The sequence below is a fragment of the Narcine bancroftii genome, chromosome 3 (genome assembly GCF_036971445.1).
Source record: "Narcine bancroftii isolate sNarBan1 chromosome 3, sNarBan1.hap1, whole genome shotgun sequence".
Classification (NCBI taxonomy): Eukaryota; Metazoa; Chordata; class Chondrichthyes; order Torpediniformes; family Narcinidae; genus Narcine; species Narcine bancroftii.
This window is the reverse complement of record NC_091471.1, coordinates 273479200-273604651: the sequence shown is the minus strand read 5'-3', so window position 1 is coordinate 273604651 and position 125452 is coordinate 273479200. Positions and strand designations below refer to the sequence as shown.

The 125452-nt window shown below is 40.1% G+C and overlaps 1 protein-coding gene and 1 long non-coding RNA gene across 2 annotated transcripts; one reads left to right on the top strand and one right to left on the bottom strand.

The window, feature by feature from the left end:
* The first annotated feature begins 14846 nt into the window (after window positions 1–14846).
* LOC138756490 (uncharacterized) lies at window positions 14847–40670 on the top strand. Its single transcript, XR_011353098.1, has 4 exons — window positions 14847–15104; window positions 16378–16479; window positions 38726–38799; window positions 40458–40670. It is a non-coding gene; the product is annotated as an uncharacterized lncRNA (long non-coding RNA).
* Window positions 36695–112450, bottom strand: hcn2b (hyperpolarization activated cyclic nucleotide-gated potassium channel 2b). Its single transcript, XM_069922970.1, has 8 exons — window positions 111792–112450; window positions 103095–103518; window positions 85207–85368; window positions 78652–78870; window positions 49919–50065; window positions 47152–47392; window positions 41283–41447; window positions 36695–37679 (listed from the first exon to the last, which is right to left on the bottom strand). The coding sequence occupies exons 1-8, from the start codon at window positions 112448–112450 to the stop codon at window positions 36766–36768; spliced, it is 2931 nt and encodes a 976-aa protein (XP_069779071.1). The 3' UTR covers window positions 36695–36765.
* Window positions 112451–125452: the final 13002 nt, after the last annotated feature.

The following is a 125452-nucleotide window of genomic DNA, read 5'->3' as shown; positions in this document are numbered from 1 at the left end:
TGACAAGAGAAAAATTGGAAGAAAGTGACCAAAAAATTAGAGACACAAGAGTTGTTATCTCAGAAAATTGATATGTTGGAAAATTATAGTAGGCGAAACAACATAAAAATAGTGGGCCTGAAGGAGGGTGAAGAAGGCACAGACATGAAGGAATTTATAAAAGGATGGATTCCGAAGGTCCTGGAAACGACAGAAATGCAGGAAGAAATGGAAATAGAAAGGGCACATCAAAAACCAAGATCCATCTTAATAAAATTTTTGAGATGCACGACAAGAGAAAATATACTGGAACAGGCAAGGAATAAAGTTATAGAAGATAATAAACCATTGGAATACAAGGGTCAAAAAATATTTTTTACCCAGACACAAGTTTGAACTCTTAAAGAGGAGGGAGGAGTTTAATACAGCGAAATAAATTTTATGGAAAAAAGGTTACAAATTCATGTTAAGACATCCAGCCGTGCTTTAAATATTTATACCCAGGGAGCAAAACAGACTGTTCTCAGATCCAGAGAAAGAATTCACAGAACGTTTGCAAGACAGAAGAGATGTAACAAGAATGAAGAATGGCGATGTAAAAACAATGTATATGTAAAGAACTAAAGAAGGAAAAGAGAAGGGAGTAAAGGGGGGGGGGGAGGAGAGAAAACTTTGTTATATTGTGTTTTTAAAAAAAGTGTTTTCAAGAGAGGGCTGGGTAGATGGGGAAATAACTGTCACTGCAAAATCAGTTGACCCTGCGAACAAGATCACAATCCAAATGAAAAGGGGAGTTGTGGTTGCCTGGCAAGGGATATGGGGCAACTAAGAGAGGGGGGGGGAAACTTTTGGGGTTAAGGTTTTAGTGGATGTGGGAACTGCAGGGGTACTTTATGTCTTAAATGTGTTGTCGTACATAAAGTGTAATAAGAAAACTAAGATGAAACTGGGGAAAAGGGGTATGGAGGTGGTGAAGAGGTGGAAAAGAAATAGCAAGATATAAGATGGCCATGTTGAACTATATGACTATTTTTCTTTCTTTGGCTTGGCTTCGCGGACGAAGATTTATGGAGGGGGTAAAAAGTCCACGTCAGCTGCAGGCTCGTTTGTGGCTGACCAGTCCGATGCGGGACAGGCAGACACGATTGCAGCGGTTGCAAGGGAAAATTGGTTGGTTGGGGTTGGGTGTTGGGTTTTTCCTCCTTTGCCTTTTGTCAGTGAGGTGGGCTCTGCGGTCTTCTTCAAAGGAGGCTGCTGCCCGCCAAACTGTGAGGCGCCAAGATGCACGGTTTGAGGCGTTATCAGCCCACTGGCGGTGGTCAATGTGGCAGGCACCAAGAGATTTCTTTAGGCAGTCCTTGTACCTTTTCTTTGGTGCACCTCTGTCACGGTGGCCAGTGGAGAGCTCGCCATATAATACGATCTTGGGAAGGCGATGGTCCTCCATTCTGGAGACGTGACCCATCCAGCGCAGCTGGATCTTCAGCAGCGTGGACTCGATGCTGTCGACCTCTGCCATCTCGAGTACCTCGACGTTAGGGGTGTGAGCGCTCCAATGGATGTTGAGGATGGAGCGGAGACAACGCTGGTGGAAGCGTTCTAGGAGCCGTAGGTGGTGCCGGTAGAGGACCCATGATTCGGAGCCGAACAGGAGTGTGGGTATGACAACGGCTCTGTATACGCTTATCTTTGTGAGGTTTTTCAGTTGGTTGTTTTTCCAGACTCTTTTGTGTAGTCTTCCAAAGGCGCTATTTGCCTTGGCGAGTCTGTTGTCTATCTCATTGTCGATCCTTGCATCTGATGAAATGGTGCAGCCGAGATAGGTAAACTGGTTGACCGTTTTGAGTTTTGTGTGCCCGATGGAGATGTGGGGCATTAAACATTAAAGGAATACATAACCAAATTAAAAGGGAGAGGCTACTAAATTTATTGAAGGAAAAAAATTAGATATAGCATTTGTGCAGGAAACGCATCTAACTGGAGTGGAACATAACAAACTAAAGAGACTGGGTAGGACACGTAATGGCAGCATCCTATAATTAAAAAGCTAGAGGTGTAGCCATACTAGTTAACAAAAATGTACCAATCAAAATAGAGGAGAAAATAATAGATCCGGCAGGGAGGTATGCAATGATAAAGTGTCAGATATACTCAGAATTTTGGAATTTGCTCAATATTTATGTGCCTAACGAGGAGGATCAAAAGTTTATGCAGGATATTTTTTTTGAAGATTGCAGACACAGAAGGAAATATATTGATAGGAGGGGATTTTAACCTTAATTTCGACCCAATGTTGGATAAAACTGGACAAAAGACAAGTAAATCAATGCAGGAAATGAAACTTATGGATATATGGAAAAGGCAACACCCAAGAGAAAAGGAATTTTCATATTATTCGAGTAGGCACAAAACTTAAGGATTGATATGTTTTTGTTGTCAGCCCATATTCAAGGGAGAGTTAGGAAAACTGGGTATAAAACTATCAGATCATTCACCCCTATTATTAGCAATAGAACTGGAGGACATCCCACTAAGAGTATTTAGATGGAGGTTAAACTCCATGTTACTTAAAAGATAGAAATTTAGGGAGTTTATTAAATGCCAAATTAAAACGTATTTTGAAATAAACACAGAATCAGTGAAAGACAAATTTATATAATGGGATGCAATGAAAGCCTTCATTAGAGGGCAGATGATAAGTTATGTGACTAAGATGAAAAAAGATTACAATCGTGAAATAGAGCAGTTGGAAAGGAAGATAGTAAGTACAGAAAAGGGGATGATATATCGAAAAGGAGAGAATTGACAGACAAAAAAGTTAAATACGAAACAATACAAATGTACAAGGTGGAGAAGAACATAATGAAAACAAAGCAAAAGTATTACGAACTGGGAGAAAAAAAACAAAGTATTAGCCTGGCAACTTAAAACAGAATAAGCTAAAAGAATGATACTGGCATCAAGGAAAAAAGACAAACAAATTATATATAACCCAACAGAGATTAATGAAAATTTAAAGGAATTTTATGAACAATTGTATCAAACTGAGAATGAGGGGAAAGATGATAAAATAGAGGAATTTTTAGCTGAAATTGAACTGCCGAAATTGCAAGAAGAGGAACGAAACATACTAATAAGACCATTTGAAATAGAGGAAGTACAGGATATATTAAAAAAAGCTGCCGAACAATAAAATACCAGGAGAGGATGAATTTCCAATAGAATTTTATAACACATTTAAAGAGTTATTAATTCCTCCTCTCCTGGAAGTAATGAACCAGATAGAAGAAACACAAAACTTGTCAGATTCATGTAAGACAGCAATAATTACAGTAATACCAAAGACAGGGAAGGACCCATTAACACCAGCATCATATAGACCAATATCTCTACTTAACTCAGACTAAGATAATAGCAAAATTATTAGCAAACAGATTGGCTGATTGTGTAACCTAAAATAGTAAAACAAGATCACACTGAATTTATTAAGAAAATACGAACAAAAACAGCGGACAATGTCGGTAAACTTATTAATCTAATCCACGCAGTTCAAGGAAATAAGAAACCAACAGTGGCTGTTGCTCTAGACATAGAAAAAGCCTTTGACAGAGTAGAGTGGAACTACTTATTTAAAGTATTACAGAAATTCAATCTACCAGAAAAATATATAAATTGGATTAAAGCATTATATAATGGACCATTGGCGAAGGTGGCAGTAAATGGATATGTATCGAGTCACTTTAAATTAAGTAGGTCAACTAGACAGTGATGTCCACTATTCCCCCCCTCACTGTTCGCCTTAGCAATAGAACCTTTGGCAGAACTGATAAGAATAGGAAATAAAATAAAATGGATAAAAATAAAGGAGAAAGTATAAAATCAGCTTATTTGCAGATGACATCGTAGTATACCTAACAGAACCAGAGGTATCAGTAAAAGAATTACATAAGAAACTGAAGGAATATGGAGAAATATCAGGGAACAAGATCAATGCAAGTAAAAGTGAAGTGATGCCAATGAGTAATGCGGAATTTTAAAAATATCACCATTTAAATGGCAAGCGCAAGCAATCCGATACCTAGGGATCAGGTTAGATAATAACTTAAGCCACTAATAAAGAAATTGCAGGAAGACTTAGAACATTGGAAAGAATTACCACTAACGTTGATAGGGAGGGTAAACTGCATTAAAATGAACGTGTTCCTAAGGATACAATACTTATTTCAAACGTTAAAGAAAAATTCTTTAATGAACTCAAGAGAATAATAAGGAAATTCTTGTGGAAAGGGAGGAAACCAAGGGTAGCATTAGATAAATTAGCAGAGAGGTATAATCAAGGTGATTTGCAATTACCAAATTTTAGAAATTATTATAGAGCCGCACAATTAAGGTATTTATCAGATTTTTACCAGATGAGGGAAAAACCAGACTGGACTAAGGTACCGAAACATATACTTTATAAGTGTGATGAAAAGCTGGTGAAATGTAAAAACTCACCAGTACTGCATCATTTACTTAATACATGAAAGAAGATCCACTTAGAAAGGAAAAAAAAAACAAATTATCAAATACCAAAATTATTATTGACGCAAAATCTGCTAATCCCTTTTACAATAGACAACCTTTCCTTTAGAGAATGGGAGAGAAAAGGAATCAAAAGAATAGAAAACTGTTTTTTTGGGAAATAATTTATTAACATTTGAACAGTTGAAGTACAAATATGGAATAACTCATGTTTGCATATTATCAATTGAAAGCTTATTTAAAGGATAAATTGGGGAAACAGCTTAGAATATGTGATTACAGACACAATGATAATTAAAAGATTTATAACCAACATGTACATTAAGCTGCAAGATTAGGAAAATGAAATAAACTATAAACCTTAGCAGAAGTGGGAAAAGAATCTAAACATAAAGATAAAAAATGAAGTTTGGGAAAAGTTATGTTCTGGAACTATGAAGAATACAATAAACACAAGTTTACACATGATACAGTATAATTGGTTACACAGGATAATATATCACTCCTCAAAAATTAAAAAAAAATGGGATTCAACATTATCGAATAGATGTTTTCACTGCAAGAAGGAAATGGGAACGACATTACATGCAACTTGGGCATGTACGAAAGTGAATACATTTTGGGAAGAACTAAATCAGATACTAAATAAAATTACAAAAAATAACATACAAAAAAAAAACCAGAGATACTTCTTTTAAGTAACATGAGTAGTAGAGATTTAGGCTTCAAATTGGATAAACATAATAACATAACAATTACAGCATGGAAACAGGCCATTAGGCCCTTCTAGTCCGCACCGAACCAAACACCCCTTTCTAGTCCCACTTCCCTGCACAATGCCCATAACCCTCCATCTTCTTCTCATCCATATACCTGTCCAACCTTTTCTTAAATAATACAATTGACTCCGCCGCCACTATTTCTCCCGGAAGATGATTCCACACAGCTACCACTCTCTGAGTAAAGAAGTTCCCCCTCATGTTACCTCTAAACCTCTTCCCCTTAATTCTTAACTCATGTCCTCTTGTTTTAATCTTTCCTCCTCTTAACGGAAATAGTCTATCCACATCCATTCTGTCTATCCCTTTCATAATCTTAAATACTTCTATCAAATCCCCTCTCAAACCTTCTACGCTCCAAAGAATAAAGACCCAATCTGTCCAATCTCTCCCCATACTCCAGATGCTTAAACCCAGGCAACATTCTGGTAAACCTTCTCTGCACTCTCTCCACTCTGTTTATATCCTTCCTATAATTAGGCGACCAGAACTGCACACAGAACTCCAAATTAGGCCGCACCAACGTCTTATACAATCTCAACATCACCTCCCAACTCCTATATTCCATGCAATGATTGATAAAGGCCAGCATACTAAAAGCCTTCTTCACCACCCTATTCACATGAGTTTCTACCTTCAGGGAACGATGTACCGTTACTCCTAAATCTTTCTGCTCTTCTGTATTCCTCAATGCTCTCCCATTTACCACATATGTCCTATTCTGATTCTTCTTACCAAAATGAAGCACCTCACACTTATCAGCATTAAATTCCATCTGCCATTTTTCAACCCACTTTTCTAAGCAGCCCAAATCCCTCTGCAATCCTTGAAAACCTTCTTCATTATCCACTATTCCACCTATCTTAGTATCGTCTGCATATTTACTAATCCAATTCACCACCCCATCATCTAGATCATTAATGTATATATCGAACAACAATGGGCCCAATACAGATCCTTGAGGCACACCACTGGTCACCGGCCTCCAACCTGACAGACAATTATCCACTACCACTCTCTGGCCTCTCCCTTTCAGCCAATGTTCAATCCATTTGACTATCTTAAAATTTATACCTAAAGACTGCACCTTCCTAACTAACCTTCCATGTGGTACCTTATCGAAGGCCTTACTGAAGTCCATATAGACAACATCCACTGAGCTACCCTCATCCACATTCCTAGTCACCTCTTCAAAAAATTCAATCAGATTGGTCAAACATGACCTTCCTCCCACAAATCCATGTTGAGTGCTCCTGATCAGACCCTGTCTATCCAGATGTTTATAAGTACTATCTCTAAGAATTTTCTCCATTAATTTACCTACCACAGACGTCAAACTTACAGGCCGATAGTTGCCAGGCTTCCTCCTTGAACCCTTTTTAAATAACGGAACCACATGCGCAATGCGCCAATCCTCCGGCACTATCCCCATATCTAATGACATTTGGAAAATTACCGCCAGAGCCTCTGCTATTTCCTCCTTCACTTCTCTCAATGTCCTGGGGAAGATCCCGTCTGGTCCCGGAGACTTATCCACCTTTATATTCTTCAAAAGCCTTAAAACTACACCTTTTGTAATCTCTATATTCCCCATATTTACCCAATTTGCTTTTTTTATCCCACATCTCCCAATATCCTTCTCCTTAGTGAATACCGAAGAAAAGAAACTGTTCAATATCTCCCCCATTTCTCTAGGCTCCACACACAGTTTTCCACTCTGATTTTCTAAGGGACCAATTTTGTCTCTAGCTTTCCTCTTACCATTAACATATTTGTAGAACTCTTTTGGATTAGCTTTCACCCTGCTTGCCATAGTTTTCTCGTACCTTCTTTTAGCTTTCCTAATTCCTCTCTTAAGATTCCTCTTACATTCAATGTATCTTTCAAACATCTCCTTAACTCCATGCTTCTTATATCTAATGTACGCCTCCCTTTTTCTTCGAACCAAGTTTCCAATATTCCTTGAAAACCACGGCTCTCTCAAACCTTTTGCCCCTCCTTTTAACCTAACAGGAACATAAAGCTTTTGCACTCTCAAAATCTGATCTTTAAAAGACTTCCATCTCTCTACTACATCCTGCCCATAAAACAAATTGTCCCAATGCACACCCTGCAAGTCCTTTCGCATCTCCTCAAATCTAGCTTTTCCCCAATCAAAAACCTCAATCCTTGGCCCTGATTTCTCTCTTTCCATAATGACATTGAAGCTGATGGCATTATGATCACTGGACCCGAAGTGCTCGCCAACACTAACCTCCGTCACTTGACCCATCCCATTTGCCAACAGTAGATCTAACACTGCTCCTTCTCTGGGCGGCACCTCTACATATTGTTGTAAAAAACTATCTTGCACACATTTCACAAACTCTAACCCATCCAGTCCATAAAGTACAAACAAAATTCATTATGATAGCCTTAGCGATAGCAAAAAAATGTATAATGTCAACAATATGAGTATGTGGAAATGAATAAATATATTCCATTGGAAAAAATAACACAATTTAAAAAATAAAGTCATAATGTTTGAACAAATTTGGGAGCCATATCAGAGAGACCTCCATCCCATAGAATGAGAATGATAAGAAGACAAAATAACTAGATTCAATGTGTAATAAATAGATGATTCATTCTTCTTGTTTATTTTCCTTTGTGTGAAGATATTGTTTTCTGGTTTTATTGTATATGTTGAATATGGGTTTTGGAGGAGGTGGGTACAGGGGAGGGAGGGAAAGGTGAAAAAAAGGGAGAAAACACCACTGTGTAAATTTAATGAGAAATGTTTGTACATATTTTAATTGATACAGTTCATAGTGTGAAAAATAAAAAATTATTTTAAAAAAATTCCCCCCCTTGCTATCTGGCCCATCCTATCGCCCCTCCCTGATCTCCATTTACAGGACCTCTTCTATCCTACTGGATCTCAACCATCCCTTTGCCTCCACAAATGCTGCTTGACCCATCGAGTATCTTATTTCTTACATTATGTAAATTCCAATACCAAATCAAACTAGACTCATCACCTTCAATAAAAATGGAAAAATAGTTAATTTCTTTGCAAATGCTGCAAAAAAAGCAGAAGCAGTATTAAGAAAATAGAGTAATTGAACAAATACTTTGTAGTCACAGAAGACAAAAAACAAAAACCCTCCTGGACATACTAGAGGGTCAGTGCAAATCACGTTTCTTTAAAAATGCTGAATGGATAATGAATACTTATTCTACCAAAATGCTATACATTTCAGAACAGTTCCTGCATGTGTTGGTGGTGTTCCTTGTACACTGATGCTATGACCCTCATCATAGAAACATAGAAGATAGGAGCAGGAGTAGGTCATTCGACCCTTCGAGCCTGCTCCGCCATTCAACGAGATCATGGCTGATCTTAAAGTTCAGTACCCCGTCCCTGTCTTCTCTCCGTAACCTTTAATACCCTTATACTGAAGAAATAGATCTAATTCCCTCTTAAATATATTTAATGAACCTGCCTCTACTGCCCTCTGTGGCAATGAATTCCACAGATTCACCACCCTCTGGGTAAGAAATTCCTCCTCATCTCGGTCCTAAATGGTTTGCCTATTATCCTCAAATCATGGCCCCGGGTTCTGGATTTTCCCATCATTGGAAACATCCCATCTGCATCCATTCTGTCCAGACCTGCCAGAATTTTATAGGTCTCTATGAGATCCCCTCTCAATCTTCTAAACTCCAGTGAGTACAATCCCAATTTGTGCAATCTTTCCTCATAAGTCATTCCTGCCATTCCAGGTATCAGCCTGGTGAATCACCTCTGCACTCCCTCCATTGCAAGAACATCCTTCCTTAGATAAGGTGACCAAAACTGCACACAATACTCCAGGTGGGGTCTCACCAAGGCCCTGTACAGCTGCAGTAAGGTATCCTTGTTCCTATACTCAAACCCTCTTGATATGAAGGCCAACATACCATTTGCCTTTTTAACCGCCTGCTGTACCTGCATGCTCGCCTTCAGAGACGGATGTACAAGTCATGAGGACTATCTTCTTAGTTTAATCGTCATGTTTAATTTCTGTAAGTTTCCATTAGGCATCTTCTTGTACATCAGTTTTGTCATCCCAGGATCAATCTAATAAATGTTTGTCACACTCACTCCATGACAAGAATAGCCTTTATCCTTCCAAAGACAACCAAAATGACACACAAACCCCAAATGCAGGCAATCACATTCCTGTACTCAAGCCTTGCAACAAAGGCCAACATAATGTTTGTTTAGCCAACTATTTGCTTTCTGCAATTTGTATATGGACATGTCTAGAATTTCTTGCAACTTTTCTCCCCAATCCATCACCATTCAGATGAAAAAAAAATTAAGAATTTGGATTCATGTCAGTTCACATAAAAACTATATCTACAATACACTTGCCCATCCATAAAATGTCTAAATCACATTGAAGTCTGCATCTTGCTCACATCCATGTTATATTTGGATCCCTCATCTCTAATCACTGATGAGTGCCTGGGCCTTGACAATTCACAATATTTATCATTACAGTACCCCACGCAACACTGACCCAGAAAAGGATCTATTCATTTCTACCCCCATTTCCTAACTATAATTCATATAACAATTACAGCACGGAAACAGGCCATTAGGCCCTTCTAGTCCGCACCGAACCAAATACCCCCCCTCTAGTCCCACCTCCCTGCACAATGCCCATAACCCTCCATCTTCTTCTCATCCATAGACCTGTCCAACCTTTTCTTAAATAATACAATTGACTCCGCCGCCACTATTTCTCCCGGAAGCTCATTCCACACGGCTGCCACTCTCTGAGTAAAGAAGTTCCCCCTCATGTTACCTCTAAACCTCTGCCCCTTAATTCTTATATATCAGTATATTACCTGGAAGCATTTCTGTTCAATTATATGGTGTCTTCAAGAGACTGTACCAGGGATATAGTGTACAAATTTTGATCTTATCTTAAAGGAAGTGTATGGTTATTAGAGTGCTGCAAAGATTCACTAGCAGGTTCCTTGAGTAGTGGTCTGCCATATGAAGAGAGATTGAGTGGGTTAGTGATAAATGAAAGGTAAAGTCATTGGAAAAAAAAGTTTGTAGGGAACTCAGAGAAAATGCAAGGATTTGTTTCCCCACCCCCCACCCGGCTAAGTAGTAGGAGTCAGTCCTACATCGAATGGACCATTTGGATCTGAAGGAAGGAGCATTAACTTCACCCAGAGAATGATGAATTTTGACATTATCTACTCTAAAGGTTCTGGAGGTACAGTTATGGATTGCAATCAAACTAGCGTTGTTAAGATCTAGGGAGTGAGTAGGAAAATGGTATTGAAGTGGACAAGCAGTTATGATTTAGTTCAATGGCAGATCCTACTCAAGAGGTTGATTGTCGCACTTCAGCTCCTATAGTTTTTTTAAATTATTTTTTTTAGATAAAATTGATCCAATAGAGCTCCTATACTTAACATGTTGGGGGATTTCTAAATAGCTGAACACTTTGCACTAATATGCAAGAATATATCCTGAACAGAAAACCGTCATTATGCAGTTCTTACAGTGGGATATTGAATTGTAGTGCCTTCCTCTTGAGTAAGAGAATAGTTTTGAAATGTACCATTTAAGATATGCGAGAAAATAGAACATTTCACCAGCGAAATGCTTAATGATATGCAAATTGACAGTTAATGTTAAATTGATGTTTGGCCCAGAATTGTGGGAAAACAATGACACTAAATATGTCTACGGCAAGGTAGAGATACCCAATGAGTAGAAAATTAATAGAAATTACTGAATCATTTGCATCAGTGCACCATTAGGCTCATAGACACAAACTTACCATTAAGTACCTCATAAATTTCAAGAAAGTCAGGCATATCAAAGTTTCTATATGAAATAAATTAACTGCATAAACATGAAGCTAGTGATTAATGAAATCTAATCCCATGAACAGCCAGACTTTTACAACCATTCTGGAGTGTTCCAATAAATGCAAGCAGACTTTCTCCACTGCAGTTAGGTGAGACAAGGACAAGAGGACATGGATGAAGGATGGTTAGGGGAACCTTCACTCAGAGAATGGAGAAAGGGTGGAATGAGTTGCTAGCTGAAGCGAATAACCTATAGAAAATATTGTATAGGTTAGTGGATGGTAGAGCTATGGTCTGGGTGCAAATCAATGGGACTAGGCAGTTTGGCATTAACTAGATGGCTGAAAGGTCCCTTAATGTGCTATAGTGCTCTATGGAATTTCGTGGTTTTTGAAAGAAAATTATTCCTGGATGTGACTAAGATTTTTTTGTAAAAATAAAGCTTTTTCTTTGACTTGTTTTCCTTTCCTAGACCAAAATCCCTCATTCTGGGTAATTTAATTGATTTCCTTTTCACTCTAACTCTTTGTATTTACATCATATTTAAATAGATGACTATTGGCTTCATTTGTGGAAAGAGAAACATTCCACCTTGAAGACCCTGTCAGAACTGGGGAAGAAGCATATTGGGTTTAAGTTGTAGACAGGGTAGAGGAAGGATGATAGACCAAAGTCAATATCTCTCATAGGACAAATCCAAGGTTTCCACGGTGATCAACATTTTATCAAGCTACCTGATTGATTGGTTAATTAGGGCAGTAAGAGAGAGAGATGGGGGGGGGGGGTGGGACTGCATCATGGGTTGGTATGGGGACACCAATACAGGTATACATCGCTTTAGCTGTGTAGCTAGAGCCAACAACGACAGACTTGAAAGTTATTATCGTAGCATAGGAATTCAGATGTTTCAACATGGATACCACTGCCTTGCTTTACCCTCTGGGATTTGTCAGCATTTCATGGGACTTCATTGAACCAGTACATTACAGCCATCAGTACCCTGGCCCTGTAGGAGCTTGTTTCTTGATCCAGTTTGCAGAATTTTCAGTATCTTTTGTCTCCACTGCAATTGGTCACCTTGGATACTCCAACTTCCAAACCCTTAGCCTCTCCCATCAAGAATTACAGATCATAGGAAATCAGAGTGGGAGTCGGCCATCTGGCCTATTGATCCTGCTCCACCATTCAGCTGATCGGACCATGGACTCAGTTCCACTACCTGCCTTTTTCCTCACAACCTTTAATTGCCCTACTTCACAAAAATCTATCCGACTGAGTATTAAATATATTTAGCAAGGCACCCTCTACTGCTTCCTTGTGCCGAGAATTCCTCAGATTCTGCACCCTGAGAAAAGCAGTTCCTCCTCGTCTTCACCCCACGTCCATTCAGAAGTGGGCACACCATTCACTTGCAAGTTCAGCTTCAAGTCATGCACCATCCTGACTTGGTAATACAAAATTTAAAAAAGATACATAACACCATTTTGCTCGTGCGCCTGCCTACGCTCTGCTCGTGCGCCTGCCTACGCTCTGCTCGTGCGCCTGCCTACGCTCTGCTCGTGCGCCTGCCTACGCTCTGCTCGTGCGCCTGCCTACGCTCTGCTCGTGCGCCTGCCTACGCTCTGCTCGTGCGCCTGCCTACGCTCTGCTCGTGCGCCTGCCTACGCTCTGCTCGTGCGCCTGCCTACGCTCTGCTCGTGCGCCTGCCTACGCTCTGCTCGTGCGCCTGCCTACGCTCTGCTCGTGCGCCTGCCTACGCTCTGCTCGTGCGCCTGCCTACGCTCTGCTCGTGCGCCTGCCTACGCTCTGCTCGTGCGCCTGCCTACGCTCTGCTCGTGCGCCTGCCTACGCTCTGCTCGTGCGCCTGCCTACGCTCTGCTCGTGCGCCTGCCTACGCTCTGCTCGTATGATGAAAGATAACATTGGTTATCTTTGATATACAAATTGCATGGTTTGGCCTGCTGAGTTTCTCCAGCGTCGTATTTTTACTTCATTCATCGAATCCGCAGACTTTCATATTTTACGCTTGGAAAAACAACCGCTGGCCACTCATCATCGTTGTCCAAATCCTCAAAACTCCTCACCCAACACTGTGGGTGTATCTTTACCTGAAGGGCTAGTGGTTCAAAATGTGGCTCACCATCACCTTCTGAAAAGCAGAACTGGATTCAAAACAACTCATTCTAGACTGCAAGGGATGAACTGCAAAGAACACACTGATTTCAGATCATAACGCTCCTAAGTACATTAAGGGAATCGTGAATAATTTGAAATTTATTCATCTTGCGGTACTTCCTATATTCACTTCATTCCTGTCCTCGAGTTGACCTTGCAATGCAAACCAACACTTGCTGCTTGCGATACCCACCTCATCACACATGCAGCTAGAGTTGTGTCTGCGGAGGAACTGTTGAAGCTGGAAATTACTGCCGGTTTCAAAACCGGCACATCACAAAGTATTAAATTACCATTAGCAAATGGTAATAGAGAAACGAAAATCATTCCACTGGGGGATAATTCCATCTGAAATAAAGAATTGCATTTCCCCCCCCCCCACCCTCTTTAAAATAGTTTTATTTCAGTACTAAACAGCCCGTTAAGCAATACAAGATGTATGCAAATAAGAAAAAAGTGACAAGGGTATAACCCAACACAAGCTTTAGATGATGGAATGAGGCACAAGATTGAATGTCAAACAACACGTGGTCTCTTGAAATCATTATTGTTACACCCTGCTTTGCTGAGCATGGTTATAGGGGTTGAAATGGAACATCACAGAACACAAAACATGCCCTTCTTGATTTCTAGCCTGTGATGAACTATTAATGTGCCTAGCTCCACTGCACCCAGTCCATAGCCCTCCATGCCCCTCCCAACTATGTACCTGACTAAATTTTTCTTATATGTTAAAATTGAGCACACATTCACCACCTTAGCTGGCAGCTCATTCCACGCTCACATCCACTCTGTGTCCAAAGAAGTTCCCCCTAAAATTTTCCCCTTTCACTCTTAACCCACGTCCTCTGGTTTGTATCTCACCTAATATCAGTGGAAAAAGCCTGCTTGCATTTATTCTGTCTATCTCCCTCATAATGTTGTTTACCTCTCAAATCTCCAGGCAATTAAGTCCTAACCTGTTTAATCTTTCCCTGTAACTCAGCTTCTGAAGTCCCAGAGATATCCAAGTAAATCTTCTCTGCATTCTTTCTATCTTATTGATATCTTTCCTGTAGTTAGGTGACCAAAACTGCACACAATACTCCAAATTTGGCCTCACCGTTGTCTTGTACAACTTTACCATAACATTCCAACTCCTGTACTTGATGCTTTGATTTATTAAGGCCAAGATACCAAATGCCCTCTTTACAGCCCTATCCACCTGTGACACCACATTTAGGGAATTATGTATCTGTATTCTCAGATCCCTCTATTCTACCACACTCCTCAGTGCCTGACCATTTACAATGCAAGTCCTTACAAAATGCAGCACCTCACATATCTGCCATTTTTCAGCCCATTTTTTCAGCTGGTCCAGTTCCCTCTGCAAGCTTTGAGATCTTTCCTCCTTGTCCACAACGCCTCCGATTTCTACATCATCTGCAAACTTGCTGATGCCATCTACTACATTGTCATCTGGATCATTGATATCATAAAGAACATGAGGTCATAATAACCAAGTATTTTACCAATAGGTCCATATCCAGAGGGGAACCATGTAGTTAGCCCAGGATGCAAAATATGTAAAGTTGATAAGAATGTTCATTGCAAAAGGCACCTTCCTGATGAAGGGATCACGCCCGAAGCATTGATTACCTTTAACTTTCTATGGCTGCTACATTACCTGCTGAATTTCCCCAGCTTATTTGTGTAATGCAAGTCGGACCCTTTTCCTTTGGAGTGCAAGAAGTTGAGGAGATGACCATCTAAAGGAGTACAAGATCAGGAGGGGGCATAGATAAGGTAAATATTCATAGTCTTTTCCTCAAGGTAGGGGAATCTATCACCAGGAGGCACAAGTTTAAAGCAAGAGGGGAAACGTTAAAGATGATGCAGGAGCAAATGATCCCAAACAGAGGGTAGTGTGTCCATGGAGGACTAGGGGAACCTGCAGAATTGTGATATTTTGGCAGGTACACAGGTACAGATTGTTTAGAGCAAAATGGGATGATCTCAGATAGACAACTTGGTCACCATGGAATAGTTGGGATGAAGAGAGCCTGTTTTCAGGCAATACAACTCTAATTAGATTTCATTTGGAGCTGAGCTGCAACTTTAACCCTGAAACTGGCTTTGGCAGGTTTCTACTTTTGGCGAAGGTAAAATAGTTGCCATGCAACAGACGGAAATATCTCAAGCAAAGGATGGAAAACTGCTCTAAATTACTTTTCTTTACCTGATATTTTGTCCTGAACATATTTGGAGACAATTTTCAGGGGGGAAAAAAATGAACAAAATGGATCAAATGTATGGAAAGAAAGTACATGGTAGGGGTCCCTATTGCCAACACAACAATTATAGTAACACACGATGCACTTAAGAGGGGTTCAATTTGTACCAGCACCACAACTTCCTCCACTTGTCTAGGGATCAGAGTGTTCAAATGATGAACATTATTGGCTAGTTCAACTATATCAAGTCCAAAGCTGTTGTCCCATGTAAGAAGATCACTGTGATTTGCAAACAGGCCAGCTATTTCTCATCTGATTGTTAAAGAACAACCTAACAAATCAGTGTTCTCTGGTCCTTGGTGTAATGCACTGCAACACACGTACAGACAAATGATACACATAGGCACGGTAGGTATACAGATATCAAAACAAATAAATATTGTTGTTAAAGAAATAGTTGAGTCACAGAGGGTCTGTATGAGCAGTTCAACAGCAATCTACTACATTGTCATGGGAAGAAACAGTTTCTCAGCCTGGTGATTTTGGCTCTGAGAGGAGGGTGAGGGAAAAGGGAAGGGAGAGACAGAACAAGAGGAAACAAGGTAGCGGGGGGGCGAAGATGGGGTGAGAGAGGTGGGTGGGCAGGATCAGCGGGAAAAGGGAGAAGAGAGTGTGGCTAGGGGCATGGGATGAATCTTTAAACACATTGTCTGAGGCAGCTAAAGTTATAGTGATGGATCTTTTAAAAAATAAGGTACTTAGTTATTCATTGCCTTTTGATGTTTAAGATTCATTTCAAGTTTCATTGTTCAATTTATCAAGAAAGAAATTATGCATTTTAACAGGTACAAGTGACTCATCTGCTGCTCTGTACAGTTTACTTCAGCTTAACCAAGAATCAAAAGAGCTCTAGAATCTCCCATCTCCTGTCCTTTTACAATGAACTGGTAATGTAATTACTGCCAGCTGTACAGTAATACTGACTAGGGGATTTTGTTTAGTAAATGACAACAAACCAGAATTCTTAATTCTTAAGTTACATTCCATTGAGGTTAAGATATTTGTTGGATAGCACAGTCCACAATTCAAAGGGATGCTATCTCATGATTCCAGTGAACCAAGATCAAACTAGACCAAAACAAAGGGGGAACTCAGCAGGCAAAGAGATCTCAATGGGAGAAGAGTTAAAAAGGACATTTAGGTATAGATTCAGCACAGTCCATTGCCCAGCCTGTGCCGCCCAGTCAACCTACAACCCCATATGGGATGAACCCAGAGCAACCGGAGAAAATCCATGCGGACAACCCTACCTACCGGTGATGCCACTTTCAGGGAGCTACGTATCTGTATTCCCAGATCCCTCAGTTGTAAAAAGAGTTTTTGGCAAATTGGTCTTCATACAACAAAGTATTGAGTACAAAAGTTGAGATGTTATGGTAAAGAAGTCCAAGACATTGGTGAGGCCAAATTTGGAGTGTGCAGATTTGGTTATCAGGAAATATATCAATAAAATTGAAAGAGTTCATAGAAGATTTACAAAGATGCTGCCAGGACTTCAGGAAATGAGTTGCAGGCAAAGGTTAAACTGATTTGATAGAGGTATATACAATTATGAGGGGGAAAGATAAGAGTAAACTTAAATCGGCTTTTTCCACTGTGGGTAGGCGAGAGACAAACCAGAGGATTTGGGTTAAGGGTGAAAGGGGAAAAGTTTAGGAGGAACCTCTTCACACAGAGAGTAGTGGGAGTGTGGAACAAGCTGAAGTGGCAAATACAGGCTCAATTTTAACATCTAAGAAAAATGTGGACATATAAATGGATAGAAGGTTATGGAGAGGCAATGAATATGGTGCAGATCAGTGGGACTAGGCAGAATAAAAGACTAGAAGGGCAAAAGGGCCTATGTTTCTCCAGTAATGTTCTATGGTTCTAATCCATACATTGCATGCTGGTGATCCAATACAATTTCAAATATAATAATTGCTTCAATATTTTAAAAAATCTTGAAATGTAAACATTAGCAGTGGGAGCAGTGGGCTTCTGTGAAAGATAAATTTGCAATCTCAAGCTCTTATCAACATTGTACAAACCACAGAGGACAATATCCACATATCCAAGGAGATAAAGGTAGCCAGAGCAGAATCTGGTCCTCTTTCTCAACACACACATTCAGAGCCTTCAAGTCTCTCAAAATCTTTGCAGGAAAGGGAACTTCAACTTTTAAACAACTCTCTAGAATAGGTCACAAAATTAAATGCCTGCCAGGACACTCTTTGATCCCTGTTAACACAGTCATGTTCATACCTCTGCCAGTCAGCTTTGCTACAAGTGAAGTCAAATTACATTAATTCGACATTGAGTCATTTGTTCTCAATGGTTCAAAGTTCACATCCTTCACATTATTTCTCTCCAATTTATCCATATTACTGAGAAACAATATAAATAATCCTAAGCATCACAAGTGCATTGAGAAATGTTAGGAATTAAAGCTATCAATTAATCACAATAAACCAATCACAGGGGAACTGTAACATGGCATTCAGCTACCACAGTGGAATTCAGATATCTCCGCCATGGGGCAGCCAAGGAAATCAAGTAATTCTGGAATTAAAATTGACATCAGTAATATTGACCACAGAACCATAATCACAATCATGGTCCCTACCTGGTCCCAATTTCCCAAGGAAGAACTTCTCTGCATTCATTGTTCATGAGGTCCACATGCAGTAGTTGGCCTTTCATCACTAGAAATAGGCAATGTGATTTGCTATTTACACATCCTATGAAATAATAAATGCAAAATAATTAACTTTTGTTCCACAGCTTAATTACATGCTTTGAAAAAAGTTGTTTCCTGTAACTCCTTCCTCATAGCCAAATCTAACTTAAGGCTCTTTAGTTTAAACATTAAGGGCCTACCATAAACATCTGAACCCTCCCCAGTAATCCAATAATCATCTTTTTCATTGGTCTATACAAAATGGCAAAGCATTTTCATTGGATAAATTGACTTAAAAAGGATAGCTGTTTCTTATTGGTTCATTGAAAAAGGCAAAGCATTTCCCATTGGAAATATTTAAAATGTTTTCCATTTTTTAAATGAAGTATTTTTATTTCATCATCAATTTTTTTCATTGTTAGGTAATCTATTAAAACTTAATAGAGAAACACAATTTATGGATGCAACTTCCTTCCAATATATTTAAAAGATTGTTCTTTTTTGGATATTTCTGAAGTACAATCAGTACAGAACAATTACACAACTTACAATGGAATTTTCAAACTGGTTGCAATTAAAAAAATGCAATGTTGTCACACCTCATCCATCCTTGGTCCCTGAGTTTAGTGAGAGCTCAGAGAATCACTAGTATAACATTGGACACCTCTGGAAGCAGAGGTTTCCATGAGAGCTGACATTTTGGGCCAAATATATTAAGATGGCCGCATTAATTGTAAAGTCTGTTCATTAGTCTTGTATTCTTAGGGAAGGTCTTGGATTGCTATAATGACACCACCATGTCAGAAAGGGGGGCAGATTGTTGGCCCCTTAAGGTCTGTACTCCAGCCGTCGAGGAGTCTTACCCAGTTAGCTTCTTCGTCCTTTGTGCTGATGGATGTGTACCCCAGCAGATAATCCAAGTCATCACACAAATCATTTCGACATGATTATTAAAGAGAGCAAGAGATTTATCCCTGATATCCCGGCCACCATTTATCCCGAAACCCCGGTCACTAGACCAGATCATTTCCTCATTTTCACATTAACATTTGTAGGACCTTGCAACTGCCATAATTCCAATATGTCACAATGCCTGTATACAGATGCTATATTCAGTGTCTTGAGGTTTGGGTCATTCTGTGGTTATAAGTTATTGTGGGAACACATTCCATTTTTTTCTGTTGTCTCCAAGCCGACCTGAACATTGAGAGAAAAACATGGAAATTTATACGAATAGGAATCTTCCAATTTCCTCAGGTGAGTTTGAGGGTAATCTGGTTGCAAATGGGAAATACCTGAACTGTGAGTCCAAATAAGCCAGGTTTCTCACTGATCTGCAGCTTTTTTCTGTTTAATAAAGTCAGTTCCATCCCAAGCTGCATAACCATGATTTCCTTTCATTCTTTGCCTGGATTTTAGAGAAGCAGAATTTGGAGCCTTTAGGTCAAAGCTTTTCAAATCCAGTTTCACTTTTATTTCACTCATAAATTTATGTTCTCCTCTGCTAGAATCGTCTACTAAAGAGGAGATTGGTTCCTATAAATTTTCCAATTCCTTTCATTACATAACATTTTGGCTTTAATTCTTGACAATATGATCCAAGGATAGCTTCATTTTACACAGTTCTGGTTGATATCTCACCAAATATTTGTTGAACCTTCTTCAAGGCCAATGCATCCTGAGATTTCATCCACAATTTAAAATTATACAATGTCTTAATGATTGGCACTTTGCACAAGGGTCATGAAAAAGCCATTGATGGAGATTTTGTGTTGGGGGGGGTATGGTTGTATGGTTGATACTCCCTTTACCCCATCAATTGATCTCTAATCCTCATCTGTGTCCCTTTCTTAAATTCCACCTCTTTGGGTAAATATTCAAACAACCCCTCATATCATCTCCCGTCCATTTAGGTAGAACTCACTATCATTAATCATAAAACTGCATGTAAGGTAATAAATATCTAACTGAGGCAGTTGAAAGCTCTGCCTTGATCTTGCATGTGGTGGGGAGTTTGAAGTAATCGAGTTCACCTGCCAGGCTCTCTTAACCAGCCATGCCTCAGATCTTTCTGTGGCCGTGCTGAAGAAGGATTTGCTTGTGTCTCTCTAAAGGCATTAAACTTCAAGAAAGATTCTTGCCAAAATAAATTTAACACAATAACTTAGTCATCCAATGCTCAATTATTCTAATCTGCTGTCTTTAACACAGGTAAAAATATTTGTCACTCTCATACACACAGTAATTAACACATTAGCTCCTTGAAGAACAAAACTGGCAAGATGTTTCTGAGAATAACCATTGAACAATTCCCATTAACAAAAACTGAGATAATTTAATCACAGGCAAGATCTCTGGCAGGTTATATAATGGCACCATCAGTGATGAAACTTTCACCTTCTCACCCCCACTCCCACAGTGTATTAACCACAAGACTACATACTGCCTACGCACCCTGCTCTTATGCAGTTTGTTTGGAGGTTCACTGTTTCAGTGTGTTTATTCATCTTATGAGTAGAAAATAGACAAAGGACAGAAAAATACAAAATAATGTTTGTTTATTTTTCATGCCCACATTTTTAGGTGAGGCGTGGCAAGAAAGGGAAGTGGATGGGTTAAAAAGGAAAACAAAAACGAAAATTAATGACTAGTCCCACTTGCCTCCATTGGTCCCATCCTTCAAAACCCTTCTCTCCATAGATACTATATATCCATGTAAGTCCATTTGCCTTTTTAATGTGGAAATCATGACTGCTTCTATAGCAGGGGTGGGCAACCTCTTTTTAAAGCTCACATGATTCAATTAATTGGTCATCTTTGTAGTGGAAAAGACAAGGACAGGAATGAGGAAGAAGGCACAGATCAACTGTGAGCTCATTGAATGATAAATTGGTTTCAAGGGGTGACATGGCTTATTAATACCCTCAGTCTGTCAGCTGCTACTGAGGCATAATCATTAAGCACAACATCGAGACTTCATGGTGCCTGGGAGAAAGATGTGGCGCTGTTCTCGTGGCTTCGATGGAAGTTGATTAAAACCGTGGAAGCGACATAAGGCAGAAGTAGGGATGGGGTGTAAAAATCAAATGGGAGGAGGGGAAGAAACAGAGATATCAGGAGAAAGTTAGCCAAAACGGTAAAATGAGTTGGGATTTCACACTGTGCCGTAATTGGGCCTCTGACACTGTGAGCCTCAGAACTCCGCATCATGGTTTAAGATTGAAGGGGGAAAATTATAAGGGGAACATGAGGGGAAATTTCTTTACGCAAAGGGTGGTAGGGATGTGGAATGAGCTTCAGGCAGACGTGGTCGAGGCGGGATCATTGGTTACATTTAAGGATAGACTGGATTGTTACATGGAGAGGAGGGGACGAGAGGGGTATGGACCGGGTGCTGGTCAGTGGGACTAGGAGGGTGGGGATTTGTTACGGCATGGACTAGTAGGGCCGAACTGGCTTGTTCTGTGCTGGAAGTGGTTATATGGTTATGGTTATAGCGTCTTCCACCGACATAGACTTTGATGATCCTTTCAGCATTTCCTGAGTGAAAAGTGACACGAACATCACTTTGGGACACAGTGAAAACAAAAATGACCCAAGTGGGGAACCTTCTCACCGTGATTTCGCAATTTGATCCTCAGTTAATGGCGACTGACCAATGAAGGTCATTGGATGTGATCCCTTTATCTATTGTTTGTCATCCAGCCAGCCAGAAATGCTGATGCTAATAGCATCCAATGTACAGAAAATTGCACTAGACTGAAGTGCGACAGGAGGTTTCTGGCCCAATCTCTCAGTGGGTGGAACTTCAAAGAGAAGTTTCTGAAACACTAAATTGAACAGCTTTTCTGTGGATTATATAAACAAGCAGATGCAAATGTTGCGTTTCTAATCCAATTTCTAGGCCACAGTGTACTAAGCTGAAAGAACAGGAGTATATTTCAATTTCATCTGTAATGTGTTTAGAACATTTCCAGTTCCGTCCTTACCCTTTAGCCTGTCCTGTCCATTTCATATTGCTCTAGATTAGCGGCTCCAGTTAATGTTGACTAATGATTTTCAGATTCTTTGAATTGTATTTTCTGCCTCTTTTTGATTTGGTTTCCCTGGGTATTTCATTGACCATGAAGGTGAATAATTTCAGAAAGTCAAAAAGATGTTGGAAGCTGGGAAAAAGAATTTTTTTTTTAAATGCCGGAAACATTCAATAGATCAGGAGAGAAACTGATTTAAAATTTCAGGTCAATGGACCTTTGACAGAACTGGGAAAGAAAAAGAAAAACAATACAAGCAAATGGAATGTCAACCTCCATCGCCAGAGGGATTGAATTTGGGAGCAGGGAGGTAATGCAGCAACTGTATGTGGTACTGATGAGGCCGCATCTGGAGAATTGCGGGCAGCTCTGGTCTCCTTACTTGAGGAAGGATGGACTGGCTTTAGAGGTGATTCAAGTTGATTCCAGAGAAGAGGGGGTTGGCATGAGGAGAGATTGAGTCGTCTGGGATTACTCTTGTTGGAATTTAGAAGAATGAGAGGGAATCTATAAGAATCATAAAATTGTGAAAGACATAGATAAGATAGAGGTAGGTCAATTGTTTCCATTGGTGGGGGAGACCAGAATTAGCCTCAAGATTCAGGGGAGTTGATTTAGGACGGAGATGAGGAGGAACTTCTTGTCCCAGAGGGTGGTGAACCTAAGGAATTCACTGCTAATTGAAGCAGTGGAGGAAACCTCAGTAAAGATATTTAGGACAAGGTTGGATAGATTTTTACATAGTAGGAAATGAAGGGATATGTGAAAAGCTAGGTTGGTGGAGATGAGCCGATTATCAGATCAACCATGATCTCATTGAATGGTGGAGGAGGCTCTGTTACGAGCCCAAAGGACCCCAAAATCCAGCAGCAATAGACATTCACCAAGGGTTTTTAAAACAAAAGTTATTTTTAATCAACTTTAAACATGAAAATAGAATCAATCTTTAACTTAACTCTATACTTAACTAACCCAAATTAACCCCCTTCTAATTCTAAGCACACGTGTATGTAATGTGTGTGTAAATTTAAGAAAAGTTATTTGATTCACAGTTCAATCTCACTTCTTCTTCCAAGTTCTCTGGATGCAGGCAATTCTTATACTGTGCACAGAATTCAACATGTATAAAGTTCACCAGGCTTTGGTGCTTGAAAGGTTACTGCTCAGGAAGGTTCTTGTAGGGTTTTCAGAGAGAGATTTGTTGTTCCAGGATTTCCACAACTGAGGTACCACCATTAGTCATCTCAATGTCTCGCTGATGAAACTTGCCCCATCAGGGTTTTCCAGATGGTAACCTCTTTCTTTCAGGTTATGACAGAGTTCCTTTTTGTTCCACTTATTCCAAGAGAAACATCAGACAGATAGCACTTCCCGCCATCCACTGCTTTTGGAACTTTTCATCAGTTTCAACCAGCTCTTCCCGGCTTGCACTGTTCAACTGGTTTTCAGTGTCACACATACACACACAAGCTGAGAGGGATTCTCTTCTCTCCCTCCCTCTCTCTCCAACTCTCCAATCAAAAATATGTGATTCACTCACTTGCAAAACCCCCACCTTCTTCAGCAAACAACAGGAGTTTTTTCTTCTGCTCAAGCTGTTGTTAGATAAACAAAACCTAGGAATGACCTTCCTGTAAGGACCCTGAAGAAAGGTACTTGTAGCTATCCTGGCTCCAGTTCCAAACAATTTATGGCGTCAGTTCAATTAACAGCTACATGTGAAAGGTACTTACATTCTCCAGAGATCGTCAATATTTCTTCAGTCTTTCAAATAAGATCTGTTTGAAAATGTGTGTATGTATGTAACCTACTCTAAATCTTACCAAATCCCCCAAATATTACCAAATTCTCCCCAAATATTATAATCATTACAGCTTGATGGGCCAAATGGCCTAACCTATTTCTTATAGGTTGCTAAAAAGGTGACAGGGTGGATAAAGGGAATATCTGTTAGGGTGAAGCCATAGTTGCCATGAGTCCATTCTCTGCCATTATAATTGTTCAGCTGGATATTAAGAGTAGTTGAATCTCTTCATTAATTTTTTGTGTGTGCTTTGAGAGACACTTTATGTCTATCAGGCATTTCATTGTACTGTGTTAACAGAAAACAGCCAAAAAATATTTAGTCTGCTTACTGGTGTTAATAGACATGGGCACTGGAGCATCTTGTACTCATCGATGAATATTTGTTTGTTATTCATACCATGCATTCAAATTCTATAAATGGAACGAGGCCTGCTGAATTTTAATCACTCCAAAGGGCAAGCTGTGTCCTGTCGAACCACATCATGGCAAGTAGCTTCACATTGACAATCAATAAAAGAGTCCAAATAAAAACCAGAAAACATGAAAATATTTGAATGTCTTGGAGGTACTGAGAAACTCTCATGTTTTTAGCAGTGTTGCAAAATTAAAACCTTTGCCTCTCCACAGAGCAAATGTCTTTTTTCAGTGCTGACTCCATAACTATACAGGAAGTTATATGGCAGTTCTCTAGCATCTCGGAGGTGTTCACATCAAAGTCTCATGTCTCTGGCCACCTATTTGTATGTAGGTGTCCAGAGAGCACTTCACATGTTGTTCAATTGCTTGGTTTTATGCCAAAGCTGTAAGGAGTTCATGACGTCAATGTCGTCAATATTTGTTGACTTATTTCAGATCTAAATGTAGCTTGCTAGGAGTCCAAAGTCTTGGAGTCCGCAGACATGGTACTAAACATGGTACTAGACATGGTCAGAAACAGTAAATGGGAGCAGTGAGACAAATGGTCACCTTTTGAATGACAGGCTCATACAATGGATGTTGAGTACTGGGTGTGATGGTACAGATTCTATCACCAATGTGTATATGTACAGATTGTAGTGTAGGACCAAACTGCGCTGGGTGGGTCACGTCTCCAGAATGGATGACCATCACCTTCCCAAGATCGTGTTATATGGCGACCTCTCCACTGGCCACCGAGACAGAGGTGCACCAAAGAAGAGGTACAAGGATTGTTTAAAGAAATCTCTTGGTGCCTACCACACTGATCACTGCCAGTGGGCTGATATCGCCTCAAACATTGCATCTTGGCGCCTCACAGTTCGGCGGGCAGCAACCTCCTTTGAAGAAGACCACAGAGCCCACCTCACTGACAAAAGACAAAGGAGGAAAAACCCAACACCCAACCCCAACCCACCAATTTTCCCTTGCAACCGCTGCAACCGTGCCTGCCTGTCCCGCATCGGACTTGTCAGTCACCAACGAGCCTGCAGCAGACGTGGACATACCCCTCCATAAATCGTCATCCGCGAAGCCAAGCCAAAGAAGAAGAAAGAAGTGTAGGATGACTGTGATTGGCTGAGAGTGTAGCCACACCTACTGGCAGGTCTTAAAGGGTTGCTCCTAGCCAGATCAGATCATTCTGGACTGGTCGACCTACATGTGATATGCTCCAGTCTTCTAGTTAATAAAAGTCTTGGTTTGGATCTACAAGCCTTTGATTCTTTCGACGCGCTCTACACTGGGACTGTGGCTATTTTTGATGTACGTTAGTGACAAGTCTTTGGGCACAATTTCTTAGTGACAGGAAACTTAGATGAATGATAAGAATGGATGAGAAAGTACTAAACGTTAGGAGGACATGGATAAGCTGATGAATAACCTGAGTCAAGTTGAGCAAAACCTTTCCCTGCAATTAATGGTTCAGATTTGGAATTCACCAGCTCAGAGGATGATGCATATAGATTCATTTCCAAACTTTAAAATAAAAAAAATAGAATAAATATCTTGTGGAAGAAATGGGGCAGAGTGGGGAAAATGTCAGTATCAGATTGTGCTTTGAAATTGTGAACACAGATCAAATGGCTTCTTCAGTGCTGTTACCATTCTCTGCCATTTTGGAATGGTTTGATATTTGCCTTTGAGAAAGAAAAATACATTTCTAGTAGAACTTGGACTGATGCATTGAGCATTTCTGTACGCACATAACGTGATCTATCCCGAAGCTGTAGTCTTAGAATCAACTTGCTGTGTCAATCCTAATACATCCTAAGAGGCTGCCTGATGAATTGGCTGAGCTAAAATGGAGCGTGATTAGAAACAATTGTTTGGAGAGGGTTGAAAAACATTGGTCTGATTCATATTCTTGGACTTGTAATGTTTTTGAACTGCACTCAACTTCAAAGAAGAAATATATTCCCATTGGCAGTGATGTATTATACTGAACTGCCAAATGAACTCACTGAAGATGAGAATTGAATTATCAATAATTCAATTTTTTTTAAAAAATTTTCATGTTAGCTAATGTGTGCAATCCAACCACGATGGCAATGATAAAATAGCTATCCCTGATTACTGAAGCTAATTTTTGGAATTAGTATGTGTTCAATACAAATGGTAGGCCCTTTCCAGCTGCCGTGTAAAATGGGGTCAGAGCCCCACTCTCGCAGCAGCTTCAAAGGATCCGATCCGATTAACATGGTCCAAATCGAACCAGGACCCTGACCTACCTCAGAGGTGTAAGGTAAAACATCATGAGATGGGAATGTACAGGGCTGTAACAAGATGTAAATGCATCCTTGTACTTACAAGATAAGAGAGACATTGATGGATTGAGAGGCAGGAAGCTAGCAGGGAAAGGATAGCAACAGTTTTAGTCATTGGACAAGTAATGATATGATGATGTTCTAAGCATGTATCCAAGGGTATAAAAAATCACCATTTTGCTGATAACGGCAGAATGCATTCTCCGACTAACATTGTTAGTCGCAAGTGTTACAATCCGGTAATAAAGAACAAAGAACCCTGATTTCGACTCAGCCTGGTGTTTGTCTCACTCATTCATGAACAAAGCAGACCTAACAGAGGTTGTCAGGGAACTCAGTTAAACTTTACCAGGTCACGCTGGTGTCACAGGGAAACGCCTGGCTGAAGTGCCTGCTGCGATCGGTGCTGCAGGGGGAGAAGGGTCACTGCCGCAGAGCAGAGGACAGGGGTCACTGTCATGGGGGGAGAGGGGTCGCTGCCATGGGGGGAGAGGAAAGGGGTCACTGCCGCAGGGGGAGAGAGGGTCATTGTCACGGTGGGGGGGGGAGAGGGGTCACTGCTGTGGGGGGAGAGGGGTTGTTGCCACAGGGGTAGAGGGGGTCACTGTCATGTGGAGGAGAGGGGTCACTGCTGCAGGGGGGAGAAAAGAAGGGTCACTGCCAGAGGGGGGAGAGAGGGGTCGCTGCCACAGTGGGGGGGGGGTGAGAGTGGGGGGGGGGGTGCGAACTGCCGCTGTTGTGAACACTCCAGTTGTGACAGCTCAATGTTTGCATTGCTGCTGAGGGGAGGGGGGCGTGATTGACATTGGGGGTGTTGATTGATGGTGGGGGCCGCAACTTATGGGAGTGGGTTACTGACGAGGGGGTGGGTGACTGACAGCCGGTGGGAGGGCAGGGGAGACTTACCAATATTCCCCTGAGTGCGTGATGCATCATCACAGGGGCTGGATCCCCCAGCAGCTTAAAAGGTGCTGGAACCACCTTCGCCCCATGTGGTAATATGCCACTAGCCTACTGCAGGGGGTGATCTCTGTAGCTGCAGGAAGATCACCAGAGGACAGACCACACCTGGCTGGCTGTCAATCAGCCGACCTGAATAGACCTAACTCCACCCAGCTGGCTGTCAATCAACTGCCTGGGATATAATCCTGAGCCAGCCCCTCCCGAGGCATTCACTCAGGAGCCACCAGTACAGCTACCACTGTAGCAGAGACCTTTAACTGAATAGAGCCTGTTGTACAGTCTTTCTTGAGTTTTGTGTCCGCTTACTGCAACAGCCGTACGTCACACCCCAGTAATCGCACCCTGGTCCCAGGAGCCCTGCCCAGAGGCTGCAGCTTAAAAGTACCCAGTGACCCAGCAGAGCAGAAATCAACCTATTCTGAACATTTCCTAGCGTTTAATCTTATTTCATCAGTAGAGGGCCATTCAGGCATCTTCAATGCCACATGTTACTCAACATGTGTTGAGTATCTGATTCCTGAACCTGGTGGTACTACAAGACTCGCACCACCAGGTTCAGGAACAGCTGCTCCCCCTCCACCATCAGACTCACCAACAACAAACTCAATCAGGGACTCATTTAAGGGCTCTTACTTGTGCACTTTATTGATTTTTTTTAAATTCTCTGCATTGCACAGTCAGTTTGTTTATATTTGTTTTCTGTTTATAGTTCTTTATTTGTTTACATGTGTACATTGTGTACAGTTTTTTTTCATACTACCAATAAATGGTGATTCTGCCTCACCTGCAGGGAAATGAAACTCAAGAGTTGTATGAACTCTAACAATAAATCTGATGTTAATCCTTGTTCCTAACTGGTCTTGCATTAAATTGGGTGGCACAGTTAGTGTAGTGATAACACCACATTAGTACAATGCCAATGACACAGGTTTGAATCCAGTGCTGTCTGTAAGGAGTTTGTACGTTCTCCCCAAGTCCACATTAGTTTCTTCTGGATGCTCTGGTTTTCTCCCACCCTTCAAACACATAGGGGAGTTTCCCGGTTAATTGGTCACTCGCTTCAATGTGTGTCGCAGGTTTGTGGGTTGGAAGGTCTGCTACCGTACAGTATCTCTGAAGTAAAGAAAAATAAACAAAATGGATGTCAGATCACTTCAGGGGGAAGGAAATAAACTATCTTTGAATCTGGAGGTTTGTGTTTCAAGAACAGGTAACAAAAGGGGGGGAGAATAATGTATGACCAGAGTGGAATGGGTCCTTTACATGTCAGCAACTTTTCTGATAGCAGGAGACATAGACAAAGTTGATGGAGAAGTGGTTTCTTTTTGATGCCTGAGCTGTGTTTAAAATTCTCTGTGGTTTCTTTGCCATTTTGGGCACAGCAGATCCTGTACTAAGGTGTATCTGGATGGGAGACTTTCTAATGATGCATCTGTAAAGTGCAGCATAGAGAGTAGCCCCTTCAAATAGAATGCCTCATCAAGCTAGAGGAGATTGGGATGGAGGCTACTGAGAGCCAATCACCCTCACAACACGCGTTAGCTGCAGTCTTCCAGATCTTGCCTGTCTCCTTCAGGAGTCGAGACATGGAATTCTGCTTTGACACTTCATCCTTCACTCACACACCTCTTCTTCACAATAGCACAGAGGGTTGACTTTGCAGGCCATCTGCAGTGTACATAATGTTCCAATGAATGGTTCACTCACCCTATAAATGAAATGGTTTGATGAAAAATGACTGTAGTCCCTGATGAGTGAGATCTTCCTTAAAACACTGCAACTTTTGCGCAAAGTGCATGGATCAACTCAGCTTTGACAGTGACGGGATCAACTCAGATCAAAACATCGGTATTATATCTGTACCCCTTATGGGCACGGCAAGACCGGCTGAGTTCCTTCATTTGCAGTGTTTTTTTTTAACACATCAATCGAACTTTTGACCTGTTTGAACAGTTAGAATGGACAAAAGCAAACAGTGTACAAAAGCAAGTACTCGGTCCAGTTTCCTGACAGACATCTTCCCCTTGGAACTCATCACTGCAGTAATCTAACCTGGGGCAGATAACAATTTACACACCAACTACAGATGTAAATACATCCTTTGTATAGATGCCTATAAACAAATAAAGACATCCCCAAGAATTGAGACAAACTCAAGAGATGCATTGTTTAAATGATTGGAAAGATACAATTTTTGACATTCTTCCATCTTAGTTGAGGTATCCTTATTTTTAAAATTTAAATTTAATTCTTTCAATTTAAATATACAGCACAATAACAGGCCCTTCTGGACCACGACCCTGAGCCCCCAAATGCACAAATCAACCGACAAACCCCAGACATTTTGGAGAGTGGGAGGAAACTGGAGGAAGCCCACGCAGACACAGGGAGAACGTACAAAATCCTTACAAACAGCGCCGATTCGAACCTGGGTTGCTGGCTCTATAACAGCATCGCACCAACTGCTACGCTAAGCGTGCCCTTAAGAGAGACAAAGCTAGAAAAACTCCACATCAGCCCACAAAGGAGCAAATTGTCATGGAATTTCTTGCAAGGTTCGCTTGCTGAACATTTGCACGAACAACACAGTTCTAGGCCAATATCTTTATATGGGACAGGGATAGAAATTGATGGAAAGTTTGGTTTGATTTAAATTGCTCTCTGTACTGTTGTCAGTAATAAATGCTTTCGCACGTACTCCCTTCCATCGTAGATGTGATCACCTTATGTGTGAGATGCAACTGTTGATAATATTGTCCTGCCCTCCAACTTATTAATTCACGGCAGAGGGAATTTAATGAAGAAATGGGGTTGAATTCTTTAAAATGAGCTGGAAAAAATGGAACAATACTAATAAACCAATACACATTGTTACATTTTATTTTTTTTTTCTTTGGAATTCTCAACGGGCTTTTAATGAGTGGTTTAATCCAGCAGTATTATATTTGTAACACCAGTGACATACTTCAGGCACAAACCAATCAACAGCAACATTATGTATGACAACACATAAAGCCAAGCATTGAAAAATGGAAATATTATTATTTCACTCAAACAACAGACAAATGTAGCTGCAAAGATCTTCAGGGAAATTTCCACCAGTGTTTGTGATTGATACAATAAACTATTGGCAAGTGCTTTAGAAGAAAACACATGATCATGTATGAAGATAAATTATTTGGGAACTCAACTTTGACCCAGAGTTGTGTGCATATTTTATAACAGTCTGCTTTATTTTAATTTCCAAGAAAGCTTTTGTAGTTTAGGATCTAAAAGATTATCTATTTATATGTTACCATATTGCCAATTGTGGGAGCTGTGTCCAAATTGGTTATCAACAGTCTTACCCCAGTGAAGTCGTGGTGGTGGCTATCCTGCGTAGTTCCAGACGGCAACAGTGAAGTACTTCATAGAATGTAAGGTGCTTATGGGTGTCGTGAGGTCATGGAGAATGTTAATCAGATGCAAACCTTTATTGCACAGATCAAAATTCTAGCATATCCATCTGTAACTTTTTTATGCTAAAGGTCCACATTGCTTCAAATGTTTATTACAGATAGATCAGATTTATATTAATTAAATTCAGGGTATGAAGGTATTATTTATCTCCTGAAATATAACCAGATGATGAACTCCATGCTGAAGGAATTTTTAGAAAAATATCTTGTTTAATAATCGTATAAAGATGTTCATATTATGTTTGCTCCTTCAGCTGGGCAGGCAATATGGATTAAATGCATTACTGCACTGTGCAGTCAATGCCATTGCAAAGTCAGCAGGCAGTGAAGCTGATGTGTATGGGCTGGCCCTGTCAGGTTTCTGTGCGTGATGTGGTGCTCCACTGAATGACTCAGTCGAAAGAAATTAAGTTATCCTCTAAACAATTGTGCTATGTATGTAAGACTTAAGACATTAGAAACCTGAAAATTAATCGTTCTGCTTCTGAAGCACCTGAGATATCTTTTTAAGCTAGAATTATTACTAAGGCAGCTCAAGAATGGAAATTGTTGCTTTTAGCCATGGTTCTTTTGCATATCAGCAGCTTGGTTTCCACCGCTCGTAAACAACATTGTTATTTTGCTATTGAACATAAGGAATAGCTCTATGTGCCAGGTCACTCCTGATTCTAAGATTTTTCTGGCAACTCAACAATATTGTCAGGTTTGGGAGAAATCCATTTGGTCCATTGTTTTAGATAACATATGAAATTAAAGGCATCATGGGACATATTATTGCCTAATTGACTGAATGGAACATACACCATTATGACTCCAAAGGTTGATGTTAGGATCACAGCTTTAGGACTTTTATTAATGACGACAACATGGCTGGAAAGGACAATACAGGTAGTCCTTGGGTTACGAACAAAATACATTCCTAAATCTATCTTTAAGTTGAATTTGTAGGTAAGTCAGAACAGGTACATTTAGCATCAGTTAGTCAAATGTTTGTCTTAGTAGACAGTATATATTTTACTTTTTTATGCATATAAAACTATGAAGTAGACATCAAGGGAGACAAAGTGATCTGACTTAAAATGGTGGATGGTGTTCTCCTTCCTCGAGCTGATGAACCGCTGAAGCCACGCATAGTCCGTTTGTAAGTATTAGTTGTCTGTAAGTCAGATGTTCATAACCAGGGGACTGTCTGTATTTCAACCTTTACGCACTTTAGGAAAATATATTCCATCTCTCACACTCCAGTGAAATTCAAGGGATAAAACATGCATTCCAACATTGGATCAAATTCCAGAATGATAAATAAATCTAAACAACTGAAAAACTCCCCAGTTAAAAAAAAAATACTGTAGAGATTGGAATAAAAGCAGAATATTTTGAAGAAACTCAGCAGGTCAGGCATCGTCTATGGATATTGAAACATTAATACTGTGTTCTTGCCAAGGTTCTGTCTGACCAGTTGAGCATTTACAACATTCTTGCCTCCTTTTGATAATTTTGTTAAGAGCCTGCAAATGATTTAATATATTGACTTGGAAACAGAAAACACAGTTCTCAAAAGATGAGACATCTTTCCTGCAAACTACATTCACTGCATTGATTCACGACTTCATTATCAACTGTTTACAACAGATGCACGAAGTAATTTCACACACGGGGTTTCAATGCACTTTTAGTTCCCATTCTGACTTCGCCAGGCATTAACTTTGATGAAAGAAATGATAGAGAAATTCAATGTAGAAAAACTCAAAATGCTTGACATTTTCTGTATAGTGATGAATTTGGAGGGGGGGTGGGGAAATCAATCAGATTTTTCATTTTCTTCCAAAAAATACTAAACTTTGAATAAAAGAATCAATTTAGCAGAAGTAAAATTCCTTAATATGTTGCTTTAAAATTCAGAGTACTAAGAGAACTGCTGGTGCATTGTTAGATTTTAGGCATTGTTCACAGAGACAAGAGCAAATTCTTTCAAACTTGCGTACATTTAAAGTCACAGACTGCTAACTACATGGTGTTTATAATGTAGGACACGAATTGGGCCAACATACTGAGTGCATGAAAATACATTCTATTCATTGCACGCATTCAATAACAAAAATGCAAGTCGCCTTGCATCCTCTGGGAGACTAAGAGCATTGTTTTTTGAATGTCAGTGCGACTCCTGAGCAAGCTTTAATATTGAATGTTGCACAACTACAAATCACAGACTACATAGAGAAAGCACATTTTTAGAGACAGAACCTGCAAAAATAAAACAAAAGTTGTCACAGAGAATAGATTCCCATCTTAAGCATCTAATAAAATCCCTATAATTTGATGTACCTGAAGTACATATATGGTGCTTCTCGTGAACCAGCAGTGCAAAGCTTAAACAGTTGCTATAGGTGGTTAAAAGCCCTGTCCTCATGAAACAATGACACAATAATAACATCAGTCTACTCCGTAATGAGGCAAGGAGCTCGCTTTTGACATATTTGCATGAAAGCAGATTTGACTGTGTAAAATTAAGATTAAGCTTTCTGCTGCAATATTTAAAATTAAATTGACAATTTTGAGTACTCACATCTCAAAAGGTCCAAGCACTTCTTCGGGAAAATAAAAATAAAAAGCATTTTAAAATTTAAATGGAAATGATCTTTGACCTTGCAGCTTTTGATACTTATGATCCATAGACAGGAAGGAAATTTCAAGGTGCAAATCTTCTCTAAGGTAAATCAGGCGCTGTTATTGTTTCCCTTCAGTGATGAACATGCAATTGTGCAGACAACAATTCAATATTCGGTAATAGATAGAATGCTTTTTTGGTACTGTACTCTGGTTTCGGATCAAAATGCCATGGGATAGTCACATATAAAACCTCCTACATAAAATAAATCAAATGGGCTTATATATAACTTGAAACATTATACAAAGAAGTTAAATTAATTTAACTTGGAAATTATTCTTATGTTTATTTTGTGATTTTTGGATTTGTTAATGATAGAATCCAAAGTCATATTGTGTAAAACGATGATGCGAATGTTCATTACTATTGCAAATGATCGTCAGCTAATTTACAAATACTGGAAATTGTAAATTCAGTAATAATTATGTGCTATTTGATTCAGAATTAATGACAAGAATTTACATTAATTTCACTGCAAATTGAAGTCTTGATTAAATAATTTGTTTTTCTACGCAAAGTGCGAATAACTATAACAAAATGTACAACTTTAAATCTACTCATTGGGATCCCTTTCATTATACAATGAAACATCATACACACATTAGCTGCCTATCGATTTAACATTAATTTCTTACAGTTCAATCTCAAGCCGGATCATGTCATTGAAAGCCATGAATGAATGACAACCTATTTTAAGCATATTACAGTTTATAATTAATAACCTTACAGCTGGCAACACACTATAGATTACTGAGGACAGTACCAAGAATACTTTACTGGACAATTTGTAAAAGTGACTTTTCCCAGTTCTGCAGAGAAGCACTAGAAAATAGATCAGGACTTTCACATTTATTGCATAAAGACTGATAGAAATCTATTGAGATGCTACCAACAATTCGCTATTCTAAAGAACGAATGATGGTTGAAGCTTATTTTTCATTTTCAGGCATTGGGGCAAACTTTACCCAATATTGCTTATACATTCAACAAAAATACCTACCAGTTACACTTCTTCCTACACTAAAGATATGGCTGCGATGATTATAGGCTCCTTAGTTGTGAGAGAAAAGCTAAATATGATTGTTTTGATTAAAAAATACATCTACATTCTTAGTAAAGGCCATAAATTAGCGCAGCAGGATTACACGGTATATTTCTTAGAACATTAACTCAATTAGAAACCAGAAATATTTAAATACTTCCCAGAAAGTTTTAGCTTTGCTTTGATATCATTGGAAATAAAAGGTGCTTTTTCCTTCTATTGAAAGAATTTGATTTTGAACTTGATTTTTTTATCAAGTATTAAATTATTGATCCAGTTTTATTAAGTGTTTTCACCAGTGTTTTGCCATCTTTACAGGAATGTCATTGATCACAATTAGATCTCTTGAATCAAAAATACATCTGAAAATTAAAGTGAAACAAGAAAATCCGCAGGTGTTGGAGTGGAAAACACAAACGTACTAGAGAGACTCAGCAGCTCTTGCAGTGTCCACAGGAAGTTAACGGTGACTACATTTCAAGCGTGAATCCTTCATGCCTTCTCCTGACAAAGGGCTCAAACCCAAAACATCTGTTACCCTTTACTTCCCATAGATGCCACAAAACCTGCTGAGTTTCTCCGCCAAGTTTATGCATTGAACTCAAAATCATATTTGTGATGTTAATTTTGTCGAGCTTACAATCTCTCAAAGTGGCAAACCAATGCACTTTATCTCCCAACATTTTGAAATGGTTGTTGGGATATTTGAAATATTAAATCTCTGTGGTTGCAGTTGTGCTCTACATTTAAATGTTTAGAATAGTTATTAATGAACAGATTTTATTAACAAACTTAATGGGAAGCATCTGTGAACTCAGTAATGCTTACTGCAGTGAAGTGTGCCATTTCACCATATATATATATATATATATATATATATATACAAAATGGATGACTCAACTAACTGGTCAATTATTACTATTTCATGTTAAAGAAAGGGAATAACCAAGTCATTGTTGCAACCTGTTTATCCTGCTATTTTTACACCAAACTACTGCTTGACCCTGAATGGATTGTTGCGTGATATTAATACACAACGCATTAATTCAATAAAGACAATATCAGTTACTTATCGAGTGCATTCTGCTATTCAAAATCCACCAGTGCAATTTTCCACACAGTTTCATGTAGAACTGCTTTTGGTCCAAATGGCATTTAATAATTTCCACCAGGCTTTTCATTTACATGGGAATTCATCAACTCTCAAGATACCAGGTATATTCAAAAGAGCCAACGGAAACCTGGTAGTTGATTTGATTCCCTTAAGCCTGTGGGGCACCAGTAGATTGCAATTATTGACCATTTCTGTTACTTTAAACAAGAAAAGCCATAACTCCATTTTATACTAAAATAATTTTTTTCAAGTATAGGCTTCTCAAAAATCATTAACATCTGTCTTTTTTGCTGCTTAATGATGCAGTAACCATTTAGTAAGACGTTAAAATGTATTGGAATAACTACTAACACTTAATTTTACAAGAATACATAAGGTAGCAACGCTATAACAGCAAATACTATTGTAAGACATTTTTGGAAAAAATACATTAATGTATCTAACACAGACAAATCGTTTAAAGAAATTAAAGCTAATAACTATATCAAAGGATTCTGAGCTTATGTACATTTTCAGTTGTCATATATTTGACATTAAAACATTTGCGCAAACTTTGATTTTCTGTAAGGTAAGGTATGAAGTATACAATTAGCTCAGGATGTGCAGTGACCAGCGGCAATTCTTCTCCGGATTACACAACTATCTGTGAATTCTTCTTCAACTATAAACCTTTTATTTACCTCTAACAAAAAGCATGGCACCTCAAATATCACAAGTTAGAGGAAAGCCTTGATTTGCCTGTGTCCGTATCTGTAACACAGACAACGGAATCTTTCTTGGTAGCACTTGTGTCCTGTTGTGCACCAGCCATCCCTGGTGGTTGGAAAATTCCACCTGTGGACATTTGGTGGGTCAGGGCCACTCTCGGTGGGACAGGTCCTCGAGCTGATCCTGCGGTTGGTTGCACAGATGCCTGACCTCCCACTGACGAGGTTGATTCTCTAGTTGACTGTGGCGGACTTGAGGCTACTGTCTGGGAAATATTATGAGGCAATGAGGGTTGTGAAGCTGACAGTGGTCTTGCCTCTTGGGATAAACTGCCTGTATGCAGCGCCTGTGTACTCTTGTGAGCGGCAGGACGTTGGGTCGGGCTAGGTGCCGTTTGCTGTGTTAGAGACAGCTGTGAACCTGATTGTGTCTGTGATCCATATTGGAAAGTTCGGTTTGTTAATGGACTTTGGTTTGGAGGACTGGACACAGCAGAAGGATAAGGACATGGTGAAATAGAAGCCACTTGCTGATTCTGCGGCTGCTGACCAGGAGATACTGAAAATGGGCTTGCTGCACTCTGAACAGGCTGCAACCGCCTGACTGTCCTTGGTGACTGCACACCTACAGGTCCAATAAAAAGCCCTGTAGATGGAGGACAGAAGCTCATAGCTACAGCCTGCTGGAGAGTAGCAATTGCCGAATTGTTAGCAAGTTGACCTTGAGAATTGAACATCGGTCCTCCGTGAAATGGAGGAGTGTGAGACATGGTGAGAGGCCTCTGAAGTTCCACTTGCTGAACCATCTCTCTATCATACTTCACAATTTCCTGGATAATCTCATTCTCACGGTTGTTGAAGACACCAGAGTTTAAATCATGTTGGACTTTGTGCAACAAAAGAGAGTTTTTCTTTCCTATGGATAAATAACAAATTACATTTTAGAAAAGGATGATGGGACGAAGACCGGAACAAACATCTTACAGTGATAGAGCCTTTTCTAAATGTTGACATCCTCCCATTGACAAAGTACTAATATAATAACAAATTCACATCCAGTGTGGTCATGATTAGATAACATGATTCATAAATGTTGCCCATGGCACAGCAGTTAATTCCCTTGCTGTGCATAGGGGGTTAGTGCAATGCTATTACAGCGACAATGACCCGAGTTTGAATCCCGGTTTGTCTGTAAGGAGTTCGTACGTTCTCCCCGTGTCTGTGTGGGTTTCCTTCAGGGGCTCCGGTTTCCTCCCATTATTCAAAATGTACTGAGATTATAGGTGAATTGGGTATATCGTCGAGACATACAGTACAGTAACAGGCCCTTCCACCCATGAGCACATGCCACCCAAATATCCCAATTAACCAACAACCCCAGTAGGTTTTTAATGGTGGGAGGAACCCGGAGTACCCGGAGGAAATCCACGTAGACACGAGGAAAATCTGCCTTACAGCCAGCGCCAGATTCCAACGCTGTACAGCATTGGGCTAACTGTTTCACTAACCGTGCCGCCCTAATGGTGAATGGTTTTTATGAAAGAGTAGGACAGGGAGTGTCATCACGGCAACAATATGTGGAATGTGCTTCTTGCCTTAAGTGGTGTTTCATACAAGTTTTTTATTTCAAATTTATTTATTTCATGTCTTAATTAAAATTCAAATATTTACATCCAAGGTTTAGTGCATTGTCAGTGATAAAATATAGTTAATGATTGCAATATTTGAAAATTAAATGTAATAAAATCAGAAACTTTAATCTGAAAGTAATCATTTTTTATAAATGATACGAATAATTAAAAATATATGGCAAGGTTCTTGGAATGGGATTGACAATGTAAAATTGAACAAGCCATTCAAACAACTTTGACCTTGGGTTGCACTCAGTGATATTTGCTGTCATCTATTTAATATGTGCTGTCCTCTTCTGTGGTAACAATTTTCTTTTCTAAATTGTTTCAGCACATTTCGCAAAGATAAAAGAAAAAACTATTGTAAAATACAGAAGTATGTAAGGGAACAACTGCTGACTACAGGTAAAAATATTCTTTATCTTAATTTGGTTGTTGCTTTCCACTTGTTCTTCACAGCAAGAACTCAATTCAGGGTTAAGTAAGTCAATGTGATTGCAGGCATCAGCACCTGTGGATATTCTCCACAGTTGTTAAATGTCTCCATGCTTTCTACAGTTGCTAAGCACCGGCTTTGTTTTTACAGCAGTGTAACAGGCGCGGATGTATTTAAATCCACTCCCTGTTCCATGTTTTGAAATAGGATCTTCTCCAAGGCTATTAGTAAATGGTCATTAGTTACAATAATGTCACATTGTGGAGAAAATTATGCCAAAGAGTATACATTTAAATATTCTAAAAGATAAGAGGGTTGGCAAACTAAACAGAGTGATTGTAGTGAATGGTGCAGGAACTCAGCTGGTCTCGTAGCGTCCAGAGGAGGTAAAGATATATTACCGATGTTTTGGGCCTGATCCCTTCTTCCCAAAACGCCGGTAATATATCCTTACCTCCTTTGGACGCTGCGAGACCAGCTGAGTTCCTCCAGCATTTACTGTATGTTTTTACTAACAAATTAAACAAATGAGCAAAATCTTTAATTAGTGAACAAATTGGATACTTTTCGGTGCTGATACATTCCATTTTGTGAAGAATACATGACACAGATAATAATCAAAAGGAGCTATCTTTATCACAACTACTCAGAAGTTTACATTTGAAAAAATAGTTTGGAAATTTTACTTGAAATATCTTTTAAAAAGTTCAAGAACACCACCAGTGAAAAGTCAAAAAAAAATTGGAGCCAAAGGGTCACACAGACAATCATCAATCCATCAAAGTGGCAAACATTTAGATTTAGATAAAATGTCAGTTAATATCAGTTTGAAATCATGGTGTATAATAACACCATTTAAGTTTGTAACTTTCGACTAAAACTTTTGTTTTAGTCAAGCATATGTGGATAGCCTACTGTACTTGCAGGGCATTCCTTATCTTCATGGCCCATATGGTTCTGTCTGACGCTATGATCCAGTGAAGGTTGTGCCATGACTGAGTTGTCACCATCTATACAAGCACCACAGCTGAAGAATTATGGACTCCAGCAGGGGTAAATGCAAAATTTGGTTAAAGAATTCTCATCAACAATTCATACCTGATGAGAAGAGAGGTGTCAACAGGTACATTGCCTGAAAATACCCCCCCCCCCCGCAATATAAAGCAACTCAACTTCATACTAGATCAACTCAGTTCAGTAAGACTAACCACTACAGAGGAGGATTGGTGCTTCATCTAAAGTGCTTTGGGCTGACTGGGCATGAGATCTCCATGATGCACAAAGAACATTTGGTAGTACGGTTAGTATAATGATTAGCATAATGCTGTTTCAGTGCCGGTGGAAGGAGTTCGAATCTGGCGCTGTCTTCTTGTGCCTGCGTGGTTTTCCTCTGGGTTCTCTGGTTTCCTCCCACTGTTCAAAAAAATACTGGGGGGTAAGTCAATTGGGTGTAATTGTGCGGAACGAACTTGTGAGCCGAAAGGGTCTGTTACCTTGCTGCATGTCTAAATTTAAACATATGCTAAAAACAGACGTTAAAGTATAATTGTTGTTATGTGGAATCAGCTTGTATGCAACAAGATCCCAAGAATTATAATTGCTCAGTTGGTCTATTTTGTTTCGAAAGGGAAAAATATTGACATGGATACCAGAAGAATGATTCTTCTTTGAAAACTGGTTATTATTAAGGGATGTCAGCTCAACATCTCATTCCTAAAATGGAACCCTGTCAAAGCAGTGTCACTTGTCCTCATTACTGTGTATTATTTTTCCAAGTTCTGGAATGCCACACGAATGCTAAATCTGAACCAAGCCAACATCATCTTATTAAACCATGATTTCACCCACAAATGTATTGTCATTTTTTTTTCTGTTAGGTATAAGTTAGAGATATTTTATTTAACATCCATGTTAAAGGTCTTCTGTGTGCAATATGATTCACTTAAATAAATGTAAAAAACGTGCTAAATAAAATAAGCTTTGCAGCAAAATAATAAATTTGTCTAGTTAATGATTTACTCCTCAGCATTAGAACTGAGAGTGGAGAAAATGAGCTAGAAATCTAAAAATTACCCTTTGGCTAATCATAAATAAAGCTATTCAATTTCAACGCAGCCCTACCCAATCTTATATCTGATTTTAAAAATTGTTTCATCAATTCATATTGTAATGAATGGGGGTACATGATTAATGTCACCATCACACAGAAGATTTAATTTATTGCACAGTAATTTCTTGAAAAATTGTGTGATAATGAAAAAAATGTTTCTTCAATGACAAGGCGATCTGTTGCTAGGAAACAGAATTTCAAAGAACAGTAAAGTTGGAAATATATTCAACAAGCCAAGTGATGATTTTTTTTTACTACAATTTAAAACCAATCTGTAGCTTTGTGGGTAATTATTGTTTTGAAGGTTAGCAAGAGGCATTGAACAAGGATATCATACCGTACCTATTCTATCCAGTCTATCGATGGCAACAGTTTCAAAGGCTCGTCGCATCATTGGGTATTCTTCTAATACCTCATTAAAATGATCCACCGAGAGGGAATACAAACGACAATAGGTATCTGCACGCACACTGGCAGTCCGCCTGCCTCTTGTCAACAAACAGATTTCTGCAAATTAGAAAAGAATTGAGCACAGTTGTATCTGGGGATGCAACCGCAACCCAGTTGTGGCCTAATTCCATCTGATAGAGTCACGGAGCTCAGCAGCACAGAAAGAAACGAACCTTTCTACCTACTTGTCAATGCTGAACCCATCAGTCCCATTTGCCTGCATTTGGCCCAGATCCCTCTAAACATTTCCTATCCATGTACTTGTCTAAATACCTTTTGAATGTTACAATTGTCTCCACATATTTCACTTTGGTCCATATAACCACCATCCTTGGTGTGAAAGATGTCCCCTTTGAATCTTTCCCCTCTCACCTTAAATCTAGTGCTATATTCCCATACCCTGGGAAAAGACTCTGAACCATTCACCTTATCCCCACCCCCACCCACCTTAGCCTTTTATCTTCAATGGAGAAAAGACCCAACCTATTCAGCCTCTTCTTTTAATCCGTCTGCCAGTCCTGGCAACGAGCTCATGAATCTTTGATATTATTGCAAATCGTTCACGTTTGTTATTTTGGTTCATAACTGTAGCTGTCTCTCACGAGCCCTTGATTACTGCCAAGTTGGGTGATTGTTGGGAGGGGGAACATAGAGAAGGACAGACCATTCAGTCCCTCAGGTCTGTATCAATACGATTGTGGTTAGTCTGCAGTTTGACACAATTTTGGCCTAATGAGAAAAAAAACTTTTTCAAATGAAGTTTCTCTGCATTTAACCATCAACGTGATGTCCTGATTGAAAATAGGATTGGTCAGTGGCACTAAACACTGGAGGAGGCAGAGCATTGACAGTATGACACATGTAAGGTAAAAACATCATGAGTTGGGACCGGAGAAGGAGTCACCCAGTACTGAGGAGTAACAGGATGCAGGTGTGACCTTGTACGCTCAAGATAAGTGTGGCAATAACAAGATGATAAGCAACAGATTATTCATTGGACAATGTAATGGTATGATAATTTACTAAGTGCGTGTCCTGAGGTATAAAAAAAACACCACTTGCTGATATCGGCAGAATGCGCCTTCTCCAACTAACACTGTTAGTTGCAAGTGTTACAATCCGGTAATAAAGATCCTTGATTTCGACCCAGTCTGGTGTCTGACTCACTCATTCTCGAACAAAGCAGACCTAACATACAGAGCGTTTACAACTATCGAACAAGATGGAATTTCTAGACACTATAATTATATATTTTTAATCTCCTAAATCATCAGGAGCTAACTCCCAGAAGTAATGGTTACAAAGCAGAATATTCTTCTTATCAAATTCATTGGCTGAACAATGATTTGAAGATATCCGTGAGATGTGACAACCTTGTGAATTAATTATCGGATTTTCTTTCAATCAGCAGTGGTAGATGTGAAAAAGAAAATGTTGTACCAGTTTGTTTTATTCCATTTCATCTTGAATGATCAGAAAAATTCAAAGGAGCAGTGTAAATCTTTAAAGAAATCGTTTCAATACATTAACAAATGCACACATTACTCAAACTTTGATACAGTCGATTTACAACTGTCTATGTTGATGCAAACATTTTCAAAGATAATTAAAATATGATTAAGCACATTCAACATTGAAATCTAACTTATCTGATTACTGTCCTACAAATTTTATCAAAAATATGAAGATGACTTCAAAGAATATAGTTCTTAACCACAACAAAACAAAAATTATTCCCGATGCATTGGACTGCAACTTTTCAGGTGTTTTAAAACATCATTGGATTCAACCCCAATGGCTCATCAAGTCCCTCTCCATTAACTACAAAATTAATTAAAACAAGAGAGCAACAAAAAGACGCATTAAATCATGGCTGATGTGGGAGTTGATGGGCGAGATATCACTGTACCATCTTCTGCCACTTTCTGTATTCAGAAAAGATTATTAGCCCCTGAAGGCACAATACCCACTGACCCACTGCAGGCAAACACCAGCTACATGCAGGGTGCCAAGGCGGAAGAGAAAGACTGTGAGTCTTCACGGTTCCATAGTTATCCACCTTTCTGGGGTCATCTGCCACACACCTAGTCCCATTCCGTGATGCTTGTGAAATGTTATTTGAATCAAATACATTATTAAGAATAATGCCTATTCACCAAAAAGGTACTTACGAAACTGAATTCAGTAAAACCTCAATCATCTGCACCTGCAATCAACCAGAAACTCAAACAGCCGGCAAAAACAAATCAAGTGAATAGATAAATAAATAAATAGATAAGACTAGGCAGATGGATCTCATGGGGGAGTGCTGAGACTTCATTGGACACGTGCAAATTTGACCTGCTGAACTAGCAATGATCCTCAGTGCGCATGCATTCTTTTCACTGACACCACTTGCAGGGAGTTGGGCCAGAAGGTCAGCACGTGGAAGGTGTGCCGAGGGTCTGACCGGGACACCTCAGGGAGGTGGGCCAGGTTGTCAGTGTGAGAAAGGTGTGCCGAGGGCCTGGCCAGGACACTGTAAGGAGGTGGGCCAGGTTGCTTTGGGAAAGATGGGAGAAAACACTTAGCCAGCAGAGCACACCCGCCATGTCCTGCCCTCAGCAGCTGTTTGAATAAAGTTTCAATCAAATTGCGTTGGAAAGAAATGGCAGCACCCAGGATGAAGAGTCGGCTGATGCCACTCACTGCTGAGGCAACTCTCCCAAAGTGTTTCCCTATCTCTGTCTAGTAAGAGCCTTTATTTTTATTAATATTAAGTATATCAGTAAGGCTTTATCTGTAAACTTGGGGGAAGCGGGGTTCATTATGACGCCAGCACACTGTTACGGTGTCAGTGACCGCGGTTAAAATTTAAATTTACATTTTGTAAATTATGGGAATAATTTGATAAAAGTGAACTTTATGTAATTAAAGATTACAACACTGATTTTTATAAAATTACAATTTGCATTGCCTTTTGTCTTTGTATAAATTAAGCATTGGAAGAGTGAGTCTCAATCAACCAGAAAATTCGCATTTCCGGCATCAGCAATCCCTGTAGGTGCCGGATAAAAGGGATTTCATTGTACTCTAGAACAGGTATGAGCATTCTCCAGTGAGTATTGGATATGCTTTATCAAGTAGTGACTCTTTATGTGGTGGCCTATATGAAGATCTCAAAGCTTCCTGCTGTAGAACAGCAGTGATGGAACTAGCAAAGCTGCTGTCTCATTGCTCCAGTGACCCGGGTTCAATCTCGACCTCCAGTACTGTCTGTGTGGAGTTTACCCATTCTCCCTACTACCTTATGGATCTCCCCCAGGTGCTCCGTTTTCCTCCCACACCCCCAAAGACGTGCAGACTCTGTAAATTAGCCACTGTACTGGTAAACGTGTGTACGTGAATTGCTAGAATCCAAGAGGACTAATTGGGAAGGTAGTGAGAAAAAAAATGGGTGCTTGATAGTTGGCTGAAGGACCTGTTTGTGAGCTCTATGTCTCTATATCTATGGTCAAGCTCAGTGGTTCTCAACCCTTTTAATTCCACCTTATGTCATACATCTCATTTGTCCTTAATTCTTGTATTTATTTGTCTGCATGAAACAAAATCACCAGTGCAAATCCAAAAGATAAAGTTAGACCACTGCATCTACAGTTTTGGCCACTAGTATGGTGATTCTCAATCTTTTTTTCCCCACTCACATACCACCTTAAATAATCCCTTACTAACCACAGAGCATCTATGACATCCTGTGCCACAGGTGCTCTGTGGTTAGTAAGGGATTACTTAAAGTGGTATGTGAGTGGGGAGGAAAAGGTGGAGAACCATTGTACTAGTGGTTATTGAAGAGTTGTTGGCTTACTAGAAGTAGACTTGCAGGTCAATTATTCATACAAAATGTTAGAGATTTATCCAAATCAGTTTATGTGAGAGCATCAGTGGAAAGTAATGTCACCAGTTAATAAATTTCCTCCATTTAAAAACCATTCATTATTGCTTTTAAGCTCATTTTCATAGAAGTTGATTTTAATTTTATGCAATATAACTTTGCATTATATCAATCATTTCCAAATAAACAGGACCATGCATATCTAGCTGTGATTAACATTTTCTCTGCATCAGATGAGATCTTATTGAAGTGCAAAAGTATATTGACACGACCTGTAAAATACCTGTAAAATCCAGGAAACAGCTAGACCAGTGGTTCTCAGCACTGTTTTATCCACTCACACACCACCTTAAGTAATCCCTTACATGAAGCACAAAGCATGCACGCTAATTCAATGGATGCCATTTAATTGCTTATCACAATCCCTGCACCTATTTTTGTCAGCCTATCAGTTTTAGACCGCTTCATATCCTCACCAGAACTGAATGCTTTACAATGCTTTTTACTACACAGTGATCATGTACAGAGTTGTTGATGTGTCATGTTCATTAGGTTTATGACCTATTTTGCCCTTCCCAATTAAGTTTATTTTCAGTGATGTGTTGAGGACGTTAAAATTGAATCAACTGTTATTTTGCGAGTACTTTAGACAGCATCTGGAGGCACAAGGGGCTCCTGCATTAAGGAGGTCTGTGACAAAGATTAAAAGGCCACTATCTTCCAGCTGTAGCAAAAATCAATCATGAACACTAATTAGTAGGGACTTACTGCGGCTGAATTTAAAAAAAACCTTCAAAAATTGATGATTCCAATCAATTCTGAAGATCAACTGTAATGTCAAATATATTTTCACTCCCTGTCCCAAAACCAAAACATGTTTGTGGTCGGAGAGCATAAAATGCCAGGGACACCTGGAAATCTGGTTAAGTATTAACCATAAATTAAGCAGAGCAGGACAAATCAGGTACCCTGACCTATACACTCTCCACTAATACCTTCCTTCAAAAATGTAAATTTTATTTGTGATGTTAAGCTTGCAAGAGTACACGTCTCCTTTTAGCTTAATAACTTGTTCAAACTAAACTCAGCAATCCTCAGATACCGAGTAGCACTCAATTGGCATTGGACTTGCATTAACTTTCAGGGTAAAAAAATGATAATCATCCCAATGTCTCCCTTAAAAGCCACAGATCTGTATATTCAGTGAAACAGGAGACTGTTTTTGTTCCTGATCCCAGCATCTACATAAAACTGGAGAACCTTCACAGCTCAATCAGCATATGTGGGGCAAAAGGATGGTTGATGTTTCGAGCCATTTTAATGATAATTGTTGTGGCTATTGACGAGGAACAGAGAAACTATTCCATGGGTCGCTTGGTGTCTGGCAAGTTTGTCCTTTGGAAGGGACATGTGGTCCTGGGGAGAAAATACTTAAAATAGGTACTCATTAGCTAAACTGATTGTTGTGCTTTTAGATGAGTTCCTGCTTTCCTGTTAATGATAATTTCTGCTTAACTACATAGAATAGAATTAATATACTCAAATTTTCATAATTGTGAGAGAAATGCATTGTGAGAGTAATGTAAATATAAGATAAATGGTTGAATATGTATTAAGGCAGAGATTGACAGGTATTTGAATAGTCAGGGCATCAAGGGTTACGGGGAGAAAGCCGGGAAAAGGGTTTGAGTGGGAGGATAGATCAGCTCATGATTAGAATGGCAGAGCAGACTCAATGGGCTGATTGGCCTACTTCTGCTTCTACATCTTCTGATCTTATGATAATGCAATAATTCTGACTGTCACACCAGAATGTTCACCATGTAATCACCCCAGTAACACTGGAGACATTTTGTCAGCCCTGAAATAACATTGGTTGAAGATACAGACCTCCAAAATATGAGCCATCTGACAGTTTCATTTCCTTGTTGCCCTTGGTGTGGACACTGACCACCCCATGTTGGATAAAGTACATCTTTTTTCCTATCGTCCCCTCACGGACGATGTAATCTCCGGGCTGGAACACTTCAAACTTCAGCTTAGTCAGCATTGCAGTCACAAAAATTGGATCTGCGTTGGCAAAGAGTGGCATAGAGGCCACCAGTTTCCTGCAGTTGAAGTTCACTATTTCCTGTATTTGGAGATAAAGAAGTGCAGGTGAACCTTTCTGCTTTCAACATCAGAATGGTAACAATTACACAAAATGACGACTGTGTTTTCTTCATCGGTAAAATATATTCTTCCTGGTCTAGCTCAGCCATTCTCAATGAAGCCCAACAGCGCCTTTAGGGATAGTCATTTCTTTTCACCTCAAACGAGTAACATAAATATTTTTTTGTATTTTACACAGTTGGTAGGAGAAAATATGGAAGAAACCAAAACTTGACTATTTCACTGGGAAGGGGGCCCATAAACCTTGAGCAGAGTCCGGGGGGGGGGGGGGGGGGGTGGGGGGAATAGCCAAAAAAAGGTTGAGAATGGCTGTTCATTATTTAAGATATTCCCAGAGATGATGCCAGACCGTGTCCACACCATCCTGATTGGTCCCAGTTGTGTTCGAGATAACTATACTAGTGAGTAGATAACTAGACAGAGATCTGCAGATGAGACGCACAGTCCATTGCAGTATATACAAATCTGCAGATGCTAGGGAGCAGTATAATCTATCTTTTAATCAGATAATCTGATGTTTTCATAGCCATCGGTTTATTCAATACATTTTGTGTTTAATATATAACAGGATAGGATTTGATTATTGTTAACCTTTTAATATATTAGATCATTCAACTGAACATTGCATGAAACTCCTCAAAATTCAATCTGCGAACAAGTTTTTGAAAAATCCATCCATATCAGGCATTTTCATAAGGGAGTGACGTTAATTGGAAGTGCTCAGAATTTCTAATAACTAATTATTTTAAACACGCTGCTCATTCTCTATTTAGCCAGAGAGAATCTGCACGTTAAAATTCATGCAGATCCAAGAGCTGATTTCCATTTTTTTAAAAATAAATCAGCTGGGATCTGTGGAAAATCCTGAGCAGTACATTCTGCGGCTCAAACCTCTGTAAATAATCCACCACCTTCCATCTTCGCCATGTCAATCAAAAACAAATCAGAAACTGGACAAAACCATATCAAATCTTTTGTGTGATGATTTAGCATGTCCATGCACTGAACCACAGAGCAGCTAACACCGTGGTTAGCCAATTTTAATGCTTTTGATTTTAAGCTGTGATCATAGCTGTACATTTTCACACCAAATTTAAGACGCCCCCTAAGAGGCAACGTGTATAATCGAGTACAAATATAAAGTATCCTCACCTTTTTTTAAAAAATCTCCGTAAAAATTTACATCCAACTGGGATTGACTGAAGTTATTGCTTGTGTGAATTTATTGATAAATTTTCTAAATACTTGATATTAAATCATTTGAAAATGTTTTCAACCCTGCACCTTATTCTCCTTGTTCAGACTTTAACCGTATTGAAATTTCAGCTAAAACAATGGTGGAAACGGACAATGAAATAACAATATTCAGATGACCTCAAATGTTAATATTTCTTCCTCTTTCGAATGTTGTGCATTTCCACCAGGTTTTGCCTTCCAGCAATTACAATTCTTAAGCACTTATTAAACATATTATTTTTGTTTCAGAAATTCTATTTTGTCCTCTCTTTACAATTGCACATTAGCCATCTGAGTTGGCAGGGTTAGTTGGGTGTTACTCAGAATCTAACAGGGCTAATCAGCTTTTCAGCCTTCTAGATTAGGTAAAGAATACCATACTGCAGGAGTCTACAGAGAGCAGGGAAAATCAGCACCAGGTCTTGTTAAATTTCCACAAGACCACTGAGTGCCATCACTGTCTCGCCCAAACACGTGGTATTGATGAATTTCTCTCTAAACTTGAGATACAAGAGCATACAGATGCTGGACGTTTTTTTTTTTTTATTTCTCAATTTGATTTAGTGATATAGCACGGTAACAGGCCCTTCCAGCCCTCAAGCATGCACCGTACAATTCTACCCATGTGACCAATCAACCTACCAGCTTTGGAACATGGGAAGAGACAGGAAAACCCCAAAGAAACCCACGTGGACACTGGGAGAATATACAAACTCCTTTCAGACAGTGGCAGATGCAAACCCAGGTCGCTGGCGCTATAATAGTCTCCCATTAACCGCCTCATGAACCATTTCACCCAATATGGAGCAAAAAAAACACAATGTGCAGTATGAACTCAGCAGGTTGAGCAGCTTCACGGGGATAAAAAGAATTGGCGGAGAGTTTCGACTGAAACGTCGCCAATCTTTTTTCTCCCCCTGAAACTGCTCAATCTGCCCAAGTTTAACCAGCACGGATTTTTTTTAGACATACAGCATGGTAACAGGCCCTTTACAATTTGGATGGTGGGAGGAAACCAGAGCAGACATGGGGAGAGCGTACAAACTCCTTACATACAGACAGTGGGATATTCGAACCCAGGTCACTGACACTTAACAGTGTTGTAACCAAAGGGTTAACATAGGACTGGTTTTTTTCTCTCTAAACATATTTGCAGATTGAGATCATAAGAATTTCATTCAATATTTAGCTTAAATATACTTTACATCTAAAATACTACTGTAGTTAACCCTTATAAATTTCAACTTACTTCTCTGAGCGGTTCATTTAGCTCCCCCAGTATGTTATCTTCATCAAACATTTTCCCCTGGTATCGATGCTCATAATAATCATGGATCTTTTGCCGAAAGTCAGCGGGTAACTTGTGAAAGGACATGTACTGCTCCACTTGCTTGTACTGTACAGAAAGAAAGCCTGTCATTGGATACAGCAGAGTTTCAGTCAAGCAGAAAATAATGCTAACTGGGAGTGCAAAATTATAGAGCGCCAAACGCTCTTACTGCAGACAAGTGTGCAAACATAAAGTAAAGGTGATCTTATTATTAAAATTATTTGCCATCAACAAATATATAGTTAAGCAATTAACTTCATAAAACCTTGGAGAGTTAAAATCCAGAACATCATTCAATTTTAAAAATGAACACTAATACTCGATTGCACACCTTGAATTACCGTACAAGATCAGAATATTGTGAACATATTTATATTTAGGCATTTAGACAACTATATTCTCCATCTATATACTTGATTTTATTTTACAGGACTGTTATAAATTACAATATTTAAAATATTATATTCAAATTTCTGAAGTGCAGGAGCCAAGATTTAACCCATTTCTTCATTTCTAAATATCTTTTAAGCATTGTAATTGTTCCTACCTCTACCGCTTCTCCGGCAGCTCATTCCACATGCACACCACCTTCTATGGAAAAGTTGACCCCCCCCCCCCACCCCCCCCCCACCAGGTCCATCTTTAATTCTTTCCCCTTTCACCTTAAATCGACAGCCTCTTGTTTTACATTTCCTTCCTCTGGGAAAAGGATGGTGACCATCCACCTTCCTTATGCACCTCGTAATTTTATCAGGCCATCTGTTAGGCTCCTGTACTCGGAGAAAAAAGCCCCAGCCTCTCCTGTCGCTCCTTGCAACTCTCTAGTCCTCCTTTATTTTTATGTTTAAGTTTATTGGTCCCATTACACCTGGTGGTGTGAGAAGGTAGCATTGCTGTAAATCCTTTCTACACCCTTTCCAATTTAATGACACCCTTTGTATAGCTGGGCAATTTGAACTACACACAATACTCCATTGTGGTCTCACCAACATCTTGTACAGATGCAACATGACATCCTAAACAGGTTTAGATGGATATGGGCCAAAAGTTGGCAAAAAGGACGAGCTCAAGAAGATAATTTGGGCGGCATGGACGAGCTGGGGAAAAAGGGGCTACTTCTGGGCTGTATAATTCTTTGAGAAGCAATGACTCCTCCCCATGTTGTGAGACTTTGATATATGGAGATATTTAGTACCAATTAAAATTGTTAGAAAAATTTTAAAATAAAAATTACTATGTTTAGAAAGAATGAACAAAATGCACTAGACAATAAAGTAACCCAAAATCAATAAAAAAATATCATTGCATCCTTTCCGTAATAACTGGCAGGTTAGGAAATCCCATTCAAATGCACGAGGTACTGCAGTCTGATGCCACCTCCACATTTTGCTGTTGGACCGCATATAGAAACAGGGAATAGAATGAAGTGACAGACACACCAACATTTATCACTTAGCTCGTCTAAACCCTACAGCAGATATGCAGAACCCAAGATATACTTACCTACAATTGGCTGAATGCCAGTAAATCCCTCAGGCTGGTCAATTTTGCCCATAGTTTTGGACTTAAAAGCTGGTTGCACCTCTTCCCGAATTGCTCAGAACCAATATTGCAATCTACTATAATCAGTGGTCAGAGGAGTGTTGGATTTTCTGACTCAACATTGAATATTATGCTGAAGCTTTACTTTGGACACATCAATGTGTTGGCAATTGTTTTGGTCTTCTATTATGAGTGATAACATGCGTTTCCAGGATGTTATTATTGGTCAATAAATGTTATTACAATTATTTGTCATAAAGTACATTATACAAGCCTTACAACAAATACTTGGTGTGTATAAAATGGATATGAAACAGAAAGATACATCAGTAAAGATAAAATGACATTGGTAGTAGAGAACCTATACAATTTATTTCAAACATGTCTATTTAAGGGATTTGCTACATCAGGAGTTGAAACATTTCGGAAGCAAGCCACATCAGCAATACCATCAGGCAAAGATGCTGAAATAAGCAAGCCTCATATTCAGACTAGGCACCCCAAAGCAGTTGAAATCACAAAGCTCCCTCAATGTCAGGGTCAAAAGTATATAGACACACACACAGTAGTTGATCCTGAAACTAATAACGTACAGAGTGTGATCTTGAGCTGACTGATATCAAAAGTGATTCTGACTAAGGGATGTTGCAACTGGGTCCAGTGAGACCAGCCACATCCTTTTATTCCCGAATCCAGAGGAAGAATCCAGCTTAGTCCAGAGGGAGGAATATTTTAACTCTGTTCACAACTGAGAGCAGAGAAGTTGTTCGACATTCTGACAAATGCTATCCCCTACAATCACTGATACATTAACTGTTCTTGACTATAAACCCGATTCTGATTCTGATGCCAGATTTCATTCGATGAACAAGAACAGGTATGTTGGAAAGATGATCAGTTCAAGGAGTTTCATTGAAAATCCTTGACTGGCAAACACAGAAGGAGAAAATAGCAGCTAGTTTCCTGGTTGCAATGGACCATCCTTCAATGGACTGATGACCAGAGAGCATTGGAACATCTGCTCCCTTCGTAACATCTCACCAAAATGGTTAGTGGGAAGCAATGACATTCCCCAATGTCAGAGGCAGAAATAAATCACGACTGCACTGGATATAGAAATGCACAAGAGTAAAAATAGTTTTAAACATTACTTTTCTTGATGTATAGTTTGTGCTCTTAACTGTATGTCACTAAAGACTTGAAAATTTCTACAGGTGTACTGTGGAGAGAATTTGGACCAGTTGTATCACTGTCTGGTACAGACAGCAAAAAAATTCCAGAGGGTTATTAACTTGTCCTGCGACACCACATTGCGGCACCAGACCACCCCAGTGAGGACATCTACAAGAGGCGGTGTCTGAAGAAGAAATCAGCTTCTATCCTCAAGGACTCCCATCACCTCTTCACTCTGCTACCATTGGGAAAAAGGAGCCTGAAGATAATCAATTCAGTGGCACAAGGACAGCTTCTTCCCCTCTGCCATCAGATTCCCGAATAATCAATGAACCACAGACATTGTCTCACTTTGACTTTTCATTTTTATTGAACTACTTTTGTTTACTTTGTAAGGTGGTTGATATAAATGTTGGCACAGTGATGCTGCCACAAAGCAACGAATTCTGAGATATTCATGACCATAAATTCTAATTCTGATTCTGATTGGTAGCTTCTAACCCAAAGGGTTAGATGGAAGCAATGACGTTCTTCAATGTCATAGGTAGAAATAACTCACAACTGTATAGGAGAAAGAGACGCTGAAAGTATGTGATAGTACAGATTTAAATAATATTTCACTTGATGAACGATTTGTGCTTTTAATTGTGAACAGTTATCTATTTTTGATATTGCATTCATCCCAGCTGAAATAAACAAGCACCAGAACACAAAAATATCTTCTAGTAAACTTGACGGAAATGCTTTGAAGTTATAGTCAGTTCACGATGATAAATCCTGAAGACTTATTGCAGATTTTACAAGTACAGAAAACACCAGGTATCTGGCACCTAAGGGGATTTGGTAAATGTTGGATAAGTGAGTTTTCTAGTTGCTTGAGACTTACTCTTACAACGCCTGCATTAAGAATTATTAGTTTAAAAGACAAATATACTTGACTGTACAAACTTCACTTGCATGAGTATACAAACTTTAAAGCATTTAACTTTATCTTCAGTCACATTCTTTGAAAACATTTACCTGTCGTTGCATCTGCAAGTTCCTTCATCTCCACAGAGCCGCCGAAAGATGAACAATAACATTATAGATAATTAACCCCCTCCCAAGTTTGCTTACTAATATCTTAATAATAAAATGTCTCTGATAGAGACATTTAAAAACAGCTGAAACAAATCTATGCAATTGCCAAAAAGAAAAAAAAAATTAAATGTGGAGAAAAACTGACAGTAATATAAAACTTAGTAAATTGGAGAAAAATATATTAAAAATAACCTATAAGAATTCAAACGCTTACCTTTCTCTGCAGGGTCAGAGACCCATTAAATGACAGTGGCTACAATACAAATGGCAGTGGGCTTGAAGCACATTCAACCTTTCTAGCTTGTCGGTGTTACTCTGGGTTCAGTAGTGTGTCCAGCAGAGGAGTGGCAGATCAAATTAATGGCATTTCATTACCAACTCACGTGGCATTTCCAAAATTGACCGAGCCTTCCACCTTCGAACCATCATGAATTGTTTCAGCCCCTGAACTTTATGAGTGGTTGGCAAGGTTTGTATTGGATTGGAGGCTAATCCACATGAGCACAAGAGCAGCAGAGAGAATCACTGGGGTCCTCCTCCCTTGACCCCCACCCCCACCTCCCCACCATCGACGCGATCTATTGAGATCGTTGCTTGAAGAGGGTTCGCAAAATCATTGAGGACCCCATCCACCCCGCACACAGCATCCTTCAGCTACTCCCGTTGGGGAAGAGATACAGGAGGATCAGAGCCAGCACCACCAAGTTGAGGAACAGCTTTTTCCCACAGGCAGTGAGAATGCTGAACGACTGAATGATTTGCTCATACAGTGACTCTGGGTTCTACTGCTTATTAAACATATTTATTTATTTTTATATCTGTCGATAAGTATTGCAGAGGGATTGTTGGTCAGTAGGTGTGTTTAATCTCTGCTTGTGTGTTTTCATGATTTGCACCGAGGGTCGGAGAACGCTGTTTCGTCGGGTTGCACTTGTACAATTGGATGATAATAGACTTGCTCTTGAACTTGTGTTTATATTCTATTTGTTTTCCAGCAACATTTGGCTCAGGGTGTATAAACTGTGGAGATATTCTCGTACCCTTTTTGAACAATATAAGTCAGAATGTGTCAGTTTGTTCAAAAGCTGTTGACACTTTGGAAACAATCTGAACAAATGTTCTTTATCACCTGTCAACATTATCTGCTAAAATCTGTTACATTTGAGTTTATTTTTGTATGGATCTATTTATATAATTTGCTCACTGTGCCAAATAAATTCTGTAATATAAATAGCTAAAGGATAAATGTTATTATTGTGGCTGTTTTTGCCATTTGGATATTTTAATTAATTTTTCATTAATCAATCTGAACTGCTGCATTGCTGGTTGACATTGGGCAGCATGTTCCATGGTTTGGAACCATCAATATATTTCAAAGTGACATGGAGATAGACCTGCAGGAAGTGGTCAATGTCTGCATCCCTTGATCTCTCTATAGTAGAATTCACAGTTTGGTCATGTCAAAGAAGCTTGAATGAATAACTGCTGTGCATTTTGTAGACAGCACCTACAGGAGTCACTGTGCATCAGCGGTAGAAGGAACAAATGTTCAGGGGTGGGGGGGTGGTAGATGGGGCGCCAATCGAGCAAGCTGTTTTGTCCAGGATGCAGTTGAGTTTCTTGAGAGTTGGCAATACCCTTATCCAGGTAAATAGAGAGTATTCCATCACATTCCTGGCAAGTGTCTTGTAAATGGTGGAAAGGTCTTTGAGTGTCAGGAGGTGAGTCATTCACAGCTTCTCACCTACTCTTGTAGCCATGGTATTTATGTGGAATTTCTAGTGGAATTTCTGACCAATGGAGACTTTCAGGATATACATCATGGATGGGAATGCCACTGAATGTCAAGGGAAGGTGGTTTGACATTTTCTTGGTGGAGATGGTAATTTCCTGGCATTTCTTAGATTGGGGATGTTACTTGACATTTACAGCCTTGCTTGAATATTTCCAGATCTTGCTTAATGATTGACTGAGCTGGTTAATTTGCTGAGGAGATATAAGTGGAATTATAAATGGTGCAATCATCACTCAACATCTCCACTTCTGACCTTGTGATGGAAAGAAGGTCATTGAAGAAGGTGGAGCCTGAAACACTACCTTGAAGAATTCCTGCATGGATGTCCTGCAGCTAGAGTGATTGGATTTCAATAGACACAGCATGATCTTTTGTCTACATATGACTCCAACTATCAGAGTATTTCCCTTTTTATGATCATTAATTTCAGTCTGACCAAAGTGAGTTGATGCTGCACCCAGTCAAATGTTACCTTAAGGTCAAGGTCAGTCATTTTCACCTTGCCTCTATGTAGAGCGCGTCGAAAGAATCAAAGGCTTGTTGATCCAAACCAAGGCTTTTTATTAACTAGAAGACTGGAGCGTATCACATGTAGGTCGACCAGTCCAGAATGACCTGGTCTGGCAAGGAGTAACCCTTTAAGACCTGCCAGTAGGCGTGGCTATGCTCTCAGCCAATCACAGTCATCCTATACTACAATCTATACATATACATATTGGTGATAGAATCTGTGCTATCATATTGAGTCCCTGGTCGGCAGCGGTGGCGGCTGTTGAAGTCAGGGCTGGGGCCTGGTCGGACGTTGCTTCATGAGGGAGGGTGAAGCAGGCCAATGTCACTGCAGCGAGGGTGGGTTGTACCTTCAGCGCTCAGCGTATGCCCCATGATGACAGATGCTGCTGCGCGGTGGAGCCTCATTGGACGAGAGCTCTGAGGAAGAAATGTTTGAATGGGAGGGTGGCAGTTTGGCTTCACATGAGGCACTGTGTTTGACGGTGGCCATTTTGGAGTGACAGACTACAGCAAAGTGGCCGTTTTTAAGGCACTTCTGGCACCTGGCTTTTCTTGTCTGGCACTGGGACCTGCTGTGCTTGTCCCTCCTGCAGAAATAACACTTCAGGGTTGCATCAGGCAGCGTAGCGGCAGCTGACAAGCCGTCGGTGTGCCACGGGGTAGCAGGATTGAGGGAGGGCATCCTACTCACATCAGAGCGTGGGTTCCAGCCCTGAGAGTACACGTCCATACTTAAGACCACATCTTCCATTGTCTCTCCGATCCAGATCACGTCCTCTAAGTTTTCTCCCCCATTCTCTAGCAGGTGCTCCCTCACCTCATTCGATTGGACCCCGGCCACGTAGGCATCCCGAATGAGATCGTCTGTGGTCTCCGCAGCAGTTCTGTCTGTGCAGACACAGTCCCTGCTCATTGCCCTTAGTGTTTGAATATAAGCTCCACAGGACTCACCGGGCTGTTGCCTCCTTGTCGCTAGTTTGTACCGAGCATAGACCCTGTACATCGGTCGCTCGTAGAGCCCTTTCAGCACTTTCATGGCTGCAGAATAATTGGTTGCGTCCTGGACGCTCCGGTAGATTCTCGGGGACTCCATAGTCATCAATGTTAGTAGTCGATGGCTGTCCTCTATCACAGCAGGGTCAGAGAGTTGTAAGTATGTTTCGAAGCACCTCACCCAGTACTTAAAGTCATTCAAGTATGTAGCCGACTGTGGGTCGATGTCGAGGCGTTCCAGCCGTAGCATATGCTCCATCCCTTTAAAACTTTCTAGTTAATAAGATTGTAGAGCATGTCAAAAGAATCAAAGGCTTGTTGATCCAAACCAAGGCTTTTATTAGCTAAAAGACTGAAGCATATCGCATGTAAGCTGACCAGTCCAGAATGACCTGGTCTGGCTAGGAGCAACCCTTTAAGACCTGCCAGTAGGCGTTGCTATGCTCTCAGCCAATCACAATCATCCTACACTACATATACACATTGGTGATAGAATCTGTACTATCACATCCCAGAACTAAACACTGGCCCAAGGTTGTGGTGAGTTTAGGAGCGGAGTACTTGTGACGAAACCAAAACTGGTGCTTGTGGAATCGGCTCCTGGTGAGTACGTGTTAAATAAAAGTTATAGCAACATCATTTTACTTGTGATTGAGAGGAGACCGGTTAGATATGTCATACTTGGGTAATATTTCCACATTGTCAAATAGGTCCCATTGGAATGATTTTGCATGAACAGGTCTTCAAAATTATAGCTGAGATGGTTGTCCTGTCATGTGATCTTTCCTATATCCAAAGCTCTCAGTGGTTTCTTGATTTCAAGTGGAATAAATTGACGCCAGGAGACTGGCTTCTGCGTTAGCAAGGATCTCATGGGAAAGCTGATATTGATCATATATTCAGCACTTCTAGCTGAACAAATGCTGCACTCTTTCTTTTCATGCTAACATGGTTTGAAACTTGGCCATGTGGGTCAGTGATAATGCTGCCAAGTCATGCTTGCTCCATTCAGTGTTTCTTCCGTCTGTTGAAGTACAAAGTCCGCAGACACTGTGATTGTAGAAAAAATACACCAAAATGCTGGAATAACCCAGCTGGTTGTCCTGCTTATTCTTTGCTTATTGCTTGAAGAAGGGCTCAGGGCCAAAACATCAGCAATGTATCTTTGTCTTCTATGGATACTGAAAGACCAGTTGAGTTCCTCCAGCATTTCTGTGTGTTTTTCTTCTGTCTGTTGTTCAACATGGAGCCCCACTGATTCATTAACTGTGGGAGGATAATAGATGGTGATCTGACAGAGATTTCCTTGTCCCCGTGTGACATCCTGGAATCGAACATTGTGGAGTCTGGAATCATTGTTGAGGACTCCAAAGACTACACCCTCCTGGCAGAATATGATCGTGCCACAGGTGAGTCTGACCTACTGGTGGGAGAAGAGATACCAGGGATTGTGATGAAGGATTTTGTCCATTGTCTCTAAGGTATGACACTGCGTGGTGCTCAACATATCTCTGGTAAAGTTCTTCCAATTGGACACGCGCCTTTTGATGCTTGCAAGAAGGGCTGAGAGAAAGTTTCCATTTCCATTTCAAAATTTTCATATCCAATGAGGTCAAGTGTCCATTCAGTTTAATCTCTTCTCTTCTGTAGCCATTGCAGTTTTGGTATAACTGAATGGCCTGCAGTCAACTTCAGAGTCTGGCACACAGTGAAAGTGTGAAGGGACGTATTGCTCAGATCAGATTAAGATGTTAGATTTCTCCCCTGTGGTTCAAGCTCAAGTTCAAATTTATTATCATCATACAATTTCATAAGTACAAATGGTCGAAACAGTGTTCTTCGGTCTTTGGTGTAAAAACATGTAAACACAGACAGTATAGGCAGAGCACACATATTTACAGGTGTCTTATATGCAGTGCATAATTAAAAATTAATAAATATTGATAAATATATAGAAGAACCTTGAAGGGATTGTATGAGCAGTTCGTCAGTCAATCAACAGTCTCACAGGCCATGCGAAGATGTTTCTCAGACTCTGATACTTCTATATTTCTTTCCCATCGGGAGTAGCTGGAAGATGCTGCATGCAAGGTGATCCCGGCAAATCATGTCAATTTGGGGGTGGGGGTGGGGTTGGGGAGGGAGACCGCAGTGATCCTCTTTGCCACACTTATGGTCATGTGGATTGACCTCTGATCCAATGCTGTAGAGCAACCCTACCACACTGTGATGCATCCGGCCAGGATTCCCTCCGCAGAGATCCTGTAGAAGGTTGACATGATGGTGGCCAGAAGCCTTGCCGGCTTCAGTCTTCTCAAGAAGTGCAGTCGCTGTTGAATCTTCCTGACAAGTGAGGAGATGTTGTATCTCCACGATAGGTCACTAGTTAAATGGACTCTAAGGAACTTTGTGCTCTCCACTCTCTCTACTATGGAGTGTTTGATGTGTAGTGGAGGCTGGTTGTCCATAGTCCTCCTGAAGTCCACAATCATCTCCTTTGTCTTATCCACAATGAGACTCAGGTTGTTATTCTGACACCATTTCACGAGATTTTCCACCTCTTCTCCCTAGTGCGACTCATGTGGTTGTTGATGAAGCCAACGACTGTTGTGCTATCTGCCAACTTAATGACTCTGTTGGAAATGAATCTGGTGATGCAGTCATGGGTCAATAATGTGAACAGGAGTGGACTGGGCACCCAGCCGTGAGGTGCACCCGTACTCGGTGTGACAGTGCTTGACCTTCTCCTACCGGCCTGGACAGACTGTGGTCTTTCTGTTAGGAAGTCCAGAATCCAGTTACAGGGAGGGGTGTTAACTCCCATTGAGGACAGCTTCTCCACCACCCTCTGAAGAATGATCGTATTGAACACCGAGCTGAAGTCGATGAACAGCAGCCTGACATGTGAAGTGTCCTACTCCAGGTGGATCAGAATGGAGTGGAGGGACAAGGTTCTAGCATCATCAGTGGAACGATTCTGTCTGTAGGTGAATTGAAATGGGTCCCAGTGTCTCTGAGAGGTGCACTTCGAAGCACATTATTGGCTGAAGGACATTAACGATTTTTTAAAATTACCAAATGATAATAAGATTGCCATTATTAATACTCGTAGTTCCTTCTTCCAAATTGCAAATTCATCATTGATGATGCCATGATTGATTTGAACTTGGGTCTCGAGACTGGAAGTCCAGTCTTTGGATTGCTAGCCAGGTAACTTAACTGGTTTGCCGTCATCCAACTCATTCAAAGCAGGATTAGATCCACTTCAATCCTGGAAACATACATGTACATGCTTTGTATTTATTCAATGGAGAAAGCTGCAGAGAAAAGGCAAGGAAATTAAAATAAAAATGAACTGCAGATGCTGGAAATCTAAAATAAATCTGTTAAATGCTGGAAATGCTCATCAGGTCAGGCTGCTTTAGTTAAGGAATTGTTATGCTAATAATATTTATCTCATTCTTCAAGAACATGACAAAATATAAATCAAGGTGAACCAGGACAAAAAAGCACCAACAAACAAATTTATTAATGTGCAGGAACAGAAGCTATTTTCATTGTCTCAGTTGCAAATCAAATGAACTTAACACAATATTACTCCTGGCAACATCGACTATTTTAGTATGCGTAAAACACTGGACCCTTTCAATTGGTGTTAAATTCACTGGAATGAGATTGCAGTTTCAGTTGCCTGTGTACACAACTAAAAGTGCCATTTGTGTGCTTTGCAGTTGAGACCATTTCATATTAAGAGCAAACTGTTTAAATATAAATGAAGGTTTCCCTTTAGCTGAGTGGGGAGAGATATTAAGTGATTGTAGTAGAAGGTACAATGACTGGAAAGTACAAGTCTACAGTGTTAATCTTTGGGTTACCTAATCACGGTGGAGAAAAATGTTAAATTGTTATATTAATAGAAATATAATTGTTATCAGCAGATATCTATCATTTGTATGTATTATACCAATGGTTGAGAACACTATTATACGAATAATGCATTATATTCTACATCGAAATCACAAAACTTTACTTCAGGAAATAATGTGACCTATAATCTGAAAATAAACAGGATGTATGACACAGATCTAAAGTGTTCTTTGCTGCAATTTGGAAATGTTGCTCTATCAACAATAAAACATGAGATAGCAGAAGTGGTTTTACTGAATTAATTTTCACAGCACGTGAATGCAGTGAAATTTAATTTGAACCTTGAAAATAAATCAACAGACATCTGTGGTGATAGCTCACACTGAGTGAAAGATGCTTCAGCGACAGGTTAATTCCAACCTTTGATGAATTGCAAGGCCCGAGATGTCATGGGGTACTCAGAAAATTCAAGCTAACTCATAAGCCAACACTCAGCAATTTCCTGGAAGGCATGAGTGAAGAAGAGAAGGCTAGTTCCATTGAGAAGCTAGAGGGAAATGATCCACGGAGGGAAATGGACAGGTCTCTTTTTCAAGACTGAGACTTGAAAACCTAAAATGTTGACCATCTCCCTTAAAGTATTGTGTTTAGTTCTGGTCACCTCATTATCGGAAGGATGTGGAAGCTACGGAGAGGGTGGAGAGGAGATTTACCAGGATGTTGCCTGGATTGGAAAGTAAGTCTTATGAGGCAAGGTTAGCAGAGCTGGAACTTTTCTCTTTGGAGCATAGAAGGTTGAGAGGTGACTTAATAGAGGTCTACAAGATAATGAAAGCCATAGATAAAGTAGATAGCCAGTGCTTTTTTCCCAGGATGGGAATAACAAACACCAGAGGACAGCTGTATAGATTGAAGGGAAGGAAGTTTACGGGAGATATCAAGAGTAAGTTTTTTTTTACACAGTGTTGGGGGTGCCTGGATTGTCTTACTGGGGATGGCAGTGGAGGCTGAAACATTAGGGGCATTTAAGAGACCCTTGGACAGGCACGTGGAAGAAATAAAAATAGAGGATTACGAGGTAGGAAGGGTTTAGTATTTTTTAGTAGGAATATATAAGTCGGGCACAACATCAAGGGCCGAAGGGCCTGTACTGTGCTTAATGTTCTATGTTCAATCCCTTTCTCTCTGTCGATGCTGCTTGATGAGTCCCTCCAACTTCTCATTGTTTGCTCAAGATTCCAGCATCTGCTGTTAGAACCATAGAACACTACAGCACAGAAGACAGGCCATTTGCCTCTTCTAGTCCATGCCAAAACATCATTCCACTAGTCCCACTGACCTGCATTCATTTCATAACATTCCAGACCTTTCCCATCCACGTATCTATCCAACTTATTCTTAAAACTTAAGAATGAGCCTACATTTACCATGTCAGATGGCAGCTCATTCCACACTCCCACTACTTTCTATGTTCCCCCTAAACCCTTCCCCTTTCACCCTAAGCTAAGACTTCTTGTATTTATCTCTCCTAATCTGTGGAAAGAGCCTACTCGCATTTACTCTGTCTATACCCCTCCTAATTTTGTAAACCTCCATCAAATCTCCCCTCATTCTTCTACACTCCAAGGAATAAAGTCATAACCTGTTTAATCTTTCCCTGTAACTCAACTCCTGAAGACCCAGAACATTTTAGTAAATCTTCTCTACACTCTTTTGATCTTACTGATAGCCTTCCTGTAATTTGGTGACCAGAACTCAAATTTGGCTTGCCAATATTTATACAACCTCACCATAACATCCCAACTCCTGTACTCACTACTTTGATTTATGAAGGCCAATATGCCAAAAGCTTTCTTCACAATCCAGTTTACCTGTGACACCACTTTCAGGGAATTATGTATCTGTATTCCCAGATCCCTTTGTTTCTCTGCACGCCTCAGTGCCCTACTATTTACTGTGTATGTCCTTCCAAAATGCAGCACTCACACTTGCCTGCATTAAATTCCATCTGCCATTCTCTGGCCCACTTTTATAGTTGGACCAGATCCCTCTGCAAGCTTTGAAAGCCTTCCTCGCTGTTCACAACACCTCCAACCTTAGTGTCATCAGCAAATTGTCTGGTCCAGTTTCCCACATTATCATCAGGTCATTGATACAGCCAACAAACAACAATATTCTTGTGTTTCTCCAGGTCAAATTCATCCTTTATTGCAGGGAAAAAAAAAAGGAATGCACTTTTCAATAGCTGGGAAGTCAGGATGAAACTAATAATCCTGATAGGATCATCAAAAGAATTGTAGACTTTATGCTCACATTAAATTAACAAACCTACAGGTACATTCCAAAACCTAAGCCGGGGAACAAATGAGCCTCCTTATAAGGGGAAATGGGAAAATAACTGACTGTAGATGCAACCAGTACACAGTAAGATCCAATGAACAATGGCTGCTTAAACATTAGCCTTGGGAAAGGAGGCAGGGACTACGCAAATGGACAATAGAAACAAAAGAATGAAAAGCAGGCCACAAGCAGGCTATGCAGGAGCTCCTGTATGTGCAATCATACAAATTCATATAAAAAAAACATTAAAAGCTGGAAGGAGCTTGAATATGCGCTGGCAAACTGATGGAATCTAAAGCACTCACATTGGCAGAAGCAAGTCACTCCTTGTACATCTCTTAAGACTGATCTGAAATCACTAAGATCCTATAATTGGCAACTCTGCAAGTGAAACCAAGAAAAATATGATGATGACTGACTGATATCTCCGTAAAAGGAAGCCAATGTGGCAGCTATCTTGCAAAACCTTTTTTCTTTTTCAATCTGTTTATTGAGTTGTATCAAACATATATACAAGAGGAGAGCTAAGTTACACTCATGTAATTACACGTGTGTAAGAAAAAGAACATATTAGTATTTAACAAATATATATTAACCATAAATTTCTTCTCCTTTTGTAAAACTGGAAGAAAAAAAAGAGAGAAAAAAATGTAATTTTTATTTCAAAATCTCCTCTAATTAATTGAATAAAGAAATAAAAGAGAGAGGGACTGGGCCATCTGTTCTGAGAGTAAAGTTGGAAAACAAAGGGTTTCCTGGTTAAAACCAAATTTACCATAAGGATTGAGGAGCGAATCCAGTATAAAATTATGATTATTGAACTATATGGAAACTCTGCAAATTTAAAAGATGTATCAAATATCCGACTCATAATTTTCTCCCAATTTAAACATGATGTGACAGCAGAGAGCCATTGAAGTCGAGTAGGTAGGTTAAGATCCTTCCATTTAAGTAATATAGCTTTTCTAGCCAATAATGTTGGAAGGCATTATTTGCTCTGAGGAAACAGGCATATGTCCAGTCTCCGCTGGTATGATTCCAAAAAAAGCTGCAAGTAGATTTGGTTGTAATTGTAATCCTGGAATTTTTGTTAGGGTTTCGAAGACACCTTTCCAGAAATTATCTAGCTTTGAACATGACCAGAGCATACGAGTTAAAGTGGCTACCTCAACTTTGTGCAATTAGGGTTTACATTAGGAAAAATACGGGCCAACTTATCTTTAGACATATTTGCCCGATGTACAATCTTGAAATGAATCAAGGAATGATGGGCACAAATTGATGAAGTATTTACTAGTTGAAAAATATGATCCTGTGGTGGCCCCTAACAGAGCCATAGCTTGTAGCAGCCATCTACAATCCCATTGATTGTCCAGAAGCAATTCTTGGAATTCCAATTCCCAAACACCTTTAATTTTATCGTTGGATATCGTTCGCAAGTTAAATAACCAATTATATATTCTAGCTATTAACTCTTTTTGAAATGGATGCACCTGAAAAGGGTTGTCTACCATATTAAATGGGAAAGCAGAAGGAAAGTTTGGAAGCAAAGTTCACAGAAAGTCCCTAATTTGCAAATATCTAATATTGCTCAAATCATATTTCTCTGCTCACTGATTGAAAGGCGTTAAGCCATCTCCTGCAAATAGGTCTGAAAAGGTTATTATTCCTTTAGTTTTCCATATTGAAAATGCCTGATCAATCAGTGATGCTTTAAAAAGGAAATTAAGATGTATTTTATTAGAAAAGAACAAAATTATTAAACCCAAATAATTTAAGAAACTGGAACCAAATCCTTATTGTTTGCTTAAGAACTGGGTTAAGATCTATTAATTTTAGATAATGCAAAGAGTAGAGGGGCTCTACCCTTGCAAAACCATTTGTGGATTTGCTCAGTAGACATCCATACAATACCAGTTATAACAACATGGAACCCAACTGATGTTTTGAGAAAGCTGTTACTCCAAGTCTTAAAATATTGAGAGTTTTACGGGAACTGATAAGGTGGAATTAAATCCATTACTGGTCTACATCAGAACTGATAAAACAGAAAACATTTTCAGCCACACCAACATCTGTAACAAAATCACAATATCAAATGCAATGGTAGAAATGGATACAATCGCCAACATAATACAAAAACAGATACAATCACACCACCATAATACAGCACAGCGATTCTTGGATACATATGTCCATGAAATAGAGTGCTGACATCTGACCACTTAAGTAATGATGCTTTAAATGACCTTGATGCGCAATGATTAATAATAGAGATTAAGTTTTAAAATAGATTGTCCAAGTTAAATGTTTTAAGAAAACAAGCAGAATAATTGCTTTAAAGGGAAAAGGAAGTTATATTATTGCAAGAAGGAAAAGTGATCTGTATTGATAAATACTCAAGTATCCTATTTATTCTATTTCAGTACTCAGTCATGCATTGCATTCTGTGTAGAAAACAAATGTTGTAGCTCTTGTCAGCGCATGGAGAGCAGTCTGACAATAAACAGGATGTGAGCCACAGATTGTAGGCTTCACAGTGGAAACATTAAGGCATAACACAGTTAGAATTCTGCAATCCTGCGTCAGTCACAGCTCAATGGTAGGTCACTCCTCTCTGAAGATTTCAGATTTATTGTTGGAGAACATACATGGTATCACATACAACCTTAAGATTCTTTTTCTCCGGGTGAGGCAGAATGACCACTTATTGGTAGTGCAACAAAAACTGTACACTGAATATACGTGCAAACAAATAAAGAACTATAAACAGATAACAAATGTAAACAAACTGACAGTGTGCAATACAGAGAGTATTTTTTTAATCAATAAAGTGTACAAGTCAGAGTCCTTAAATGAGTCCCTGATTGAGTTTGTTGCTGAAGAGTCTGATGGTAGAGGGGTAGCAGCTGTTCTTGAATCTGGTGGTGCGAGTCCTGTGGCACCTGTACCTCTTTCCTGATGACAGCAGTTAGAACAGAGCGTGTGTTGGGTGGAGTGGATCCTAGATGATTGCTGCTGCTCTCCAATGGCAGTGTTCCCTGTAGACGTATTCAACAGTCAGGAGGGTTTTGCCTGCGATGTCTTGGCTGTGTCCACTACCTTTTGCAGGCCTTTACACTCAGGGGTATTGGTGTCCCCATACCAGACCGTGATGCAGCCAGTAAGCACACTTTCCACTACACATCTGTCGAAATTTGCTGGGGTTTCTGGTGTCATACCAAATCTCTGCAAACTCTTGAGGAAGTAGAGGCGCTGACCTGCTTCTTCAAAATGTGTGTTGGGTCCAGGAAAAATCCTCCAAGATAGTGACTCCCAAGAACTTAAATTTGCTCACTGTCTCCACTTCTGATCCCCCAATGATCACTGGATTGTATATCTCTAGTTTTCCCTTCCTGAAGTCAACAATCAGTTCCTTGTATTTGGTGACATTGAATGCAAGGTTGTTGTTGGTGCAACATAGAGCCAAGTTTTCAATTCCATCCTCTATGCCGACTCATCCCTTTCCTTTATACAACCCACTACCGTGGTATCGTCAGCAAATTTCTAGATAGTGTTACTGTCGTACCAATCTACACAGTTGAACTGCAGTTGGTAAAGAGCATCCTGATGAATGCATCTTTACTGTCCAGGTGTTCCAGGGCTTTGTGCAGAGCCAGTGAGATGGCATCCACCATGGACCTGTTGCTATAATAGGCGAACTGGAATGTATCCATATGCCGCTCTGAACAGAGCTGATATGCTTCAATACCAGCCTTTCAAAACACTTCATCCCTGTTGATGTACGTGGTTGATACTCATTAAGCAGGTTACTACACCTTTCTTGGGCACGGGTACGATTGACGCCTGTTTGAAACAGGTGGGTACCAAGCCCTGCTGGAGTGAGCTATTGAAGATATCTGTGAATACATTGGTGAGTTGGTCAACACAGATTTTTATTACTCGGCCAGGTGCTCCTTCCAACTTAGACTTAGAACATTTCAGCACAGCACAAACCCTTAAACCCTCTACCCAATTAAACCCTTCCTATCTCATAAGCCTCTATTTTTCTTTCACCTACGTGCCAGTCCCTTTGGGCCAGATGCTTTCCTTGGATCACACTCCTGAAGGCAGCACATACATCATCCTCAGAAATAAGACAGGATGGGATCATCAGGGGATGTGGGGGTGCGGAGGGGTGGTTCTTTGCTGTTACTGTCGTCAAATCTGGTGTAGAAGGCTTTGAGTTCCTCTGGGAGTGAAGCCTTACCATCTGCTTCTTCACAGGATTTAGTTTGGCAGCAGATATGGTACTTTCGCCCTGCCACGGCTGTCAGGTGTCCCCCATTGTTTTCATTTTCATCCAATCTCCACTTCGCCCGGGACATCGCTTTCCTCAGGTCATACCCACCCCTTCCTTATTGATCTGGATCTCCAGACTTAAATGCCTGTGATCTTATGATATTGTTCGTCACCAACATTGATATTTGAACATCTAATCCAAACTGAGATTCCAGCAAGATACCGAACGAATTTTGTATTTTTGCAGCAACTGTTTTTCAGATGAGATATTAATCAATTTATAGTTATTGCCAGGCAATAAAGGTAGATGCAACCTTGATGTGCCAGAACATGCATCTTTCTGCAGATGCAAGAGATTGCAGGTACTGGAATTTACATCAACAAAACAATCTCCTGGAGGAACTGAACGGATCGAGCAGAATGGGAGGGGAATGCAGGGTTAGAAAGGAATTTGTCAAGTGTGCTGGAGAGAACATCCAGCACGTTTGTGTATTGTGTTTGACTCCAGCATCTGCAGACTTTCTTGTTTAAAGGAATTGTTGATGTTTCCAGTCAAACTGTTGCATCGACTCTGTGTCCTTTTCAGACCCTAGTGTTGGAATTATTCAGGAGTTATGGAATTATGAGGATAGCAGGCATTAGCATCAATGAGAATCAGTGTTCAAAAGAAAAATTATTTGCAGTTCTATTATTACTTGATTGAACCCAATTATCTGGTGTGGGATTATAAATGCAGGGGAAGACAGTGCATTAACCCTTTGGACTCTGGACATTTCTAACCTTTCATAATATATACTATGCACTGGGTTCATAGTTAAACTAAAGTATGAACACTATTACGAATCAGACAGTGGTTGGATATAAAGCCTGTCCCGGAAACAAGGGACACGGAGTATCTGTACTTGTTGGTAGTTCCCCAAAAACAGGGACACCGAATATAAAGGGTTAATGTCCATGATCCTCATTGAAAACCTTACAGTGTGCTACAATGACATTTATCTTTTCAAACTAGCATCCTTGCCTCACTTTAGTTGCCAGGATTAAGAAGCATATACCCTCCTGAATCTGTTCAGTGTGGGAGTGAACGAATTGCCTGCATCTCCATTTTTATTTCCGTTAATCTTGGAAATTAGATATTTGAGTCAGCTTTGAGATTTTGAAATTTCCTGATCCCACTCACCCAAGAATTACATGTCGGCAGGATTTAACATTCCCCTCCATCTTTCTTTTGATTCCATGGAATTGTTTTTTTTTTCTCCCAGGAGCAGGACTGGTCATCAACTTAAAATGGCGCTTGTTCAAATTCATCCCTTCATACCATAAGTTCCAGATTCCATCTGAGTCAGATCCCTTCTAAACCTCTTACCCCTTACCCTAACCTAAACTTCTAAATTTGGAGACCTCTGCACTGAGGAAACATTTCCTACAATCAGTGGTCTCCCCAATGTTTAGTAGTCAGTGTGTGCAAAAATCTTATGTTGTGCAATTTTTTTTCCTGTGACCAAAATGTGTAAGCACTGAATGTTTATGCAAATGTAAACTTGAAATTGTTTCAAGATCATTTTGGCCCAGCTGATCTCTCATGGCTGATAAAACTGTACTGGCATGTTTTAATGTAGTACAAGAATGAAGTAGAATAAGTATAATTATTAATTACTACATTATTTTAGGTAACTAACCTTTTGTGTGCACATTAATTTCTTTTGTGCCCTGGTTGCAAAATGTCTGCACCCACATGTGTGCACCTTAGAGGGAACAGTCTACAATCTACTCCATCTCTACCCCTAATAATTTTGTACAATTCTGTCCGGTTTCCCCCCCCCCCCACCCCACCACCACCAGTATCCTCCACTCTAAAGAAAACAAAGCCAAAATGCCCAATTTCTCCCTACCACTGAAATATCCTGCCCCCAAGCAACACCTGTTCTGTCCCTTCTCCACTGTAATCACTTTACCTTTCACCACAATTTTGAAAGCTAACCCTAAGATTCACAATCAGATGCTAAGAATCAAATGAATACATCAATCAATGATGACTCCCTTGACTCTATGCCTTTGCAACTCATCACAGCTTCTGTCATTAATAAATGTCCATATTTGCAAAATGTATCCTGTTCTGTAATTTATGAAACAAAGAACAAATTGTCTACAAATTTAGAACTGGCAAAATATTGTCATATGTTCATAAAATTCTAGAGTACAAAAAAAAGCTATTATGTTCAACTTGTCCACGTTGACCAAACTAGTATTGATGAAGGGGCTCAAGCCTAAAATGTTGATTATGTACCTTTATCTTTGTATATAAAGTTCTCTGTTTGACCTGCTGAGTTTCTCCAGTGTTGTGTTTTTACTTCAACTCCAGTGTCTGCAAACTTTTGTGTTTTATTCCAAGTACCATTTGACTGTGTTTGGCCCATATCCCTTTAACCCCTCCCATCCATTGACCCATTGAAATGCCTTTTAAACATTATTACGAGCTCCCATTTCATTTTGGGGTGACTGCCACTTTAAGAGTTAACAAATCAAGCTGCAAACATGCACCATTTTGGAGAGACTGGGTCAACAACTCATACAGCATGTACCAACTTCACCACTTTTGAAGAGAGGAAATGTGTTGCTATCCCAGGGACACAGGTGGAGAGAGTCATGTGAGGGAAAGGAGCAGCACACTTTGCGATCAGCATCTATCTGAAGGAACCCTGTGCTGGAATGGCTCTGTGTGGTGTTGGACAATTTGGCTGATTCTCCCTGTCAGGAGAATAGTTATTGAATTCTACTATGACCAAAACGGCAATGAGGAAGGAGACAAGAGAAAGCTAGATCAACTCTTTGAGTGGTGTCGCAACAACTTAATCCATGCAGTACAAGGAAATTAGACGCCAACAGTAGCTGTTGCTTTAGACGCAGAGAAAGCCTTTGACGGGGAGAATGGAATTATTTATTCAAAATATAACAGAGGTTCAACCTCTGACAGAGAGATGGAGAGGATGACCAAGTGTAGGTTCTTGGGAGTCACTATTACGCATTTAAATATTTTGCTCACAGTCCCAATCCTTTACCTTGGAAAATGTTTGCTTTCTTGGGATCTATGCTAATTCATTGGAAATAGTTATTTATATTGCTGGATTTTTAGTTTGGCATGGGTATCCCATCAAGGGAATCCTCAACAAAGAGCTCAAATATTATAACGGTGAAAAAAAAGCTCTGATTATTATTTGGAAAGGTTCAAATTAGGTGGGATCATCAAATATTCCCTGTTTTTCTCCTTTTGTTGATGTTTTTGACATTCCCTTAGTACTTTAGAATAGCCATTCTCATCAGGGCCCAACCCCCCCCCAATGGAAGGGGGGGGGGGACACAGCCATTTAAATAAAAGCCTTGCTTTCTTTTCAGCTCACGTACGTAAATAATTTTTTTTGTGTAGTTGGTAGGAAAGAAAATCAGAAGAAACCAAAACTTGACTTTCACAGGGAAGAGGGCCACTGAACTTAGAGCAGAGTCCTAAGGGGGCGGGGGGGAGGGGGTGTGGGGGGAAAGGTTGATAAAGGCTGTTTTTCACCATTTTTCTGATAACATTAGTTATTTGTGTTGGTATCTCTTACCAGCAGTTTGTCATTGACAAACAATGACCTTCACAGGCGAGTACTGACAGCTGTGATGTTGTGACTAAAAAAATACAACCAGAAATAACCTGTGGTTAATTCAGAGAAATTAACCGAAATTATGTCAGAAGGTTTCAGTCTGAGAGAGGCAATGATACAATTCGAGATTCTGGTAATGAAATAAACCACTCCCAATTAACTGGTCAATATCAAAATTCATACCATATAACTGAAGAAAACTCACAGTCAACCATTAATTTCCCCAAAATATACTCTTTGCAAACAAACCAATGTGATTAAATGATGCATTGGCTGAAAGTAAAGTAGATCAGCAAGATTTTGATAGTATTCAATTCTGGACAAGAACACATGTTGCATTCTGAGCTAAATCCTGAGCCAGAATGTCCTTAAGATTACAAGTCAAATGCTCAATGAGTGGTGTAATTCAGGGCTGTCCTTGTGGGCTCCACATAACTTTATCCCCACAAAGTGAGAAGTAATCATCAAATAAAGGTTCTAAAATCCTGACCAGTTTACACTTCGAGCAAGTATAAATTCATCTGAGATTCATTTTCTCTTTTTAAAAAGTCTCCTGCTGGCAGGTTTCTTGAATGGATATCACTTCCTCTCGGCCCACAGCACCACCATTTGCTTCACTCAATCTCTCTTGGACTTGTGGATATCTCCTTTCTCCTTTCTGCCCTTCACCTTCAATTTAAAAACGTTTCATTGTTAACCTTGACACAAACTGATATTCTAATATGTTCTGTTTTCATTTCTTAAATTGTCAGTTTGGTTAAATTTGCAATGTTGTCCTTTCTAACCAAACGTTTGATGCAATTCAAATTTAAATTTAGACATACAGCACAGTAACAGATCCTTTCAGTCCACGAAGCCGTGCTGTCCAATTACACACAATTGACCTGCAACCCCCGTACATTTTGAACGTTGAACTGGAGCACCCAGAGGAAACCCAAGCAGACACAGGAAGAATGAACAAACTCCTTATGGACAGCACAGGATTTGAACACCAGTTGCTGGCATTGTAACAGTGTTGTTCTAACTGCTCTACTAACCATGCTCCCATGTCTTATCAAGAAATGTTAGCAACTAGTATCAAACATTATCCGAATCGGTGAGATTTCTTTTACTTTAGAGTTTATATTTCAGGTGAAGACCCTTTATCAGCTTAAAGCTAGGTCAAAAATTAAATGTTCCATTGGCAGTGCTGTGGGCCGAGAGGAAGTGATATCCATTCAAGCACATTTTTTTTCTCTTCAGTTCAAATTGAAGACACCAGCCCATTCATAAAAATACTTGGACTTAGAAGATGCATATTTTTGTAATTGATGTTTTATGCTTGATTTAATTTTGGAAAGCCATGAAATCAAAATTGTCACCTGTCACTATTACTGAAAAGGAGTAACTGGCAGATAGCTGCGATTTCCACTGATGTCTGAGCAGGTGATGTCTGGGCCTGATGTCCTGCTCACCCAGGAAAAGTGCATGCGTAATTCATCACCTCTCCTTTCTCGGTGTAGTGATCACTGCATGGCCACTGTCTAATTTGCCAGGCAGGAGGTCACTGAAAAAGGCCTCTCCTACACTACTGCATTTGTAACAACAGCTTCTCGTCGGTGTCCCCCGCCTTCACTGAGTTTGACTGGATGCGTAGACTGGGCTCGTTAGCCTTGGTTTGTTGTCGTCGTAAGAGAAGGAAAAACTCTGATTTCAAACCCAGGCAGATGGGGCTCGTTAGCCTTGACAGGCCATCCATCTAGGAAAAGGACACTCCAATGTAACACCTCTGACCCACGGACCTGGCTGTCACTGTTCTAGCTTGCTTGGCTGTAGAGATAAACCCCAGGTGTAAAGGATAGGGCCAGTACTGCACAGACTGCACTCCATCTAAAAAATCCATTGTGCAGTTGTGCTGGCTCAAAGGATAGGCCATGTCTACGATCTTTCCAAAATCTTCATTCGCGAAGCCAAGCCACGATGTATTAGCGGGACCATATTCTTGAAATCTAAGACATTGCTGGAATACAACAGGGTCTTAGCAGTCTAGAGATATAATTTCCTCATACAGCCATCTTGATTATTCAGTGTGATGGAGAGCAGACCTTGCTTCTCAAACATTCCGAAACATCAAAACCAGATCTATCTAGTTAAAAGTTTTTGTCAACTCGCTGGTGTACATTACTACTGTCTCAATAAGCTTCAGTAGTATTTATAAGGATTCTTACATTGCACAATAATTATCACTGATTATTTGTTTTCTGTATTTGGCAAGTCAGTTTTGTTTACATTTCCCTCTTTTGAATATGTATCCTTTTCTTGAGTGCATTTACCCTACCAATCAGTAGAAATTCTGCCTGGCCCGTAAGAAAAAGAATCTCAGGGTTGTATGTGATGTCAAGTATGTACTCTGACAATAAATTTAAACTTTGAAAAGTTTAATCTCTTTTTTACTTCTCTTTCAAGATTCTGAGAATTGCTACACTCTTGTTGTAATTAATATATTCCTCCTGTACAGTATCTTCTGGAGGTAGGATTTTAAGTCTAGAGGCATAAGGTTTTGAAACATGCTCATGGGTTTCTGAAACCTCTCACAGCTGGCAAGTTGACAGTCTACAGTAGTACAAGGCAAGAGCTCGTCCCAGGAGTAATTCACAGTCTACAGGTAGCCAGCCTTTCTAGCCATTCTTTGACACTGAAAGCAGCCCAGATTACTGCTGGAAATAAAATAGAAATTGTTGGGACACATTTAGCAGATCACCTCGCTCCTGTAGAAAGAGAAATTGTTCCCATCTCCGTTAACTGTGTTTCTCTTTACACAGACGGTGATTCAAATGGTAGTTCGCCAGCCTTGTTCAGTTTTGTTTTAAAGCCCGTTCATGTTATGTTTTCATTTTTTATTAAGTTGTCGTGCTTGAATTTGGAGACCAAAGAGTTTAGTATTGATGCCTTAAAAATCCTATATTAGATAACCGAATCTGTTGATAGTAGTAATGCTCTGTGAATCACCCAACTCACTATATAAAACATATCTGTGAACAGCTTTCCAAATAGCACAAGTCATACCTCAAATATGCCACATATGTTTTCAGCAGAATTCATTATCCAAAATATGACACAGCTCAATCGAAGGTCTACAATGGTAGCTGTACTTGGCATTATCATAATCTTAGTAATTTCTTTTTTAAAGAATAATGACAAAATAAAATCACTAACTATTGGTTTAATCTTTAAAACTATCAATAATCGCATATTGAAACTAGTCCAGTCCTCGAGACCCAACTGGTGCCAAGAGATAGAAAATCCAGACAATAGAAATGGTCGTCTCAGCAGAAGAACTGTTCTAAATATAGATACTCTCAGGGTTATGCAAGGGTTCCAAGAGCTGTTGTTAATCTAAAGTTTCTATAGGTCAGTCATTCTGTAGGCAGAGGTCACTGTCAAGTTGCACAAGTAAGTTAATTAGCAACAGGTTAATACAGATCATAGTTAATTTTAGATCATGGTTAGATTTGACTTAGAATTAGTTAACGAGTACAGAACCATCCTATAGTTACAAATTCAAAACAAGAGGACGATGGGAGTAGCTGAACTAAAGAGTTTCAACCTGAACGAAGTGAGCAGATGATGTACCTTTGCAATGACATCAGCTCAGCAGGTACAACAGGTAACCATGGGATCTTTTCCATTGAGTTGACAAAGCAAACTGGACCACCGTTGACTGCCTCATCCAAAAGGAAACAATTCTGACAGCGCAACATCTTTAGTACCAAAACTCCGCATTCATTATTTATTTAAACCTTTGAAATTGAATCCAAGTGCATCACTACTGAGCTAAACTTGACACTTTAGCAACTCAGCATAAAAAAAAAGATTTAATAAGATCAGGGATTCCACTGGATCTCCTTGAAGGCTTTTGTTGATCAGTGACAGTTCTGAACACAATCTTATCACCCACTGCGGCACAAATATAAAACTAATTTACTTGTACATTTTAGAATTGTCAGATTACTCAGATGAGTGGCCTTTGGGATTCTTGTTTTTACTTTTTCATTATTGACCTATTACATTTCTGTTTTTAAAAAAAATTAGAACCAAAACACAATTATTCTGGGAAGTTTGTTCCAGTGCATTTTATAGAATTAACTGAAATGTGATCATGAGTTAGGTTCAGCTGTTTGCTGTGCTTCTTGGCAAACATTCATGGCATCAGAGTCCAATTAAACTACTGGAGCATACAAGGAGTTCTGGTGGAGCCACAGAAGGTCAGATGCAATGACGCCTGGCAAATCAAATCGTCTCCATTAGAAAAGATATGCTGGGTGATCTTTATATTTTAGATGGTGATTCAGCAACTTTGAAATTCTGACTTTGAAAAAGGACTGAATTAAACCTCCATGTTCTCGCTCTTTATTAGCACTCCTCTCCTGAGTACAGATTTAACAAGAACATAAGGAATGACAGCAGGGTTTAAAGAGTCTGCTCTCTCATTTAATTAGATCATGGCTGAGCCTGCCCATTTCATATTCCATCCCCATATCCGCCAACTACACATCTATCAATCTATGTCTGGAATATAATCAGTCCTCTCAGAAACAGAAGTCCACATTTTCATGTCCACCCTCAAAATCTGACCAGTCTCTTCAGACCATACCTCTCCAGTTGCAGGTGCTCCAGTTTAAGAAGCAAGTGTCTCAGCATCTCTCCTGACAGTCTTTTACAGAAATTCTTGGATAAGATTTCAGCTTCCAACTATAGTCCTATGCCTTAAGCATCTTTTATTCCAATTTGTCATGGTTAGAAAGACTATAAAAAAAAACACCATATCTCCCAAACTAAGGCCACCTGTAAATTGGAGGAACAACACCTAATATTCTGTTTGGGCACTTACCAACCGGATGGCATCAACTTCTCCAGTTTCAGTTAGACCACTTCCCATTCTCCCCTTCTTCCCCATCCCTCCATTTCCTTTCCTCCAGCTCTCCATCCCCTCCCTCTCTGTCCACAGAGCCATCCCCCCCCCCCTGTTTTCTCTTGTGCCCTCCCTCCCTTATCCACCTATCACCTCTTGCCTGTGGGACTGTGCTCCTCCCCTGCCCCTCCCAATCCCCACCATTTTGTTCAGGCACCTGTCTACATTTTACTCGTACCTTGATAAAAGGCTCAAGCCCAAAACATTGGTTGTGTATCATTATCTTTGCTATATAAAGTACTGTTGTATCAGCTCAGTTTCTCCAGCGTTCTGTTTATACTTGCATCATGGTGTCTGCAGTCTCCCATAAGTCGCTCAATGCCAAGTGGCCAAAGAAGGCATCACAGTCAAAAGAATAATGAAACACACACACACACACACACACACACACACACACACACACACATACACACACACTCACTCACTCACTCACTCACTCACTCAAGTGATCAAAGACGAATTTCTCCTCTGTTTATCAGCTGATGGGCTGCTTCCCTTAATTGAACTACTTTAGTAATTGAAGAGTTTCATTTTTGGAATACCCAGAACTCTGTAAATGGTACGTAGAAATACATTCAACTTAGCGTGAAGGATTCTATCGCAGCATGCCGCAAGGAACCAAGGAGGGTCTTTGCATGAATTTCCCAACAGGTTATAAGCCAGGAGGTAATCCTGAAGAACCTGCTTATGCAACACAAAAATTGACGCTGGTCTCCTGTGTTTTGTTGTCGCCAGAGATTTATTAGTAACTATATATTCTAGTACAATTCTTCCCCAGACATCTTTGAGTGTGGTAAATATCAATCACCATTGGAGTGAAGGCCTTTGACCAATCCTTTGGATTGATAATCAGCTCAAACATTACCTGATCAAAACGTATGATTATATGCTAGTTATCAAACTTCAAACATTTGTAGCCTTTCTACGTACATTAGTTTGTTGGCAGCAGTTTTAATATATTTCAGAAGAGTTTTAGTTATGCGACCCTATGAACCTTGATTATGCTACCCACAGTTTACTAATTTCTCTCACATTCATGTACTGATACATTTGCCTGTTTTGCTCCAGAAGGAATAATCTATACTTTCCTGAAATTCATTTTATCCCTCACATATATATTTTACCAGCTCATTTTCCAAGACATATCTTGATTTAATTGCTGCCATCTAACACTTTATTATGTTCAAGTCTGTTTATTATCATCTGATATGTGTACCTTTGCATCAGATAGAGTTCAAGACAGAGGCGTAAAAGAAAATAATTTTAGCGTTTCCACTATTTTAAAATAACATAACCAGCATGTATCTATTGTTCAGCTGTTGGCCAATTTCACATCAATTCACACGCTTCATTTTGGAAAAATGTATCCAAGATTCCATGGGGGCTAAGGTGCACTTTGCATTATGTAAGTTTACATTGCGTGCCACTTCCTTGATAGAATCAATCAGATGGGATCTTCCTCCTGAGAAACCATACTCAGCACTATTTACTTAATTTCTAAGGAGGTCATTTGGCCCATCTAGTCTATGCCTACTCCCAGCAGAGCAATCCCATCATTTCTATGTCCCCCTTTTATTCTGTTCCCCTACAACATAGTGTCTTTTATATGCTTACCAGCCTTCCCAGTTTTGATTATTTTTCCCCTGAGCTGCACCAAAGGTCAAGTTAGAGTAACCACTTGTTTGGAATTTAGGAAATTTAGGAGACTGTTGCAATCACAGGTGAATGTGCAAGGTCCTCACATACTGTCTCCAAGGTCAAAATTGAACACCAAATATATTATAATGAAAATAGAATTTTGGACAGCATCTCTAACTGCTCCAACACCATACCACTCAATTACTAAGTTATTAACCAATTAAAAGTACGTCTATTATGCAATACTTGGGCTAAATACAGTAAAACCCCTGGTATCTTGGTTTCTGGCACCTGTGGGGATTGGTACATGCCAAATAAGTGAATTTTCCGGTGGCTTGAGATCATGTGTTGCGTGATTGATGAACTACCTACTTGGGGGAGAGTCAATTTTAAACTTTCATATTTTCAACCTGTTTATTTTCCACAAATTTTTTTTGCCAGTTGCTCGAGGTTGCCAGTTGGTTGAATTCTGGATAATAGGGGTTTTACTGAACATGGATAAGCTGAGTTTAATATATAATCTTATTTCACACCACGATTTTGTGAAAATATGCAATTATTGATACTATTTCATGTGGGGTTATACTGTTCTCAGATTCACGAAGAATGTGGTAACGCGTAAAAATTATCTGGTGAATGTTGACAGTTGTTTTTCCTCCAAGGCAGCAGGGGGCTCGATACTTGGAGGAATTATCCTTTGCACTCCATTGATGGTTGAACTCAATAAATGGTATCACACAACATAAAGTTCATAAAGGACGAAGCTCCACTTCCAGCTTTGTTTAGATGTCACATAATGTACAATGTTTAGTTGAACTCATTTGTGTAATTATCCTACCTTTTCTTGGTACTGACGGCGGGATGAATCCAAGGACTGGATCAGTGCAGTTGCATGACCAATGAACATGGCATAGCAGGTAGCTCCCACTATCATACTAAGCATAGTTAACCAGATATCAGACATGCTTTCTGGAGCCTGACGACCGTACCCAATGCACAGCATGTGGCTCATCGCTTTAAACAGTGCAAAGGAGTAGAGCTCACTCCAGGAATCATTCTGTGGAGTAAACCATAAGAAAAATGGCAAGTCAATAACAAGTGAGAGTAAACATTAATTAGATTGTCACTTTCCTGTAGTTATGTGTCATGTTTCTACCTTCGTTTGAACCTTTGATATTTGAAAACACTGGACCATTAAGATTTTGCTTCCTGAACACTTTTGGGTGTATTTTATGGATTTTGGGTTGCTGATCATGAAAGCAGCCTTAAAATTTTCCTATCACATAATAGTTTTTAAATTTAACTGATTTTGTCATATTTTAAGTCAACTTCAAGCAGACAAAAACACGAAGTGCAACATGTCATTGAAAATTCATTTTCTCCATTCGCACATGGACGTCTTCCCCGCTGATCTTAGTTCAGTTTGTGACGAACACGGTGAAAGGTTTCACCAGGACATTGTGACCATGGAAAAGTGGTATCAGGGCAACTGGAATTCATCCACGCTGTGATGTGAGAGGCATCAGATGCTGAGTACAGACGAAAATCAGTGGCAATACATTTTTAGGTCAGTTAAACTAATGCAATGTGTCAGCTTCATTATGCGATTAAATATGCTAAGTTCAATAAAAGTTAATTTAGTGTTTCTCCTACACGATATAGAAAATCTGAAATTATCTTTGTTTCACTGGGTTGTATTTGTACAATCAGATGACAATAAACTTGACTTGAATGTTAAAAACAGGGAGAAACAAGAAAATGATCTATTTCTGGGATCTTTAGGTGAAAACTATAACTAGTGCTTTTAGACAGGGATATTTCTCGTTATAATGTATATATCATAAATAAATAATGAAATTTTAAAATCTTCAGGCGCTGCACACCTGAAATAAAAGCAGAAAATTCTGGAAACACTCAGTAGGTCTGACAGCATCTGTGAATAGAAGAACACAAAGATCCCTTATCAAATCTTCCTGAACAGTTTTCTTCTTTCCATAGGTGCTGCCTGGCCTGCTGAATATTTCTAGTAATTTTATAAATAATGAAAACCTAATGATAACACTAGTATGGGGGCCCTCGATACTCCTACAGCAACACTGGAGTGGCGGAATCTAGCTTGAGCCAGAGCAAAAAATAAAACTTTTCCCCAAAGGAACTGGTGGAAATGTTACTCAATGGGACCAAGGTCACTTCTGACTCTACAGAAGTAAAAATAGAATAACTAACCTTTGAAGGAACATACATGAAACATTCTGCCTTTATTGCTAAGCTGAGCTGAAAACATTCTGCCTTTATTGCTGACCCATTTCTTTAGCCAGAGGGTCATGAACTTGTTGCCACAGGCAGCTGTGGAAGTGAGGTCATTGAGTATATTTAAGGCAGAGATTGACAGATTAGTCAGGGCATCAAGGGTTATGGAGAGATAGGTGGGGAGTGGGGCTAAGTGGATGATGGATCAGTTTGATTAGAATGGCAGACCAGACTCAATGAGCCGAATGGCCAAATTCTGCTCCTTTATCTTGTAGTCTTGTGAAAAGGGTACAGATGCTGGAATTTGGAGAAAACATCAAAACAATTTTCTAGTCAACTCAATGGATTGAGGAGAATCATTTGGAGGAAGCATTTCAGGTCCCTTTAAGTTTCAAGTTGCCCTCAGGTCCACTTTAAATTTTTCCCCTCTCGCCTTTCATTTTAGACTCCCTACCTATGCCTATTTATCTATGTCTCCCCACGATCTTGTATTTCTCTATAAGGTCACCCTTTAACATCCTGAATTCCATGGAGAAAAGTCCTAGCCAATCCAGCTACATCAGTAGTTTTTAAACTGCCCCCTAAACTTACATTCCACTTTAAGTAATCCCTGTGCCATCGGTGCTCTGTGATTAGTAAGGGATTGCTTTTGGTGGTATGTGAGTGGAAAGGGAAGTTTGAGAATCACTGCTCTAGATCCAATTGTTACTGAAATATTTTACTTGAGAAAAATTGTCACTGGCCGATTTCCTTTGGAGTTATGAAACCATGCACATAACAAGTCGATGAAGTAAAACAGTAAAACAGTGGTTTTCAAACTTTTTTATTTTCACTCACATACCACAAGTAATCCCTTATTAATTACATAGTACCTATGGCATAGGGGTTTCTTAAGGTTGTATATAAGTTTGGGGGTGGGAGCAGTTTGTAAACTACTGAGCTACACCTTTTTAACTTCAGCCAGCCTGTCCTAGTTACATTCTCATGAATCTTTTCTACATCTTTTCAAGCTTAATGAAGTCTTTCCTTGAGCCAGGTGATAGGAAATGCACACAATATCCCAAATGTGGTCTCACTATCATTTTATACAGTTGCAACATGACATTCCTAATCCTGTACTTAATACCCTGGCCAATGAAGGCAAGGTTTAAGTTCCTTTATTATCTTGTATAGAAAACACATTTGTTTGCCTGTAAAGGCACACAGAGTAGTACCACTAGTCCAGTGACTATACGAAGAAGAGAAAGAGAAGGAAGTCTTTTCAGAAACATTGAGTGTCTATGGAAACTGTGCACATAACAAGTCAATTAGGTACAATTAAAACAGTGGTTTTCAAACTTTTATTTCTGCTCACCTACCACCTTAAGCAACCCCTTACTAATCACAGAGCACCTATGGCATAGGGATTGCTTAAGGTGGTAGATGAATGGAAATATAAAGTTTGAAAACCACTGATTTAGAGCCTTAGAATACCTTCTTCATTGTCCGCTACACCATCGATTTTGGTGTCATTGAGCTTCTTCATTGTCCGCTACACCATCAATTTTGGTGTCATTGACCTTCTTCATTGTCCGCTACACCATCAATTTTGGTGTCATTGACCTTCTTCATTGTCCGCTACACCATCAATTTTGGTGTCATTGACCTTCTTCATTGTCCGCTACACCATCAATTTTGGTGTCATTGAGCTTCTTCATTGTCCGCTACACCATCAATTTTGGTGTCATTGACCTTCTTCATTGTCCGCTACACCATCAATTTTGGTGTCATTGACCTTCTTCATTGTCCGCTACACCATCAATTTTGGTGTCATTGGCCTTCTTCATTGTCCGCTACACCATCAATTTTGGTGTCATTGACCTTCTTCATTGTCCGCTACACCATTAATTTTGGTGTCATTGGCCAAGTCACTAGTTATGCTCAATACTTTTTCATCCAAGTTGTTATTATGGATGACAAACAACACCCAGCACCAATTTCTGTAGCACACCACTGCTCACAGGCCTTCCCTCAGCGATACCTAGCTATTGGTTAGTGACCATATATATTTGAATGGGTTTGCCAACTCACAGAAAAATGAATAAGTGAAAGCAAACAGTTTGTTTTGATCTCCTTAATTTTAATTAATATTCATGTTTTAACTAATTTACACATTAATTGTGTTTTAAAATACATTTACCGCATATTTCAGCACATGAGATAACCTTCGGATAAGACGAGTCCCCCAATTTCAGTCTGAATTTTATGATTTTATCATATATCGTGTGTATAACCCCCTCCCAAAAAAAAACATGCGTTGACTGAGCTGTTGGGTGTGGCCAGAAGGAAGGTGGGTGCTATCATGGAGCCTCCAGCAAAGCGAAGCAAGTGTGAAGCAAGTTTTAAGTTAAAAGTCATTGAAGTGGCCACGGATTCTACCGAATGCGCCGCTGCGAGGACATTTGATGTGGCCACGGATTCTACCGACTGCGCCGCTGCGAGGACATTTGATGTGGCCACGGATTCTACCGACTGCGCCGCTGCGAGGACATTTGATGTGGCCACGGATTCTACCGACTGCGCCGCTGCGAGGACATTTGATGTGGCCACGGATTCTACTGACTGCGCCGCTGCGAGGACATTTCATGTAGCCAGGGATTCTACTGACTGCGCCGCTGCGAGGACATTTGATGTGGCCACGGATTCTACCGACTGCGCCGCTGCGAGGACATTTGATGTGGCCACGGATTCTACTGACTGCGCCGCTGCGAGGACATTTGATGTAGCCAGGGATTCTACTGACTGCGCCGCTGCGAGGACATTTGATGTGGCCACGGATTCTACCGACTGCGCCGCTGCGAGGACATTTGATGTGGCCACGGATTCTACTGACTGTGCTGCTGTGAGGACATTTGAAGTGGCCACGAATTCTACCGACTCCGCCGCTGCGAGGACATTTGATGTAGCCAGGGATTCTACCGACTGCGCCGCTGCGAGGACATTTGATGTGGCCACGAATTCTACCGACTCCGCCGCTGTGAGGACATTTGATGTGGCCACGGATTCTACTGACTGCGCCGCTGCGAGGACATTTGATGTAGCCAGGGATTCTACCGACTGCGCCGCTGCGAGGACATTTGATGTGGCCACGAATTCTACCGACTCCGCTGCTGTGAGGACATTTGATGTAGCCAGGGATTCTACCGACTGCGCCGCTGCGAGGACATTTGATGTGGCCACGAATTCTACCGACTCCGCTGCTGCGAGGACATTTGATGTAGCCAGGGATTCTACCGACTGCGCCGCTGCGAGGACATTTGATGTGGCCAGGGATTCTACCGACTGCGCCGCTGCGAGGACATTTGATGTGGCCACGGATTCTACCGACTGCGCCGCTGCGAGGACATTTGATGTGGCCACGGATTCTACCGACTGCGCCGCTGCGAGGACATTTGATGTGGCCACGGATTCTACCGACTGCGCCGCTGCGAGGACATTTGATGTGGCCACGGATTCTACTGACTGTGCTGCTGTGAGGACATTTGAAGTGGCCACGAATTCTACCGACTCCGCCGCTGCGAGGACATTTGATGTAGCCAGGGATTCTACCGACTGCGCCGCTGCGAGGACATTTGATGTGGCCACGAATTCTACCGACTCCGCCGCTGTGACGACATTTGATGTGGCCATGGATTCTACTGACTGCGCCGCTGCGAGGACATTTGATGTAGCCAGGGATTCTACCGACTGCGCCGCTGCGAGGACATTTGATGTGGCCACGAATTCTACCGACTCCGCCGCTGTGAGGACATTTGATGTAGCCAGGGATTCTACCGACTGCGCCGCTGCGAGGACATTTGATGTGGCCACGAATTCTACCGACTCCGCTGCTGCGAGGACATTTGATGTAGCCAGGGATTCTACCGACTGCGCCGCTGCGAGGACATTTGATGTGGCCAGGGATTCTACCGACTGCGCCGCTGCGAGGACATTTGATGTGGCCACGGATTCTACCGACTGCGCCGCTGCGAGGACATTTGATGTGGCCACGGATTCTACCGACTGCGCCGCTGCGAGGACATTTGATGTGGCCACGGATTCTACCGACTGCGCCGCTGCGAGGACATTTGATGTGGCCACGGATTCTACCGACTGCGCCGCTGCGAGGACATTTGATGTGGCCACGGATTCTACCGACTGCGCCGCTGCGAGGACATTTGATGTGGCCACGGATTCTACCGACTGCGCCGCTGCGAGGACATTTGATGTGGCCACGGATTCTACCGACTGCGCCGCTGCGAGGACATTTGATGTGGCCACGGATTCTACCGACTGCGCCGCTGCGAGGACATTTGATGTGGCCACGGATTCTACCGACTGCGCCGCTGCGAGGACATTTGATGTTACTGAGAAGATGGTAAGAGAGCAGATTATACCAGTAGCTTAAAAACTTTTCTAGACTGGGGTTTGAGTGGTTTATGGAAGCAATCAAGTGGTGTTTTGAGTAAAATTTTAAGGTCATGTTTTTGGATCTGTTTTGTAAGATGACCCCCGTTTTTGGGTTCTTCAAGGGTCATCTTCTACACTGAGATATACAGTACTTTAACTTTTAAAAAATGCCTTTAAATTAAAATATATTTCAGCTCTTTCTAATGGTAGAATATAGCAGCCCTGAGTCAGGCAATTTAGTTCATATGTTCATGCCAACGTTTACCTTCTCATGAGCCATATGCCTTCAGGGTCCTGGTCACTTCCTGAAGAAACTACCTAATACTTCCTAAAATATGTATTGTATGTTACTTCAAAATCAATGTTGCTGCTTTCATTTGGGTTTTTTTCCTCAATTATCTTCCAATTGTGCTTCTGCCCTAGCCCACCCCTGAAATCACCGCATCCCCTGCTTAATCCATCATAATATGTTGACTATGACGTGCTACAGATCTGAAGACCCAATATCAAGTCACTCCTTAGCGATTGATCTTGGTGCAAAAAAGATTTCAGTTACTCAAATCCTTGCACTTTCCTGCCATGATTGGTGCTATTCAAAAGCTAAAATAAAACAACTGTTTGTCTAACATCTCATTGCACAAAAGAAATAACCAGTGTTAGGTGACATCACCAAAGGTAAGCTAAGATGACAAAGTGATGCCAGCTTTGTACTCACCACCATATTATTTAAAGACACCCAACAGTCATTTGGAAAATCTTGGAGTAATGGCACGAGAAACTGCAGGCATCCATCCCAGTGGCATAGGAGAAGCATCATTCCAATAAGATTGAATATTCTCATCACTGCACTAGCCAGGTCATAGGTCATGTGGAAGATCTTTGGCAGGAGAAAAAAGTGCAGTTATAAATACCGTCTTTGCTTTCATGCTCTTTACCATTTCAACATGCGATATAATTGGAAATTAAAATGCAAATGTGGGGGGGGGGGGGAAAGTTGCAAAATTTACAGATATTATGATTTGACAATGATTAAACAAGCCCGACAGCGGTTTATTTGCTTAATTAATGGATGCTCAACTCACAGAGATACTCAGAAGCATTTATCAATTTCGACAAAGTCAAACAAAATAGAACATTTTGCAAATGGTGTGCACAATAATTTAATGATGTTGCGTGAATGGGGTGAAGTAATGTTATTCAGTAAATGTTTTTAATTTCAACAAAAGTAATTTTCAATCCATGATTGAGGACTGATTCAGAACTAACATTAGTCTATTACATTCATTGCAACATTATTCCAAATTGCTATAAAATTTACCATTGTTACTTTGCTTCTAAATATTCTAAGCATGGACATGAAGGGAATTAGTTGAAGTTCTTCAGTTCAAATTCAAGTAAAAGTCTATAGTTTCCTCCGGCAGCTCATTCCGGATACAAAATAGAGAGAGTGCAGAGAAGGTTCACGAGAATGTTGACAGGATTTCAGGGTCTGAGTTACAGGGAAAGGTTGTGCGGACTGGGGCTTTTTTCTCTGGAGCGTAGAAGATTGAGAGGGGACTTGATAGAGGTGTTTAAGATTTTAAAAGGGACAGACAGAGTAAACGTGGATAGGCTTTTTCAATTAAGAAAGGGGGAGATTCAAACTAGAGGACATGGTTTAAGATTGATGAAAATTATAAGGGGAACATGAGGGGAAATTTCTTTACGCAGAGGGTGGTGGGGATGTGGAATGAGCTTCCGGCAGACGTGGTCGAGGTGGGATCATTGGTTACATTTAAGGAAAGACTGGATCGTTACATGGATAGGATGGGACTAGAGGGGTATGGACCGGGTGCTGGTCAGTGGGACTAGGAGGGTGGGGATTTGCTATGGCATGGACTAGTAGGGCCGAACTGGCCTGTTCTAAGCTGTAAGTGGTTATATGGTCATATGGTTATATGGACCTCACTCTGAATGAAAATGTTGCCTGTCTCCCCTCTCAGCTTAAATCTATGTCCTCTAGTTCAATGAAATTAGCAGATCCTCGGTTCTTGTGCAGTACACAAAAGTGCTGGGGGGATCTCATCCATCGGAGTCGACGTTTCAGGAGGGCTGAAAATCAGGCAGATTCCCAAATTGAAAGGTAAAGTGGGGGGTTGGGGGGGGGGAATGAGGGAGGAGCACTGGTTAACAGGTAATAGGCGAATACAAGTGAGGGAATAAGCAAAGAAAGAAGCTGAGAAGTGATGGGGAGAGGGCAGAGGGCTAAGAATAACACTGAAAAGAGAAGGAAGGGACGGGGTCGGGAGTCAGAGGAAGGGAGAGAGAGAGATGAGGGAAAGGGGGGGCGGTCTAATAGAAATTGGAGAGACTAGTATTATGCAAAATGGCTGGAAACTGCCAAGACGCAATGTAAGGTGTTGATCCAATTTATAGTTAGGCTCAACCTGGCCGTACACGAGGCTATGGATTGACATATCAGTGGGGCAAGAGGGTGTGGAATTGAAGTGGTTGGGCATTGGGAGGTCCTTGTTGTTGCTGCAAACAGATTTAAAGTGCTTGGCAAAGCATCTCCCACTCTGCGTCCAGTCTCCCTGATGGACCCCTGCAGATACAGGCTGGATGCAGAGTAGGAGATCTCTTCATTAAGCACCTGATAGAATAATAGTAAAGGATTCCTTTCTGAAACGTGTAAACATTTTTAAGTTGAGTTTGTGATGGAAAAATATTGGCTGGAGACAGTTCCACATGCTCTTTTTTAATGATAGTTATACTTGTTCCACCCACCTGAAAAACACATCTTTTTTTTTTGGGTTGGATATAGAAAGTCTTGTGCATTTTGTGAGAGTTAGTAAACCATCAGTTAACATCAAGAATGTATCTGAAGCGAACTCTTCAAATTTTGTGAATTAAATTAAATTAGACGTTCAGCACGGTAGCAGGCCCTTCTGGCCCACGAGCCTGTGCGGACTAATTTCAACCAATTAACTATAACCTCCGTACATTTTCAAGGGTGGGAGGTAACTGACCACCCAGAGGAAACCCATGCACATGGGGAAAAACTCCTTATAGACAGTGCCACATTTGAACAAGGTTGCTGGCGCTCTAATAGAGTTGCTCCAACTGCTTCGCTAACTATGATGTTTAAATACAACATTTATGATATTACTCACCAACACAGATACAACTGGAAAAAAAATGTTTTCTGCAGCGATAATTTCTAGGTCACTTCTTTAAATAAAATCTACTGATAAAAAAGCTAGAGGCCCCTCTCATTACTAAATGTGACAAATGGAGAAAGCAAAAAAAGCTCTAGTTGTATCAAGAATCTCAACAATATCTAAGACAAAGCAGTCTTCTGGACTGGTGCCCAACAACCATACTAAATAAACACTTATTCCTTCCAACACCGGTTTGGGGCACACTGTTGACAAAATATATACACCAGGCTACTCCAGCGGCATCCTCCAAGTCTACAACATTACTACCAAGAAGGAGAAGTGTAGCAGGATCATGGAAACTCTGGCCCGCAGGTTCATCTCTAAGTCATCACCACCCTGATTTGGAAGTATAATCAGCTTTCCTTCCTTGTCACTGAGTTCAAATACTTCAACTCCCTTCCTGGCAGTCATATTGCAGCATTTTCACCCGAAAGACTGCAACAGTTCAGAAAAACAGCTCACCGTATTTGTCTCAAGGAAAATAAAAAAATAAGCAACTAAAAATGCTGGTCCTGCCATAATGTTTAAATCCTGAAATTTAAATAAAACAATAGTTCCTTGCTTGCCAATCCCATAATTGGCCATGATAATTTCATTGAGGTGAAACACAAAAGACGGCAAATGCTGCGATTGTAGCAAAAGCACAGAAATGGAGGAGGAACTCATCCAGTCTCTCAGTGTCGATAGGAGGTAAAGATATATTACCGACTGTTCGCGCCTGAGCCCTTCCTCAAGGTCTAGGTAAAAAGCAGGCAGGCACCTGAATTAAAAGGCTGGGTAGAAGGAAAGAAAAGACAAGAAAGGTCTTTTAATTCAGGCGCCTGTCTGCTTTTCACGCATGCCTGAGCCCCCAAACCTCCTATGGACACTATGATTCCTGTAGAGCTTCTCCAGCTTTTCTGTGTTTATGACAGTTTCATTAATCTTGAGAATACAGTGCAACAAATATTTTCAAATGAATGATGAATGGAGCTTTATGAAATACCTTTGTGCACTATTTTGAGATGTTTAAGCCAAATTATCTTAAACATGTTTAATTAATCTATTAAAATAGAACCATAGATCCCTGCAACACAGAAAACAGGTGATTCGGCCCCTCTAGTCTGTGCCAATCATCATCTTGCTTGTCCCACTGACCTGCTCCCATTCCATAACCCTCTAGGCCTCTCCCATCCATGTATCTATCCAATTTATTCTTAAAACACACAATCGAGTCTGCATTCACCACATCATATGGCAGCTCATTCCATACTCCCACCACTCTCTGAGTGAAGAACTTCCTCCTGATGTTCCCCCTAAACCTTTCCCCTTTCAGCTTAAAGCTATGACCTCTCTTATCTGTCTCCCCCAATCTTATTGGAAAAAGCCTACTTGCATTTACTCTGTCTCTACCTCTCATAATCTTGTAAACCTCTATCAAAACTCCCCTCATTCTTCTTCACTCCAGGGAATAAAGTCCTAACCTCTTTAATCTTTCCCAGTAACTCAACTCCTGAAGGCCTGGCAACATCCTAGTTAATCTTCTCTGCACTCTTTCAATTTTATTGCTATCCTTCCTGTAGTTAGGTGCCCAGAACTGCACATATTGTTCCAAATTTGGCCTCACTAATGTTTTAAACAACTTTAACATAACATCCTAACTCCTATACTCAGTACTTTGATTTATAAAGGCTAAGATGCCAAAAGCTTTCTTTACAACCCTGTCCACATATGAGGCCACCTTCAGGGAACAAGGTATCTGTATTCCCAGATCTCTCTCCCTACCATTTACTGTGTACGTCCTACCTAGGTTTGCCCTTCCAAAATGCATAACCTCACACTTGTCTGCATTAAACTCCATCTGTTATTTTTGCCCCAATCTCCCAGGTGTTCCAGATCCCTCTGCAAGCTTTGAAAATATTCCTCACCATCCACAACACCTCCTATCTTTGTGTCATCAGCAAAATTGCTGATCCAATTTACCACATTATCATCCAGATCATTAATATATACAACAAACAACAATGGTCCCAACACAGATCCCTGAGGCACACCACTGGTCATGGGACTCCAGTCTGAGAAGCAACCATCCACTACCACACTCTGTTTTCTCCCACACAACCAATTACGAATCCAGTTTACAACCTCTCCATGAATACCTAGTGTCATAACCTTCTGAACTAACCTCCCATGTGGGACCTTGTCAAAGACTTTACAGAAGTCCATGTAGACAACATTCACAGCCTTTCCTTCATCTACCTTCTTGGTAACCTCCTTGGAAAAACTATACAAGATTCATTAAACACGACCTACCATGCACAAAGCCACGCTGACTGTCCTTAATCAGCCCATGACTGTCCAAATACCTATATATCCTGTCTCTCAAAACACCTCCTAATGATTCAAATGTTAAAAAAAATTGTAGTGTTATTTCAAAGTGGCTAAGAATTAATTTTACATGATTTATTTTAAATCAGTGCAGACTCCATGTAAAGGATGTAAATGGTTTCTGCAGCATCTGAGATCATTGTTGACAACCAATAAATAAATAATTAGTAACAACACAAGGGACATTGGTGATTAGTTTGATGGAAGTTCTGTATCCAACCATCTGAGCTCAATATAAAATGCTTCCTGTCACATCTTCGAATCTCCAACAAGTAACAGTCAAGATCACAACTCATTGATTACATCAATTAGAACAATTGTTACCAACTAACAACCCTTTTAACTTTGTTAGGGACTAAAGAGACTTTTCTAGCACTAACAAAGGAACAGGAGTGGAAAATAATAATAATAATATTAATAAATAATTAATAATATTCAAAATAATACTTTTATTAAATTATTAATAACAGAACATTCTTAATCATCTCTAAACTTAACTATGTGTAAATGCGCGTGTGTGTGTAATTAAAGTCCCACTCTGAAAACTCAGTTTTAAAACTTTATTTTCGTCTTGCTTGAAGGTTTTACATTTTCAGTTCAGAAATAATTATAAAGCGCTTTTAAACATCATATCTTCAGGCCTCTTTAAACTCACAATTCTTTTGATGAGTTGTCCTCGAGAGATATTCTTCAAGCAGAAATTACCATCTCCTGGCCACATATGTATCTCCTATGAAAAGGATAATACAAGTCCTATCTTCCCAGGATCAAATCTTCTTTTGAATGAAGACTTTCGGAATCTGATTTCCAAATGATTAAACTGTCCTCTTTATCTTAAAGAGACCATCAGAAGTAGCTTCTCTTTTGAAATCTACTGATTCTGTGTCCTCCTTTTTGTTAGGATAAACACAAAGGTGGCTTTTCTCTTTTTACAGGAAAAATTACTGCTGCTCAGTTCTGCATCTGAACAGAAGTGAATTTCCTTAAACTGACATCTTTGTCTCTCATGTCAATAAGATATTTCTTTCAAATCTCTCATGTCACATGGTATGTGACATTATTTCTCTCTTTGAAGTTCGTAGGGTCTTTTGACATGGTTGTGCTAAAAGCATTTAACTCCATTTACTCACAGAATCAAAGTAATTAACTTTGTTGGTTCTATTCTGGTTCTGGGCTGTCTGCCCACATGGACACAAAATGGACACAGGTGCTTCTGAGGTAACATCACAAATCCTTTCATCTTCTTGACTCTAACTTCAATCAGCAGCCATTTTATCTCAAACTAGCTCTGTTTTCCATCTCAAAGAACCACGTGTTTTTAAAATGTTAATGTGCTGTCTTAGTGCCCCTGTAACCACCCAAAACTAACCTACTAAACCATATCTAAATAAAATATAGTTTTAACATTAAACTAAGGATTAATCCTAGCACTTTCATTACACAATATAAATACATTTTTTCCATATCAATTAATAAATGTACCAGGCAATTTTACTGAATCAATCAATTCTGAGCACAAAGACAAAACGATTTTCCTTACAATTGTGCAAAAATGGATTTCAAAAGCAGAATATGATGAGACGATATCAATGTAATTATAAAATTGGGATGCAGACTGCAACAATTAACTGAAAAATCCAAAGAAAAGAATCATATATCTGCCCTGGGCAGTAAGGACGATGACATACTTTGTAATATCTGTAAACAGGTGTGACAACACTATATTTAATCGTGATTTACTGTACACACATGTACTGTTTCAAATAAATGAGGAAGATTTAATAGAGCTTTCTATTTGACCCTGCACAATCTGCATGTTCCTTCATCAAGAACTTACATGGATACACATACATGGCATGGATTAATCATATAGGTATATTTTCTTTCTTAGTTTTATATCTGTGACTTATGCCTGCAGAATTTTCCACTCCCAGCACTCAAGTCATTGCCATCAACTGAGCTTGGCAGACAGGCTGATTGAGCTCCATGCACATGTTTGGTTTTAGTCTCAGGATTCCTCACAAGTATTTCCTTTCTGCCTCTGCTAAACAGTGCCTTTAGCTAAACCATTTTAGAAATAGGGATTGCAGGCCCTTTATATGATTTGTTTTCACTATCAAGCTTGTTTGTCTTGCTAGTTCTCATCCATAGTCTGTATAGTGGCAAATATTACACATTGTGGAAAATGAAAATCATAATTAGGATCTCTGTGTAGGATAATTCATTTTGTTGGTATAAAATCAATCTATTTGAAAATGACACCAAGGATTTGCTCATCCCAATATGAGAAATGCACAATGTAAAAGCAAAGAAGAATTCATTTAATTCCACAGCACTGAATAACTAAACCAAGGCCACACGTCAGCGGAGTTGGCAAGGAATCAGACAATAGCCCCCTGCCTCCCCAGTGTCTGACATACGTTAGTAATTATGTCAGCTGTGAATGTGCATGGCTCGCATTGAGGTGTCACTCTCAGTTTGATGAATGAGCCAAAAATGAGTGCAAGCCCTACCCTAGGACCTGAGTACACTGCAATGCTGAGAAGGGAATTCTGTTTTGATGGAGCAGTCTCCGGATAGGATATTAAACCAAGATTTCATCTGCCCTATCAGGTGATTAGAAAAGAACTAATGGCCTAATGGAAACAGAGCAGAGGATTTTGGCAAAAAAATGTATCCCTCTATCAAAAGTGAACTGCTCAACTAATGGCTATTTATGAGACCACTGGAGTTAAATTGTTGGCCTTCAATGCAAGGGATTACATTTCAAGTTCTGTTAGATACTTTGGACTATCCTGAAGTTATGTAAGACTTTAATTAAGTACAAATTGTTTCCTTTTTTTTCAATCGCATCACCTACATGAGGAAAAATAAATTCATTTGATAATGCAGACAATTGAAAAGAAGGGGTTGAATAACAAACAACAGTTGGCTAGTTTCACCAAATATAAATACTGTAATATTATTCTTAGGATAATTTTGTTTGACATTAAGATTAACTTTTTTTTCTGCTGCTTGAATGAAATCGCTGATTATTTTTAATTACTCCGGGCCACAATTCTGTTAATGCTGTTATGATTGTCATCGTTGTCCAATTGACTGTGAAAAGGGTAGTCCATCCCTCCTTGCCCTTTCCCAGTTTGTCAACACCATCCTTCTCCAATGCCACTCCACCATCACCTAGTTGGGCACACCCAGTAATTATAAGGGAATTATCGGTAATGGCTTCTTTTTTCTGTGTCGAATGCTCGAAGCTCTGGATGTCAGATTTCAGAATCTGAATGACCACTTATTGGTACCTTTTACAAATGCTGTTGAAATACTAAATCAGTGGTTCTCAACCTTTTTTTCCCCCACTCACATACCATCTTAGTAATCCCTTACTAAATGCAGAGCGCCAATGCCATGTAGGATCTCTTTGGTTAGTAAAAGATTACTTAAGGTGGTATATAAGTGGAAAAAGAAAGGTTGTGAATCTCTGTTCTTGAACATATGTGTAAGATTAAGATTATATCTGAAAGATTAGAAATGCATATTACCTAAACTTAACACACAATATTTTGAAATTCATTATTTCTGAACAATTTATATGCAGAAATACATAGAGAAAATATTGATTTAATTAGCCAAATGGGTGTGAGGGGCAGCAAATAACTTGGTACACCACCAATAACTCATTCACACCCAGCCACAGTATAACAATTTCAGTACAATTTATTTGATGTGAACGTGAACCTCCCACCAAGGCACCTGTTTTCCCTCGATTATTGTGGTGCTGGTTTCAAAACAAATGTTCTGTGAATGTACTATGAAAAATGTAGACTTGCACCTTTGGGGTTTCCACTTTGAAAGTTGATGTCTCATAGTTTCATGATCGTAGCAGATGCAAAATGCAAGTCCCTTCATTTGCAATATTTCAGTAATTCTGTGTCCTTCTTTCCACACACTGCTCATTCGACAGCAAAGTTAAACAAGGATGTCTACAGGTGCTGGGGCCATGTGTAGTACACAAATATGCTGGAGAGTCATGGACCATCTATAGGAAGTAAAGGGTAACCAGCATTTCAGCCCTGGAGCCCCCTCTTCAAGGTATGGGCCTGAATAAAAAGGTGGGGGGAGAAGAGGAGAGGAGGGAGGAAATAGGCAGGTGCAACAGAACAGGATGGGTGAGAGGTTATAGGTAGGAGGGTAGAAGAAAAGAAAGCTGAGAAGTGATGGGGAAGGGAAGGGGGTGGAGACCTGAGGAAAGGCGACAGAGGGATAGGGAGAGACTCAGGAGGGGAGGGGCAGGGTTAACAGAAATTGGAGCAGTTAATTTTAAAGCCACGATAATGTCATGTTAATATTAATGTCATGTGACAGCAGAGATTTATTTCAATGTAAAGAATATTAGATGGGCAGCACAGTGAGTGTAGCGGTTAGTTACAGCACCAGCGACCCGGGTTCGAATCCAACGCTGTCTGTAAGGAGTTTGTACATTCTCCGTGTCTGCGTCTGAGTCCCTGGGTACTCCAGTTTCCTCCCACCTTACAAAAACATACGGGATGTAAATTAATTGGGATAATTGGGCGGCAAGGGCTCCTGGCCAGAAGGTCCTGTTTCTGTGTTGTATGTCTAAATTTTTTCTGGAAATAAAAAATAAAATAAATACATATATATATATATATATATATATATATATATATATATTTATATAATTTTCCAATTTAAACATCCATGAACTCTCATTGAATGGAATATGTTTATCTGTCCTGTATTAGATTTCATGTAGTAAATTCTTATTCATAATAAGGTTATATCTCGGTGAATGAACATAGAGGTAACTGGATTGGTTAAAAAAAAAGGAAAAACCAATAAATGTTATTGCCTGATATTAATAAACACAACTCTTAATCAGTTGACTATATCTTGAGGATTGACTTGAACAATATTTATCAGAATTCCATTATTCAAGTGGCTTGATGTTCAAAGAGCAGAGTTTTAGTTTAAGTGACTCTCTTTTGCTTCTATTTCTCTTGTACTGTAAGGAGCGCCAGACGACACTAATAACGATTCTCTATCTACCTTATGGTAGGCAGAAGGCAATTTTGTGTGACGTTAAGTGTTGTATTATTACATGTCAATAAAGGAATCTGAATCTTGAGTTTGTCATCGTGTTCAGGGCAGACATCATGGACTGAAGGGCCTGTTCTATATTTTAGGTGAATTATTTATCGTTCTGCATGTTAGGAAAGGACTAAATGGATTTCAAACTATTTGCCATTTATTCACAGTTGCAGAAATTAAATGCTCAACAACCAAGGCCCTCATTAACCACATAGTGGGAACCACTGTCCCACATGGACTGCGTGATTTAAAAAGTCACCTCATCACCACCTTTCAACAGGCAGGCAGAAAAAGGCAATGCGGCCTTTGGTTGTGATCCCAAGTTCATTCCTCTCTTCCTTGGCTACAGTTACAGTGAGTATCAGTGGTCTTAACTCTCCAGTTGATTGACTAAATGAGTCCATGTTACCCCTGCTCTTTGGAGTTCACGGTCTCAAGTTTCAAAATGAGTTCAGGAATCGATCTCAATAATACTGCTAAAATCAAAGCATAAAATATCTCTGATTTAAAAAAAACCTTCACCTAATGTCTCCATCTCATTAGCCAAATCTTCCAAAAGAATCAAAGAGTTTGGTCAAATATTCAGAATTAATTACGGAAAAAAAGGAAAATAATTGAATTGCTTTAAAAAAGAATTAATACTGGCAAGATAGGAATAATGTGGGCTGACATTCTTTGCTCAACAAATCCTTCATAGGGGATTATTGTTTGGGAAAAATATCCATCAATACATAAACAACCCAACACCTTTTGGTTTATTTTCTGCAATTGAATGTTTGCTGGCAATCAAACTTTCATCCACCCTGTCAACTTCCACTCTGGCTCAAACCAATGGAACAATGGACCCAATATTATTTATGTCAGTGGAAGAGATAATGAATGATTAATATACTTCCTCAACCTGCTCCAACTTGCCAATTAGCATGATAGAAGACTATTTTCCAACTTTGTTGTTATTTGCATCTCCAGATTTCTATTAGTATCATTTCTAGTAGATGGAGTATGCACAAAAGCTGTGTAATTCCCTGCTCATGTTACAAAAAAGGTGAATTTTCCTTTTATGCAAGGACGTAAAAGGCTGAACATGAAGTCCTTTTACACAGAGGAGATTCCTGAGCCGGCTTCCGAAGGTGAAGGAGGCGGGGCATGTAGTGCAGTAGCTCCACCCACCACTGTGACGCGAAACATATGCGGCGGGGAGTGAAAGTGCCCTATACACAACAATGGCGACTGAGGAGCAGGTACAAGTTCTAGTGAAGATCTGTTTGAGATCTTCTGCACATTGTAATCTTCTTTATCACAGAAGGGTATTTTAAAATTTGTGTTCTTGGGTCACGGGCTGATGGCGTCATCGCAACCTCATCAGCCCTCCCCCTTTGAAGTCGCTTTCAGCGGCAATCCTTTCATGCAGAAGGTGGAGTGACTTTGCTCCACCTCGGACACTACAACTCTTGGCCGAGGGAACATGGATCACGTTGGACTTGCCAATCCACCGTTGGCAGAGGAAACCTGTCTTTAAAATTTGCTAAATTTCTATAAAAAAGCCTTTATAGTACAGAATCTTTTATGTGAAACCCTTGGGACCAGACTCTTTTCAGAATTCGGAATTTTTCAGATAATAGAATATTAGTAACTGTGGTGCATTATATAATTGCACTGATTTCAGATTCATGCAAAACAATGATGTACTCCAACTGGAAAGGTCTTTGGATGGGTTGGATCACATCAGGTCAAGCTTGGTGCCAAATGCGAGTTTTGGTATGCAGACAACATCAATGGAAACAATGTTCAGTTTTCAGAATTTCTGATAAAAGATTATGTACCTGTATTAGCATCTACAATATCCAAATATATATTTTCATTTTGAATACATTTTTGGGAAAAGTGATGTTTAGCAAAGTATCAAACAGATAAGTTTGACAAAAGTACATAGTACTCTTCAGTTGAAAATAGTTGTGGTGCAATCAGATGCAAAATGCTAATTAAAGGACATATTACATATTAAGTACAATTAAAAGCAGTCTCAACATTGACTACAGTCTCAGGCCAAAGATGGAACCCTCACTGAAGGAGAACAGGGGAAGCAACAACTACAATTCAGAGGGTCAGGGATCATGACAGATGGAGACATGATCACCCACACCGAATGGCCAGACACTGAATGATGATGAAAAGCAGACTTTGCAATTCCCAGAAGTCTGGTCAATCCATTTAATAATTAATTAATGATTAATTTACAATAATCAATCTTCTATAATTGCATTCTAACCCCTTGTTCACTTTATTTTCTGTGTGTCATTAGCCAAATTCAACCAAAAGGCAGCAGATAATAAGAAATGGTCTCATTGAGTTTACAGAAGTGTATTAGTATCTATTGCTTAATATTGAAGTAGTTGGGCAAGTTTCTGAGTTAAGCTTATCAGAAAACAATTTCTTAAGTTTGTGGTTTGTGGAGTGCTTCATCTACTGTGAAATCAGTTAATTATATTAATTGGAAATAGGTGGAGCTGCATTAAACTGGGCTACTTTAACAAAAGAGTGCAACACGAAAGTCTGAAGATGCTGTGATTGGAGTCGAAACACAGAAATGCTGGAGGAACTCAGCCGGTCCCTCAACCAATCCCTTGCTGATATGTCTGACAATGCTCTCATGCACTAACAGACTGAGATCGCCTGCACATTGGATGAACAACACCTCATCTTCTGCCTGAGTACCACATCCACTTCTCAACTTTTACCCCCCCCCATTTTCTTTCCCCTGTCTCTTCCTCTAGCTCTGTTTCTGTCTGTCTGTCTGTCTGTCTGTCTGTCTGTCTCTCTCTCTCTCTCTCTCTCTCTCTCTCCCCCCCCCCCACCCCACCCCCACTTTTCCCTCTGCCTCCTTTCACGGAGCCAAAATCAATTTTCACCTTATCATATCCAATTAACACATTTTGTCAGTTGGTCTGGACTCCTCCCCCTCCCAGTCTTCTTCCTTTCTTTCCCCAGCCTTTAATTCAGACACTTGTCTGTTTTACACATACCTGAGGAAGGGCTCAAGCCCAAAATGTCAGTAATATCTCTTTATCTCCTTTGGACGCTGTGAGATGGGCTCAAATCCTCCAGCATTTATTGTGTTTTCACTTTAGCAGTAGGACTGGGATAAATAGGCTTGATTCTAAGGGGCTGCATTCTTTAACAATATGGGGGAATCGAACATATTTTTCCAATGTTCTGCCCCAATAGGCTATGGCTTCTCAGTTATTAACTATAACATTTAAATCAATAGCAGTGAAAGAAATCGGGGTATATGGAAAATGGACAAATAATGCATTTGAATATAGCATCAGCCATGATTTTATTAGATCATGCTGAAACAAGGTCCACTCCCAATTCTTATTCTCTTTTCTACATTTAAATAAGGAATGAAACTGAAGACTCCTTCTGCAACACAACACTAGTGGGGGAAATTGTGTCAAAGAAGAAAGGAAAATAAAGGCAGAACCCAAATGCTGGACAAAGACAGCCTGTCATGCAGCACTCGTGTAGTCATGAAAGGTAATGGTTAGGAGAAGAATGTAGCAGAAAGGAGATAGATGTAGGAGTTAAAAAAAAAAGAAATCTGGTGATCTCACTGTTCTATTTGTAGGAAAACATCAGGATGCTCAATCTGCTAAAGACCCACTGCATACTGTGCCAGGTAACCTAATAAGATCATCCACCTGTTTGAGGTACCTCAGGTGGTCAATTTTCGCAAACATCAAATGTAAAACAAAATATCTAGATATTTCTGAATATAATAGCTGTAATTTCTCAAAAAAACCATTTTCCCAAAAATGATGCACATTGTGCAATCTTTGGTTCAATGCACACAAAAAGTCTTGGAGGAACTCAACAGGACAGGCAACATCTGTGGAAGTTTTACCAATCTGTTCTCCATTCCTTTTCTAAATATTCAGATTTCCACAATATAAGCACTTTATTATCTAAATACCATTTACTGCTCACAATAAAAATTAAATAGCTCGTTATCTTTCATTAACAAATGAAACATAAAGGATTTGACAAGGTGCCTATGGTAGGCTGGTCCAGAAGATTATCTGGGCAAAAGTGGTTACAACAGCAATGTGGAAGAGGCATTTAAAGGCAGAAACATGAGCAGGCAGGGAATCGAGGGAGTGCACAAAAGTGCTGGAGAAACTCAGCAGGTCACGCAACATCCACAGAAAGTGGACCTCAGCCCTTCTGCAAGAGTGCTGAAAACTAGTGCCTGAATAAAATGGTGGGCAGCGGCAGGGAAGGGGGAGGAACACAGGCTAAGAGGGATATGGACCACATGCAGGCAATGGGTTGAAGCGCTGGTTCAGCCCACGGCCTGCACATTCTCTGTTCTCTGTTCTAAATATGTTGGTGTCAAATTTCTCTGAACTATTTTTCATTTAACAGGTGGATCAGCCTGTTCGTCGTAGGAATTAGAGGAATTAGATGCAAATAGAATTCTACAGTGATACCAACGCAAGTGATTTTGGCTTCATATGGTGAAGGAATGCATTTTATTTTCCATTCATTGCCACACGAGTGTTGTATTGCAAGAGTCTAGACCTTCAGTTTCATTCTTTCATTACATTTGAGGAACAGTAAATAGACCAAATGAGTGCTACATTTTCAGTTTGACTTTTGGTTATACTCAAACACATTTAATTTACTGTAATAATATTTTTAACTTTTATGTTAACTTTAAAATTTAAGATCTTATTTTGAATATGAGAATGTAAAGACTAATTGTATTGTCTGAGAGGTTACGTGAATCTGGTGAGAGAACTGACAGGATGCATTTTAAAACAATAACTAGAAGATCTATGTTGTCATAATATGATTCTGTGTGACGTAAAGATCTTACAGAATGTGAGAATAAGTTGTTTATTTCTTTCAGGACATGACGTGCTAAATATTGTTTGTGAAAGTTGTATATTCTATAAAACTACTGCAATCCTGCTTGGAAGTGATTAATTTCAAAAATTGTTACAAATACAATCACAATACTTCCCACTCTAAGTCAAAGTTAAACAGGAAAATCTGCAGATGCTGGGCTTTAAAGTACAATACTGTAACCAACATTTCAGGCCTCAGCCCTTCGTCAAGGTTTGAGCACGAACAGAGACGTAGGGGAGGGGGGAGGAGGGAGGAAGTGGCAAGGGGAGGAGCACAACCTAACAGGTGGGAGGTCATAGTAAAAAACATAAAAATGATGCAGGAACTCAGCAGGCCACACAGCGTCTATAAGAGCTAAAGACATATAAGCAAAGTCTTTGACCTGAGCCCTACATCAAGGTAAGATGTCGTATGTGGATATAGGTGATAAAAAAGCTAAGACGTGAACCTTGCTCATCAGCCTAAATTCACACCTGTTTCTACACAGATGCTGTTCCAACAGCCGTTTTGTATCAGATTTCCAGGATTCACAATAGTTTATTTTTAAATACTCTCTTTATTCCAATTTTCCGGTCTGAGGATATATAGAACGAAGCCTGCATATTTAAAGCATTTTTTCATGTGTTTTATGGTTCTGTCTCATTTAGTGAACATTCACTGCTTTAAAATTTGATAATTGATGATATCCCTCTTGACCTTCAGCCTTAGTTTAGATGTGGAATTTGCAGCAGAGGGAACATGAAACTTAACTCATCCACATATCACGCCAGCATTCGACAACTCTATGTGCTGGTTCAGTTCAAGCTCAAAATTCACCAATAATCTTGAAAAAAAATCAGATGTGTAGCTGGCAAAAAGCCATGGTTCCAACAAGCCAAATTATCTACTTGTGTAATTGTTAATATAAAATATCTCAGAAAATCCTCATTTGGGTCTTTTTCCTTTTTATGTTGATCTAGATCAAAACCATTTGCAAGCAAGGGTTATGCATATGAATGAGTTTGTTACTAGTACAGGGTTGAACCACAGCACTTTACAGCACAGAAAACAGGCCTTTCTCCCCTTCTAGTCTGTGCTGAACTGTTATTCTGCCTAGTCCCATTGACCTGCAGGCTATATCCTTCCGTGCCCCGTCCATCCATGTACCTGTCCAGATTTTGTCTTAATTATGAAAATGGAACCTGCGTTCACCACTTCATCTGGCAGCTCATTCCACACTCCCACCACTGTCTGTGTGAAGAAATTCCCCCTAATGTTCCCCCCTTTCACCCTTAACCCATGTTATCTGGTTTGTATCTCACCTACCCTCAGTGGAAAAAGCCTTCTTGGATTAATATTCAAATGAATTATAAAGATTAATGATTATGAGCATAAATAGGTTACTCCTTGACTTGATATAGTCCTGCAGACTGCTAGATGCAGATAATGCATGGATTTAAAAATATGAGCATTATAATATATACAAGAGGTGAAAGATACATTACTAAGTATTGAAAGAAATAATACTACTTCCCAAAATATTGAATCATTTTTAAACAGGTATTGTACACATTACTTAAACATTGCCATTCTGTAATGTGGAAACAGCAGCAAAAGTGCCCCGAGCAAGGTCTCATAAAAGATGATGAAGATATGACCTCATCAATTGATTTAGTGAGATTATACTTCACAGGACACAAAAAGGACTTCCCTGCTTTCTTCTGAATGATAATATAGAATCATTTAAGTTAATTTGAGATGTAAGAAAAGAAACACTTTAATATGAAGAAAGATGAATTCAATTTGATCTTTTGTATACTGTATTTGAAGAATACAATCTTTTATAAAGATCAAATTGCATATTTGAAGTACACAATCTAAGTATACTTTGAAAAGGCTTTCAAACTATTTCATTTTTGCAAGATGAAATACTCCATCTATCATTTCTCAACAGATGGAGTATCTATGCAACACTCCAACAATATGTTCATCCTCATCTTTTGCTGAAGTTTCCAAAGTGGTTCTGAAGCAATAACCAAGAACATTTGTTCATTTGTTTCTTTCATACATTACTACTCTTTCTCCTTGTAACTTAAATCATCCCTTGGCAGACTTTTCCTTTTCCTTTCTCCCCACCCCCAATCCTTTGGCTGCATCTTAAAATTAGTCACCATCTTTATTGGCTTCTCCAATTTCCATGAACCCAGTCCCACAGACTCTCTTTCCCTTATCCCCCTGTCTTCCTTCCTTCACCTCCCCATTCCTTCCCTTCCTTCTCCTCTCAGAGACTGAACTTCCTTAACCTTCTGAATCTCCACCCCCCCATCACTTCTCAGTTTCTTTCACTTCTACCCTTGCACCTATATCCACCTTTTATGACTTAGCTATTAGCTTGTGTCGGTCCTCTTGCCCTCATCCCACACCCCACCTTTTTTATTCTGGAATCTACATGATTTTCACACTTCTTAAAAAAAGGTTCAGGCCCGAAACCCTGACTGCCTTTCATTTCCTATAGATGCTGCCTGACCTGCTGAGTTTCTCTGCACTTTTATGTCTTGCACAAGTCACCAGTATCCGTTGATTTTCTTGTTTGATATTCATCCTGAGCTTTTCCCAATTCTGATGAAAGTTCACCTACCTGGAACAAGAATTTTGTTTCTGTTTCCACATTGATCCTCTGAATATTTCAGTATTTACTATTTTATGTCATCAATTTTGTATTCACTAAGTCACAAATGGAAAAAAAAAATCCTATTTCTAAATAATTGTATGATAAGGTTCAAGTGACCTCAGTCATTTCAGGCAGTCAACAATGCCGTCAAACCAAACACCCCACCAAATGTAACAAGGGTTGGCCACATGTACTGCATGTCAGGTCTGTCCACTGGTTTAATTGGCTTTGTTGCATTCATTTACTTTTTATAGAATTAGATCTATAATGTTGAATTTCCATCCCATCAAATTTAAATTACAATTATAGCTATGAATCAAAACTTTAAAAAAAACTGAACAAAGAGATTTCTCTTGAAAACAGCGTTACCTCTTCCCACTGGTGGATGTACCTAATCAATCTTGAGAGTCTCAATAATCGTAAAAGGCTGAGAATTTTTGTAAAGCGCACAATCCGTAGAGCTCTGGCAGTTTTATAAACTTCTGAATCGATTCCTTTTTCTACTATCAAAAATATATAATCCACAGGGATTGAAGAGATGAAGTCTACAATAAACCAACTTTTTAAATATGTCTTCTTAATTTTCTGAGGATCCAGAATGATCTCAGTGTTATCTTCGATAACAATTCCAGTCCTGAAGTTCAAGACTAAATCCATGAGGAAGAATGTGTCAGACACGACATTGAAGATAATCCATGGAGTTGTGGTTTCTTCCTTGAAAAAAGTGATTCCTACTGGGATAATTATGAGATTTCCAACCATAAATAACAACATTGTGAAATCCCAGTAAAACCTGTAAAAGAGATAATAATTTAGTTAAAAGCCTCAATAAAATCATATCATGTACACTTTTAAAATCCAAATGATAGGAGTAAACAATTTGCAAATATTTCTTTCAGAATAATTATCTCATTACATAAAGGTTTAAAAAGTTCAATGATAATAATAGATTGCGGTGATATTTCAGATAATCTATAAATTAATTACTGCACTAAAAGTTCAAGTTCAGTATCCAGCAGATATCCTTTTGATATTTCAAATAAACCAGTGTAAGTTGTATCCATTTTGGTTTTCAATTTAAGTTCATTAATTTACTCAGTAAATCATTCCAAACTTTTATCATTCTTGAAACAACCGTGCCTTATTATCCCAAGGTCAATGATTAATTTGCCTTCCTCTTACTTTAAATTCTATTCTCATATTCTTTTGGCCTGACTGACAGAATAATATTTGATCTAACTTGTCTTTGTCATTCAATATTTTAAAAACCACATGAGGTCTCAGTTTAAGCATCTTCTCCCTGAACTGTTAAGGTCAAGCTTCACTAATATTCCATTTTGAAATCATCTTGACACTTCTCACCATTCTGTCTCAAGGACAGATTATAGTCAAATAATTGTGCGCCATATTATGAATGAAGTCTGTGTATTTCAAAATTAAACCTCACCATAACCTCTGGATTCAGTTCATTGTGTTCCTTCTGAATGGTATATTCGCTTCACTAGTGTTAAATCACATTTACCACATAACTCTCTTAATCATATATTTGTGTAGAGTCTCCATTTTGACTACAAATGTAAAAAGCTCACAAAATCCTTCTGTATTCTGATAGTTTATGTTAGGGAGAAACAACATTGATGAGCAATGTCAGGTCATTTGGCATCTCCCCTCTCAGTGTCTAAGTACAGGTTTTGAAGTACAGGTTACAGACATTGTGGGGATAGCCATTTTGTGGGCAACTGCTTGCAGGGATAGTTTGTTACCTCTAATATGTTACATTCCAGTTGACATCTAAACTCCAATTTTAAATCACTTCATAAAGAGGATCAAGGTACACCATAAGGTGCAAAAGATTATTCTGTATAAATTAGAGCTACAATTACATATAGCCTGATAAGTGAAAATGACATGAAATAATTTTAGAAGACTGACATAATAAATCTGGAATATGATTTGCAAAACATGGTTCTGTTTTAGAAAATTGCTTTTATTTTAAAAATCCTGTTTGAGTTGCATACATGGCCTTTCTCATGAAAAATGGACCTTATGATGTTTAAATTAAACTGTGAATCCAGGTGAATAATCATTTTCAAGACCATATTATTACATTAACACTATCCATATAGATAGAACTGTGCCTGTACCTGTGAATTGAAAGGATATACATTAAAGAGAATTTTTTTAAATTCACAGTTTATTGAATCCAAATTTCATACATTTTTGCAAAATATTTATCTGCTAAGTTTGGTGAAGGTAAACATTTTTTAAAGTTAAATGTCAATAAAAATCAACAGTATATTTAAACCCCAAAAATGTCAATTTAATTTTGGGGCCCCCAGAATACTTAAACACAATACAAAGAAAAACAATTGACAGTGCCTCAGAGGAATAACATTTAAAAGTAGAAAAGGTTGGGCAGAAATAACATAAGCAAGAAATTTGGATTTAGGGAAGGGGAAACACTTCATTATGAGGGTTCAGCCCAGGATATGGAGAGTAGACAGGAGATTCTCAAACCAGAACCACAAGATCGCGGATGAAATTAATATACTATTCTTATGTTATAGATACAAGCTTCACTAACGGTGTGAATGAAACAATTGCACTCACAGTGGTGATCCACATGACATTGTCATTGGGGGAAACTGTTCCTCCACGTATCATATGCAAAGTTCTGCTTGCTACAAGTGACACATGGCAACTCTCTTGTAGGCACTTAGCTAAAACTAAAGTAATTCTAAATTAATTTCAGGAATGAACCATCTGAGAGTTGTTTACACGTTATGATTCACAACTGCAATCAAATTGCAACCATTGTGATGTAGGGATTGTGTGAGATGACCTCTTGAAGCTCATTTCTAGATGTGATTTTACTGCAGACACTATGGCTTCAATAAGAAATCTGAACTATTTAGAACCTTGTAAAATAAGACAGGGGAGAGAAACAAAAAGTGAACGAAGGCATATAAAACAATAAAAATAGAAATATTCATCTAAAGAATAAATTAAGGAATAACTGGGTCACTTAACAAAGTGAAATTGGCTCAGTTAAATCCTGACAGAAAGACAAAGAATGCAAAAATATAATCGTTTGAAATTAATTGATTAATTAATAAATTAGTTAAATCCTGTTGTCTATTTCTGAGCTCGGATATGTAATTTTTATTCAATGTTGGTTTTTGATTGTTCTAGTTCACAGAAAGAAAAAGTCTGGATAAAAACGAACTGAACAAAGGGGGTGTGACGGGGAAAATGGAAGGTGTGATTTTGGTGAACCCAGCAATGAATTCAGGGAGAAGTACCCGCAAAGGACGGGATGGTGTTCGATCTGCAACCAGAAGGGTCGTCATGAGACACCGAACGAAATGGCCTTAATGATTATGAAAACACAGCTATGAGGCTGTAACAAAGAAGAACTACTCCCGATATCACTGGTGTCACGGCCGCAATGAATCTCGAACAGGTTGTGGCCGACACCATCGATTTCAGGTCACCAATGTCCTCCCGCTTGTCCAGCTCGACTGGATCAGTTGACGGAGTCTCCTTGTCCGCAAGGTCGACACAAGGAGAGCCTGACTGCGGGTATTGCTCATCCAGTGGGACATCTGCAGGCTTCCTATTGAAGAGCAGAGGGAGGTATGTCAGGCAGAGGAAGGTAATGCTTCTTTTTCTGAGTCGGAAATGGTCTGGTCTTTCAACTAACTAGGGCTCCCAACTCAAACTGCTAAACACCAGGTGATGAATGTCGCTTGCTGTGCCAAACCGTCATCATTAAACATAACAAGGATTCATGAACACGAACCGGCACCGTGTGCTCATCCACGATTGAACATGCAAGACAGGCAGCCTCGCTGCATAAAATTCGACATCTTCTCCATTATATAGAGAGCTCGTAAATGTGTACAATTAAAAGTGCATAACGTCACGGATCAATGCTTTAAAATGGGAGTCCAATATTAAAATGTATTCAAATATAAATTGTTCAGGTTAGTCTGCTGACAATAAATGATATTTGCATTTATTTCCATACATCAGGTTTGAGAACACCCTATGTAAATAAAAATAAAATCAAACTTAAACATATAATTAATTATTCCATGAATAATATGATTCGGGTCAAAAGTGTGTGATTTAACCCCTTAAGTATGAATGCGCCTGTGCACATTGTACCTTGAGATCGAAGGTTGAGTGAATCCGGTGAAAAATGTTGAGATTATTTTTATCTCCAACTCTGGAATATTCAACATGGAATTGACCAAGGGAATAAATCAAGGCCATTTTAATGCATCTCCATGTACCTTGTCACAGCAAGACTGACTAGAACAGAGAAGTGAAGTTTATTGAATTAAAGTCGTAGGTTGGATGAGATCATTGGGCATCGGAGGGAATGAAGACAATTTCCCCATCAGCATCTCCAGGCATTACTGTACCTCTCGTGCCTTTGGATTCCTGAGTAGCATGGATACAGAGGAGAGACTGCAGTTTCCTGGGTCGAGTGATGAGAGTTCCTTTTGATTCATGGTGACGTGATGACGGTGAGTTCAGACACTCAATAGGGAATAAACAATCTCATCAAAGTCTGCCACATTGTTGATATATTGTCTGGGAAGCGTTGAAAGAAAATCTTTATACATGGCCTGCATTTCATTTTTGTAATTACTCAATGGTTCTTTCACATAGACATTCAAGTAGCATGGAGAGACATTTGGTTGAATGCTGTGCATCAGATCATAAAATAATGGAACAATTTGACGCAGGTTATCATCAAAACCATTCGTGTTGAGTTTTTATGTTAAATTTTCCATTTCTTTATCTGAATAAATTCAAAGCCAAGACTCTTGCAGTTGGATTGCCAGTCGATGCGCTCACGTACTGGTTTTCAAGTTAAATCGTTTAACATTTGTATGAAGCATCAATTCATCTGCTTTACTACCTACTGGAATTGCTGGTAACGTTTGACAAAAATCTCCAACTAGCACAAAAGTAATAGCTCCCATTGTGCGTTAAGGTTTTGCATTGTTCGATCCAGTAGTTCAGTGACTGCTCTGTGAACTATGCCAGATAATAATTTCATGCAATAATGTCACGCCAGACAATAATTTTACAATTTCATTTTTTTTTCCTGTGTAGTTTCCTGACCAATGTTACACGTTGGTTACTCCACACTGTCAAATTTAAAAGTCAAATATTCAGTTCCCACCCAAGTTAAGGTGTTGAAGCAATGCCACAGTCTGACCAATCACGCTGCGTCTTGAACCTTTTGCCCAAAATAGATTAATACGGAAAACTTTTTACCCTACTCCAAGAAGGAACCAAAATTATGATTCCTTGGTCATTGTAAACAGCCAAATGCAATAGTATAGTAGCCAGAAATGTTCAGTTTTGTTTTCTGGGCCGGATAGACCAAAAGTATTTAAATCAGATAATTAAATCAGTACATAAATAAAATATTTAGTACCTCAAAAGTAGGTCTGAAAAAACATACATTTTTTCAACTTGTAAAAATAAAATTAGGCCCCTTTCGGCTATGGAGAGTCTCCTGCAAGAGATTTAGGTGCTGAAACTAATTTACATGCAAACTTTCTGATTTCAAGGTTATGAGCTCTGGGCAGGACACATGGACATCCTATTATATGATAAACTTTTCGATAAGTAATCAACTTTATGTCGTTGCATTGTCTTCGTTGGCATGCACTGGGCTTAAAGTGAAGGGAACCCCAAGAAAACAGAGCAAAAATGTTGACTTATTAACGTTATTAAATAGATGGGATTTGCATTGACATTTGCAATGCATTGAAATGGGAAGGAAAGTAGGCGGAATGGGAGATCGCGGGGCAAAACATCGGGAGCAAATCTCACGTCGTGTGGTTAGTTTCAGCACCACGAACAGCTCAGCTCGGCCGCGTCGTGCACTTGAAAGGTACGCCGCCTGAAGAGCGACCAGAAAGCACCAAACTCCCTCTCCAGCTGAGACCTTGACCCAGCGTAAACCCTGCGATGAGACGTGTGAATAAATCAAGCAAAGTACTGATCGCACGACTGTAACTCACCCCTGGATACCTTGCTGTCCATATTGATATATTTCAAACGACTAAAGCTTTTGATTGTATTAGCCTTTTCAAAATGCAGGTCTGTAGCCACAGTGCAAGCAATTCTCACCCAACCATTGAAATAATTGTACTTCCTCATGATAGGGTTAATAGGAAGAGAAGAAGCCTTATCCACAACATTCTGACAGTAAATCGGTGTCACGTAACATGTGAGTTAAACTCTGATTAGAAAATAAAATTGTCATTATGTTGAGAAACAATTGAGGCTGAAGAATTTATCAGATGCGTGAAGTTATAAAATCTTTGATTACGACACAGACTTGCATATACGCGAACAGACGTTTGCTTAAAAAAACCTTCTTTTACCCACTGACAAGTGCCCTATAACTTTTTCGTTGACTGGGGTAGGTTTTCCGAAAACAATAAACGGGGAAATGTGCTCGGCATCTTGTAAAACAAAACATGCACAACAGAAAGAATCAATTGATTTGGGGAGTTTTCCATCTTACAAGAGTTGATGGGCCTTTGTGCAAGTAATTACTCATCTTATCCTCTAGATGGCTGTGTGTTTGGACTCACCAGCTAAGCTAGCTTTAACTTTAACAATTTACTTTGCAATTGCATGATGCCCATATATCCCTGAGAAAAGGAATTCGGCCATGGAAGAAACTTAACATTCTACCACTGTCTCACTGCATGAGATGTTTAGCACAGGGTGTATAATTAGGAAATGTGTGTTATTGATGAATTTGCTTATACCAACGTTATTTTTATATACTGTGTGTGTGTGTGTGTGTGTGTGTGTGTGTGTGTGCGCGCGCGCGCGCTCTCTGTTAATAGCCATGTAATATTAGTATGGGAGATGAAGAGAAAGAGAGAGAGAGAGAGAGAAAGAAAGATAAAATTATACTGATGCCACTAAATGCAAATTTATACTGATGGAAAACTTAATTTATTGAAAATATGCCATTATAATTAATATTTCTTTAAATCTAGTTAAATATATTCTTTGTTTAGCCCATAAAAGAAAGTACTATGTATTTAATTACTAATAAATGATATGAAGTTGAGTTGGCAAGAAACAATAAATCACTGAATAATCGTTTGCTGAATCCTGGAATGAAAATTTTCTAAACATCCACTTTGTTTTATTCAAGCATAGAAAGAAGGAATGTGGACTTTATTCTGTAATTATTTCTTATTTCCCTTCTAACTTTTCCAACATTCATTACTAATATTATGGAAACCACTGCTACCAATAATAAATAATCTAATAATGGATGTGTTGAAACTCTTAATTAGGGATTAATATAGGATCAATTTGAAATAAAATCAAAATGTAGAGAATCTTGGCATTAGAATTAAAGTAATTGTTCGTCTTGTTCAGCCCGACTGAATAAATGTCTGAATTATACCTGATCTTTCTTTATAACTCAAATGATCACTTACATAATTCAATCACATTCAACCTTCACCACATTTCTGTAGAACAAATAAACATAACAAGGCAGCGGTTGATAGTTTAGTGTCACTGGTTATTTATTAAAGATTTTAGAACTTACTCAGGGAACCCTTAAGGTAGAATTAGGTTTGTAACATGTAATAAAATTGATCAAAATTCAGTTTTAATTCATAAATGTTTAAATGGCAAACTTAATGTAAACATGTTGAAAGCAACACCACAATAAACTTTACTGTATAGGTGCCAATGTTGCTCCTTATCACTCATCTTGTACATCATATACTTTCCAGTTATTATTTTTCAGTGCCTTTGGGCACAGAGTTCAAAGTCATTGTCAAACCTGGTACCAACAACTCCACTGGGACCTCAGTCAAATCTAAACATGTATTTAGCTGCATCAGATGCCAGGGCTGCGTGCTCTCTCTCTCTCTCTCCCCCCCCCCCCCCCGTTCTCTCTCTCTTTCTCTCTATATCTCTCTCAAACACACACACACACTCTCTCTTCCTCCCTGTTATAATTTCACATTTCGCATTGGTGTAAGTTGCAGTGTAACTCCAGCCTCCAGGCCAGTTCCATCAACTTGCATAGAATGTGTTGCCTTTTGAGTGGGAGCTGGTAAACGAAGCACCAGTTTCAGTCCCCTGCCCTGTATAAACTAGTCTTTTTAATGTATAAAATAGAAGCAAAATCGCTTGCAATGATATGATGACAGGAGAAAGCATCTCACTCCCCGCCCCTTCCTCGAACACACGCCACCTCGTTTACTCCATCCCCTCGCGTCCCCGGAGATACCGATGATAAACTATCTCGACTGCTCAAGGATGATGTGATACACTGCCGCCAGTCACCAAACGGCCCAAGGACACAGAAGCCTCAGAAATGCATCAATGACAAAAATTAATTCTCAGGTCACCTTTACACACAGTAGCTTAAAGAAAATAACCTTTCGTGGAAACAATTAATTTCATTCAGAACTGTATTGGCGATGTACAAGACTAACATCTGTACGTATTTATCAATCGGTATAAACACACTTGAAGGAGAAGGGTGCTACAGTTGCAGGGTCCATGTGTGGCTTATTTCACCATTTATTGGCTCCCGAGAAGTTCGGTCGGCGGTGGGTTCTCTGGCTAGAACCACCCTCGCCTGGTAGAAGCAGACAAACCCCACTTCTCAAGGGTTTCATTCACTGCAGTTGTGTGGCGTCTCTCGCGGAACAAAAACCTGACTCACTTTTAAAACACCACGCATGCTGTCCCAGTCCACCCTGTGCCAAAGGGGCAGCGTCCGCAAATCGAAATAGGGGGCTACACAAGCACCTATGAAAAGAATGTTGCCAGATAATCTTCCATATTAATTGGGAATATCTGTTTAATAAGAAAAAGAGACAAGTGAGCACGTCAAATACCGCCAGCCGACCTTCAGTGTTGCAGGTGTCGAGCGACACACTTGGCGAGAGATTTGCATGCAGCCTGCTGTCCACAATGACATGCAAGCAGATTTAAGCTTAAAGCCTGAGGGTCGACCCCCCACCCCGCTATTGCAGCACTCACCGAAAGTCACTGTAAGGGTGGATAATCCAAGCTCCGGCCGACTTCACTCTTTCCTGTTCCCTTTCAACAGCCTTTTGACTGCCAAACATTCGCAGGGAGAACTTGTTCACTCCCGGCTGAAGCATGGCCCCGAACTGCCTCTGCATGAAGCTGGCTTGGCTGCCGTTCTGCTCGCCATCCTCGGCCAGGATCTGCTCGGCGCCTTCCGATTTCAGGAAGCTCACAGAATTCCTCCCGTGCTGCTGAAGCTGGGACGATTTCCTGCTCGGCGCCGCGGAGAAAGCCACTTTATTCTCTTTCTTTTCTCCGCTCTGCGAGGAGCCCCCTCCCTCCATGTTCTGCTCCTCGCCCCTCTCCTGCTCTGCCCTGTTGATGGAGGACTGACTGCCTTGGGTCATCCTGCAGTCCCCGTTCGTGTTGCATTTCATGTTCACGACTGTCTCTCCCTCTCCCTGGTTCGCCTCCCCTTGCTTGCTGTCGCTGTTATGTCCTCGGCCGCCTCCCCCTCCGGGAGGAGAAGGCATCGCCTTCATCCTAATGCTTTTGCTGCGAGTGTCCTCCTCGTTGTCCTCCTCCTCGTCCATGATGCTCGGTTTGGGACCGATGTGTTGAGGGAGGCTGTACAACCTTCTTCGCATGGCAGGACGCAATTTGTCCATGGATGCTCAGATGGTTAGAGAGGTATGCTTTGACGTCTTGTGGGCTGGCTGTACGTGACATCTTTGCTGAAGCGGCGTGTGGACCTGGGGACACGAGAAGGTGAACCGACCGGCTGCATCCGACAAGGAACCCCCACCCCCGCCCGTCCTAAAGCGCTCGTTTAAAGTTAGACGGGGAAACTCGTTGACATTTTGTATCGGGCGGGTCATCTTCCTGGGGGCTGGTCTTCATGATCCACTTGCAAAGGAAGAATTTGAGATGACCTGTGATAGGGCGATATTTTATTTCATATAATATATATCAAGAGAGAGAGAGAGGACTGCGCAGCCGAGCATTTCACAAAGGAAATCGGTCTGTTATCTCCGCGTTGCTTCGATGCAAGAGACGAGTCCCTGGAGTCGGCGCGGGGGGGGGGGGGGGGGAAGAACATTTGCAGACATAATGTGACCGGCTGTCGCCTAGATGGGGACATGCATTCGGAAAAAACAATATTAGCTTTGTTTTAACATATAATTCGCATCCAGGGGGACAGAAACAGGGCATCGGAGATCCCCCTCCCCTCCATTTGACTGCAACTATTGATAAGAGTGGAGTCAAACCAGGAAAGTCTGTATCCAAAAGTGCTGGAGATCCGCGGCAGGTCACGGAGCATCGGGCATGAACCCGTCGCCTTGAGGAAGGTTCGAAACGCTGGTCTTTCCTCTGGATGCGTGACCTGCTGAATTTCTCCAGCATCCTTGTGGAACAGCTGTGGGGTCGAGGTTTAGAGTGGGAAGGGTCGGATCGTAAGTATAATCTTGATTGAAATAGTGGATGAAGGGCGGCGATAACTGAGAGCAAAAGCAATGCAGCTGCTAGACGCAGCCGCTCAGGGCTGCGTGTTCAGCCTGCTGACTCACGACTGCACCGCCAGGTTCAGTCCGAACAGGACCATCAAGTTAGTGGATGCACCTCGGAGTTGGCTTTATCATCAGGAACAACGAGCAGTCCCTTTGCAAAGAGGTTGGGAGGCTTCTAAAAAGTCACTGTCTGGTATGGAGGCCCCAATGCACCTGATATTAAAAGATAACTAGAGTTGTGAACTCGGCCAGTCTCCACTCCATCCAGGACATCTACAGGAGGTGGTCTTCAGGGGTGCAGTGCTAATTTTTTTGGAGGTGCTGGAGCTCTCCAAAAGCAGCGACAAGGTGGTGCCAGAGCCACCCCATGAGGTGCCAGAGAGGCACTCCGGTGAGCTACAGCAGCACTCTATCCCCAAGGACCCTCACCAACCAGGCCATGCCCTCTTCACACAGCTACCATGGGGGAGGTGGTACAGGAGCCTGAAGACAAACAACCAGACGCACCAGGACAATGAACCACAGACACTGCTTCATTTTCTCTTATTTTCACTCGTTTATTTATTTATTTTTAAACTGTAATTTATAGGAATATTTGTACCTGTGATGTTGCCCCAAAACAACAAATTTCATGACATGTTCATGTCAATAAATTCTGATTCTCATTTTGAAAATGGTGCGACAATAACATCCTGGGTTTCAATGTGGGCAAGACACCGATTATTGTGGACTTCAGAAGTATGAAGGGCAACCATTCTCCACTACACATCCACAGTTGCATGATGGAGAGGCCAAGTTCCTTGGTGCGCATGTAAGGGAGGGCCGACGTTGGACCCATTGGTCAGGAAGAAACAGCAGGACAACACTTCCTGAGGAAGTTGAGGAGGAAGCCCCCACCTTGACAGCCTTTTTAGAGGGTGCTGTCTGGCTGCATCATTGTGTGGTATGGTAGCTGCAAAGCATCAGACTGGCAGTCGAGACAGAGGGCCATTAAAACAGCCGAGAGGATCCCTGGGGTTTCACTTTCCTCTACAGATCACATTTACTGGATGTGCTGTCAAAATAGGGCTCAAGAAATTTTAGAAAACCCTTTTCATCCAGTGCACAGTATCTTTAACTCAGTACCATGAAGAAGGTGATACAGGAGCATCAAAATCAGGACTGCCAGGCTGGGGAACAATTTCTTCCCACAAGCTGTGAGACTAATAAACAGAATTGTGTAAACATGGAAATCACCTCAAATATTTACATATATTGATTTTGATTATTTAAGTCGGGATGGCCGGAGTACGGCCCATGAGTCAACTGCAGCCCGTTGCCCATTATTTTTAAGTAGCCTCTAACAATAAATTGCACTGTATGGAGGTTCTTAGGTTCAAAACTAGATGTCACTGCCATTTTGAACCACTATGAGACTGACCATTGTAAAGTTATTCATCAATGAAAATGTTTAACTCAGTTTACAGAAGTTTCTTATTTGATTCTTATTTTGCAGCTTTTTAAAAATTTTGTACTGCTTTTTAAATGAGCTTTAAAGAGTTTTATTGTATTCCTTTAAATTACATTTAAAACCAGCTGACACAAAAACACCTACTGTAATATGTGAGTACATCAATAAACTACCTTATATTTTGGCGTATAAGTTGAGTCGTGAAATCCTATAAAATTTCTCGGGGCAGGGGGTCGACATATGCACCGGATATACTTTGTGAGGCCTTAAATTCACGGAAAAAAACCAGACTGGCGTCAATTCGGCATTCAAGTCGATGCTGGAAGCACCTCCACACCGCTGGGCGCCACCATAACCATTCCTACCTGGGACCATGAGGTCACCGTCAGCGCTCCTGTTTAGTAGGCCGAGGTTCCAGCTCCCACCAGGAGCACAATGTCGGCACTCCAGCTCCATGGGCTGTCTCCACTGCTGCCTGGTAGGTCGCGGTTTCTGCTCCTGCCTGGAGCACAATGTCACCATTCCAGCTCCGTGGGCCATCGTTGTTGCTGTCTGTTAAGCCGAGGTTTCTTTTACTTAATTTACAGCTTTGTTGCTTGCAATTGCGGTGTTTTCAGGCCCGGACAGCCTGAAAATGGGGTTTGACGTATGCTAAAATATGCGGTACTTTAATATCAACAGTTAAACTGTTCAGTGGTATCCTATAGTTATTTTAATAGAAAATGGATTTTCAATGGCACAGGTTTTGTGGTCTAAAAACAGTTTTTTTTGCACTGTAACTTCTGAAAACTGCTGAGCTTAATATTGTTTGGCCTGTAACTCCTTATATTTTTCTACATGTGGTCTATTGCAACTATTTCCCTTTATAATCACCTCGGCAGCATGCAGATGTCATTTCTGGACTCGTTAAAATGAATAGCCTGCTCAAAAGCAGCATTGAGTTTTTCACTGTTTATTAGGAAGAGGGAAGTAAGGGCAGGGGAAGGAGCACAAGCCAACAGAGGCCTTGGATAAGAGGGCAAGAGGAAAGAAGCTGAGAATTGATCGGGGCATAGGGTAGCTCTGTGAATGCAGTGCTGGAGGAGACATAGAGATAGGGAGAGAGGAGGGAGGACTAACAGAAACGAGAGAAGTGCCTATTGAAGGCTGCCCAGACAGAAGATGAAGTGTTTCTCCTCCAATTTACAAGTGGTCTCCATCCAGCAGTGCACAAAATCATGGACAGACATGTCGGTATGGGAATGGGGCGGGGAATTGAAATCGGTTGCCACTGGGGGCCCATCTCAGCTGACAAACTAATCAGACATTTTCTATGTCTCCATCTCGGGAGACAAACTCTCGACAAGACGTTTTCTTGGTGGGAGTTGAACATATGAAACCAAATCAGTGGTCTCAATATTCTACAAGTAACATTTCTACTATGTTAATGAATCTTATACTTCACTATGTTTAGAACTGCCCATCATTTCTGACATGGATATAACAATATTTGAATATATGACCTTGTTCACCCCCTTTCACCTGAGGAGTTCCCAATGATGCCTCATTAGGCTGCTTTGAGGTAAATTAGAAGGATGACATGCATGTGCAACAAGCAGTTTACTGGTATACGACCATTATTATATGCTATCTACTCAGCAGCAAGTCTATCACGATTATGCATTGCTGGGTTGCAATCCTCTTGAATGAACATTAATCTTTTCATTTCTCCAGCTCATTTCCAGTTAAAAGTGATTTAGGTTTTCCTTGATTGATTGAAAGGCAAACATGCTGCCCAGTGCAAAAGTAGGCCTCATGGAACAGCTTTTAGTGGAACAAAAGATTAAAATACTCCATTTTATTGAAAAGCTTGTTTGATTATGTTCACTATACTTGAGTGCACTTAATCACCTTGGACCAATGGGTTTGATCTGAAATTCAGCTGCTCATTAATGGTTAAACTGTTCTCTCATTCAGTTTACTTATCTGACATACAATTGATAAGAGAATAATGTTTTACTCTGTAATGATTAATATTTATGCACCAAATAAATATTCCCAATGAATGCAAACAGTGCTTTGGAAATCAAAATCACTTTTTGGAAGTGCTTTTAGAATAATATTACAAATCAGAATTTGTAAAATTCTGATAAAAGACAAAGGAGGAAAAACCCAACACCCAACCCCAACCAACCAATTTTCCCCTGCAACCGCTGCAACCGTGTCTGCCTGTCCCGCGTCGGACTTGTCAGCCACCAACGAGCCTGCAGCTGACGTGGACTTTTTACCCCCTCCATAAATCTTCGTCCGCGAAGCCAAGCCAAAGAAAGAAGACAAATCAGAATTATTGTTTCACGACAGCATCAGTATTGCTATAAATTACTTCAAAAAATAAATAAATTACTGGAAAAGACGTGGAAGTGAGGTTCAATGTCCATTCAGAAATCTGAGAGCAGAGGGGAAGAAGCTGTTTTGTGCTGCTGGGTGTTTGTCTTCAGGCTCCTGTACCTCCTTCTTGATGGTAGTAGCTTGAAGAGGGAATGGTCTGGGTGGTGAGTGTCCTTGAGGATAGAGGCTGCCTTCTTAAGACACCACCTCTTGTAGAAGTTCTGAATGAAGTGGAGACTGATGCCCGTGATGTCGCTGGCTGAGTTCTCAATGCTCTGCAGTCTTTTCATGTCCTGTGTATTGCCACCTGATACCAGACAGTAATGCAAGCAGTCAGAATGTTCTCCAGATACACCTCTAGAAATTTGCAAGTCTTTGGTGACATACCAAATCCCCTCAAATTCCTCACAAAGTATTGCCGTTGGCAAGCCTCTTTTGTGATTGCATTGACATGGGGGCCGCAGGACAGAACTTCAGAGATGTTGACACCCTAGAATTTGAAGTTCCACTGCTGACCCCTCAATGAGGACTGGTTCACCTTCTTCTGACTTCCCCCTCCTGAAGTCCACAATCAACATTTTGCTAACGTTGAATGCAATGCTGTTGTTGTGACACCACTAAACTAGCTGATCTATTTCTCTCCTCGACATTTCCTCATTGCTGCTTGTGATTCTGCCAAATGACACTAAGGACATCAGCAAATTTGTCGATAGCATTTAAATTGTGCTTAGCCACACAGTCATGGGTGTAAAACAAGTGGCACAGTGGGCTAAGCACACATCCTTGAGGCGCCCCTATGTTGACTGTTAGTGAGGAGGCTGACTGTGGTCTTCTGATGAGTAGTTCAATGATCCAGATGCAGAGGAGGTGCCGACGTCCAGGTTTTGGAGCTTGCTGACCAGTACTGAGGGATGATGGTGTTGAAAGCTGAGCTGTAGTCGATGAAAAGTAGCCCGAGGTACATATTATTGTAGTCTGGGTGATCCAGGGTTGAGTGGAGAGCCAGCGATGTCACAATAGGAAAGCAAGAATGTAGAGACTAACAAAATCTAGAGGGCTGGATCTTGTATTCAGTATTTTGCACATCTTTCTCCAAAAGGGTTTCAAATCTGTTTAGAATGTAATGGTGGCACCAGTCTCACATGTGGTCCTCAACATTTGCTTCTTTAAAGCAGTATAATCCAGTCTGATAGTCAATTCTCTTCTTTGCTCATTTCAGTCATCATTTATTTTGTCAAGAGGTTTTATTCCCATAAAATATAGAGCACCAGCCTCCATTTCTTCACTAGCATGTTCAAGTCTTTCGTCACATGTTCGCAGATGCAATGATAAGAGTTTGCTTTGCGAGCAGACCAGTTAGACATCTCATTCAAGTTTCTTTATCATCTCACCTGACAAAATAGCATTCTCTGATCCTCTGCAAAACAGACATGCAACCGGACACAACGCATGTACGGACAGACAGCACATAATGTGGGATAATATTCACACATAACAAATAAATAAAGTGTTTCATAAATATAAGTTTCTTGGATGATTTGTGTGAGCAGTTCCTGTGGTCGCTCAGCGTTCTCACGGCCTGTGGAAAGTAACTGTTCCTCAGTCTGGTGGTGCTGGCTCTGATCCTCCTGGATCTCTTCCTCGATGGGAGCAGTTGAAAGATGCTGTGTGCAGGGTGGAAGGCCTCCTCAAATGATTTTGTGTGCATTGTACAACAAATAACACACAATGCAGAAGTGCTGCTTTACAGAGCAAGATCAGTTTGTACGGAGCAAAGGCTGCATAATTTTACTATTTTGAGTTTTATTCAGATAACGGCAGGAATGAAACGGTCCTTAAAACTGATGGTGCATGACCTCATATTTGTGAAAAAAAAGGTGCTAGATCAATTTCTAATTTTCAACCTGAGGTTGCTGCAAGCCAAGGCAATTAAATGACAAGAACCAATGAAAGGTGGCTGAGGGTTTGGAGGTTCTCAATGTCTGTCAGAGAGGGAGAATGGGCTGTTCCCCACCTCATGTTCCTCAGTGGAACCTTGCATCATCATGTACTCAGCCACCTAGTGACAAGGGTGAGATGAAGCGGAGTTTCCAGTGGAATTGTTGGGGTGTTCGACACAAAATCAGAATCGTGCTTTCCAGGCCTTGTGATTATTTGAATGTTGCTCTTGATTGTTAAATATTACATTGACACAAATAAAACAACATTAAAAATGCTTTGTTGCCGGGGGGCGTGGCAAGATGGCATAGGGAGCGGACGTGCATTCCCGGTCTCCCCTAGGCAGTTATATAAATACCCGTTTTAAAAATATTTCTTTTCTGTTAAAAGTCTTTGTTTTGTTTATCAATTGTTTTTAGTTTAAAATGGCAACAAAGATTAAGGAAAATAGAGTTCAAATACAGAACAAAACTACACTCTCCGACTTTGGAAGAAACTCGGCCTACTTGCCCAGACAGAACCACGGAGTCAAGGCTGGAATTTTCTTAAGAACGAAGCTCATTAATTGGACTGTCGGATAAGCTGGCCTTGGACACCCCTCTGAAAGATGGTGATGAATATTGATTTGAAATGTTTTATGAAGATAAATTGCAGTAATTGGCATTGGTTGCCCATGAGTTTTAAAAATCCAGATAACATTAAAGTTTATTAGTGATTTTTTTTGGATGGAATATCGGAAGGATGAATTTAGTATCTATAAATACAGAACAAAATTACATTCTTTGACTTTGGAAGAAATTTGACCTATTTGCCCAGACAGAGCCGGAGTTGGTGCTGGAATTTTCTCAAGAACAGAACTTATTAAAGTTGATTTCAGACTCCTTTTTGAAAGATGGCGACGAATGTTGATTTGAAATATTTGAAATATTTTCTGAAGATAAACATATATATGGAACTCCTTGACCTGCAATAAGGTTTATCAGTGATTTTTTTTTGGATGGAATACTGGAAGAGTGAATTTATTATCTGTGAGTATGCATACATTGCAAACAGATTTTAATAGTTTTGAAAAGGTTTTTTTTAAACTAAACAACAAGATCAGTTTAATATTGAGAAAATTGGAAAAAACGGAAACTTTATTATTATATTTGGAAATTCAGTAGAAAGAAACTATGAACAAGATTGATGATTTATAAAATTAAAGTCGAAGGAGCAATGTCCAAGAAGAGTTAAAAATTTTGAATAAGTTTTTCTTGAAAATATACAATAATTTCAACTTAACATTGAGAAGATTGACAAAGTGGAAAATTTGGTATTAAATTGGGAAACACAGAAGAAAGAACTTATGAATAACATTGATGCTTTAGAAGATCAAGACCAAAGGAATTATGTCCAAGAAAATTTTAAAAGATTTGGAAAAAACTTTTTTTGAAAGTAAGCTATAAATTCAACTTGAGACTGAGAAGAATGGAAGATTCAGTGTTGAACTGGGATGTTCAGAGGTGTTTTAATTCAGTGGATGAAATACAGGAAGACTTGAAAAAAAATTTTAAAAAAAGCTTTTATTGATTGTAAACAATGTTTAACTCAGTGTTGGGAGGGTGGAAAGGGTGCAAAATTTAATATCAAGTTTGGATTTTCAAAAAAAAGAGTTTATGAATAAGATTGGTTAAATTGATGGACCGGGGTTTTATGGATATAAGAAATGATGATTTTTCGGTTTATACGTGTATTTTGTCTGCCAGGGGGGGGGGGGGGGAGGGAGGGGGTGGTACTTCTGCTCCCGAAAGTCATATGCCACTTGTGGTTTATACCACACCCATTTGGGTTTTTGGGAATTAACCACCACAAGGTGGTTTCTTAAGGGGTTAGGGGAGGTGGGGGGGGGGTGAAAATTTGAAAATTATTTAGTATCTATTATGTAATATTATACTAAGTCAATTTGAAATGAATGTATGGAGATACTATAAATAAATTAAAAAAAAATGCTTTGTTGCCCTTGTTTTCAAGACATTAATGTTGCTTACTGCAACATCAGTAGCTCAAAATGCACGTCACCAATTATGTAAACAGTTTCGCATCAGAATTGACAACAGACCAATAGAAAGATACTACTTTAGTCCCTATATTTAGTGTTGAACAAATAAAATTTGTCGTTCAGCATTTTCGCTGAATGCAATTAAAAGCACACGTTGTGTAAACTTCTGCTCATTATAAAATAATAATATTCAACATTACTGAAAATCAATATGCCACAAGGACTTGGAAACCTAGCCATACTACACATGGAAAAATCTACATACAGCTAACATTGGAACCCTACAAACTCAGCATGATGCTGAAACAAGCCATGAAAGACCTCAACAATGAAGATGCTGTTTACATCCGGTACCGCACGGATGGCAGTCTCTTCAATCTGAGGCGCCTGCAAGCTCACACCAAGACACAAGAACAACTTGTCCGTGAACTACTCTTTGCAGACAATGCCGCTTTAGAAAACGGAAGTCCTCCATCAGCCAGCTCCCCACCATGACTACCAGCCCCCCCCACATCTCCATCGGGCAGACAAAACTCAAATCGGTCAACCAGTTTACCTATCTCGGCTGCACCATTTCATCGGATGCAAGGATCGACAACAAGATAGACAACAGACTCTCCAAGGCAAATAGCGCCTTTGGAAGACTACACAAGAGTCTGGAAAAACAACCAACTGAAAAACCTCACAAAGATTAGTGTATACAGAGCCACTGTCATACCCACACTCCTGTTCGGCTCCGAATCATGGGTCCTTTACCGGCATCACCTACGGTTCCTAGAACGCTTCCACCAGCGTTGTCTCCGCTCCATCCTCAACATTCATTGGAGCGACTTCATCTCCAACATCGAAGTACTCGAGATGGCAGAGGCCGACAGCATCGAATCCACGCTGCTGAAGATCAAACTGCACTGGGTAGGTCACATCTCCAGAATGGAGGACCATCGCCTTCCAAGATGTTGTTATATAGTGTGCTCTCCACTGGCCACCGAGACAGAGGTGCACCAAAGAAGAGGTACAAGGACTGCCTAAAGAAAGCTCTTGGTGCCTACCACATTGACCATCGCCAGTGGGCTGATGTCGCCTCAAACCGTGCATCTTGGCGCCTCACAGTTCGGTGGGCAGCAACCTCCTTTGAAGAAGACCGCAGAGCCCACCTCACTGTCAAAAGACAAAGGAGGAAAAACCCAACACCCAACCCCAACCAACCAATTTTCCCTTGCAACCGTGTCTGCCTGTCCCGCATCGGATTTGTCAGCCACAAACGAGCCTGCAGCTGACGTGGACATTACCCCTCCATAAATCTTCATCCGCGAAGCCAAGCCAAAGAAAAAAAAAAGACAAGTGATGTGGCTGTTACAACAACAAAAAGGAACTTTTGTCAATTTACTTAGCATCATTGATGGCAAACCTGGATAGGTCCTTTGATTGTCAGCAGTACCTTGCAAACCAAGTGCCAACTTTGCGGAAATGTGACTTTTTAAAAAAACCTGAAGCTGCGTTCACCCCAAAACGGTGCTTTATTTCTCCTGACAAATCCTACTGCATATTAGAAATTTTATAAACAAGGAATAATAGCAGATATCAGGTCTAAAAGCATACAAGATATTACAGCCACCAACTGTTCTCAGCCCTGCACACTCAGTTCCAATACCTACTCTCCATATTTCCATCGCACATAAGATACTGAATGTAAACACACTATCCCCAATATAAACTCAATGAATGCAATATAGATAATAATAAAAAATAATTTGGATTTGTACAGAGCACAATTTGCAGATGGCTCAACATTTGGAAACACAGTGAACTGCGAGGAAGATGGTAATCGACTTCAATAAAGTTTTGGCAGGGTGGTGCAAAGGGTGATAAGTAGTGAAAAAATGAATGCTGATAAATGCGAAGTTTTAAATAAGGAGTGGAAGTAAAACATTCGGCCATCAAGTCCTCTCTGCCATTCCATGAACTCTCCCATTTAGCCCCACTCCCCTGCCTTCTCATAACCCTTGATACCCTGACTATTCAGGCATCTATCATTCTCTGCCTTAAACACATCCAACCACTTGGCTGCACTGATCCCATCTTAGTGGCCATTGGCACAATTCTCATAGAAGCAGATGAAATAAAAGATTTAGAGATATACATGCTTAATTTGTTGAAAGTGACAGGGCAAGTGAAAAAAGTGGTCCAAAAAACATGCCATATCCTCAGTATTATAGACAGAGGAATAAAGTACAAGAACAAAGTACTATTGTGAACCTTTATATCCAGTTCACACCAAACCAGTTGTCTTTGGTATGTTCAGTGGTGAGCACCACTCTTTCAGAAAGATGTGGAAGTTTTGGAAAGGTCCAAAAGAAAAAGTGTGCTGTAGGTTAATTGGTGTATTCGGGCAGCATGGGCTCATGGGTCGGACGGGCCTGTAACATGCTGCAACTCTAAAAATTGAAATTATCTCAGGGATGAGGGAGAGTTTTGTTGTTACATTGGATTTAATCTCCATGAAATGGAGGAGGTTGTGAGGTCTGCTAAAGGGCATTAACATCATGAAAGATATAGATGAATTGTTAGAACAGAACGGCTCTCATTGACAAAGAGGTTAAGATCTGGGGGACTTGGATGGCAGATGATTGGCAAAGGAACCAAAGGTGATGTGAAGAAAATGTTAGGATCTGAAATGTAAAGCCAGGGGTGTTAGTGAAGGAGGATTTAATTGTGTTCAAAAGAGTTCTGCAGAAGTACCTGAACGGAGGGGATTTGCAGAGTTAAAGGTAGCACGAAGGATACCGCTGATTTGATGGGTTGAGTGGCCCCTTTCCATGACGTAAACTGTATGGGAACGTGCATGTGACCGTCATAAAAGATATTAAATTTGTATTGTGTTCAGTTAGACACCATCATGACCAGAACAAAGAGTGCTTACTGTTTTTCTCTTGTGTGAGGCGATTCTTTAAGAGAAATACATGCCAAAATTGGGGACAAGGATCAAAATTTTAAAAATCTATACTCCGGACGATAGAATCTACGGGATTTTGAGTAAAGAGAATGTCGGAGGTGAGAATTTTGTGGCAAAAACTCTGGCCGGGATGATGTCGAGGTACCATGGGATGAAAGCATGTGTTCGTCAGCTGTGTAAAAAAAGGAAGAAACTAGAGAAAAATACAACAGAAGAGAGAATAAAGAGCACTGGCATAGCAGATTTACTTGGTTACTTAATAATGAGTAGTGAAAATGGCAGAAGGATGCTCTGGGGAATATAGAGAAACTGAAGACTGCTATTATTATGAAGATAGGTTTGATATGTACCACATTGGTCAGACATGAGGAATACTGGAATCAGCAATAAAAAACAGGCAGTTTTGAAGCGAGGTGGGGAGCAGATAACTTCTCCTCGCTGTCTGACACTACTGGCTGTGTGTCCAGTGCTTGGCTGACATCTTGCCCCTGTGCAGACACCAATGATGGGGCTATCCAAGGCGTAGCACCATCCGGTTGTGCCAAAAGCAAAACGTCAGGGGCATTGTCCCAGATCAGGGATTGACCCTGGCTGTTAATACTTCACCTATTGGTTTAGGGGTGCAGAATTATCACAAGTCACCAAAAAAAGAGAACAATCAGTTGCATACGCTTCCCACTCTCAAATGGCCTGTTAATTAAACTATCCACAACCGAAGGAAGGATTGGCCATAACATTTGGTCTCAAGCAACTCCACCAATACCTACATGGTAGGAAGTTCACCTTAGAGACAGACAATAAACCACCGAGTTTGATCTTAGGCCCCAAGAAAAGCGTTCCTGTGTAAGCAGTGAAGAGTATTCAAGGATGGGTGATGGAGCTCGTGGTGTATGATTATGATCTAAAGCATCGTCCTGCAGAAAAGAACGGCCATGCTGATGCACTATCGCTCTTCCCTCTGTCTGCGATAGAACAGACCGAAGGGACTATTAATTGGACAGTGAATGCTACAGCTATTAACCAAGAACAATTGTACCACTTGCCCCTCACAGCTAAGGCGAGCAGCAGAGGTACAAAAAGAAGCCACACTGTCGAAGATGCTGTACTTCACACCTTGAATGGGTGGTCCAAGGCCAAAAGTATTACAAGTGCACTCCACTACAAAAAGCATGCCAGCAGAACCAATATTTGGAATCAACTTGAGAACCCAACTTGTTGCAGTGCACCCAAACATCAGACTTTGTATTCAGCAGTCAACATCCCCAAGTAAACCAACATGATCTCTGGTAGCCAGTAACCAGTAGCATGAACCAGCAAGGACAAGTTATCTGTTCCAGAAAAGTCAAACTCCTGTTCAGTGTTTTCATCCCTGAGAAAATCCAAGCGAGAAAAAAACCGTCCAGTACATCTCAAAGA

Coding starts and splice junctions, on each gene's coding strand:
- hcn2b (XM_069922970.1), bottom strand. CDS start 112,450: ATGGACAAATTGCGTCCTGCCATGCGAAGAAGGTTGTACAGCCTCCCT. Junction 103,519..111,791: donor CACCCTTACAGTGACTTTCG/GTGAGTGCTGCA, acceptor TCTCTTTTACAG/GTTTTACTGGGATTTCACAA. Junction 47,393..49,918: donor TAAATGAACCGCTCAGAGAA/GTAAGTTGAAAT, acceptor CTCCAAATACAG/GAAATAGTGAACTTCAACTG.